The sequence below is a fragment of the Microcaecilia unicolor genome, chromosome 6, assembly GCF_901765095.1.
Source record: "Microcaecilia unicolor chromosome 6, aMicUni1.1, whole genome shotgun sequence".
NCBI classification, from domain to species: domain Eukaryota; kingdom Metazoa; phylum Chordata; class Amphibia; order Gymnophiona; family Siphonopidae; genus Microcaecilia; species Microcaecilia unicolor.
The window spans coordinates 282,883,804-283,027,982 of NC_044036.1; the positions used below are offsets into that span (position 1 = coordinate 282,883,804).

At 44.1% G+C, this 144,179-nt stretch overlaps 2 protein-coding genes, 1 long non-coding RNA gene, 4 other non-coding genes and 1 pseudogene across 10 annotated transcripts; 2 read left to right on the plus strand and 6 right to left on the minus strand.

The window, feature by feature from the left end:
- The first annotated feature begins 14,557 nt into the window (after positions 1-14,557).
- DIPK1B (divergent protein kinase domain 1B) lies at positions 14,558-110,419 on the plus strand. Its single transcript, XM_030207647.1, has 5 exons — positions 14,558-14,914; positions 29,237-29,371; positions 94,555-94,662; positions 96,208-96,384; positions 108,561-110,419. The coding sequence occupies exons 1-5, from the start codon at positions 14,852-14,854 to the stop codon at positions 109,371-109,373; spliced, it is 1,296 nt and encodes a 431-aa protein (XP_030063507.1). The 5' UTR covers positions 14,558-14,851; the 3' UTR covers positions 109,374-110,419.
- Positions 110,420-117,424: 7,005 nt separating this feature from the next.
- LOC115473040 lies at positions 117,425-136,970 on the plus strand. The gene is made up of 3 exons (XR_003942593.1): positions 117,425-117,436; positions 135,515-135,520; positions 136,886-136,970. It is a non-coding gene; the product is annotated as an uncharacterized LOC115473040 (long non-coding RNA).
- Positions 119,615-142,894, minus strand: LOC115473039. Of its 4 annotated transcripts, XR_003942591.1 has the most exons (7): positions 142,854-142,894; positions 139,745-140,636; positions 131,970-132,020; positions 127,820-127,864; positions 125,894-125,938; positions 124,010-124,054; positions 119,615-122,220 (listed from the first exon to the last, which is right to left on the minus strand). XR_003942591.1 is itself a non-coding variant. In XM_030207649.1 (6 exons), the coding sequence occupies exons 1-5, from the start codon at positions 142,857-142,859 to the stop codon at positions 132,006-132,008; spliced, it is 1,095 nt and encodes a 364-aa protein (XP_030063509.1). In that variant the 5' UTR covers positions 142,860-142,894; the 3' UTR covers positions 129,200-129,507; positions 131,969-132,005. The 4 variants fall into 4 exon arrangements, 2 of the variants coding, with proteins under 2 accessions (XP_030063509.1, XP_030063510.1); XR_003942592.1 differs by lacking the exon at positions 127,820-127,864; XM_030207649.1 differs by lacking the exons at positions 119,615-122,220; positions 124,010-124,054; positions 125,894-125,938; positions 127,820-127,864 and adding exons at positions 129,200-129,507; positions 133,204-133,352; positions 135,368-135,400 and having other exon boundaries at positions 131,969-132,020.
- Positions 123,859-123,985, minus strand: LOC115473638 (annotated as a pseudogene).
- Positions 125,736-125,869, minus strand: LOC115473637. The gene has a single exon (XR_003942729.1). It is a non-coding gene; the product is annotated as a small nucleolar RNA SNORA17 (small nucleolar RNA).
- LOC115473635 lies at positions 127,662-127,795 on the minus strand. Its single transcript, XR_003942727.1, has one exon. It is a non-coding gene; the product is annotated as a small nucleolar RNA SNORA17 (small nucleolar RNA).
- Positions 131,799-131,932, minus strand: LOC115473636. Its single transcript, XR_003942728.1, has one exon. It is a non-coding gene; the product is annotated as a small nucleolar RNA SNORA17 (small nucleolar RNA).
- Positions 132,764-132,897, minus strand: LOC115473639. The gene has a single exon (XR_003942730.1). It is a non-coding gene; the product is annotated as a small nucleolar RNA SNORA17 (small nucleolar RNA).
- Positions 142,895-144,179: the final 1,285 nt, after the last annotated feature.

Below are 144,179 nucleotides of genomic sequence, written 5' to 3' on the forward strand. Positions count from 1 at the left end.
TGCCCACCCCTGACCTAGGTCATTACCATTAGTACTTCCATCATTTCATCGTTGTCCAATCGGAGCATTATGTTCACAAACTCAAGGCTTGGTGGTGGTGTTGTCATCACAACTGGCTAATAAAGCACTCCCTGCTGACCCTATTGAATTGCGGGTCCCTGGTTATAGCACCTACTACTGCTCAAAATCAGGCTGGAAAATAACAGCTAAAAATTCCAAAAGCAAACCAAAGCTTTTTAGTTCAGGGAATAGTTTGGGTCATGATCTGTAAACAGATCAAATTATTGAACTGTTAAAATCTACATAAACCTAAACATAACATTGTTCCCTTCCTAACATAGTTAAGATTTGTGTTGTTTGTTGCATAATTGTTCAATGTTTTTATTCTATTCTGCCTAGAATGTTGCAACTAGTGGAACATCAGTTTTTATGAAATTAAGGGGCCCTTTTACTAAGCTGCGTAAGCATCTATGCACTCCCAGTGTGCGCCAAAATGGAGTTACCGCGTGGCTCTTGAGGTAATTTCCTTTTTGCTGTGCATCTGATATGCACGGCCAAAAAATCATTTTTATTTTCAGTCGTGCGTATCGGACGTGCGCCAAGTGGCATTTGGCGTGCATAGGTCATTACCACCCAGTTACTACTACTACTACTACTACTTGACATTTCTAAAGCGCTCCCAGGGTTACGCAGCGCTGTACAATTTAACATAGAAGGACAGTCCCTGCTCTAGGAGCTTACAATCTAAAAGCTGTGTGAGACTTTACCGCTAGGCCAATGGCTGGCAGTAAAATGGAGTGTGGCAATTTTAATTTTGCCACATGTCCATTTTTGGCAAAATTTAAAAAAAGCCTTTTTATAGGTGCGCTGAAAAATGATTCTGTGCGCACCCAAAACCCGTGCCTATACTACCGCAGGCCATTTTTCAGTGCACCTTAGTAAAAGGACCCCTAATAAATTAAATTGCATGAAACAATATTTGAAGTGCTTAAGTAATATGCCTCAGTAGCAAATGTCTTTATAGTATTTGAAATCAAGGCTGTTGCCCAATTGAAGAGTGATACATTGGAGACTGTAAAGAACCTTAAGTGAGGAAAGCAAAGGAGAAAATTTTGGAATTGAATGAAGCACTTTCCTCTCTCTTCTCTTTTTTGATAGCTCAACATTACAAGGTCCTGCCACTTGGTCTTTCTCAGAGGCTCTTTATGTTGACAGTTGATTCATTCCTTCACTTTTTAAATATTTTGTTTGTTCAAACCAGCAATGATTTTTTACAGCATGCCTTGATAATCCTGATTATGCAGTATTTGACATAAATCCAGCCATTTAAAATTAAATTAAAATCTTTAAAAAAAAAATCCAAGGAAATTTAATTTCACACAGAAGCTGACTCTGGTCATATAGGTGAATCTGACAATTCATTCTTAACCATCGCTACTGCAAAAATGGACTGCTGGGATATTTCCTCTCACATTTCAAACACAAGAAAAAGAGGAAAAGGCCCTCTCCTGAGCAATTCATTTCATAAAGAAAAATGGGAGTCTTATAGATGGATGGATAAGGGTGTTATGCTGTGTACTAAGGAAAACCTCTGCTAATGAAGGCAGCCAGAAGCAAACTGACAAGAACTTGAAAAATGCAGAAACCTACACCTGAATCTGAAGTTCATGGTGGGATAGACTAAAGGAACTGGCAGACAAATTATCAATGGACTGTGTCAGGTAAATTATCAATGGACAAGGCACTTACGCTCCACCCACCCAAAGCTTTTCTGGCATGTTTTCTGGCATTAATCCGCAAACAAACCTTTTCTGGAGACGGGAAGGTGGTAGAACTAGGACATGAATTGAGGTTGAAGGGGGCAGACTCAGGAGTAATGTCAGGAAGTATTTGTTCATGGAGAGGGTGGTGGATAAGTGGAATGCCCTCCCGCGGGAGGTGGTGGAGATGAAAACTATAATGGAATTCAAACATTCGTGGGATAAACACAAAGGAATCCTGTTTAGAAGGAATGGATCCACTGAACCTTAGCAGTGATTAGGTGGCGACGCTGGTAATTTGGAAGTGAAACTGGTGCTGGGAAGACTTCTATGGTCTACACCCTGATCATGACTGAATAGATAGGGATGGGCTTGAGTGTAAATTTTAAGGGGCTTCAACGTTAGCTTCAGAACGTTTAGTACAAAAAGAGTGCTGGGCAGACTTATACAGTCTGTGCCCTGAGAATGGCAAGGACAAATCAAACTCGTGTATATATATAAAGTATCACACAGTGGCGTACCAAGGGGGGGCGGTGGGGGCGGTCCACCCCGGGTGCACGCCGCTGGGGGGTGCCACGTGCCTGTCGGCTCCGCTCATTCTCTGCTCCCTCTGCCCCGGAACAGGTTACTTCCTGTTCTGGGGCAGAGGGAGCAGGGAACGAGCGAAGCCGACAGGCGCGCGGCATCCCCCCCCCCCCCCCCCCAGCAGGTAAAAATGCACCCTGGGGTGTCCTTTCACCGGGGGATGTGTCCTTTCGCTGGGGAGGGGTGGTCGCATCGGCGATCCGCCCCGGGTGTCAGCCACCCTAGGAACGCCACTGATATCACATATCAAGTAAAATGAGTTTATCTTGTTGGGCAGACTAGATGGACCATACAGGTCTTTATCTGCTGTCACTTACTATGTTACTATGTTGTTATATTATGGATTGAGAGGTCTTCCCCGCTAGTGGGGAAGAGCTGGTCTCTTCCAGTCACTGCAGATGTCTAAGAAATTATCTCAAGACCTTGACATTCACCCTCTCATTGTGCTTTTGCTTATGGATTAAAACATGAGATCTGATAAGTGAGGGTACAGGAACAATATTTTGATTGTGAATGATGGAAACCAGATGTTTGTGTCCCATTTTTCAGCCCCAGGTGATGAGAGATCTCAGCTAATCTAGTTCAGTTAGTCATATACAGAAGAGAATTCAGGAACAGCAGAGCAGTCTAACTGAGCAATGTTCATTCTGCAGGCACTTAGGCTGGAGCTGTGCTTGTGGCTGATAAGACAGACTATCCATTAGCTCTCTCCAAGGCTACTTTCCTCTGCTACCCACAATCTTCTTGCTTCATCCAAACCAAGAGACACAAAGGAAGGAATTAAGCCAAGTGCAAATAAGGCAGACCTTGTAATCAACTCCAAGCTCCAGGCATTTACTATTGATTAGTGTGGACGCTGTGGGTGCTGTAGCGTCCTGGGCTTCCACTAATGCCAGAATATACAAAGCTATAGTTTAGAGCAGGGTTACCCAAATTTGGTCCTCATAATTACAGTCCTCTTTGTATTTTCATGATTTCCACAATGAATATACAAGAAGTCTGTTTTCATTCATTGAAGGGGTTGCATGCAAATAGATCTCATGTACACTCATCATGGAAATCCTGAAAACCTGATGGAGTCTGGACATCTCTAGTTTAGGGCCTTGTAATCTGAGGAGATCTGAAAAGAGGAAAAATAGATTTCAAAGATAGTCAACAATTAAAGGAGATATAGGGAAAAACAAAGGACTCTCTCGAAATACAGACATCTGTATTCAAATATAATAAAATAGGCACATCTGGCTACACAAGTACCCATATTCCCTCCTTTTCACTTTTCACTAAACTAATGTTTCTCAACTCTCTCCTGGAGGCACACCTAGTCAATTACATTTGTAGGATTACTCCAATAAATATACATGAAATTAGTTTTGCATACAAAGGGTCTCCAATATATGTAAATTTCCCTTTTACATATTCATTGGGGTGATCCTGAAACCTGACTGCATAGGTGTGCCTCCAAGAGAGAGTTGCGAAGCACTGCAAGCACTGCACTGAGGTACCGCTGATCAATTCCCTGGGCCGTTCCAAAACAGCACCCTAAAAATAGCACCAGAACAGCGTAGAGAATTAACGCCCAATGATCAACGCTAATAACATGCAAATTCAAGAGTGTTATTAGCATTGATCATCCTAAGAGAAACTCCCTTATATGGTAAGGAAACCCCACCCAGCACATCCCAGGATGCACTGGGCAGGGTGGAGTGCCGCCATTTTGAAGGCGGTACTGGAAAGAGGAGGGAGTCCAACACTGAGGTACAGGGGGCTAGGCGGGTTTGCCACTAGACCACCAGGGAGGGTGGAGGGTTGCGTTGGCAGCCCACTTGGGCCACCAGGTATATTTTATTGGGTGTGGGGTGGTTAGGGGGGCTGGAGATCCACCCGACCTCTAGCCCCCTGTTCCCTCATGTTGGTGGGAGTCAGGGGCTGGAGGTCTGGCAGACCTCCAGCCCCTCTTGTCACTGTCCCAGGGGGGTGTGGGTGCTTGGGGGGGGCACTAAGCCATCAAGACCTTGCTTTGGGAGGTGGGTCTGGGGGGTCCTATGGACCCCCGGGACACGGTGGCAGCCCAGGTTGCTTGACTCTGATGGGGAGGGGAGCAGGAACAGAGCCTTAACCTAATGCCAGTTCTGAGCTGACCTAGGGTTAAGGTGCTATTACGCCCCTACGATCAGAGCACTATTCTCTATTGCATCACTCGAACGCTGTTTGCCTGATGATCATGAGAGTCTAGATAGATGCAGGCTCTAGACCGGTGCTAGTCGCCTCTAGCACCTGCATTTATCTTTGATCATTGGGCTGTGAATATCCATTACTGACAGGCAGGAGACCAAGGCTAAGGAAGACAAACAATAATTATCCTTGTAAAATGAATATTAGTCTTCTAGTCTTAGTCTTCTAAGGCAGCATGTTTGCCCCCCCCCCCCCCCCCCCCCCAGTTTGAACTGTACTATTGTTCAGCAGGTGAACTCCACTTTGAAAGAGACCCAAGTTTAGGAAGCAATTACACAGAATGAAAAACAAAGATGTCTTCTGTCCAGATGGTCATCACCTTTCATGTTGAAATTCAAGGCGGGAGAGAGAAAACAAGACAGAGAGACATCATGAAAGGCTGAGTGCAGAAAGGAAGAGAGCAAAGGCAGAATGTACAACCCAATAAATCTGATTTTATACAGGGTCTCTCATACTAATAATGCTCTATGTTCACTGTGGGAAATACAATGAAATGTTGCCATAAATTGTGGAAGAGAGGATGAGAAGTGCACGACAGGGCCAGCGAGGTTGATCCAGAGCCTGAATACCAGGGTGGAAGATGATTTTGATCAGGGGTTTGCAGACTGATGAAGAGATGAGAGAATAAGAGAATGGAGGATAGGAAGGGAGAGATGGAGAAAGAGAAGGGAAGACAAATGACCAGAGAAAAGACAGGGGTCAGCAAGAAGGCAAAAGAGAGAACACTTACACATTTGAAACACACATATCATGCACAGTGCATTTCTGTAATGTTTATTATCCAACAAATTAATAATGCATCTCTAAGTGTCCCTCAGACATTTGAGCAATTGAGACTGATCACGTAATTAATTCCTTGGCACAGTGGCACTACAGATGTTTTGTTAAGCCCTAGTTAGACCCTGCTGAGCTCGGTCTGTGTTTCAATATGTAAAGTCTGAGGTGCAGTGCATTAATGGCTTTAGATCCAGCATTCTTTAGAGTTTATCATTTCCGCAAAAAAGGAGACTATTTTATCTCTACTGCGTTGTATTACATATCACTCATACACACCTCATCTCAGAAATACCTTTCATAGAAACATAGAAAAATGTAAGCAGATAAAGATCATATGGCCTATCCAGTCTGCCCATTCATGCCATCCACTCTCCTTATCACTCCTTAGAGATCCTATGTACTTGCCCAAGCTCTCTTGAATTCAGATACTGTTTTCATCTCCACTATTGTCACCGGGAGGCCATTTCACGAGTTCTCCACCCTTTCCATGAAGAAGTATTTACTCAGGTTACTTCTGAGTCTATCCTTTTTCACCTTCACCCTATGCCCCCTTGTTCTAGAGCTTCCTTTCAATTGATAAGAGATTAGACTTCTGTGATTTTTGCCATGTAGGTATTTAAATGTCTGTCATATCTCCCCTCTCCTGCCTTTCTTCCAGACTATACACATTGAGATCTTTACGTCTGTCAAAATGTAACCCTTTCTACAAAACTAATTTTGAATAACTGTGTGGTTGTAAGGGTTTGCTTGGAATCAAACCCTAAGTCTCAGAGGCCAATGACTGAGCATTTATAGCTAAGCCAGAGAAGCCACTTTCAACCCTAGTAGGGTTTCTGGCAAGTAATAGCAACTAGGGGAACAAAAATAATAGAGCAGAACCAGGATAAGCTAGCATGAGAAGATACTGAGGGAAAGGAGAGAAGAGAGAGAGAGAGAGAGAGAGAGAGATTTCCAATAGTTTTCTTTTAAGTCATTCTGTTTTAGGTCTATCTACTCTGTAGAGTCAATGTTTGTGTAGAATTTTTAGCAAAAAAGGTAATCTATCAATAGAAATAAGGCCTCTCCCTCATGTGAACTCAACTGGGAAATAGTGACTGTCACTACAGCAGGTAGGAATATTGTTTTGTCTTCCTAGTCCTAATTAAGGCACAAATGCAATGGGAGAATAAGAACATTTACCCAGCACCAGGCTGCCTCTAGAACTTGGGGAGGTGTAAAAACAATCACTACAACTTTTAAAGCGAATAATGAAGTGCTGCTTAGTAACAGAAACTCCTGCATACAGAACATAAGGTAAACAAAGAACAATAGGAAAAGGGGAGGGACACAGGGGCTGACACAATAAATTGTGGAAGGCTCTGCACACAATCTCTTTCCCATGAGCGTAGGGAACATGCAACTTTTTCTGGCGTTGTTGAAGTGGAGGAGCTGAGGGGGAAGTATGTTGAAACCAAAAAATGTTGGATTTGTCTATCGGCACTTGGAGTGTCATGCACAAATATCCACACACATAACAGAATGCCACTCTGTGCATAAATAATGGCATTGCAAAAATTATTATATGCGAAAATAGCATTCCAGCACACATGCATGCATGCATGCAACTCCAGGCACTATGGGGCCCTTTTAGAAAGCAGCGGTAAGCCCACCATGGTCTTTCCCTGCGGCAATCCGGAACTACTGCTGGCCCAACATGAGCACCAGCAGAAGTTACACCCTCAGTATGCGGCATTTTCAGCGCTAGTGGAAATATTTTAAAAATATTTCCGCAGGGGGTTACCCGGCAGTAATCAGGCAGTGCCTCTTGCTCAATGGGTGGCAGTAAGAGTTCCCCCCCCCCCCCCCCCCCCGCCTGGATTACAGGGCCTGAGGCAACATGGTTTATACTAGAGGCAGGTCTTGTCAGACAAATCTGATTAATTTTTTTGACTGAATGACCAGAAAGTTGGATAGAGGGAGAACGCTACATGTGGTGTATTTAGATTTTAGCAAAGCCTTTGACACGGTTCCACACAGACAACTAATAAATAAACTGTAGGGCCCTCAGTATGGGCCCTAAAGTGACTGACTGGGTTAGGAACTGGTTGAGTGGAAGGTAACAAAGGGTAGTGGTAAATGGAGCTCGTTCTGAGGAAAAGGGATGTTATCAGATGTGTGCCGCAAAGTTTGGGTCTTGGATCAATTGTTTTTAACATTTTTGTAAGCAATATTGTTGAAGGGCTGTCTGGTAAGGTTTGCATTTTTGTGGATGATACCAAAATCTCCAATATTGTAGACACCCTAATAGTGTGGATAACATAAGGAAGGACCTAGCAAAGCTTGAAGAATGGTTTGGAATTTGGCAGCTAAGATTTAATGCTAAAAAATGCAGAGCCATACAGTTGGGCTGCAAAAACCCAAGGGAACGGTACAGTTTAGTAGATGAAGAAATTTTGTACATGAAAGAAGAGCGGGACTTGGGTGTGATCATAGGAGCCAACTTGTCAAAATGATTGGGGGTGCTCAACTCAGCACAAATGACCAAGTCCATATAGAGGAAATTAAAGCATGGTGAGCTATGAACACAACTGGTCAGGCTGTCTTTAAATAAAGAGCACAGCACGTGGTGCACATACAGAGAGGACTTGTGGGTAAAAGACATGCTAGGGGTAGCAGTGCAAGTCCCACTGCAGTCTCTCTTCCTCCCCAACTGCAACTCATCACCACAGTTTACCATCCTACTCCCAGTCCGTCTACACCACACTCACACTATGCCTTCCAGTCCACTCCAGCCTATATACAACCCATATTCTCCCTCTCCTAGCCTGTCCTCAATATTCCTTCTTCCCTACCTATCCTGTGCACACCATATACTTTCTTTTTTTTCTCAGACCATCCCCACTTCTTTCTCAGTCCCTCCCCTCCTTAATATCTACTTCCTTCTGTCATCTTCTTATTCTGTTTTCTCCTCATTTCTTTCTCCCAGTAAAGTTTGACTTGTTTCTGGGTAGGATGCTTAATACCCCTCCCCCCTGTACCTATACCACTTCCCTGTTCTCTACTTCTTCTGACCTGACCTGCCTTCCCCCTATTAATTCCTCCCCCCCATTAGGTTCCCTCTCACTCTACCTTGATCAGTGCCCATCCCCTGCAGGGTAAGCTCACCCATCCCTCATACCTCCTAAGCAGGCTCATTGCACATTTCAAATGTTTTATCCCCATTCTTCCTGGCAAGGAGCATATTCCTACTCCCCCTTCTCAGAGCCCCAGACACCATTCATATCTAGAACTCAGACTGAAATATAATAGTAGTTCCACATCCAAAAAGGCCCTATGAGCTGCTCCACCACCTGCATGCACAAACCTTGCAAGCTCATCAATCAGTTGTTCCACAGCCCCTAGGGCTGCATGTGGTGCTTGCTGCCCTCAGATTGAAAATCCCAATGATCAGGTGCTGAGCAGGAAATCAGTGAATCCAAAGGCATGCATTCATATTAACCCACTGTGTGCCAGCCCACTTGATAAAGCTCTAGTGGTCACAGAGTAAGTGGTTGGCTTGGGGAGCTGAGCTAGGCCTGACTCTAGTGCATTCTTCAAAAATGGAAATTGGCACCTCATTTGGTGGTAACAGCTTTGGCACAATGCCCTCTCCAATATTTAGTCGTGACTTCAGCACATCTCTCTTACTCTCTCCTTTTACCAAACATCCCCTTATTTCTCTTCCTTTCTCTGCCCAGCACCATTATTCCCCCCCCCCCCCCACACTCCCCTATTTCCCTGACCCATATGATATGGAAGGATATGGGGGAGGCATACCACTACAGCAGTACCCCCTCATTTATGGTGCCCTGCACAGCCACATAGGTCACGTCCCTCAAAAGCTAGCCCGTAGAAGAGCTGTGCTGGGAATGAGAATGGAAAGCCAGGCTTAGTTGCTGAGCCGAGAGGAAAACCAGACCAAGAACCCCTTAGCCCTTGCCAAACTCCATCCATCTCTCCTGTAACCTCTTCTTGCTACTGCCATGCTATTTCTTTGGGACGGTACAGCATAATGAGCCCACTTAGTTCAACACCACGGTCTCCCATAAGATGTAACAAAGGAATGACTGTTTTATTTTTGTGAAAAAAGGGAGTACACTCTGGTCCCCTTTCAATCTGAGACTCAATCAGAGGTCTCTGCATTTCAGAGCTGCCAAAGAGAAGCAATTTTTAAGATATTTTTCAGACTATACAATCCTCTCTTGCTCCCCCATGTCCTTCCAGTAAAACAACATATTAATTCTGGTGACTACAGGGTTGGAGGAGAAAGGCAAAATATAGCTATTGCCTACTCTTGATCCAGCCCAGCTGGTATAGAATTTTTTATTAAAAACTTAAACAATTTTCCAACCTTTGTGTCTGTAGTTTAACTTAGTCCTCTGTCTCTTCAGCTTGGAGAAAAGGTGGCTGAGGGGAGATATGATAGAGGTCTATAAAATAATGAATGAAGTTGAACGGGTAGATGTGAAGCATCTGTTCACACTTTCCAAAAAACTAGGTCTTGGGGGCATGCGATGAAACTACAATGTAGTAAATTTAAAATGAATCAGAGAAACTTTTTCTTCACTCAACATGTAATTAAACTCTGGAATTCGTTGCCAGAGAATGTGGTAAAGGCGGTTAGCTTAGCAGAGTTTTAAAAAGGTTTGGACGGCTTCCTAAAGGAAAAGTCCATAGACCTTTATTAAATGGACTTGGGGAAAATCCACTATTTCTGGGATAAGCAGTATAAAATGTTTTGTACATTTTTGGGATCTTGCCAGGTATTTGTGACCTGGATTGGCCACTGTTGGAAACAGGATGCTGGGCTCGATGGACCTTTGGTCTTTCCCAGTATGGCAATACTTATGTACTTATGTACTTGTTCTTGGTTTTCTTTCTGACCTCATGTTCCTTTTTTAAAAAGGATTCTCTTCCATTCTTCCTCCCATGTCATCATCATTTTTCTTTCTTCCATATATATTTGTCTCTCTATGGTTTCTCTGTACAGCTTCTCTCATTTCATTTTTTTCTGGTCTTATTCCCTCCTCTTTTTACCGTTTTCTCACCTTCATGTCTCTTCTCTCCACTATGACCCCCTCCCCTTCTCCTCACTCACTTTTTATCCAGTCCCACACTGCTACTCTCCATCACTTTCAGCTCCTCTTCTGTCTGCAGCTTGCATCCCCTCTGCCTGCTCTGTATCCCCTCTGCCTGCTCTTTTTCTTCTCTCCCAGATCATGTCTCCTCCTGCCAGCAACCTTCCCCTACACAGCTCATGCTCCCTCTAAGTTCCTCTGACCCTAATAGCCTGTGTCTACTCCTGACCCACAGCTCCACTATCAGTCCCTGTCTCCATCACCCAGTTGCTCTTCCCTTTGCAGCTCTTTTCTGCCTCTTCTAGCATTTCAGATCAGCATTGCCTCTCTTAACCAGTAACCTCTTTCCATTCCCTTCACCAGTGGTGTACCAAGGGGTGGGGGGGGGGCGGTCCGCCCCGGGTGCACGCCACTGGGGGTGTGCCATGCGCCACTCAGCTTCGTTCCGGGGGCAGAGGATGCATGGAAACGAACGAAGCTGACCGGCGCGCGGCACCCCCCCCCCCCAGCGGCGTGCAGCTGGGGGGGGGGTTATTTCACCGGGGTGGGGGTGGTCGCGCTGCACCGGGGGGGGGGGGGGGGTGCTGCACCCGGGGGCAGGGCACATCGGCGATCCGCCCTGGGTGTCAGCCCCCCCAGAATTGTACACAGTACTCTAAAGAGGTCTCATCACCTACTTTTTCCTGTTGGCCATGCTTCTCCTCATGTACTCAAGCATCCTTTTGGCTTTTGTTGCCACCTTACATACAATCACCCCCAAGTCTCTCTCCACTTTCATGCATAGCATTACTTTACCTCGATACTGTACCACTCCCTTGTTTTTTTTTTTGTTTTGTTTGTTTTTTTTTTTAGCTCAAATGCATAACCTTGTATTTTTTTTTAGCATTAAATCTTAGTTGCCAAATGCTGGACCATTCTTCAAGCTTTGCTGGGTTACCCTATTGCAGATTTTGGTATCATCCGCAAAGAGGCAAACTTTACCATACAGTCCTTCCACAACGTCAGTTATAAAAATTTTAAAAAGAGCCAGACCAAGAACTGATCCTTGCGGCACACCATGTAGGGTCCCTTTCCTTAGAGTGAGCTCCATATACCACTATCCTAGTCACCTTTCCCTCAACCAGTTCCTAACCCAGCCAGTCACGTTAGAGCCCAAAGCAAGGGTACTCAGTTTATTTATAAGTTGTCTATGCACAACTGTATCAATGACTGAAAAAAATCTAAATACACTACTTCTAGCGCGCTCCCTCAATTCAACTCTTTGGTCTGTCAGTCACAAAAATTAATCAGATTTGTCTGCCAAGACCTGCCTTTAGTAAAACTATGTTGCCTCGGGTGCTGTAATCCATTGGATTCCAGAAATCTCACTATTCTTTGTTGTAAAAGTGTCTACATTAATTTACTTACCACAAAGGTCAGACTAACCAGTCTGTAGTTCCTAACCTTTTCTTTACTTCTGCTTTTATGGAAAGGGACCACATCCACCCTTCTCCAGTCCTCTGGGATCATTCCTGACTAGAGAACCATTGAAAAAGTCAGATGGTGGAGCCATCAGAACCTCCCTGAGTTCCTTCAGTATCCTCAGGTATATGCCATCTGGCCCATGCTTTGTCTACTTTTAGTTTAACTAGCTTCTACATATTCCTCCCCTTCACCCAAGTCTCACAATGCCACTTTTACATTTCCTCCTATCATTAACATATCTAAAAAATGTTTTGTCCCCCCATTTACATTTTTGCTTTCCTGACTACTTTACCAGCTTCTCTTAGCTTTTCCAGATAGTGTTGCGTCTTCCTCTTTCTGTGATCTCCTGTAGTTTATGAAAGCTAACCTCTTTTTCTTAACCTTTTCAGCTACTATTTTTGAGAACCAAAGCAGTCTTCTTTTCTTCTTGTATTTACTCTCCTTACAAAAAGCTTTGTTGCCCTTACTGTAGTTCCTTTCAGTTTTGCCCACTGCTTTTCTGCTTCTCCCAGATGTTCCCATCCAGCTAACAACTCATCAAGGTACTCCCCCATCTCAACAAAGTTAGTTTTTTTTAGTCTAAAACTTTCACTTTTGAATGAACCTTCTCCATGCCTGTCTTAATATTGAACCATTTGGTGATCACTGGATGCCAGATGATCACCCACTATCACATCAGTATGGCCCCATCCCATGTGGGTTCCATTACCAATTGCTGGAACAGTTCTATCTGAAGAGAATCCAAGATCTCCCTACTTCCAGATGACCTAACTACATCTGTCTTATAAATTTCACATATTAATAGTACTTCCCCTTTCATAGCTTTAATTTGAATGTCTTGAATTAAATCTCTGTCCACTTTTTCTGCCTGTGAAAGAGGTCTGTATATCACAATAATGTACACTTTCCATTCCTTCTTTCCGGATTAACCCATGGTGCCTCTGCCTTGCCTCATAAGACCTGCAATTCTGTTGCTTTAATATTATCTTTAACATATAATGTCGCTCCTCCTTCCTTTCTTCCTACCCTGTCCTTCCTGAATAGATTATAGTCCGGTATAACTATATCCCAGTCATGGTTCTCTATGAATCACAACTCTGTAAAGGCTACTAAATCCAAGTCAGCCTGGTTAATAACAGGTTTATATTGCTGCTCCTGCCAGGCTCTGGTTAATCTCCAACTCCAAGGATAGCACTCTCTGCTCCTATATTGTCATTTTACTAAAAGTGACTTCCCCTGGAGTTTGCTGCATGATTTTAAGGACCTACAATCTGAATTTTGCTGGAAGTTCTGGCATTTTGTTTTGTAGAGCGCTGCCATCTAGCTCTAGGTTTTCATGACAAGCTGATTCAGTCCTGGTTTCACCCAAGGTGCATACATGGACAAGTGGTTTTGTCATGGGGAAATCAGAACTACAAGTTCCTGCATACAGTAGGCTTAAACCAGGACCGGATTGACCTGTTCTGAAAATCTAAACCCAACTGGAGACCCAATTGTCAGTCTCTGAATACTGCTATAGTCTCTGGCATGTTGAGTCTTCAACATCTAGGGCACTCGGCTGGAAAAGAGTCTTTGGTATCAACATCCTCAACATCTTGAACAAACAAGTCAGCCTGTGTGTGGAGAGCAGACGGCACAGGAGTGCAGTCTTTGTCCTGGTTAGAAAATTGATAAGAATTTTGCTAACTTTTACATTTTATCCCTTTCTCAAATTTATTAGAAGTGTTATCAAATGCGTAAGGCTGATGTGCAAACATGCTGAACCAACATAGTTTTTCAGTCTACAGCAACAGGGTATGGTGGACAAGACTATGAGAATGCTTCTGACACAGTCCTGAAAACCCCTGGCTGGAAAGTGCAGCATTCTATAATGCCATAATAGACGCAAATAACTATCTTCCGCAAATCTCTGAAAACGTATCTCTTTAACAAGACCTACCACGAGAACCCATAACTAACAATATCACAACACCTTTCCACATTACTCAGTATGTATCTTTCTTTAACTGCTTGACCAAATTCTCTTGCTTTCCTTGACTTCTCTGTAACCCCAATTGTATTCGTACCCTGTTATGGCGTTGCCATAACAGGTCTCTGTAAGCCACATTGAGCCTGCAAATAGGTGGGAAAATGTGGGATACAAGTGCAATAAATAAATAAGGACAATAAAACTCGTTTGGCTCATGGGACAACACCATAACTCCAATCGATCTCTGGCTGTTTTTTTCCCCCACTTCTTTGCAGCTAAGGATCATCTGTGCTTGTGCCAGCCTTAACTGAATTACCTTACTATTTTTGCTTCCACACCATCTTTCCCGGGAGGCGGGGGAGGAGATCAAAACACAAAAAATGCGGATAACCCCATACTCTAACGTCTCTAGAATAATAGCACAGGGAGTCTGGAACTATTTTTGAACCCGGTGTGTATAACAGATGCCAACAACAACTCTGTTGTTCTCTCGCATCTCCAGCTGCAACACTCATGCAAGGGAAGAGAGCTGGAGGAGAGCCGGTTTAGCGTTCAGTGGCACGCAAACAGGCTTGCCCCGCTTTTCAGTCGGCAGTCAGAAAGGCGACCTGCGCGCTGCGTCCTCGCCTTTAATTGCAGGGGCAGGTTTGCTGCTGGTGCGTTGGACTGGGGTCTGAGCACCGGCGGAGACTCGGGGAGCGGCGGCCGGGCAAGGATGCAGGTCAAAGCCTTCAGAGCGCGCCACTAGCGAGCGATCGTCCGATGTGGGCTTCCCCGGAGCAGGGCGAAGCGGGCTGCTCGGGTGCTTCGGTGCAGCTTGGAGCTTTGCAGCAGCCCATCGCCTCTGCAGGAAGCCCAGGGCAGTCTGGACCCTAGATCAGCCCTCTCCATGGACCGCATTTGCAGGTTGCGATTTTGAGACGCTTATTTTTCCCCCCTGTTCCTTTCTCCCTGCATCTGGTTCGAGGATGAGAAGACTCCGGAGATCCGTGCACCTTGTGCTCTTCTGCCCTCTCTCCAAAGGCTTGCAGGTAAGCTGACATGTCTTTCCCAGCCGATCTCTCATTTTCTATCTGAGCAAGTAAAGTTATCAGCCATACTTCCTCCTCCCACCCCCTCACCCCTCCAAAAAAAAAAAAAAGTTTTTGAGGAGAGCAGATCTTTCCCAGCCTGGCATATTCTGGAGAAGGCACTGGGGTTGGGAGTAGTAAAGCCGAGCTCTTAAGAGCAGAGCTTAAGGGAGGTCACAGGACCTTCAGTTTCTGTTTCAGTGTTTGTCTAAAATACCCCAAGGTTTTCTATGGGCTTTGAATCTCTTTCGTCCGCTATGCTGGGATTTCCAGGAGAAACATAACAGAATATGGTCCCTGCTTCTTTTAGGGCGGATAGGGATGCTCCTGTTGGTGCAGGTGACGTGAATGGGGTGTTAGTGTGATCATTTCCTTAAAGCCCCCAAAAGTATCCCCCTTCAGTGTCTCCCCCGCCCCCTTTCTTAAATTTGGCTTTTCAAAGTCAGGCGTTTCATCTTGAATGGTAAGTGAGAAATCGAGTTGTAATTTCTGTGCGATGCTAAGCAAAATCTTGCTGGAATGGGATAGTGGAGAGGGGAAGACAGTGCGAGCTGCATAGTAACCTTGCGAATAATAAAGTTTCGTTATGTATGTCTGGCTTTTCCTGTCAGATGGAACGACATTACTGGCATCGAACTTACTGGTTCAGTTGCCCAGTTTGCCGTTGTTTTCTGGGTTTTTTTTCCCCCCAAACCGTTCAGAAAATAGAAATTGAGTTTAGGAAATTTGGACCAGCGTCTTTGCAAGTTGCATAAACGCAGGGTTGGAAAGTGCTATGGTGCGGATGAAAAACGGGATCTGCTTAGACAGCACGTGAAAAGCGATCAATCAATGCGTGAATACATAAGGGAAGAGCTCAATCCCTCTGAAACGATCGCCTTTCCCTCTCTCTGCTGACAGAATTCATTTTGAAGGGCAGAGCCAAGGTTATGGAGGATGACGGGAATCATGTAGTGTGTGTATCCACCTGGGGGAAGAGAGCAGGAATGAGATGTGGTGGTCCCTTCTTGGAATTTAAGCTGATGGATGCCTGTGTAACCCGCCCTTTTGTTGGTGGATTCTTTGAGCGACGTTTCCTCGGCCTCAGATCCAGCATCTCTGGGCCACTTGGAATAAAAGTCTGGAGTCATTTTTGTCCTAGATGCAAGGAAGCCCAACATCGTGTTCCCACTGAGCAACCTTTAACTTTACACAGGTTCCTAGAAATCTCTTACAGTTGAGCTTTATGGGTCCAGTTGGGTCTTCTGCTGATATGTTGCGCAGGGCTGCTGTTGCCCTCTTTACAATGAAGAATCACTCTTCCCAGAGCTGGGTTCAGTCAGTATACTGAGTCCTTTTCTCTCAGCCTTTGCTGAGGATATGAGTAGTGGCAGGTCATGTGGTTATCTGGGCTCTTGCCCATGTTGAGTGCTAAGCAGATACTTTTTTTTCTTTCTGCTTAGTAAGCTAACCGTCTTCCTTCTGAAGCCAAGCGCAGATGCAGGGAGTGCACCCAGAATGTATTAAGAGATGGAAAGATGACCCTTGCATAATATTGGTACTGGCCTGGCCTGAAGGGGCTGCAGAGGACAGCAGCTGGGGTTAGCTGCAGGCATTCTAGCATTTCATCCGTCCATTGTCAGCCTGGACAGGGAGCAGGGCTCGGATTCCATCAGAAAGTTTTAGTGAGCCTATAAGCTTACTAGAGAGCTACTGGTGTGTGTCAGGACCACCAGAATCTTGCCCTGGGATGAAACAAACTATGTTATTTGCATTAGGTCAGATTCTTTGCTCAGCCATTATACAGCCAGAAATCTAGATTGCACTTTGCGGAAACGGGTGAATTGGTCACTATTTCTGGTGAATACAGCATAATGGAAATTCATTCACTCATTTAAGTATTTATATACCGCTTAGACCTAAGCAGTTTATAGTTTCATTTTTCAGGGACTGGGACTGTCCCTAGAGGGCTTACAGTCTAAGTAGTACATTGTACTACTGTTGTACCTGGATTAGCAGAGGGTTAAGTGACTTGCCCAGAGTCACACAGAGCTGCAGAGGGAATTGAACCTGATTCCCCAGGATCTCAACCCACTGCCATTAGGCCACTCCCCCCTTGTACATAGTCAGCTGGTGTGACCTAGCTTCACTTTACCTCTTACTGCATCTACTGTTAGCCTGTACAAGTAGGTAGGAGACCAACCCTGACTGACTTTACGGGCGAATGGGTGGATTTTGAGTTAGTACAGATATCTACCTCAGATTGCCTGGGTCATCTCAGCTTAAACTTCTCAGCGACTGGCTGATGCTACAGTTTTGACATATACACAGCAATCCCCTGGCACACTAAAGAACTGGGGACCCTCTGGCTAACTTGTTATAAAGCGGGCTTCTAATCTTACCGGGTGGCTGCTTTTATACTGTCCAAGAATTTCTCTGAGCCATAAGGACTTTCATTTGTTACAGGTTTTGCAGCCGAGATGGAGCTCTGAGCTTTTATCACTTCCATTCAGCAGGCTCTGGACCAAACTGGTACAAAATGACACCGAGAAAGATCATTCAATGGGAAAGGGACTTCCCTCTGTCAAGCTGAAGGCTGCAGAATTGAACTGAACTCATGTTCACTTCCAAAGCAAATGACACTAGGACTAATGATAAGAAGTGATACGAGAAGAGAAGTCTAATATTTTTGCCCTTGTCTGTGCCTTTGCCTTCAAGTTTTACTATTCCAGGGAAAACAATATATTGAGAATGGTGAAGCCGGACTGGAACGAGCAGAGCTGTCAGACTGATTGAACTGGAGGAGATAATATAGGACCCTCACGTCTTCCTGTGCCATATGTCACTTTGTCTCCTGACACAGCTCTGCTGAACATTTTGCCTGGAAATGTTCAGAAATGGCTTCCTCTGGGAGCCGAGGTTCAGATTTGCAGATCATTTTCAACTGTTTTTTTTCATGTATGATATCCGTTTGATTTCTGCTGTCTTTGGGGCTTGACAGTTTAAGTTTGAACATTGGTGTCCAGGATTCAGAGAACTGTCACCATCAGCTAGCCATGGACTGCAAAGTATACCAGGGACATAGAGACTCAGATTCCATGTATTGGACCAGCGTAAGAATTTTCTAATGATAACAATATGTATCAGCTTTTTAGTCCCTTCTTTATGGCTAATACGGCTACTAGCACCCTGCACTATTCTACAAGCTCTTTCCATGACTAGTACAGCTACAAACACCCTGTATTATTCTGTAAGCTCCCTCTATGACTAGTGTGGCTACGAGCAACCTGCACTATTATACAAGCTCCCTCCATGACTAGTACAGCTACAAGCACCCTGTACTATTCTGTAAGCTGTCTCCATGACTAGTACAGCTACTAGCACTTTGCACTATTCTACAAGCCCTCTCCATGACCAGTATGGCTACTAGCACCCTAAACTATTCTACTAGCCCTCTCCATGACCAGTATGGCTACTAGCACCCTGCACTATTCTGCAAGCTCTTTCCATGACCAGTATGGCTACAAGCACCCTGCACTATTCTACAAGCTCCCTCCATGACTAGTATGGCTACTAGGACCTTGCTGTGTTGTAGAAGCTCTCCAGTACCAGTATGGCTCCTAGCACCCTGATTTATTCTAGAAGCTCAACTGGATGCATATGAATGACCTGTTTCTGAGGTTTCCAGTGCTGGTGACTGATCCAGGTTTCCCTTCTTCAGCACCTCATGTCTGCTGCAACCCAGTTCTCCACTTCTGGAGAAAGTGAACTATGCATCAGAGGCTGTTTTTTTTTTTTTTTTCATGCATGGCCCTGCTTTTCATCTCCTATCGATTTATGCAAATATTTATGCAAATTAGGTCTCATAATGAGTCTCTATGCATTGTCCATCATCCCCCACAGGCTTCCCCTGTCATTTTTATTACCCATATGACTAAACACAGGCCATGTTTCAGCATCAGGGCCTTTATCAGGAATTTTCACTTTCTTAGATGCTGCAACTTAGGAAAGAGGCATTTCTTTGCTAATGATTGCTCAAGTTGTACCTTTGATCCTTTTATAACCTTGTTCATATATAGGGCAACCTCATTAGGATTCCTGATGAAGGCTTTGATGCCAAAACATGGCCTGTGTTGAGTTCCATTGTCTCTCTACAATATATTATCCTGAACATATGTGAACTGTAGATCATCGTGGAATAAAGGATATCTGTTAATGGATTCCTGGTTCACCCTTCTGGTCATTCCCACTGTGTTCTTTCTGTGTTGGTTTGCGTGGAATTACTTTGGTTTTCTCCTTCCTTTGAACATAGCCAAGGTGCATGGCCACAGTATCGGCTGTCTAGATTGCAAGAGTTGTTTCACACATCCCTTCCCCCCACCGTAGAAATGAACAAACTCAATTCTTGAATGATTTTCTTCTCTGTTTCTAAAAATTGAAGGTGTTTGCTCTAACAACAACATAGGATTGATCGATATGGAGCAAACCAATGATTTGGGACCAGAACAGCTTCTCAGGTGTGAAACATATGCCCAGTGCATTGTTTTATAGGGCGAGAGATTGCACCAAGAGTGTCAACTCACCTTAAGGGAAACATTTTCTCAATAAATTGACAAATAATGTAATTAATCCAAACTGCATTGAAAGCTGTGTTAGGCCAGTGTTGCCTAGTTACAATCTCAAGAGTAGCTGTCTTCTTTCAGAGGAGAGCCTGTGCCTTATGTGCTCTAAATTAAGTAGATGTTTTTAAAATTACAAAGAGCATACGAGGCACAGTACATCTGTTTTATTCACGTGCTTCCTTTTTTGGGCAAGGGGTCACAGGGGATCCAGTGGGTCTCTGAGATCATGTAAATTTCCTCCTACACCCTTGTACTTCCAGCTCAGTTGAATTGGGAGCTGGTATCTGATGCCAACAACCACCATCTATAACTATCTGGGGATTCTTTCTCACTGTTTTATATCTTCTGACTGGGTCCTACTGTTTAACCCTTTAAGAACTTAATATATGACATCCTATTGAGGAGAGCTGGGGGCAGTTTCAGGTTGTCCCATGGCTGCCTTTCAGATTTCTCTTTCCCAGCATGCTATGTGGTCACCATATTGGGCCAGACTGAACCACTTTTGGCCAAGATGGAGTGGGCAGCAATTGTGGAAGAGGGGTTGTGAGAACCACAGGAACACATCAGGTGCAAATAACGCTGATGTATTTATTGTTTAAATAGTTAATCATTTTAAGTTCAGCTGTTAAAACTATTAACTGTATTAACTATAGTTACATCATTACTCTCAACTTACTTTAGTCTAGTTCAGGATGGGCAACCTTGGTCCTTGCGGGTACAACCCAGTCAGGTTTTTATGATTTCCCCAATAAATATGCTTGAGAACAATTTGCATGCACTACCTCCATAATATGCAAATAGATCTCATGCATATTCATTGGGGAAATCTGACTGGGTTGCGGCCCTCGAGGACCAAGGTTGCACACCCCTGCTCTAGCCATTGCAGTGAGAGTCCTCAGCCAGGGACCACATACCAGTTCTCCTTCAGGAACCTTCAATCACTAATTCTATATCTAGCCAGTAGGTGCCACCATTGCGTGATAAACATGACCCCCCCCCCCCCCCCCCCCCCCCCCCAGGGTTATAAACACAATCTCTGCCTCATCCTGTCCTGACAGATCTAGGAAGTGGAGGACTTAAGCTGGGAATTGACCCCAAGTCCCCCCATTTGACAGTGCACTGCCCTGTCACCAAACTAGCCCTCTTCAGGGATTCTAATGGCTTGTGGGAAGGGGGAACAAAGTGATGACATACAAGTAAAATATTCTGAGTTTTTGTCAGTTTGGCTTATTTATGCATTCATATTTTTATATTCCCCAAACAAGTACAAGCCAAGAAAAAAAAGTTTTTCTTCAATTACAATTCAATAAATTGCTGTCTTATTACAATAATTTTAAAAACATAAGCAGCCTTCAGATTACAAAACTAGAGAATACAAGATGGCATCTTGCTAAAACATACCTTCGGCTCCATCATGATCTCCTGTGTGTTGGTTTTGCTGTTTGGTTCACTCTTGCTCATTGGAGGTACAGATAAGAGAAAGGGGGAAATTCATGCTGATCCTCCCCCCCCCCCCCCCCCCCCAGCTGTGTCAACCTCAACCATGAGGCAGACTACTCTGAAAGATTATCGAGACCCAAAAGTTTCCAGCGTTCTTGCTTCCTGTGTGGGTCTGGCGCAGTGGCGTAGCCACAGGTGGGCCTGGGTGGGCTGGGCCCACCCACTTAGGGCTCAGGCCCACCCAACAGTAGCACACATGTAGTAGCTAGTGGGGATCCCAAACTCTGCCAGCTGAAGTCTTCCCCCTGATGGTAACGAAAATGCTACTCTCCACGATACTGGTATCTTCGCATGTTCAGTTTTCAACGCATGCCTGCTGCAGACTGCCGAGGTGGAAAGAAGCGTTTTCCCGCCAGCTGAGATATTTTTTGGTGGTTGGGGGAAGAACACTTGGTGCCCACCAACTTCTTGCCTAGGCCCACCCAAAATCTGTTGTCTGGCTACGCCCTTGGTCTGGCGGAAGTTTTCATCCGCAACAAAGTGGAGGGCGCCTTTCTGAGCGCTGTGGATAGGGTGGCTCCTCAACGACCTAGAACTGCTTTTGTGGCAGGAGAACAGTGCTGGCGGGAAGTACGTCTAGCCCAGCATTGCCAGTGATATCCCCTCTAGCAGTTTCTTCTACACATGAAGAAGAGTGATCTGGAAAGGCTGGAGTTTCCAGTGCATTGATACTGCAGACTGCTGTCATGATGCAGATGGAGAATGTTTTCTGGGATTACTTCTGAGGGAAATTCAGAAGGCAGCCCCCATCAACTTGGAGGTACTTTGGGAAGCTAGACATGAGCTTATTCTGTCTCTCCTAAACATTTCTAATTTGTTTGTGACTGACTCTTAAGTTTGTAGGAGATTCTGTAGTGGCCCTGGGTCAAAGATTGGACCAACAAGTTACAAAAATTGAAAATCTAGAAGCTAAAATGAGTGAGGTCCAAGAGTTGAATTCTGCAGCCATTAAAAATAAAAACTTTATGATGTCCAAGACAAAACACCTGGAAAATCAAACTAGAAAGATATTTTATACAAGTAGTAAATATATTAGAGAATCAGAATCTTACCACTGTTGGAGAAAGTTTATTATCTATCTTTAGGGGGTACCGATGCCTTGGGCAATGAAAGGGTTAATAACACTGTTATGGCCCTCACAGGATTTGGGGACTCTTCTCTTGAAGTAGTCACCCAGCGAGTGACATTGGCAGCCACCTTTGCCCTAGAAAGTGACCGCAACAATATAGTTCATTTATACTTCAGAAATATGGATTAGGTGTTTTTTTGGATCAAAAAACTTGTATTTTTCCTGATTTATCTAGGGTTACACAGACCCAGCATCAGGCATTCCTAGCCCTGCAGTCTGGGGTTTCAGCTCTAGAGGCCAGCTTTGTCTTAACATTTTCCTTGTAATTGTGTTGTTATTTTTAAGGGTAAAAACTATTTGTTTTTTGATCCTAAGCAGCTATTGGAGTTTATTACTGCTAAGGAAGAGGTAAAGATTCAAATTCAGTTATAAGAACATAACATAAGAACATAAGCATTGCCATACTGGGCAGACCGAATGTTCATGAAGCCCAGTATCCTCTTCCCAACAGTGGCCAATCCAGGTCACAAGTACCTGGCAAGATCCCAGAACAGTAAAACAGATTTTATGCTGTTTATCCTAGAATATGCAGTGGATTTTCTCAAGTCCATCTTAATAATGGCTTATGGTTTTTCTTTTAGGAAATTATTCAAACCTTTTTTAAACCCTGCTAAGCTAACTGCTTTTACCAAATTCTCTGGTAATGAATGCCAGAGTTTAATTATTCGTTGAGTGGAGAAATATTTTCTCCGATTCATTTTAAATTTACTGATTAGTATCCTCTTTGCGTGCCCCCTAGTCCTAGTATTTTTGGAAAGAGTAAACAAGTGATTCACGTCTACCTGTTCCACTCCACTCAGTATTTTATAGACCTCTATCATATCTCCCCTCAACCGTCTTGTCTCCAAGCTGAAGAGCCCTAGCCACTTTAGCCTTTCCTCATAAGGAAGTCGTGCCATCCCCTTTATCATTTTCGTCGCCCTTCTCTGAACCTTTTCTAATTCCACTATATCTTTTTTGAGATGCGGTGACCAGAACTGCACACAATATTCAAGGTGCGTTTGCACCATGGAGTGATACAAAGGCATTATAATAGTCTCAAGTTTTGTTTTCCATTCCTTTCCGAATAATTCTGAAACTTCTATTTGCTTTCTTAGCCGCCACTGCACATTGAGCAGAGGGTTTCAGCGTATCATCAACGATGACACCTAGGTCCTTTTCCTGGGCGGTGGCTCCTAATGTGCAACTGAATGTGATGTACACTGTAGTAATATCGCTGGAATTATGTCAGATATATTTCCTTAAGCTTTTTATTATTTCCTTTTGGATCCTCTAATTTTTCCTTTATCTAGTGGACAAAAGATTAATAATCTGTTTCCTTTTATGTATTTTTCCTGGTTATCATAGTTGTTTTCTTTTCAATTGCATTTTGCAATAATTTTAAGCTTGAAATGTTTAATAAAAATAAGATTACAAAAAAAAAAATCAAAAACAAACCCAAACCCCTAAAATGCCCTGCCAGAGAGAAAGCCCTTAACCAACTTTCTAAAAGTAACATAAACAGTTATCTTCCTTGTTGAGCTGCTCAGCTCACTAAAAAAGTTCACAAAGGAAAGAGAACAACAGGAAGTGAAAAAAGGACCTCTGTTATGCACTGGTCCTCTTTCAGAGAGGGAACTGCCAAATAATGTTCATCTGAAGACTGTAAACTTCTCACAGGAGAGTACAGGATCAACCTGTCTCCCAAGGAATCTAGCCCATATGTTATTAACTAACCAAAAGACCATCAAGAGAATCTTAGATTTGTCATGGAAGACTTCAGGTAACTGGTGTAGAGATATTAAAGTGAAAGAGATTGAAGCCCAAGAATGTAAGCCTACACTAACACTGAGCAGCTATAGCCCTGAGTTTTCTGCAATGGAGCAATTGTTTTCTTTGGAAGACCTACTAGGAGGGAATTCAAATAGTCTGTTCTATTAGTTATTAATGTGTGAATCTGGTGCCTTTTAAGTGTCTTCACATGTTTGTACATCTTTCACAAACTGCTGTCTAAAAAGTACAATACGAAATGCATAAAAGTAGGAGCTTGTTTCATTGATCTGCACATTGTCAATGTGAAAGTACAATTATAAAGATATTCTAAAAGTAATTAAGAATAAGAAAAAAAAAGGCTTGATTGTACAAGTCTTCAAATCCTTTGTTACAGCAAACCCAAATTAGCTCTATCTGCACGAATTGCTTTTACAAGACACGTAGGCCCCCATGCTCAAAGCAAACTGGGCTTGCAACTTTTCACTTAGACTGGTTTTAGCCAGCCTAAATTAATCGTTTTTGTGTGGCCAGTGCACAGAGGCTTTCTGCCACTGCTTTACCATGCACAGAAGAGTGACCGAAAGTCCCATACTATTGAGCTTGCTTGTATTAAAACAAGCTCATTAGGAATTCCATACAATGCACAGAAAACTGGCGCATGGAAAACCCCTGCCCTAGCAGCTAAAAACTATCAACAGCTCCGGAGCTGTTGTTCGGGTGCTGTGCTAACTTTTCTGTCAGTGCCTGAGTGCTGATTGGCTCAGGCACTGATAGGAAAGTCACCGCTGCCCCTTACTCCTTTTTTTTTTTTATAAACACAGTACAACAGTGTTCGCACATAAGTATCCAAAACTTCCAGTTGTGTCTGTACATTGAATCAAAGAAACCACAATTTGAGCCTTCATGACTATCTAAACATGAACCACCTATATGGCTCACACTACATACTGCATTTTCCATTTTTATCCCCCTCCCCAACCCACCCCTCGCACCCATACTCCAGTCTCACCACTTTGACCCATACCATAACTCAGCATCCACACCCCATTCACCACCCTCCTACCCTTCCTTACCCCTCCCCCTTACTCCTAAACCCTCCCGAGCTCCCCCACCCGACACCTAGAAACATCCTTGGAGGTCTGATGGACCCCTGACCCCCCCTAAACTTTAAAATAGGTTCGGTGGACCCTCCCAATCTCCTAAACTTTACAGCAGTTCTGGTGGACCCCAACCCCCCCCCCCAAAAAAAAAAACATACCCCGGTGGTCCAGGTGGACCCCCCCCCCCCCCGATCCCCCTAGTCACCACTAAGCCCTGTTGGTCTAGTGGGATTCTCCCCTCCCATCCCCTCCCCATAACATACCTTTAGGTAGTCCTCCCTCCTGCCTCAGGGCTTATCTGCTTCAAAATGGTTGTGTTGCACCCAGCTCCTGCTTGGTGCATCCTTGGATATACTGGGAGGGGCCTAAATACCATATAAGGAAAAAAAACTCTTTATATGGTAATTTGGCTCCTTCCAGTGCATCCCAGGATGAATTGGCCTGAGGCAGGGCACAGCCATTTTTAAGCAGGTGGGCCCTGAGAAAGGAGGGTGGAGGCATGCCTCCTGCCTCCTTCTTAAAAGTATGTGATGGGGAGGGGAGAACCTATTAGACCTCCAGGGCTTAGTGATGACTAGGGGGTTGGGCGGTCCAGCTGGACCACCAGGTATTTTGGGGGGGGGGGAGAGAGTCAGGGGTCCACCGAACCTGCTTCAAAGTTTGGGGGGTCCACCAGACCTGTTTTAAAGTTTAGGGGGGTCGAGGGGTCCACTGGACTACTGGGGCTGCCTTAAAGTTTTAAGGAGTCCATTGGACCTTCAGGGAATTCGGCGGGGGGGGGGGGGGGTCAGGAAAGGTCTGATCATCCCTGGACATACACACAAGAGCTGTGCCTACTACATAGCTCTTGTTGGCATGCACCAGGAATGCTCAAACCCTTTTACCAACCAATGCTCAAAACTAATAGCATTCATATAATTTTCATGCTGTTAGTGTTGAGTACTGGTCAGTAATTCCGATTCACTGTTGAGCAGTTGTTTTGCCAGAGTTTTGTGCATCGGGTTCATAGTAAGTATAGAGCTCACAAGCATCCACTCTTGGTAGCTGAACTGATTTGGATATTTCTGGATGAAGAATTAAGCTACTTCTGTTTTAAAAAGTGAATTTGAAGCAGAATTCAAAACATACCAAATAATGAGCTACAGAAAAAAATTCCAGGATTAAACCATTAAAAGATACAAATTGGGAAAAGGCTACAGAACATTTCAGAATATCTTTTGGAGCACTGTCAGGCCCATCATTGTAAAGCAGAAACAGATTAGCATTGCTAAAACACAACCTCAATCAGACCATCCCTCTAAAGACAGTAGGTGTGGGTTAAGGAAACTGTTTAGGAAGTCACTGTGAGGCCTAAGATTAATTTAAAAGAACTGAACAGGTCTCTGGCTGAAACTGGGAAAAATGTTTCTGTTCAGCAATTTCAAGATTGCTATGCAAACATTGCCTGAATGGGAGCGTGCCAAGAAGAAAAGCCATCTGATGAGTTGCATAGCATTTGCAAGGAAACACTTGCAGGACATTCCACACACATAGGAGAAGGTTTTGTGGTTTTATGAGATTAAAGTGGAATGCTTTGTTCTCAATGCTAAGTAATCAGTTTGGCATAAAACAGACACAGCACATCACCCTGCTAACACCATTGCTCAGTGAGGGGAGATGATGGTAGGGTTAAGTTTATTTATTTATTTGTAGCATTTATACCCTGCTCTTTCCCCGCTAAAATGTTGTGGTTGTAGGAATGCTTTACAGCAGTGGAGGAGGGGACTTGTGAAGATCAAGTGAAAAACAGGTGGTGCAAAATGTAGGTAGGTCCAGGAAAAAGACGCTTCTAATCTGATGTAGACCTGGGAGTAGGGAGAAGATTCATCTTTTAGCAGGATAGAGGTCTTTAAACACAAAGCAGAAATACAATAGAGTGCTCAGCAAGAAGAAAGTAAAGTGATTTAATCAAAGGCCAGACCTGAATTCAGTAGAAACTCTGTGGCAAGACTTGAAGACCAAGGTCCACGGGTGATCTCCAGGCAACCTGAGAGAATTTGAGCTCTCCTGCTAAAAAGAATAAGCAAAATCTGCATCATCCTACTATGCAAAGTTGGTCAAGATTTACTATAAACAACTCATGGCTGTTATTTTAAATGTAAACCGTTCTGTTATGCAGTTGCAATAAGAAATGGTATATAAAATGAATAAATGATGAATGATATTTCTGCAAAAGGGGCTTCCACCAAGTGATGAGTCAGGGGGTGAGACTTATGAATAAAAAAAAAAAAAAAAAATCTTGATTGCTTTTGAATGCATCTATGATTGTTCTTTCATGTTGAAAATGTAGCATATGTTATGTTTCAGTGAAACATCACTTACTTTTAATGCATTTTGAATGATATTTTTAGATAGCAGAAATTGGTTGAAGGGCCATTAGTTGCGTGGCTCTGCCTGGAGTGATAAGGAAGTACTGAGACTCACTCAGGCCCCCCGTGGCTACGCCACTGTTAGAGGGCATCTGACAAACAAATATACTAAAAACTCCTCTTGCAAGCATATTCTAGACAACTCAAACTCGATGACTAGATGGTTTTAGGATCATTAGGAAGATTTTATAAAGTGCTGCCTTTTAAAATATAGGGTTGACATGGAGTAAGACACTCTCTGGTAATTATCTTATTGCAGTGTGTAGCAAAAGCCAAAAAAGCAAACAGGATGCTAGGAATTATTAGAAAAGGAATGCACAATAAGACCTCTGTATCGCTCCATGGTGCGACCTCACCATGAATATTACGTTCAATTCTGGTCGCTGTATCTCAAAAAAAGATACAATGGAATTAGAAAAGGTTCAAAGAAGAGCAACCAAAATGATAAAAGGGATAGAACTCCTCTCATATGAGGAAAGGCTAAAGAGGTTAGGACTCTTCAGCTTGAAAGAGAGAGACGGATGAGGGGAGATATGATTGAGGTCTATAAAATCCTGAGTAGTGTAGAATGAGTAGAAGTGAATCAATTTTTCACTCTTTCATAAAGTACAAAGACCAGGGGACACTCAATGAAATTACATGGAGACACTAAAAAAAAAAATAGGAGGAAATATTTTTTCACTCAAAGAATGGTTAAACTCTGGAACTCACTGCCGGAGGATGTGGTAACAGCGTTAGCGTATCTGGGTTTAAAAAAGGTTTGAACAAGTTCCTAGAGGAAAAGTCCATAGTCTGTTATTGAGATGGACATGGAGGAAGCCACTGCTTGCCCTGAGATTGATAGCATGGAATGTTGCTACTATTGGGGTTTCTGTCAGGTACTTGTGACCTGGATTGGCCACTGTTGGAAGCAGGATACTGGGCTAGATGGACCATTGGTCTGACCCGGTATGGCCATTCTTATATTCTTATGCGAGTGATATCATAGCCACTTTCTAGGAGTACGGCTCTCCCTGCCCCAGAGACATAAATCTTGAACCTCCTCCCCAACCATTCTGAACCCATTCTCATCCTAAACAAACACAGATCATGAACCCCCCTTCACAGTACACATGCACAAACCCTGAATGCCTTCCCTCCTACATACAGACATCCCTGACACCCAACCTAAACAGAGAAATGCTGGCATCCTTTCCCTTCCCAAAATCATGAACCTATACACCCTGCTCTCTTTTTAACAAAATGTTTCCAGACTCACCCTTAGGGCAGTTTGATGAGCTCTGTTCTGCTTCTGACATATAAGTTGGTTTCTTGAAAGCAGACAGTACCACTGTTCCCTCTAAGCTCAGCAGAAGTCCTCCAAATGTAGTCCTTCCAGTGGAGGGTGCTATTTCACTATAGTATTTTCAATAGTGAGGGACAGGCAAGTTGTTCAGGACTCTAGAGAACCTGCTTGTCCCTAGTGATTGAAAACACAATATTGAAGCACCGCCACCTACTGGCAGCAATGCAGTTGGAGGACTCCTGCTCAACTTAGAGGGGACAGTGCATAGCATAGCATAGCATAGCATAGCATAGCACTGCAGACCACTTCCAGATGCAGCATAGTAGACTGAAGTATACATGCTGTAAGAGTCTGGGACATTCTACTGAATGTGCAACTGCACAGTAATCCAGCTACTGTATGTGCAGCCATGTCTGGGGTGCAGTGTGTCAGCAATTACTTGTGTACCAGAATGCTATATTCCAGAAGGAGAGAAGTGCTAATTCATTCAACTTGTTTTCTTTTCCAGAGTCGTCTCCCTGGTATTAAAGTAAAGTATCTCTTTCTTGTCTGGCTTGGCATTTTCGTGGGCAGCTGGGTGGTGTACATGCATTACTCATCCTATTCAGAGCTCTGCAGGGGACACGTCTGCCAGATGTTCATTGTGAGTTCCATTCTTTTTTTTTTTTTTGCATAGTTTTGGCTTTGTGCATGTTTGGTATGGGGAGAGGGTAAAGTTGGAAAGTTTATATATTTTGCTGTTGAAGGGTTGAGAAGAGAGTTTAGAATTGTCTTGCCTCCTCTTGCTAAAAGCATCTTGTGGTTTACACTATCACACAAGTGCTTCCTAGCAAGCTTCCTCTGATACTAGCACCTGCCGGCATGAACTAAGGAACCATACTCAGAGGTTCTCAACCACCTAGCCAGTCAAGGTTTTAAGATATCCACAATGAATGTAAATGAGATAAATGTGCACTCACTACCTCCATTGTATGCAAATCTATCTCATGCATATTCATTGTGGATATTCTGAAAACCTGACTGGCTAGGTGTGTCTCGAGTACTGAGACACACTCAAAGTTATGATTGCCAGATGGTTCCAGGTGACTGGGGTCAGGCTGAGCAAGTCCTGGTTCTGCCCTATTCCATGTATGGATTTCTTTGGAAAATCATTAGGAAAACCAGAATCAGAAGTCAGTGCATGGAGTGGGGCAAGACCAGAACTGATATGGCTATGGTGCCCAGAGCAATCTGTTAAATGAACTCAAAGGGCAGTTTCTGAAAAGGGATCTATTTAATAGATTTTTGAATTTGTTCTATTGTATACTGTTGCCATATTTTTATGTATATGCCATCTTGGTAATGACTACTTTGATTTATGTAATCCTCTTTGAACCTGATGGTAATTGGAGAATATAATTTTATTTATTTAGATTTTGCTCACACCTTTTTCAGTAGTAGCTCAAGGTGAGTTACATTCAGGTACTCTGGATATTTCTTTGTCCTAGGAGGGCTCACAATTTAAGTTTGTACCTGAGGCAATAGAGGGTTAAGTGACTTGCCCAAGATCACAAGGAGCAGCAGTGGGATTTGAACTGGCCACTTCTGGATAGCAAGACTGGTGCTCTAACCACTAGGCCACTCCTCCACTCCTGTAATATAAACCCTGTAATTAGCATTTAGATGAGCATACTAGCACCCATTCTTGCTCTGCTCTGTGTGCTTTCAAACCAGCACAAGTACAGCTGTTGGAATACCAGAGGCAATGTTTGAATTGTGTACCTGCTCTTGCTTTTCTTTTTCAGGCTTTAACTGATCTCTCTATTGTGGCAGTTCCTGTCCTCAGCAACTCCATACCCTGGAAGCGAAGTCATTCAACGTCGCTGTTAGTACCCTGTATTACACATCTTAGCGGCACACGCCATGTAGGCGCGCACCGTGTGTGCATGCTGAAGGAGTGTGCATAAGGAGCAGGACCTGCTCCTTATGCACACTTCTTCAGATGCAGCAAGGACACTAGCAAGTTTTCTCTTTTTTTTCTTTCTGTCATGATGCTTCTTAACCTTTTGAAGGCGCTAGTATTTTTTTGCATTTATGTGCTTCTTCTCTACTCCATTTACGACCCATTGGAGCCACTGTCCTCCGACGATATCATGTCCTCGGATTCCCTACCCCCAGATAAGTCAACTTATTTCTATTCCCAAGGCCGTTTGCCCTGCTCCAAGTAAATGTTCCCCTCCCTTAGCACTGTCTATTGGATTAGTTAATTGTTTTATTCTACACAAACAATTTTTAGTGAAAGACCTTATTCTGGCCCATAATTTGTCCATTCTGTGTCTCACAGAAACCTGGCTCTTAGATACAGATGCCTCTTACTTAAACCCAACCACTCCTCAATGCTATGCCTACCATTTATTCAGCTGCTCTGTGGGGCAGGGTGATGGAGTAGCTGTTTTCTTCTCTCAGATCTTTCGGTTTCACTTTGTGATTCCGACTCACTTCTTCATGCAGACTCTATTCACTTTAGTGTTAATTCTCAGACACCACTAGATTTTTTGCTTATTTACCACCCCCACCCCCCTCTATGATCTCACTATGCTACCTCTGGATGGATCATTGCTTAAACAGTAAATATCCTATTATTCTTGAAGATTTCAATATTCACCTCAGTGTCCCATTTGCCCATCTCGCTCAGGATTGTTCCACCATATTCTTTGACCTGTTGATGTTGACTCTTTTGTTGTCAAATTGCTTGATGAACAGGTAGCATCTTGGAATAGCAGCCTTAAGAATGCCTACAATACTTCTGCCCCACTTACATCTAAGAAAATACTTACATCACATCGCCAGTCCGAACCTTGGTTTTCGACTGCCCTTCGTCAACATAAACGCCAGCTGTGCCAAGCAGAGAGGAGATAGTGCAGATTCCCCCACTGCCCAATCACTTGCTATATATCGGAACATAGCCAACCCCTAATAAGAAAGCACTTCTCACAGCTGAAAAAAACTCATTTTACAACTAAATTTCTCAAAGCACCCAATACAATAATTCTCTATAAAACCCTAAAACACTTACTACATACCACACTCACTCCCACCCTTCCACTTCTCCCCTTCCTACAGCCCAAGCTCTAGCTACACACTTTAACAGTAAAATTCTGATTCTACGTTGTTCCATTCAATCTCAACTCACAAGCCCATTGGCAATTTACCCAAACCCCACTTCTCAACCCCACAACCCTTCCTTGCCACCATTGCCACATTGTAGTACCTTTTCGGGTACCCACTATCTCAGATCTCACATGAATCATTACTAGTATGAGGCTTACCAGAGCTCCATCTGATCCTGTTTCTTCGTTCTGCGTTAAAAACGTTTTTGCCCACTTTCATTCCATTTCTCCATTCCATGATAGCCGTGACCCTTATGCCAGGTTTCATCTGATCTCAAATTAGCCTCCATACGTCCAAAGCTCAAGGACCAAAAATGTTCACCCTCTGATCCTAGCAATTACAGACCAGTTGTCAACTTCCCATTTTTGACCAAAATTATTGAGCATAATCATTTATTTTCATTCACAACTTTCTGATGTTATTTCTCAGATCAATGTTCTTCACTACTACTACTACTACTACTACTACTACTACTACTATTACTACTACTTATTGTTTCTGTAGTGCTACTAGACGTATGCAGCGCTGTACACTTGATCAAGAAGAGACAGTCCCTTCTCAAGAGAGCTTACAATCTAATCAAGACAGACAAGCAGGACAAATAAGGGAAATACTTAAGGTGGAAATGATAAAACAGACATGGTTACTGAACAAGTGAATAGGGGTTAGGAGTTAAAAGCAGCCTCAAATAGGTGGGCTTATAGCCTAAATTTGAAGACGACCAGAGATAGAGCTTGACAACCATACAGGATTTAGGTGTAATCATAGCACAGAAACAGCCCTCTTCAGAATTACCACCTTCATCCATACACACTTAATTAAATAAATCAAAACCTGTTCTATTAATATCCTTAGATTTATCCATAATGTTCAATCTTGTAGACCATCAAATTCTTTTTGACTGAATACATGACTTAGGAGTAACTGGAATAGCTCTTGATTGGTTTATTTCCTATGTAAACAATAGACGCTGTATAGTTCATGCTAATAACATTGCTTCCACTCCATTTACAGTTGTCTCCGGAGTCTCCCAGGGGTCAGTACTATCCCCGATACTTTTAAATATTCTTCTTGCTCCCCATCTCACACTTGCTCAAAATCTTAGCCTCAGTATATATGTACTAGTAAAAAAGCCCCGTTTCTGATGCAAATGAAACGGGGGCTAGCAAAGTTTTCTTCTGTGTGCATGTGGGAGTGTGTGTGTCCCTGCCCTCTGCCCTCTCTCCCCTCCCCCCTCTGAGTCCTTCACTGTTACAGAGAGAGCGATTTGATTTCGTGCTTTGCTGTGTTTTCCTTCACTGTGTTACAGAGAGAGCGAGGGCGGGGCAGACACATGGGGAAACTGGATATCTCTCCCCCTTCACACTTCCGGCTGGAGGCTTCATAGAACATTGGTGGTGCCTTTTATATATAGAAATATGCAGACAACATTCAGATCCTCTGCCCACTTAATTCTCTCCAAAACCACAAAATCTCTAGCATTAATGGAAAACTTCAGGCCATCATAGCATGGTTGCTTACAAACAGGAATGGAGGAGGAGCCCAGTGGCTAGAGTGTCAGTCTTGATTTCCAGAGATGGCTAGTTCAAATCCCACTGCTGCTCCTTGTGATCTTGGGCAAGTTATTTAACCCTCCATTGCCTCAGGTACAAAATTAGATTGTGAGCCCTCCAAGGACAGAGAAATACCCCAGTGCACCTGAATATAACTCATATTGAACTACTACTGAAAAAGGTGTGAGCAAAAATCTAAATAATTAAATGTTCTAAATCCTCAAAAATCTAAGACACTCTTATTTACAAACTCAGGTCCACACCTATTCTACTAGATGACATTCCTGTGCCTCAGGTATAGACCACCCGACTTCTAGGTGTTATTCTTGACCCTGGACTTACGTTCCAGTCACAGATTTCTCAAGTAGTACAATATTCTTTTTCAAACTTCAGTTAATCAGGTCTATTTAATCATTGATATATTCCTCAGCACTAAATATACTTATGCACTCCCTTGTGATGAGGCAACTGGACTTTTGCAATTCACTTTACATGGGTCTCCATGTTAAAGATCGTCAAAGGCTTCAGATTATCCAAAATACAGCCATAAAAATTATGAATGGTCTCAAAAAATTTGATTATCACTCCTGATCTTTAAAATGCACATTGGTTACTTATCACTCACCGTATCTAATATAATAAAACGCACCGTGAACGTTCTGAAGACAACGTTCTGTGAAGCCGGAAGCTTGAAGCCGGAAGCCTAAGTTCTCAGGACAACGTTCTGTGAAGCCGGAAGCTTGAAGCCGGAAGTCTGAAGCCTTGAAGCCTTGAAGCCTGAAGCCTTGAAGCCTTGAAGCCATCTGACGTCACTCCCAGGCTGAGGCTGAAGGGTTCGGGGATTCGTGGTGTGAAGCCTCCCTTCAAGCCAGCCAGCCAGCCGTCTCTGCCCCGCCCTCGCGACAAAACAAACAAATCCGGAAGCGAAACGTCAGGGAAGGAGGCGGCGCTCCCGACGTCTAGCCTTCCCTTCGCTGTGTTCCGCCTTCAAAACAAGGCGGAACACAGCGAAGGGAAAGCTAGACGTCGGGAGCGCCGCCTCCTTCCCTGACGCTTCGCTGCACGAACCGCCACGGAGGTAAAGTTAAAAAGAATTAAAAAAAAAAAAAAGGGAGGCATGGATGCGAGGCATGGATGCGAAGGAGGGGGCATGGATGCGAAGGGGTGGGGGGGCATGGATGCGAGGGGGGGGGCATGGATGCGAGGCATGGATGCGAAGGGGGGGCATGGATGCGAAGGGGTGGGGGGCATGGATGCGAGGGGGGGGCATGGATGCGAGGCATGGATGCGAAGGGGGGGGGGAAAGAAGAGGGCGGGCCAGGCTGGGACATGGGAGAGAGCGTAGCATGGATGCGAGGGGGGGGGGGGTCATGGAAGGGCGAGAGGGGACTTGCTGGAAAAGGATGAATGGAGGCGGCAGGGGACAGAGGAGCATGGATTACAGAGCAGGCCTCAGGCAGAGAGGGGAAATGCTGGATAGGGAAAAATGGAGGGGCCAGGTGACAGATGAGCATGGATGGGCATGGATTGGAAGGGCAGGACTCAGGGAGAGGGGAATTGCTGGATAGGGATGAATGGAGGGGACAGATGGGCATGGATGGATATGGATTACAGAGCAGGCCTCAGGCAGAGAGGGGAAATGCTGGATAGGGAAACATGGAGGGGCCAGGTGACAGAGGAGCATGGATGGGCATGGATTGGAAGGGCAGGACTCAGGGAGAGGGGAATTGCTGGATAGGGATGAATGGAGGGGACAGATGGGCATGGATGGATATGGATTACAGAGCAGGCCTCAGGCAGAGAGGGGAAATGCTGGATAGGGAAAAATGGAGGGGCCAGGTGACAGAGGAGCATGGATGGGCATGGATTGGAAGGGCAGGACTCAGGGAGAGGGGAATTGCTGGATAGGGATGAATGGAGGGGACAGATGGGCATGGATGGATATGGATTGCAGAGCAGGCCTCAGGCAGAGAGGGGAAATGCTGGATAGGGAAAAATGGAGGGGCCAGTTGACAGAGGAGCATGGATGGGCATGGATTGGAAGGGCAGGACTCAGGGAGAGGGGAATTGCTGCATAGGGATGAATGGAGGGGACAGATGGGCATGGATGGATATGGATTACAGAGCAGGCCTCAGGCAGAGAGGGGAAATGCTGGATAGGGAAAAATGGAGGGGCCAGGTGACAGAGGAGCATGGATGGGCATGGATTGGAAGGGCAGGACTCAGGGAGAGGGGAATTGCTGGATAGGGATGAATGGAGGGGACAGATGGGCATGGATGGATATGGATTGCAGAGCAGGCCTCAGGCAGAGAGGGGAAATGCTGGATAGGGAAAAATGGAGGGGCCAGTTGACAGAGGAGCATGGATGGGCATGGATTGGAAGGGCAGGACTCAGGGAGAGGGGAATTGCTGCATAGGGATGAATGGAGGGGACAGATGGGCATGGATGGATATGGATTGCAGGGCAGGCCTCAGGCAGAGAGGGGAAATGCTGGATAGGGAAAAATGGAGGGGCCAGGTGACAGAGGAGCATGGATGGGCATGGATTGGAAGGGCAGGACTCAGGGAGAGGGGAATTGCTGCATAGGGATGAATGGAGGGGACAGATGGGCATGGATGGATATGGATTGCAGGGCAGGCCTCAAGCAGAGAGGGGAAATGCTGGATAGGGATGAATGGAGGGGGCAGGTGACAGACAAACATGGATGGCCATGGATTGGGAGGGCAGGGCTCAGGGACAGAGGGGAATTGCTGGAAAAGGATGAATGGAGGGGGCAGGGGACAGATGGCCATGGATTGGGAGGGCACGGCTCACACTCTCTCTCTCATATACAATGTCTTTCTCACTCTCACACACTCTGTCTCACACTGTATCACATTCACTCTCTATGTGCCACACAGTCACTCACACACTCGCTTGGTCTCATACACTCACTCAAACAGAGAATCTGTGTCTCACACACACTCTCTCTCTCGCCCACACACACACACTCTCACTCACACTGTGTCTCACATACACACTTGCACACACTCTCATTCTCACACACACACTCTCTCACAAACACACTCACACCCAGACTCACGCTCTCTCTCACACAATCACACTTTCACTCCGACTCTCAAACAGTCACTCTCACATACACTCTCCCAAACATACACACTCCGAGGAAAACCTTGCTAGCGCCCGTTTCATTTGTGTCAGAAACGGGCCTTTTTTACTAGTTTCATATAAAGTACTGTTGCTTGCATCTCAAATACATACCTCAGTTGAATCCTCATACCTAGCGCACTATCTAGTACCCTATCTTACCACACGAGCCCTTAGATCTGCACACCGTCAACACCTCAGTGTACCTACTTATAAGGAACTACCATGAACACACAAGGCATGCTTTTTTTTTTCCGGTTCAAGACCCTGAACTTTGGAACGCATTGCCCATTCATTTACAACAATGTACCTCCTTGGATACTTTCAAATCAGATCTTAAAACATTTCTGTTTCAAGATGCCTTTTTCAAGATTCCTAAATATTTCTTTTTGTATTACTTTGAGGAATTGGTTGTGCCCCTGTGAGTCCTGATACAAGAGCAGAGTACCTATTTTTTTTACCTCCCCTTCCTTTCCTATCACACATTGGAGTTCTCTCTTTTTTTCTTTTTTAGTTTTTGTTTCGTTAATCTGTTTACCTAGCCTGCTTTTAGTCTGTATGCCGCCTAGATGGAATATCCCGTTAGGTGGGATAGTAAGTTACTAATAAACTTGAAACTTGAATGTACTTGGGGATGGAGTCGGTCATCTGTAGTAAAGTGGGTGGGAGAGAGTTACAGAGTATGTGGCCTTGCACATTTGTCCATGTTGCTTTACCAGCTGCAGCCTTTAGAAATTTTTGCATTTGGTTGCCTGTCCTTTTCCTCTCTGTCCTCCCCTATTCCCTTAATCCTAATAACGAAGAAGGCAGCATCCAGGCTCCCTTATCATCAGTGTCAGCATTAAAACAAACTTTAGAGAGCTGGAGGTTTGGACAAGGTCCTGGAGAAAAAGTCCATAGTTTGCTATTGAGACAGACATGGGGAAGCCACGTCTTTCCTTGGGATTAATAGCATGAAATGTTGCTACTATTTAGGTTTTTGCCAGGTACTTGTGACCTGGATTGGCCACTGTTGGAAGCAGGATACGGGGCTAGATGGACCCAGTATGGCTATTCTTATGTTCTAAATTTAGGGTAAATATATTGAAGCCTTGATCAGGTTTGTTATTCAAAAATAGGCCTTTGGATAATAAAATTAATCTTAGACACTGCCATGATTGGGGTCTTTTTTTCTTGCAGTTGTCACCTCTGGGAATGAAATGTCTGTTACCCACCTGAGGTGCTCACCTATAGATGTGGAACACTAATGTAGTACAGTGTATATAATGCCAGGCTTCCTAAGCCTTGTTCTGGGTTTTCAGTTTATCCACAAGTAAAGAAAGGGATCTTGATTTAACTCACACCATTGTCAGCAGTAGCTTAAGGTGAGCTAACATTCAGGTACACAAGGTATTTTTCTGTCCCCAGAGGAGTCATATTCTACCAAATCAAAATTCAGTCACCAGAGCTGCAGTGGTCAAAAAATATCTGGATATTCAGCACCATTATATGGATAGTGGCTGGTGTCGAGTGTCTGGATAAGGTGATCAGTACCAGAACTTATCTAGATGGTGTTAATATTCAGTCTGGATAACTTAGCCTTTCTATCTGTCATAAGTTGTCTGCCTTCTATCTGTTATAAGTTGTCTGACTGAGGAGCATAATTATCAACGTGGACTACTATTAAGAAGTATTATTTTACCACTAACTTGTGCTATTTTAGCACAGGTCTCATTTTATGCAATGAAACTTAATTACTAAGAAATGGAGTGAACAGTAAAATGTGGAGGGACACTTTAGAAAGGACGTCCTTCTCAGAACTTCACTAATAGACATCCATCCTACATGTATTTTAGAACAGGATACAGCCTGTTCTTTAATGCATGTGAGATGGGCGTCCATGTATTGGAAACATCCAGCATGAACATCCATTTTACAAACTGAAACATCTAAATTGTGAATGTTGCAAAAGGAGGACATGGACAGCTCTGGAATAGCAGAGGAATGTCCATATCATAAAATGGACAGGCAGGTGTCCATGGGGAGGAATAGCTTAATGGTTAAAGCAGCTAGACACGAGCCAGAGCAAAAATCAGAATTTCCTGGTTCAAGTCCTCCTGCAACATTTTGTAATTTTTGTTTCCTTTTCTTTTTTTTTCTTTTTTTATTGTGAGCACTCCAGGGACAGAAAAATACCTATTGTGCCTTCCTTTATGCCATTCAGTGGAGAATTGCTCAATCAGAGTACCTTTTTCTAACCTGGTCGTGCCAAGTACCAGGTCTAAATACGAACGTCCCTTCTTTTACAATCGGACCTGGACATCCATCTTTTGACCCTTCCCTAGTCCCACCCAAAACCACTCCCACCCAGACCACTCCCTCTTGTCATATGGATGTACTGCAGTGTTAAATATCCATATTCTGGCTTTATAAAATCAGTATTTAGACATCCTTTCAATATGGATGTCAAAATGCCGGTTTTCAGACATCCAAAACATGAATAGAGCTTCTAAAATAAGCACCAGTATGTCTGGGTTAGTAACTGCACCTCTGAATATTGCTACTATCCATATGAATTCCAGGATTCTCCTGGCAATACCCCAGCACTGTCCACATGGTGCAGAGGTGCTCTCTAAGGATGTATCCATGTAGTGCTGAATGTACCAGTCAGCAACATTTATCTGAACAGTGTGTGCTGTTATCTGAATAAGTGCTTTTGACTACTGACACCTAAGTTTCTACTTGAGGCAATGGAGGGTTAAGTGACTTGTCCAAGATCACAAGGAGTGGCAGTGGAATTTGATCTCTGGCTTCCCTTGTTCTCAGCTTGCTGCTCTAACTGGTGGGTGGATAATAAATTTGACGAGTTTAAGCAAAGTTCGTCTTCAGAAAGCTTTAATTGTCAATATAAGGAACACATCAGTCAATTGAGAAATATAAAGGAGAGATTAGACAGCAAAAAATAAAAATCAGTCAATTGAGAAATATAAAGGAGAGATTAGACAGCAAAAAATAAAAAAATATAAACGAGGTGATGCTGATTATACGAAGGGTTATGTGTACCCCTGGATGGATCGCTCTAGAAAATCCCATAGGAAATATAAAAAAGTAACATTCTTAAATTCTTCAAGTGATTCATCTGGGGATGACACTAGTAACCCTGTTCGTAAAGAGGGAGATTGTGGGGGCGATACTACGACTACTAATAAGGCTAGTAATGCAGTACAAGTATCTTCTGAGACCCCTTTGGCGGCTCGAACTCTCAGGGGCAAAAAGATGTAAGTGCAGTCATTAACATATCAGCTAAGGGACTAACACAGGACCATGTCTCCATATTATCCATGGGATTATCCTTTGTCCCTACAGCATTTTATGATGCATTTGAAGTACATTTCCATCTGCAAAAAAATTTTCAGAAAGTAAAATTACGTAGTTATTCTGGGGTACAAGATATTGAATTGTATAATAATCAAGACTCAATTGATCAACATTCGGGGATAGTGGTTCCTTTTTCAACTCGGTATAAAGTACCATCTGTTTGGGTTCCTCCTGGGTTTAATGACCCAGTAGTAGAAACTTTTCAAAAATTAGTATTGAAAGATCTAGAACATCTAGAACAGCAGCGTATATTTACCTGACATAATTTAACAAAGGTTAAAAGACAGGCATTGCATGATTTAAAAAATAATACAATGATTGTAATTTCCTGTGCAGATAAAGGAGGTGCGGTGGTAGTGCAAGAGTATGAACAATATGTAGGGGAAGCGCATCGCCAACTATTCGATACAACGTTTTATAAAGAATTAGCGGCAGACCCGACTGATGAATATCTAAAAGATGTGTCGAACATGTTAAAATCAGCAAGTGAACAGGGTATTATTACAGCTAAAGAATATAGGTACTTAATGCGAAAGAATCTGAGTATTCCATGTATTTACTTTACACTGAAACTACATAAATCGTTAGTTAACTCCCCGGGCCGCCCCATAGAATACAGCATTGGATAATTTGGACGCGTCAAGTGGGTCCGGATCACAAGACAATCATCTATTGTATACGTATGATTTATCATTGCTGCTTGGACATATGATTGGGTAGTATAAGTTGAATACGGTAGTTGCGCCAAGATTACAAGATTATTCTCTAGTGGACATACAGCATTGGATGTATACAACAATTCAACTGGTTTTGGGATTTTGTATATGGAATAGACACACATTGAACTTTATTGATTCGCTATGAAAGAAATGTCTTAATGATAATAATGTTATAGATGTTGTAGGATATATTATTGACTATAAATGTGTGATGTTTATATTAATGTGATGTTTATATTGAACAAATATTAGTCAAATAATATGAAGAGGTGCCTATTTCTTGTGGATATCCTGTAAACCTGACCAGCTGTGGGATCAGCAGGAGATGTTCGGGAAATTCCCAATAGAGTGGTATTATGGGCTGCTTATAAAATGATGGTTCATCAGAAACCTAACTATCCCCTTTGGAGGGACATGTGTCAGGAACATTACTCTCCACTGGTCCCTGTGAAAGCTCAGTTTTGGGTTGATGCACAACTTTCATGTGGTTGTTGGGAAGGAGGAGAAGGCAGAAAATACAATGGAATCTGATTCAGGAGAAACCTTAGGCCAGAGATTCAAGTCTCCTCTTAGCCACTGGCTCTCATTGTGACCTTGGGCAAGCCACTTTTTCTCCCTGTGCCTATAGGACCAGATTGAAAACATGACGTTTGCTTTCATTTTACCTTCCCAGTTGACAAACTGATTATTTAAAGTTGGCCAAATTATCATGGGTGACTAGCTGACTGTTTTGTCAGCATGGGAAGATCAAGTCTTGATTTTTACTTCTTTTGCATGAGTGGACAGGTAGTTTGGATTCCCATAATAAAAACAGGAGTATGAGGTAATTCATGCCATAGAGGTTAAACCATGACTATATTTACCTGCCTATCTGCCACAATGGAGCCTGCTTGTTGCCCACAATACCTGTAAATTACAAGAAAGAAAGAAAGAAAAAAAAAAAAAAGAAAGTATGTGTGTCACTTCTTCCATCTTGGCTGCTCTCTGTGTCTCTTTCTGGGCTGAAAGTGGTGCCAGCTTGGAATAGGAAGGTTCATGGAGCAGCAGGAATAAACCAAGGGAAAAGTCTAGCTATTTTGCACTTTTCTCTTTGGATTTTATATATGAAACTGTGGACAATTTTGCTCAACTGACTGTAGCGCAATTCTCACACCCCCACCCGCTCCATTCTTCAGAACGAAATTGCTGGAGACAGCAGGAAATGAGCTCAGCAAGAAGTTTGTACACAGATGGGAAAGAAAAAAGCTGGGAAACTCTTGACTGGCACTGAATTCATTCACTGTGTGAAAAACTAAAAGTGGAAAGGTTGTTGACAGGACAGACTGTTAGAAGAGCCACTGCCTGGTGTAGGACTAGAACAACACTTTGAAAGTTTGATAAAGTGTTTGTAAAGGGGTTGAAGAAGTGCTATCACCTGGTCACTTGTATTGACTCAGAGTACTGAATGTGCAGGGGTATACTTCTGCTCCAGCTGTTACCAGTGGGCAGATGATCAAAAGCCTCGCACTGTTCCAAACAGCGCTCTAAAAATAGTGCTGGAACAGCGCGGGGCTTTACTGCACCTATGATCAGAAATAATTGCATGCAAATTTAAGCACGCAATTCTCTATGATCATGGGGTAGAAGTGCGGGACGATTGTGCCTCCCGCACTTGACAATCCTCCTGCACTTGTTTGCACAGGTCTGAGCTGACCACCAGACCCCAACTACCCCACCCCGAGCCAAGCGAAATGGGGCTGGAGGTCCAGAGGACCTCCAGTCCCCCTGACCCCCCCCCCCGACACAGGTTCGGGGGGGCTGGAGATCTGGTGGGTTTCCAGCCCCCCATAACCCCCCCCCAGCATCCCTCTAATGTCCCTGGTGGCACAGTGGGCCATGGGCCAACCCCCCCCCCCAACCTAGTGGTCTTGAGGCCCTTCCCCACCCCCTACCTTCAGTTGGAGGAGGGAGATGGGCTCCCTCCTCTTCCATCAGAGCTGCCTGGAAAATGGTGGCGCCCAGCCCTGCCCAGTGCATCCTGGGATGCACTGGGTGGGGCTTCACACATGGCGCTAACAGCCTCTAGTGCCTGCGTTTGCTTCTGATCATCGGTTCACAGGTGTACAGTGGAAGCCAGTAACTACAGATCTGGCATTATCAGAGATGAATCCCTGCGTGGACCTATTGGGCAGGCCCAGGGGCCCGAAGGTCTGGGAGGGGGCCCTTCTCATTATCAAGGTGGGCTTTGCATAGCAGCCTACCTGTACAGTCCGGTGGTTGTGTTTTTCAGGAACGTTATAAATCTATCTCTGCGTTTCGTACTCAATGCAACCTACTTACACTTATGTAATTTATGTCATTTGTCATTAACATTTTATTGGTTGTTGTCGTATTGTTATTGTTAAATGGATCATAAGCCTTTAAGGGGGAGGGGGCCATATGTGCTAGTTGACCCAGGGGCCCTCAAACTTGTGATCTATCCCTGGGCTTTATGTATTTCAGTTATGTCCTACTGAAGTGCTACTCAATGCAGTCCTCAGAGCACACCCAGCCAATCAGGTTTTCAGGATATCCACAATGAATATGCATGAGGTAGATTTGCATGCACTGCCTTCTTGGTATGCATAGTCATTGTGGATATCCTGAGGACTTGACTCTCTGGGTGTGTCCTGAGGACTGGGCTGAGACCAGTGTCCTACTGCATGATAGTTGATATCAAATTCCATTTTATAAGTCACAAGGAATACTTATTTTTGTTCATGAGTGAAGTCACTGGTGTTTTGTTTCTGTACTTTGAAATCTACCTGAACGAGTACAAGAAACACAGAATCTGATGGGTTCCTGATGTGTTGGTGGAATTCTTTGTCAAGTTTGTGTGCCATTTTGAGTTTTGCCATGTCTTTGATGGCATTCTGTTGAGCTTGTACTGAACTAGGCAGGACTGAGATGGAATGAGGCAATGGCTGCCTTTTGTTTTGGGCATGATATGTGGCAGATGTTTTCAGGACACTTAAAAGAGGAAAAAGCATGATGGGAAAAAGAATTTATTCAGTGGCTTATTTACTAAGGGTTTTTTTCCCTATTTTGAGGGTAATTCTATAACCTAAGTACTCATTGATTTGCATATTAGACAATTCTATAAATAGCGTCTAAAAACCAGCGCTGAAAAAAATAGCGCTTAGCTCTATCCTATAAATGGTGCTTAAAGTTAGGTGCCATTTATAGAATAGTGCTTAGTGCTGTGAATCACGACTACATTTAGGCGTGACCATTTACATCAATGAAACCTTGGTGTAAATCCCCATGCCTAAATTTGTTACGGATCCCCTTTATTCTATAACAACGCAAATCAATTAAAGGAAAGCCCCTGATCCGCTTATGACCCTTCCATGGCCCTACACCCTTTTTGGACCCATGCCTAAATTTACGCATCTAAATTTTAATTAAATCCAATTAGCACCAATAATTGCTTGTTAAGATCTCACTTATCACCACTCTTTGGCTCATTATTCAGTTAAAGTGTGCGTGCAAATTGGGCGCATGCCCAAATTTGCGTGCATAATTTTTAGCGACTTTTATAGAATTTGGGTTATGTGCATAAATGGTTAGAATTGTAGTATATATGCGCATATGTGTGCACTTAATGTGTGCATAAGCCAGCATACAGCCTAAGAGCTATTCTGCAAATACCCACTTATATCATTTACATACTGCATATTTGCAAGGGGGTGTACACAGGGGAGGAGCATAGGCAGGACTTAGGTGGGGCTTTCACTTAGTCATATAACTTACAGAATATTGTTAAGGTACATGCATTACTGCCACATGTGGAGGGGCATAATCGAAAGTGACACCCGAGTTTTGTTGAGGATGTCCTCGCAAAATGTCCCAATGGAGGGGCGGGGAAACCCGTATTATCAAAACAAGATGGACGTTCGTTTCGCTAATACGGTCCAAATCTTGAAATTTTGGTCGTCCTTAGAGATGGTCGTCCCTAGACTTGGTCGTTTCTGATTTTCGGCGATAATGGAACCCAAGGACATCCATCTCAGAAACGACCAAATGCAAGCCCTTTGGTCATGGGAGGAGCCAGCATTTGTAGTGCACTGGTCCCCCTCACATGCCAGGACACCAACTGGGCACCCTAGGGGGCACAACAGTGGACTTCATAAAATGTTCCCAGGAACATAGCTCCCTTACCTTGTCTGCTGAGCCCCTCAAACTCCCCCTAAAACCCACTACCCACAACTGTACACCACTACCATAGCCCTTATGGGTGAAGGGGGGGCACCTAGATGTGGGTACAGTGGGTTTCTGGTGGGTTTTAGAGGGCTCGCTGTTTCCTTCACAAACGTAACAGGTAGGGAGGGGGATGGGCCTGGGTCCGCCTGCCTGAAGTGCACTGCACCCACTAAAACTGCTCCAGGTACCTGCATACTGCTGTGATGGATCTGAGTATGACATCTGAGGCTGGCAAAAAAATATTTTGAAAGATGTTTTTTGAGGGTGAGAGGGGGGTTAGTGACCACTGGGGGATTAAAGGGAGGTCATCCCCAATTCCCTCTGGTGGTCATCTGGTCATTTTGGCCACCTTTTTGTGGCTTGGTCGTAAGAAAAACAGGAGCAGGTAAAGTCGTCCAAGTGCTTGTCAGGGACGCCCTTTTTTTCCATTATGGGTTGAGCACGTCCATATGTTAGGCACGCCCAAGTCTCACCTTCGCTACGCCTCCAATACGCCCCCTTAAACTTTGGCCATCCTTGCGACGGAAAGCAGTTGGAGACGTCCAAAATCGGCTTTCCATTATACCGATTTGGACGACCCTGGGAGAAGGACGCCCATCTTCCGATTCGTGTTGAAAGATGGGTGTCCTTCTCTTTCGAAAATGAGCCTGATAGGTGCTTACACTCATGCCAGCCTACAGCTGGTGTAAGTACAAGTGCCTAAATCAGGGTGGGCATCCACGGTCCTTGAAGGCCACAACCCAATCAAGTTTTCAAGATTTCCACAGTGAATATGCATAAGATCTATTTGCATACAACAGAGAGTAGCTGAATATATGGATTAAGTTAAGGGCAGGCGTTTTCTTGTAACATATTAGTGGAAACTATTATAAAGAATAAAATTATGGAACACATAGACAAACATGGTTTAATGGGACAGAATCAGCATGGGTTCAGCCAAGGGAAGTCTTGCCTCACCAATTTGCTTCACTTCTTTGAAGATGTGAATAAACATCTGGATAAAGGTAAGCCGGATAATGTAGTGTATCTAGATTTTCAGAAAGCTTTTGATAAAGTTCCTCATGAGAGACTCTTGAGAAAATTAGAGTCATGGGATAGGTTCTGGTGTGGATTAGGAATTGGTTATTGGACAGAAAACAGAGGGTAGGGTTAAATAGTCGCTTCTTTCAAAGGAGAAGGGTGAACAGTGAAGTGCCGCAGGGATTAGTACTGGGACCGGTGCTATTTAACATATTTATAAATGATATGGAAATTGGAACGACGAGTGAGGTGATTAAATTTGCAGATGACATAAAAGTATTCAATGTTGTTAAAACATGTGCAGACTGTGAAATATTGCAGGAAGACCTTAGGAAATTGGAAGACTGAGCATCCAAATGGTAGATGAAATTTAATGTGGACAAATGCAAGGTAATGCACATTGGAAAGAATAATCTGAATTATAGTTACCTGATGCTAGGGTCCACCTTGGGGGTCAGCACTCAAGAAGAAAATCTAGGTGTTGTTGCAGATAATATTCTGAAATCTTCTGCTCAGTGTGCAGCGGCGGACAAAAAAGCAAACAGGATGCTAGGAATTATTAGGAAAGGGATGGTGAATAAGACCAAAAATACTATAATGCCTCTGTATCGCTCCATGGTATGACCACACCTTGAGTATTGCTTTCAATTCTGGTTGCTATATCTCAAAAAAGATATAGTGGAGTTAGAAAAGGTTCAAAGAAGAGTGACCAAAATGATAAAGGGGATGGAACTTCTCTCGTATGAGGAAAGGCTAAAGAGGTTAAGGCTTTTTAGCTTGGAAAAGAGACGGATGAGGGGAGTAGTAGTAGTAGATATGATTAAGGTCTACAAAATCCTGAGTGGTGTAGAACGAGTAGAATTAAATTGATTTTTTACTCATTCCAAAAGTACAAAAACAAGGGGACACTCAAGGAAGTTACATGGAAATACTTTAAAAACAAATAGGAGGAAATATTTTTTTCACTCAACGAATAGTTAAGCTCTGGAACTCTTTGTTGGAGGATGTGGTAACAGCAGTTAGTGTATCTGGGTTTAAAAAAGGTTTGGACAAGTTCCTGGACGAAAAGTCTATAGTCTGCTATTGAGATAGACATGGGGAAGCTACTGCGTGCCCTGGGGTTGGTAGCATGGAATGTTGTCATGATTTGGGTTTCTGCCAGGTACTTGTGACCTGGCTTGGCCACTGTTGGAAACAGGATACTGGGCTAGATGGACAATTGGTGTGACCCAGTATGGCTATTCTTATGTAACATGGAGATTGTGGCAGTTGAATATCAGTCCTTACATAACTATATAGTAACCCAACAGAAGTCAAGCACAGCATGCTAAGTCATTGATTACTTTTAAGTCCATTTTCTAAACTTGATGATTCTTCTCTATGGAAGCACTAGTTCAAGTACTTTGATGCTAGTGAAGAAATATTAATTGAGGAATTACAAAAGTACTACAGGGTGCATTTCATGGATGTTTTTAATTGTTTTCATTTGAATGCATATAGTCTGTTTAATGCATGTTTTTTTCACTCTTCACAAATCACTTCATGTTGAGGCCAATGTGCTATCCCAAAACAACACACATCACTTTTCTTAGCCAATGGGCATTGTTTAATTTTAACAGCATACTTAACTTTATCGGGACAGGATCCATATGTAACTCTTGGACCAAAATAAGATTTCTTAACAGCAATTCAATGACTGTTAAATCTTTATCTGATTGCTTATATGGCCTGTGAATTGTATTTATAATTCGTTTCTCAGTGTTGGCATAGAACGTATTTTACCAGATATGTCTTTGGAACTATGTTTCTATAGTTTTTATTCTGTTTTAGTTTGTGTTGTGTACTAAGAAGCATTATGGTGTATTTTATTGGATTTGTATTTGGAGCCATGATTCGATGGGTTTATTCTGTTTTAGTTTATGCTGTGTGCTAATAAGGCATTATGAAACTGGCATGCTCACCGATGTTCTACGGAATCTGTGTTTCAATTGTTGTATACACTTTCCTTAAGCTTACTTGAGCCCTGAAAGATGGTCTAGAAAAGCTACAGTTAAATGAAATATTGTTTTCTCTTGCCAGTATCCATTACCAGCTCTGCCACTTTTTGGATTCCCAGTGCTGTGAGTGTCCTTCAGATAGCACAGGCTGACCAGGTAACTGTTCAGGAGAGATTTTGGGCACAGGGTCTCAGAATCAGTGCTAACTGCTGGTGGTGCATGGCTTTGCTATGTGTTATCTGAAGAAAGCTTATAGAGGGTTTCCTGCCTGGGTAAGTGCGGCTCACTTGGGCCAATCACTGACTTTCAGCGTCGTTATCTGGATAATGCCACTGACAATATTTACCGGGGGGGGGGGGGGGGGGGAGAGGACTGGGGGTGGAGCCAGAAGTTATCCAGTAACTGCTGATTTTCAGTGTCCATATACCTGGATAATTATCTGAACAAGTTAAACAACAAAATAGCGGGGCAACTTGGATACCAGTGCTAGATTTTGGCAGTACTAAGATAAATCCTGACAACTGGATATTCAGGCAGGGCTAGCAGCAATGCCCAAGGTAGCCCATCCCAAAGTTGGAGATTTACCACCACTATGCTGGAGATTGAAGGCCAATGAGTGAGGTTTTTATTACAGTCCCCAACCATGCACATTCCAAAAAACTGACGTATTCTAATCAATAAGTAGAATTTAAAATTCTTTTTCTACCTTTGTAGTCTGGTCCAGGAGCGTAGCCACGGGTGGGCCTGGGTGGGCCCAGGCCCACCCAGTTTTGGTTCAGGCCCACCCAGCAGTGGAGGCAGCGGAGCGGAGGGAGCAGGCTGAGCTCCGATCCCGCATCTGCCTCCCCAGCCCACCACTGCCCCGCCCCCCGCCACCCACCGTACCTTTAAATATTACAGTTTTGATGGAGTCACGGGCAGCCGGCATTGAAGACATCGGCAGGCTTACGCCGGTTCTAGCAGCCTTCCCTTCCCTCGTTGCAAGTCAGATGATGGCTCCGCCCTCTTCTGACGTATTTCCTGTTTCTACGAGGGCGGAGCCATCATTCGACTTGCAACGAGGGAAGGGAAGGCTGCTGGAACCGGCGTAAGCCTGCCGATGTCTTCAATGCCGGCTGCCCGCGACTCCAGCAAAACTATAATATTTAAAGGTACGGGGGGGGGGGGCCCGGAAGGCAACAGGGCAGACAGGAGAGGAGGGTTGCTGCACATGGTGGAAGAAGGGGAGAGGAGAGGGCAGGGGAGAAGAGGGTTGCTGGATGGAGGGAAGGGGAGAGGAGGGTTGCTGGATATGGTGGAAGAAGGGGAGAGGAGGGTTGCTGGATGGAGGGAAGGGGAGAGGAGGGCTGCTGGACATGGTGGAAGAAGGGGAGAGGAGAGGGCAGGGGAGAGGAGGGTTGCTGGATGGAGGGAAGGGGAGAGGAGGGTTGCTGGACATGGTGGAAGAAGGGGAGAGGAGAGGGCAGGGGAGAGGAGGGTTGCTGGATGGAGGGAAGGGGAGAGGAGGGTTGCTGGACATGGTGGAAGAAGGGGAGAGGAGGGTTGCTGGATGGAGGGAAGGGGAGAGGAGGGTTGCTGGACATGGTGGAAGAAGGGGAGAGGAGAGGGCAGGGGAGAGGAGGGTTGCTGGATGAAGGGAAGGGGAGAGGAGGGTTGCTGGACATGGTGGAAGAAGGGGAGAGGAGGGTTGCTGGATGGAGGGAAGGGGAGAGGAGGGTTGCTGGACATGGTGGAAGAAGAGGAGAGGGCAGGGGAGAGGAGGGTTGCTGGATGGAGGGAAGGGGAGAGGAGGGTTGCTGGACATGGTGGAAGAAGGGGAGAGGAGGGTTGCTGGATATGGTGGAAAAAGGGGAGAGGAGGGTTGCTGGATGGAGGGAAGGGGAGAGGAGGGTTGCTGGTGGAAGAAGGGGAGAGGAGAGGGCAGGGGAGAGGAGGGTTGCTGGATGAAGGGAAGGGGAGAGGAGGGTTGCTGGACATGGTGGAAGAAGGGGAGAGGAGGGTTGCTGGATGGAGAGAAGGGGAGAGGAGGGTTGCTGGACATGGTGGAAGAAGGGGAGAGGAGAGGGCAGGGGAGAGGAGGGTTGCTGGATGGAGGGAAGTGGAGAGGAGGGTTGCTGGACATGGTGGAAGAAGGGGAGAGGAGGGTTGCTGGATGGAGGGAAGGGGAGAGGAGGGCTGCTGGACATGGTGGAAGAAGGGGAGAGGAGAGGGCAGGGGAGAGGAGGGTTGCTGGATGGAGGGAAGGGGAGAGGAGGGTTGCTGGACATGGTGGAAGAAGGGGAGAGGAGAGGGCAGGGGAGAGGAGGGTTGCTGGACATGGTGGAAGAAAGGGAGAGGAGGGTTGCTGGATGGAGGGAAGGGGAGAGGAGGGTTGCTGGACATGGTGGAAGAAGGGGAGAGAAGAGGGCAGGGGAGAGGAGGGTTGCTGGATGAAGGGAAGGGGAGAGGAGGTTTGCTGGACATGGTGGAAGAAGGGGAGAGGAGGGTTGCTGGATGGAGGGAAGGGGAGAGGAGGGTTGCTGGACATGGTGGAAGAAGAGGAGAGGGCAGGGGAGAGGAGGGTTGCTGGATGGAGGGAAGGGGAGAGGAGGGTTGCTGGACATGGTGGAAGGAGGGGAGAGGAGGGTTGCTGGATATGGTGGAAGAAGGGGAGAGGAGGGTTGCTGGATGGAGGGAAGGGGAGAGGAGGGTTGCTCGACATGGTGGAAGAAGGGGAGAGGAGAGGGCAGGGGAGAGGAGGGTTGCTGGATGAAGGGAAGGGGAGAGGAGGGGTGCTGGACATGGTGGAAGAAGGGGAGAGGAGAGGGCAGGGGAGAGGAGGGTTGCTGGATGGTGGGAAGGGGAGAGGAGGGCTGCTGGACATGGTGGAAGAAGGGGAGAGGAGAGGGCAGGGGAGAGGAGGGTTGCTGGATGGAGGGAAGGGGAGAGGAGGGTTGCTGGACATGGTGGAAGAAGGGGAGCGGAGAGGGCAGGGGAGAGGAGGGTTGCTGGACATGGTGGAAGAAGGGGAGAGGAGGGTTGCTGGATGGAGGGAAGGGGAGAGGAGGGTTGCTGGACATGGTGGAAGAAGGGGAGAGGAGAGGGCAGGGGAGAGGAGGGTTGCTGGATGAAGGGAAGGGGAGAGGAGGGTTGCTGGACATGGTGGAAGAAGGGGAGAGGAGGGTTGCTGGATGGAGGGAAGGGGAGAGGAGGGTTGCTGGACATGGTGGAAGAAGAGGAGAGGGCAGGGGAGAGGAGGGTTGCTGGATGGAGGGAAGGGGAGAGGAGGGTTGCTGGACATGGTGGAAGGAGGGGAGAGGAGGGTTGCTGGATATGGTGGAAGAAGGGGAGAGGAGGGTTGATGGAGGGAAGGGGAGAGGAGGGTTGCTGGACATGGTGGAAGAAGGGGAGAGGAGAGGGCAGGGGAGAGGAGGGTTGCTGGATAAAGGGAAGGGGAGAGGAGGGTTGCTGGACATGGTGGAAGAAGGGGAGAGGGCAGGGGAGAGGAGGGTTGCTGGATGGAGGGAAGGGAGAGGAGGGTTGCTGGACATGGTGGAAGAAGGGGAGAGGAGGGTTGCTGGATGGAGGGAAGGGGAGAGGAGGGTTGCTGGACATGGTGGAAGAAGGGGAGAGGAGGGTTGCTGGATGGAGGGAAGGGGAGAGGAGGGTTGCTGGACATGGTGGAAGAAGGGGAGAGGAGAGGGCAGGGGAGAGGAGGGTTGCTGGATGAAGGGAAGGGGAGAGGAGGGTTGCTGGACATGGTGGAAGAAGGGGAGAGGAGGGTTGCTGGATGGAGGGAAGGGGAGAGGAGGGTTGCTGGACATGGATGGAAGAGAGGGAAGGGAGAGAGAAGAAATGCTGGACATGGATGGAGGGGATGGAAGAATGAGGAAGGAGATGAGATGAGGGAAAAGGAAGAGAGGAGAAAAACTGCACATGGATGAAGAAAATAGGCAGAAGCTGGATCCACTAGACAGTCAAGTCTGCAGAGGACCCAGCTTTTACTTATGGATATAGAGCAAGAAATGAAGAAGAAAGGAGGAAAGTAAAGAAATAAATGGAAAGGAAGCCCTGGAAACGGGGTTAAGAGGACAGATAGCAGCAGAATCGGATACTGGGCCAGCATGATCAGAAAAACAGTCACCAGACAACAAAGGTAGAAAAAAATCATTTTATTTTCATTATAGTGTTTGGAATATGTCCACTTTGAGAATCAGGTGCTCAACATTAAAAGTTTATATTTATTTACTTATTTATGGCATTTTATCCCACATTAAACATGAATTAAATTGGAACCTGGGATCATTTAATTTTTTTTCCTGGAGACAGTAATGCATTGCCCCCCCCCCCCCCCCCAGGCTCTCTCCCCGGCTATAGCCAGCTCTGCAATTTTGAGGGGAGGTGCACAGGTGGATGGGGGGGTGCAGAGGTGGACCGGGGAGAGAGCCTGTTGTTAAACATTTACCAGCACACCACTGTCTAGTGCCCACCCATCCAACCTGTTGGCCCACCCAAAAATTGACTTCTGGCTACGCCACTGGTCTGGTCATTTTATTTTTCTAATGGTATTGGTTCCAGTTTCTGGTTTCTGTTTTTCTCTGTCTTCTCTTAACTATCTTACCAGACTCTCCTTGTCCATTTGGCACTTCGTTTCTCTCCATGTCCACCACCCATCTTCCCTCTTCGTCTGTTATCTGTCCTATCCAGCAACTCTCCTCTATGTCACCTCTCTCTATCCTCCTCTCATGTTCCTCTTCTGCTATTGAGACAGATATAGGGAAGCAACTGCCTGCCATGATTTGGGTTTCTGCCAGGTACTTGTGACCTGGCTTGGTCACTGTTTCGAAAACAGGATACTGGGCTAGATGGACCATTGGTGTGCACAGTATGACTACTCTTATGTTAAGGATTTACAATGTGACAGTGCCTATTCTAAGTTTCTATGCTGTGCCCTGGCATATCTAACACTGGCTCTGAATTCAGGGCTGGTATCTACTAAGTACTTCATCTGTATCTAGTGAGCTCATTAGCTAAGTTTCTTTGTAGCTGGGGCAGTGGAGGGTTAAGTAACTTGGGCAAAATCACAAGGAGCTGCAGTGGGAATTGAACCCAGTTCCCCAGGATCTCAGGCACAGTGGGAATTGAACCCAGTTCCCCAGGATCTCAGGCCAGTGCACTAACCATTAGGCTACTTCTCCACTCTTCTCTAGGTACAGCTTGGTACTGAATATTCAAGTATTTAGTTTAAATACCACAGAAAGTGTTTTAAAGCAACCCCAACCATAAAGTTTAGATATTGGGAGATAGTTTATGTTTTCGTAATCTGTACGCTGAATGCTAATACATATGTTTTGGCTTATGTGTGATTTGTGATGGAATCCTTTGAGAATCAATAGTGATTATTGGAATAAATACATAGAAATAATAAGGCACCCCTTAAAATTAGAATTATATCCCATGGTCATCAACTACTAGCAAAGTCTCATGATACCTAGGCCACAGACCCTAGAGATATTCTGTTCTTACAGTACACCCTAAATCGTCTATGAATGGTGTGAAAAATAAAAGTTTTACTTTGCTTCCTGAATGCTAGCAAGCCATTTATGCCCTGGAACACTGAAGAGAATTGATTCCAAAGTGTAGGAGCCATGCAGGAAAAAGCACGATTAGTGGTAAGAAAGGTGAACCACTTTCAGTGATGGGACTTAGAGCAATGCTTCTTGCGAAGACATCAAATCTCTGATGGGACTGGAAAGACAAAGATAAGCCATGAATTATGTTTCTGTCTTCCCACAGAAGACCTTAAGAACTAAATTCAAAACTCTGCACTGAGCAGAGACCCCAATAGGCAGTCAGTGAAACAACTTGAAAACAGGGAGAATACTCTCCATAACACTATCGCCAAAGACAAACTTAGAACAGAATAATGTTACCTTGATTGGAATTTTGTTATTTAGAAGTACCTTCTTCCAAGTTATGGCAGTTGATGCTGCTTCAGCTGTTGAGTACATATTCCTCCTAATTCTGTAAACTTGCATGCCCAGTTTTGTGTTTACCCCCTAATTCTGTAAAAGTCGCCAAAAATTGTGTGTGCAAATTTGAACGTATGCCCAATTTGTGTGAATAATTTAATTAAATAAACTAATTAGAGCTAATAATTGGCTTTTTAACAAGTAATTATTGGCACTAATTATACTGAATTGAATTTTATGAGTGAGTTGAAAAAGGGGGTGTGGAAATGGGAGGGTCATGTGTGTTCCTAAAATTAATGTGCATTGTTATGGAATAACAGGAATATGTGCCTAAAGTAGGCACATACATTTGCAGCACGTTTCAGTTGGTTCAAATGACCGGGCCTAAAATTAGGTGTGATTCCTGAATTTAAGCGCTATTCTATAAACTATGCCTAACTTTATGCGTGGCTTATAGAATAGCTCTTTTTTTCGAAGAAGATTGTTTTTTGGGTGCCATGTAAAGAATCTATCCCTTAGTGTGCAAAATTGCATTTGTAGATTGTAGAACACTGACAGTTACGTGCATAATTTAATTGTTCAGTTAGGCCCTAATTGGCATTAATCAATAATTGTCTATAATTGGAGTTCATTAGCACTACTTGACATGAATTTGTAGTTGCATGGGTAACTGCAACCTTAGCATATAATTCCTTTCGTACACGACTTCTGGGGGGGGGGGGGGGGGGGGGTTGGATATGGGAGGGGCATGGCTGGGTCAGGGATGTGCCTAACAGTTGCATGCTACAGTTATAGATTGCTGTCAGTTACAGTCCTAACTCAAATTCAATAGTCAAAGTTTAGAACAGTGGGTTCGGTGAATCTTAATACTGATAAAACTCAGCACTGACAACATATGAATATTAAAGTTGTAGAGCTTACTCAGCAGACCCAATGACTCGCTAAATCGTCATCGGTCTTTTCAACTTTAATAACTTTTTATAAACTTTTTATGATTTTCAATTTTCAATAAAATGCTACTTACCTTTGTTTGCAATCTAGTGAAGCATAAGCAGACCCACACCGACATGGTCCATGTTTCAAGAACCTGCCTCAGGGTTTGGTCCTAAAAAAACAATAAGTAGAATCAAGATTTGTATTCATCAGTCTCAAAACTACATTTTAGCTTTACACCTGATAAGCTCTCACCTTAATCACCACAGCACTCATTTAGATTTACAAAATGGCTACTGGGCTAAAGACGGCCACTATTTTGAGAATTTACCCCCAAATGTTCATTATAGAATGTAAAGAGGGGCTGCATTTGTTTCAGGGTAAAGTATAAAAGTTTTAACCAAATGGAATGTAGAAAGGGGTTCATATTCTTTGTTTAAGAAACAGTATACTTCATAGTCTAACCACATCAGAAGAGCAGCTCTTCCATGCCTTAGGATCTGCCGTCAGTTTTTTTAAAACTAGGATATTGTCTTACTTTTTTAAACCGCTGGTTTTGCATTGTTACTGATTTCTGTTGCTGAAGCCATTGCTGCCTATATGTTCTGCATATTGTATGTGTTCAGCTTGATATTTTGTTTTTATAAATGTTTTACATACCCTGCCTTGGGCATTTTTATAAAGGCAGGTATAATATCTAAATAAATGAAATAAAATATGGGACTTATTGACATGTTTTTCTACTTCTTTAATATACCGAATCCATAAAATATCTGTAGTAAATTTGTACAGCTGCAGAGGATCTTCTGGAGCTGTAACACTTCTTTTTCTGAATGATATCTGATTGGTACCACCTTGACCTGCTCAACGAATAAGGCAGTGTAGCAAGTTTACCGTTTTTCGCTTATTAGTTTTACTATACCATCTCTTTTGCAAGGCAAACCAGAATGGTTTACAATGACTAACGTATCATACATAAAACATAATACTTAAAGGAAATCCATAAAATGACAGGAAAGTAAAGACAAGCAGTACATTCAAATTAAAGAGAACATACAATTTTAAAATAAAAATAAAAATTACATCAGTAATGTCTATAAAACATAAATAAACATTCCTACATAAATCAATATTTCTACGTTGCAGGATGTCCGTCAGGTCTCACATTTTGCTGAATGTTGTATGATAGGGAGCCAAACGCTAATTGAAAGAAGTATGTTTTCAACATAGTACGGAATAGTGTATATTATTTTTCCAGTTGTATAGATTGTAGGAGTGAATTCCATAGAGCCAGAGAGAGAGAAAGTAAAAGGCCAAAGTGCACGTAGATTCCCATCTGACCATGGCAGGGGATGTCAAAACCAGTCAGTCCATTGTCAGTGAGCGAGTGAGTGAACAGTTAAACATACTGTTAACTGTAAACCTGCACTATAAAGCTTTTTAACTCAGTTCTCTACTGGAATTTATTCCTTAGCAGGGTGACACAGGCTGGCATAATCCTGAAGCAATTTGTTGTTAAATCATGTTGCTTTCATAATGATAAGAGTAATGATTTGTATCATACCTCACTATATAAAAGAAAGTGGCATTGTTGGATTAGTGTGTCTGTGGAGATGTTCAGCACACAACAAGCAACTGTGATAAACATGGCTGCACAAGAGATGGAGGCAATGTGCATCCAAGAATATTTATTTATCTATTACATTTGTATCCCACATTTTCCCACCTATTTGCAGGCTCAATGTGGCTTACATGGTTCCAGAGAGATGATTACAACTCCGGTGTTAATAAATACAAGGTGATAGTATGGTTAGAATGGGACTAGTGTGGTTCACCCACACTAGGGGATCAAGCAACGGAAGGTTTGTGTTATATCCATGTCGTGTTTTAGTGATGTTGTGTTTCTGTAGTCGACGTTTATGTTGGTTCTGTGGGGGTAAGCCTTTCTAAAAAGGTGAGTTTTTAAATTTTTTCGGAAGTTTAGGTGGTTGCTCGTGGTTTTCAGGTCTTTTGGTAGTGCGTTCCATAGTTTTGTGTCATCTTGAATATGACAGGTCAGTGGTGTGATAGCTTGCTTGTTTGGACTCTGGCAGCATGGTACCGTGGAGAGGTGAGTGAAATGGCCATCACAGACAGGACAACACTGTGGAAGCTGTGCCAACTGATCATTTTGCAATGGACCTATTCTGTTAGTTTGTATAATACTTTAAATCCAAATAGAAATCTGAATGTGCTGTTTCCGTAGGGCTTAATTTCTGGGGGAATGGCCTGGAAACAGGATTCTGCCAATTATTTTCTGACTCCAGAGCAACTGGGATGTAGTTCTCCAGTCTTTCATTTCCAGCCATCCTACAGGGAACAGGGTGAGACTGGAGTAGAACGGAGAACAAATATTGCTCCCTAATCCAGCCCCTTTTCTCCTGTTGCTTCTGTCCTGTTTGTCTACAAATTAAACCCTGTGTTTCCTACATAAAGAGAGCAGTTGCAGTGGACAGAAGTATGGTTCAGGGTCACATATACACCAGTCCATATTCCCAATCAAGGGCAGCAGCACTGGGAAGAGGTATAGGTTAGGATCATATCAGCACCAGTCCATAATCCCAGTTGGAAGCAGAATTCTGTTTCCCAGCACAGCTGGGAATTGAAATATCCTTTTCTTTTTCATAATTTCAAAAATTGTTAGGAGCTAAATGTCTTGCAATAGTCAGCCACTTGTGGTGTCCAGGAATTTTACCTAATGGAGGCCTAATCATCTCCTGTGGCGTATGTTACATGTATCTGTCTAACTAATAACCAGTCACCCAGAGTATATGCAAATGTTGACTGGTTTATCTGAATTTAGATTAATCTTGATAAATGACTTTATCAGCTGGTATTAGATTAACCAGGTCTGACTGTATTGAACTCAGAATAAGAAGTTAAATGAAGCATTTCTTTGTTCTCCTGCTGTGTGGATGATATTGATGGTCTTTAATGGGTTTGCAGAATGGAAATATTAGTCTGGTTTTCCTCACAGCTGTGCTTTGTCTTCATGGTACATTTACCTAACTGAAATGGGTGGGGGTGGGGGTCTGAAGAGATGTATGTGACAGCCATATTAATACCAGAAGGCTGCTATAATGATTCCCATACGTCAAATGTAATAAATGTGTAGTATTGGGACACCAAATAAAATCATATCCAGTACCTTCGACACATTTTGCAAAGTTGTTGCTTGGAATCTTGAAAATTGCAGAGGACAGAGCTTTGTCAGATATTACTTCTCCACCCAGGGGGCTTCTGCTAGTCTTCAGGCAGTTCAGTAGGAGTTCTTTATCTTAAGATGGAGACAGGGTTGGCTTCATTAGTAGGCAAACTAATGATTGCCTAAGGTGGTAGCTTCTGAGGGGTGGCGAAGGGCAGCTGCAGTCAAAAGCAAAACAATAAGTCCTGGGAGCCGCACAAACTCGAAGAAACATGAGCATATATTTCTACTCCCAGGGAGGGTGAGTAATTTTCAAATAGTCCATTTGCCTGGATAAATTTATGTAGTATTTATTTGTTGCATTTGTATCCCCCATTTTCCCACCTATGTGCAGGCTCAATGTAGCTTACATAGTACTGTGATGGCGATCGCCAATTCTGGTATGAGAAATACAGAGTGGTATTGCGTTAAAGTTCATGAGTGACAGAGTAAATTAGGTAGTCATTAGGTAGTCAAGGAGGCAGAGTTAAGTTCTGGCATAGGTTTTGTTGTGTTGCAGGGTTCAGGTGTTTAAGTTGGATCGTTATGGTATGCCTTTTTGAACAAATTGGTTTTTAATGATTTTACCTCAGTAAATGGTTTTTGGAAATTGTCCTTGTTACCTATAAACACTCAAAACAAACATTTAGACATTAACCCCCAAATTCTATAAATGGTACCTTAAGTTGTGTGCACTAATTTGGTCACACAACTTAAGAACATAAGAGTAGCCATACTGGGTCAGACCAATGGTCCATCTAGCCCAGTATCCTGTTTTCCGAACAGTAGCCAAGCCAGGTCACAAGTATCTGGCAGAAACCCAAATTGTGGCAACACTCCATAACTGATTAACAAGCCAATCAGTTCTGATATTGGTACTTAATAACCAATTAGTGGCATTAATCGACTTTAATTAGAATTTACGTGCACAACGTTCTGGGCATATTCTATAAAATGGTGCACGTCAAATCTAACGCGTGCGGCCGAAAAGGGGGCATGGCCATGGGTGGGTCATGTGCATTTCAAAAAACAATACGCACTATTATAGAATACACCCAATCTGCGCCTAAATTAGGTGCAGTTATTTAGGCCTGGTTTTAGGTGGCCTAAATGGGTGCGCCTAAATTTTAGTTGTAAGAACAGCCACTAAGCATATTCTATAAACTACACCTAACTTTAGGCATAGTTTATAGAGCCGCACTAAGCACATGGTTTTGCGGTACTGATTTTTAAGTCGCCATTTATAGAATTTGGCCCAAAACATTAAATACCTTTACAGAAATGGAGAGAAAGGGCAACATCTGGAGAGCAAAAGGTTCTGAATCCAGACACTGTGATGGAAGAGACTGACTTGAACTTAGTGGCAGTCGTGAAGATGTGGTTGACTGAGAATCATGACTGGGATATAGTTATACTGGGCTAAAATTTATTAAGGAAGGACAGGGAAGCAAGAAAGAGAGGAGGAGTGGCATTATCAGAGGTGTAGCTAGGGGGGTCACCAGGGGAGCAACTGTTCCCCCAAATGGACTTCTTACGGCGCCTGCGCCTATTTTTCATGCGATGTGTCATGTTTAAAATATGTACCAGCGCCATCAGCAGTCCGCTCTGCGCTTCCCCCGCACCCTTAAACCTTGCTACATTTCTAGGCATTATATGTTAAAGATAATATTAAATCAACAGAACTGCAGGACGAAGAAGGAGGCACTGTGGGTTAATCTGGAAAGAGGGAATGGAACATTTATTTACATTGGTGTGATATACAGACCTCTTTCACAGGCAGAAGATGTAGCCAAAAATATAATTGAAGACTTTCACAATAGAGCTATGAAAGGGGAAGTGCTACTGATAGGTGATTTCAATATGCCAGATGTCGACTGAGTCACTCCTGCTGCATTGTCATCTAGAAGTAGGAAGATCCTGGATTATGTACAGTGAGAACTGCTCCAGCAACTGGTAATTGAACACACCTGGACCTGATGCTTATGAATGAGGAGAGTATTTCTGATGTTATAGTGGGCAATTGTCTAGTATCCAGTGATCACTGGATGGTCTGGTTCAATATTAGGACAAGTGTGGAGAAGGCTCATTTGAAAGTAAGGCCTTTAGCTTTCGGGAAGACTAATTTTGTCGAGATGGTGGAACACCTCAAGGAGTTGCTAGCCGGATGGGAACATCTGAAGACCTGAATATGTGTACCCCAGAGGAGATGTGATACAGGTGTGATATGATACAGACATTTAGGGGTCTTTTTACTAAGCCACGGTAGGCTCTACATGTGTGCAGCGCATGCCCAAATGAGACTACCACCAGGCCAGCATACCCCCCTGGCGGTAATTTCAGATTTGACACGCGCCTATAACACCTGGATGAATTATTTCTTTATTTCCTCCTACGAACGCCCATTTCCAGCAGTATTCGGCACTTGGCGTGCGCCAACTGGTCATCCACTAGATCAGTGGGTGGTGTTAAGTGCTCAGGCTGGTTCTGGGTGCGCACTGGTTTCATTTTTCCCTCAGGCCCTTTTCCCGTCCCATTAAAAAAAAAAAGCCATTTTTTGTACATGCAGTAAAAACTGGCCCAGCGCGTGCCCAATACACATGCCTACACTACCAAAGGCCACTTTTTACCGCAGCTTAGTAAAAGGGCCCCTGAAGTATTTGAAAGATATTAATGAACAAACAATCTTTTCAAAGACAGGGAAGCTATAGAACAAGAGGGCATAAAGTGAAGCTGCAAGGAGGTAAATTTAAAAGCAACATCAGGAAATACATTTTCACTGAAAGTCTGGTGGATGACTGGAACACCCTCCATGTGGAAGTAATGGGAACAAAAACAGCAATGGAGTCCAGGAAGGTGTGGGATAAACATAGAAGATCCCTATGCATCAAGAGGATTATGGAATAGATGATTCACAGCAAGCACACTGAAAAAAAAACTGGTACAACTGATGTTTGTAGATTCTGTAAGAAAGAGCTGGAAATAGTTATTCATCTTGTAGCTGGCTGATGAAGGAAAGGCACAACAAGATGGCATATCTCAATCATTGAAAGCTCTGTAAACATTACATCATCACTGTACCAGAAAAGCACTGGGATCATAACCCTAAGAGAATTGTGGAAAACAAAGAAGCAGTGATAACCTGGGACATCCCCATCCCACAAGATAAAAAGTTGGATGCACAAAAACTGGACTTAGTGGTAAAAGAGAAAAACCCCAGAATGGCATTAAACATTACTCTGTGAATCACATGGAGAGAGAGAAATGCAGTCCGAGACCAAGAAAGTGTGGCAGAAAGGTACAGAAATATTTCCCATTGTGTCAGGTGTCACCAACTTGATCAAAAAGAATTTCCAAACACACCTGGAGAGGTTGCCTATACATTTTGCATCTTACGAATCCAGAGAGAAGCTCTCTTTGGCACGATGCAAATTCTGCAGTGAGCATTAACAGTATATGTGAGAGACTGAGATTATAGTCCACATAACCTGGTTTAGGAGTGAGGTTCGTTCCTATCATGGTATGTGCAAAACTGAGTCAATACAAAGTAAAGTAGAGGTTGACCCAATGACAAACCAATGTAGGAAGTGTTGCTTAAGAAACTTTATTGAAGGCACCAGACACTTGACCTGAAATGGGTCATTTTCGGCAGACACAAACCACCTACCTCAGGGGTCACCAAAGTTCTATCAAAGAAGAGATATGTATGTTATAGAAATACAAAAAATAAAAACAATCTAAAACCAATAATAATAAAACAAATAGTATAAGAGGCAGTGGACTGCATAAAATGACAACAATCTATATGTTGCTCTTATGGATGATACAAAAAAGATGGGTAAACACAGCAACAGAATCTATAAAAAGGTAAATTAAACATAGTTGCAATGGATGGAATAAAAGCAAAACAAATGAGTTTCACATTTCAAAAAAAGATAGAGGTGGGTAACCTGCACGGAGTGGGAAGTATACTCCTAAACAAAGGCACGGAGGAGGTAATCTGCATGTTCTACATAGAGCAGCAGGTACAACTCTAGCCACCTTGCTGGACAGAATAGATGACCGTCCATGCTGGTCTGTATCTGCCATCTGTTACTATGTTACTCTCTGGGAGAAGTAGAAAAGCAGAAACTGAAAGGAGTTATATGAAGGGCAGCAAATCGTTTTTTGCTAGAAAAGTCAATAAAAGTTAAAAGTAAAAAAAAAAGGAAGTTGCTATGGTTCTCCAACTGAAAAGGCAAGGAAAAAGAGGTTGTTAGCCTTCATAAACTACAAGAGATCGCAGAAAGAGGAAGGCATGCAGCATTATCTGCAGGTATGTGCTGTGTTGTTCAATCTGGTGCAATTTAAGAAATTATTGAAGACCTATCTTTTTTTTTTTTTTTTTTTTTGCAAACCTTTCCCGGTATTTAAATGTATGCATTTCCTGCAGTTTTAAAGGTTATCAATAGAAATCAAACAAAATAAAACATGGAAAAGAAAATAAGATGATACCTTTTTTATTGGACATAACTTAATACATTTCTTGATTAGCTTTCGAAGGTTGCCCTTCTTCGTCAGATCGGAAATAAGCAAATGTGTTAGCAGATAGTATATATAAGAGAAACATCAAAGCATTACTTTGACAGTCTGACAGAGTGGGAGGGTGGGGGTATGCATGGGGACATCAAAGCATTTCATTGATATTCTAACAGAATGGGTGTTGGTAGGTGAGAGGAGGGTAATAAACAGAGAAATAAACAGAGAAATACAGCTTTATGGTTTATAATGGGTTAGAAAACCCAGATCCTTATTAAGTCCTGTTTGTTGGGTGTCAAAATATTCAATCATTCTTATTTCAAAGGTCTTATGTTCCTGTATTGTTTTAAAATTACCTTTCAGTATTCTTACTGTGAAATCACTGGTGCAGTGTTCTGGTCTTGTGAAGTGTTGGCCCACAGGGGTGGGGGCTTGACTGGCACCGGCTATTTTCATGTGATGTCTGTGCAGATTGAATCTTGTCTTAAGCATCTGGCCTGTTTCTCCAATATAGCATCCTTCGTTACATTTTTTACACTGAATGATATCAGGCCCGTCCAGCAACGGTGCACCTCAAAAAAGTCCAAAGTCAAACCGCGACTTTTTCTTTGCTGCTCAGCTGCCGCTCACTTCAGTTTTCCCTCCTCCCAGCCACCCGACCGAACGCCGCAGGATTTGTTCCCTCCCTGCTCCCTCCCCTGTCAGACTGTTATCACCAGCAGGGCCGTCCGCACGCAGCGCTGCTAGGAATGCTTCCTCTGCGTTGGCCCCGCAGCACGCCAGAAAATGTGAAGCCGGCCGAAGAAGGAACGAAGCAGTCACGTAGCGGAGCTGCAGACGTGCAGAGCTAGACTGCAGTGCCGCCCGAAGGAGGTGGAAGGGGATGGAGGGGAAAGAAGGCCTGCAGCACGCTGTTGGGTGACTGGGAGGTGGGAGAGAGCAAACTGCAGCGGGTGGCTGGTGGAGGAGGGGGGAGAGAGCGGGGAAAAATGTGCAGCATGTCAGCGCTCTGCGAGTGGCTGGGGGGGGAGAGGGGAAAAATGTGCAGCATGTCAGCGGGTGGCTAGCAAGGGGGTGGGGAGCAGGGAAAATACAGCATGTCAGCGTGTGGCTGGGGGGAGGGGAAGGGAGAGAAAAAAACCTACAGCATGCTGGCAGGTGGCTTGAGGGGGTCAAGGAGAGAGGGAGAGACAGGAGCACTGTTGGGATGAGGGAGTGAGACAGGGTAGTGCTAGGTGGGGTGGAGGAATAATTGCTTGATGTGGGGGGAGGGATGGAGAGATGCTGCAAGGGGAAAGAGAGGGTGAATTGTTGGATATGGATGGGATGGGATGGGGAGAGGGAGGGAAAGGCTGCATAGGAGTGGTAAAGGACCAGAGAGGAAAAAAAAGTGTTGGACATGGAATTGGAAGAAAAGGAGGGAAAGCTGAAAGGGGAAATGTTGGAACATGGTATTTGGAGAGATACTGTGGGGTGGGGGAGGGGGGGAGAGTGAGATGTTAGACCAGGGGCTCAAGGCAGGGAGAGGGAGAAAAGTTGGACATGAAGGTGGAGGAGAGGAAAGGAAAGGAGAGATGCACAAGCGGGGGAGGGGAGAGAGGTATGATGGTTCCAGGGAGAGAAGATGGACAATGGATGGTAGGGAAGAGAGAGGGGAAAATGCTGAACAATGGGGGAGGAGAGAGATGGGACAGGAAGATGCTGGTGGTGGGAGGTAAAATGGATAGGGAGATATCAGGCTACGAGGGTGAGGATGGGAGAAAGAGGGAACAGATGCTGGGCTGGAAGGGTGGAGGGAGGGAGACTAGGAATGGTGGAAAGTATGGGGGAGAGGCCCAGGGATTGGAGATGGCAAGAAAATAAATGAGAGAACAGTGATTACAGGGGTAGAAATATGGTAATGGTGCATAGATTGAAGATGGAAAGGAATGATAGGTTGAGAAAGAGAGAGATGGGGAATGGGAGAGCTAGTGGGTGAAAGGAAATGGAAATGTGATAGATATCTGAAAAGTAAAAAGAAGGAAAAGATTTAGAAAGAGGATGAAATTTCAGTGTACAGAGGCAGAAAAGAAAAAAAGAAAGAAAGGAAAGAGCTAAAATAGAAAGATCGATATTTCAGAGGCAGGTGTAGTAAGGAAATGAAATGACAGGAGAAAAAAGACAAATGGACAGCCGCTTGAATTAGCAGAAGACAGACAGGAAAGAGAAATTGGAAACGATGGCAAATAAAATGTCCAGACAATAAAGGTAGAAAAATCATTTTATTTTTAATGTTTTAATTGGAATATGTTAGCTTTGGAAATGTGCATAGTGGATGTCTTTTTATCGTGTTAAGTAGAAAAGGAAATGCACTTTTGTTTTTTCTCCAGTGTTGCAGTGCATGCTGAGGTTCCCAGTTCAATTTTGTCTATATATTTTTATTTCTAAGTTGTGATCCCTTGTTCTGTAATTTGTGAGGGTCTGTCAGTGTGACTGTAACAGCAGATGAAGAGATTGGAGAGGAGAGGGAATTGGGGGAGGGGCTTCTTTTCTGCCCTGGTCACCAGCATGGTTAACAGCATCCCTGACCCTTGCTGTAGCTAGTGGGGATCCCCAAGCCCTACCAGCTGGGGATCCCCTCCGAAGCTGGCCAGAGCTGCCCCCCACCAAGCCCGGCAGATGGGGCAGCATCCTGGAGCCACTGACAACTAAGCGTGTATGGGGTGCTGGCATCAGTGGCTCGAGGAGTTGCTGCTGCCTGCCGGTTGCCAACCATCTCTAGTGGAGGTCCCCAGCTGACAGAGATTGGGGATCCCCATCAGCTAAAGTATTTATATTTTGAGTTGGGAAGTGTGGGGGGAGAGAGAGAATTTTGTGCCCACCCACTTTGTGCTCAGGCCCACCCAAAATTGGTTGTCTGGCTACGCCACTGAATGATATATACCACATTGGAAGATGAGCATGTTGAATATTTTTCCTTTGTGAATGACTGTGGGGTCTTGTGAAATGTTTTGGCATAGTTTGCAGCTGGCTGTGTTACATGGAAACGTGCCCTTTTCTTTTTCCATCTGTGTTGGAAGTTTACTTCTGATCAGCTTGTATTTTAAATTTGGTGGCTGTCGGAAGGCCAGCACTTGATTTCTATTGATAACCTTTAAGAGTGAACTAACACGGCTACCACACCTCTCTACTGCACTTTTAAGAAATTCATTGCAGATGTTTCTGTTGGTTTGATATTAAGGGAAAATATTGTTTGTTTAGTTTATGTTGTGGAATTTTATTTATGCTTTTTATTGTGACCCGCTTAGATATAAGCACATTAAAGGGCCCTGTTTACTAAGCTGTGCTAAGGGCATGCTAGTGTTTTTAGCGTGCACTGATTAGCACATGCTAAATGCTAATTCGTCCATAGGATTATATGGGTGATTCTAGCATTTAACACACTGTAAAAACACTAGCACACCTTAGTAAACAGGGCCCTATAAATGTTATTAAACAATAAATAAATATATGGAAAAGCTAAGAGAAGCTGGTAAAGTAGTCAGGAAAGCAAAGATGCAAATGGAAGAAAAAATAGCCAGTATAGTAAAGTGGGATGGATAGGTTCAGAGAAATAATGGCCAGTGGACATGGAAAGAGAGGAAATGTCAAATGGACAGGAGATCCTGCAAAGACAAGAAAAAAAAAAAGAGATAAAAGCAGATAAGAGATACTCAGACCAAAGCCAATAGAAAAATAAAATGTTCAGACAACCAAGGTTTAAAAAAAAAGTATTTTTTTAAACTTCTTAATTGGAATATGTTACCTTTTGGAAATGTGACTATCTGATATTTTGCTTTTAAGTTTCTATTTCTGTGTTAGTGCTATGTGCAGAATCTGACCTTGAGGTTTCTAGTTCATATTTTTGCCTTCATATCTTTATTATTGATTTGTGGTCCCTTGTTTCTTATTTGTTGAGAGTCTGTGTTTTGTGTGTGTGTGACCAAGCTGTGGTATTCTGCTATCGTGTAGGGTCTTTGTACTTGCTACAGTTGTTTTGTTTTGTTTTTTTCACTAGATAGTGCATTAGTGTTTTAGTGCCTGATGTAATATTTACAGTACTTGCCTTTTCTGTGGATGCAAAATATATGTTTAAATTAACAGCTTGATAGTCCAGTGCTTAGTGTTAGGGGTCGATATTTTTTGTATTAGATTTCTTAGGCTACATATTTAGACTGATACTTCAAAAGTATTCACTTGTTTTATTAACACAGCTTCCTAAAGTGTTTATTATAAAGCAAAGTTGAAGATATGTACCATTGTGGTAATTATTTTTCAGGATATTGTGATGTGTGTTTAGATGTTGACCAAAGTCGTTTACTTTATGGGATAATACAAATTTATTTTAAAAATCACTGTTTTTAAAGGACTCCTTTTACAAAGCCATGGTAGTGCGATGAAGCTCATAGGAATTGAGTGGGCTTCTTCGCATTTGCTGCGCTGGGAATCACTACCTCGGCTTTGTAAAAGGAACCCAAAGTTTCTATAAGTATGTATGGGGTTTATGTTTGATGCAGGATAGATGGTTTACTTAGAAATCTGTCATCAATTACACGCTAAGTCACTGTTTTCACGGAGAGAGTGATGGATGCTTGGAATGCCCTCCCGCGGGAGGTGGTGGAGATGAAAATGGTAACGGAATTCAAAAATGCGTGGGATAAACATAAAGGAATCCTGTTCAGAAGGAATGGATCCTCAGAAGCTTAGCGAAGATTGGATGGCAGAGCTGGTGGGGGGAGGTAGGGCTAGTGGTTGGGAGGCGGGGCTAGTGCTGGGCAGACTTCTACGGTCTGTGCCCTGAAAATGGTATACACATAAAGTAGCACATCTGAGTTTTTCTTGTTGGGCAGACTGGATGGACCGTACAGGTCTTTTTCTGCCGTCATCTACTATGTTACTATGTTAAGAGTATTCCAAGCACTACTCACACCTATATGCCTAGTGCCTCCTCATGTTAAGTCTGGCCCCCCCCAAACTGTCAAGTCTGGCTATGGCACTGCCCCCCCCCCCAATGATTCTGACAGTGGTCTGGAACATCCCCAAGGATCCCCCTCATTGCTGTAGCCCTCCCCCCTCCAATCCCTGGTGGTCTAACGGAGAATGGGCAAAGGGGGAGGGGCTAGGGGTATGAAATATCATTGAGGGAGAACACAAAACTCAAAGTTCACCTGGGACATCTTATACCCTTGCAACAGTCCTGGATTTAGATGGGATTGGGAAGAGATGGTTTTCCAGGTTGAATCCTAATTAAGTGGCAGCTGCCATAAAGGTGCTGCTCCTCCACTTAGACTGTAAGTTACCAGTTGGCCAGACTGGTAGTCCAGATGGGAGGTTGTAATGATGGTCTTAACTGGCCTAGTGTAATTCTCTGCTGCAAAAGAAGATGGTCAGACTATTTACCAACCATCTCACCCCAAATGATGCACAATACCACCCAAGTCAGTAAGAGTTGTTGAAATAGTTATTACCCTTGTTTAGGGTTTGATCATGAGTTTTGGTACAGTACAGGGGCTGGATGATCAGGGTTTTGAAAATGCGCTCACCTGCTCACCTGGCACAAGTGCATTTTCTGTGATACTAAAATGACTGCAGAAACATCTTCAGCCTTGATTGGTGCTGGAAGCTGAGGGAGGAGCCATCAAAGCTTGAGAGTGAGATGGCTGAGAGCAAAGAAGAGAGCGTCAGAAGGCTGCAGAGGAGGAGAGTGAATGGGAATAAGAAGAGAGGAGGGCTGTGAATAGAGGAGAGAGAGGCAGGCGGAGAGGAGAAGAGAAAGCAAAAGAGAGAAAGGAAAGATAGAGGGCTGCATAGAGACAGGAAAATAGAGATAAAGAATATGTACACTTTTTAGGGAAGATATGCACTCACCATACACTTCCGTCACCCCATCCCCCTGCACCCCCCCCCCAAAAAAAATTATTGGCTTGTGGGGGTGATGGGGTGTGAAAGGCAGATGGCATGGGGTGTGCATTTCATACATGGTGAGCAAGTTCTGGAGGAATTTTACAAGCCCTGCAGATGATAACATCCTTGGCATGGAGTAAATTTTCTTTTCTTTGCAAATCCAAGAAGATTTTTTTTAATAAAATGATTTCTATCATGCAAAGTCTTAATCTTGTGTGCAGAGTGAGCAGTGCAAGCACTAATTTGCAGATCACTTACTGAATGAGATCCCTGGATGTGTGCACAATTTCAGCCTTCATCTGAAGAAAGCACTGCCATAGCAACATCCGATATAGATCCTGCATCCACGCATTAAATACTAAACAGCAACCCCGCTATCTCCTTCAAAAGAGAGTGCAATTAATTACCTGCTCATTTTGCTTGTAAAGAAAGCCCAGTTTAAATCAAACAAATTTATTAAAAGCATTTTGGGAAGCTTATTTTCACCAGTGGAGGTGAGAGAGATTAAAAATAAGCAGCGGAACCTTTAATGGTAGCAGAATGTTGAAGCCAGATGGTCAGAAATTAATAGCGGAATGAGAGACCGTCTGGGGAGAAGGGGTTTCTTAACTCCCTATGTGCCAGGCTCTGATTTATGGAGCATTATAAACCACCTGCTTTGTATCCTTCTAAAGAAGCAAGCTGCAGAAAAGGCATTGATGGGCTGATAGAAATGTTCCTACCCCTGTAGGTAACCATAAGGACATGCAGAAAATTGTTCAGAGGAGAGTAGGGCATACAAAAAGAAATTATGGTAATAGTTTTAAAAAAACAATTAGTCATTAAAATAGAGAGGAGAGGGGTGGGAAAATGACCCTCTTCCCCCTGTGTGCACCTGTGTAGGCAAACAGGATTAGCTCGCTGAAGTGCTGATGATCAAAAGCCCCGCATTGTTCCAAACAGCACTCTAAAAACAGCCCTGGAACAGCGCGGGGCTTTACCGACCCTATGATTAGAGATAATAGCATGCAAATGTAAACACGCTATTATCTCAGATCATAGGGTAAAAGTGCGGGATCTGTCACTTGTTTGACAGATCCGGCCTGTCAAAAGCCTAGACCTATCAAACACAGGGGCTGAAGGTCCATGGGACCCCCAGACCCCCTTTCAATGCAAGGCCCTGGTGACCTAGTACCCCCCCCGAACCCCCATACCCCCACCCCAAGCCAGCGACATGGGGGCTGGAGGTCCAGTGGACCTCCAGTACCCCTGACCTCCCCAAAATAATTTCACGGGGGACTGGAGTTCCGGTGGATCTCCAGTCCCCTAACCCCCCCTTGCACCCCCCAAAAAGCCCTGGTGGGCTATGAGCACAAGCCCTCCAATGTAGTGGTCTAGCGGCCCCCTTCCCCACCCCCCATACCTGAGTGGCAGAGGAGGGAGTAGTATGCGCCCTCCTCTTCCAGCGCTGCCTTGAAAATGGCAGCCCCCAGCCCTCATGCATCCTGAGATTCGCTGGCCAGGGCTTCACCAGGTTGGGGGGTTCTGTTCTTGGCCCACTGGGCCACCAGGGCTTTTTTTATTGGGCTGTGGAGTTGATTCACCAAACCTTCGAGTCCGACTCCAACGCTTCTGTTTTTCTACTGTCTGACCCTGACTCCGACTCTTACTATGTATAGTAAATCCAAGAGAAATTTGATTAATTACAGAACTAAAATTAGGCCCAAAAGACCACAAAATATATTTATTTGAAGTCTGAACAAAGAACCTAAACAAACAACAATGCTGTCAAATAAAAATATTCAATACACCGGAGCTGGAATTGGAGTCAGTACATTTTTACTGACTCCGACACCGATTCCACCTAAAATTGCTTCCGACTCCGATTCCACAGCCCTGCAAAAAAAAAAAAAAAACAGTCTATCTCTGAGCTCTGTGAGTTGAGGGGAAAAACATGAATGAACCCAGGCCAGCAAAAATGTTTTTGAAAGGGAGACTTTCAGCCAGACTTGGTTCTTTCTGATGCTGTCTTCATCATTTTGGTATTTCATAGTGCTGATTTCCAGTGGAAATACCTGCAACTGCAGGAGTCAGAATGGCATGGAATGCATATTCTAACACCAGGATTGTCTTATCAAGGCATAGGTAGATTTCAGGACAGTATGAAATGTAGACCTTTCCTCATTCTGCAGCATCCCCCCTCCATGGCACTCACAGCCTGTATGACGCACGCTGAATTCACTTCAGTATATTGACAGGCCTGTGATGTGTCTGCTGTGAGCGATTATGAGCAGACTGAGGGCAAATGTTTGTTAGGTTTTCACAGGGCCGCTCAGTGTTACTGTTGAGAAGGAAGAAACAGATTTTTCAGTGTTTCAAGATACAGAAATGAATGTCTTGGTTTCAGAGAAAGATGTCCAGCAATGAGATCCTCGAGGGGGTAGGAACAGGATTTGAGCCGCTGAGTTCATGGTCTGAGAGAGACAGACAGGAAATGAATTGTTTTCAGGACGAGTACTGTGATCCATTGTAGGGCATTGCTGTAAGCAGAATATCAAATTCAGTCAGGAAATAAATGGGGGCACAGCTGTGGTCTCTTAGCTATCTGGATGTCTGTATGTTTCTTACTGTTTTGCATATACTTCATCTACATCTCCACCCTTCTCTATTCATATCTTATCTTTCTCATCCACTAACAGAAGGTGTATGTTTGTTGTTGTGTATATCTAAGATCTCATAGAAAATATCCCAGTATGTGAGATGCATGTGAGCACCAAGGAGGCTGGGGTAAACTCGCTGCCATGGTTACAACCCTCGCAATAATAAGCCCAGCTCCAAAATGCACTTTATATATGTTTGTTATTGGATCTGTCAGGTACGCATGCTTCCATCCATCAGGCTAATTCACTTGAGCCTAGCATAGGAAAGGATGAGCATGTAATCATCATCCATCCATTGTATAGTTTCCATTTCCCATTTTCTTAATTTTTTAACATTTTTAAATAATATATAATGAGTACTTAGCTCAATTTCTTCTTATTCTTCCATCGAAAGATATATGTAAAGTCATAGCAGGAGACATATCATCACTGGCATGAATTCACGTTTCGCAAGTAGCTGTTTCGAGGTAGTCTCCTAGAACGCAAACATCTTATTTTATAACGTAAAATCTTTGAAATTAGCAGCGATTCCAACAGTATAGATACCAACCTATAGGTTCTCATGTATTGCAGCTTCAAACATGGCTGCGGCGTTTCTTTTAAATCTTATATATTCAGCTTAGTATCACCTGAGTCGAAAAGTGCCAATCAGAGACTGGGGGTAAGGTTATTCCATTCAATCAGAAGTCAGACTTAAATCAACGTCATCCATTCAATTTCCCGGTTCAATCCTCAATGCATAACAGTATTGAAAGTAAAGATCCCAAACTGTTCTCTATAATTAAGTACTTTGTCTAGATTACAACCCTGACATCAAGGAGCCTCACTGATGGCTGTTTGGATTATTACAAAATGTGGTGATGAGGCCTGGGAGGGGGTCTGGGGGCTGGCTTATGGATAGGACTTGTGTGAACCAAAGAGGAAGATGGATTGGCTTATCAGCTTGAGGAGGTAGAGAAGGGAAACAATGGAATGAAATTTAAATACAACTGGTGTTGGTTTAAGTATGCAGGGATTTTTTTAAATTTATTTATCTAGATTTTATGTACTTCCATTGGTACAATAATTGCCAGCATACTGGATTACCCAAAAACATCAGAGTAAAAGAAAAAAAAATAAATCTGTGAATGACAAGACCGGAAACAAAAGGAGAGAGGTGAACGAAACAATAATTAATAATCAGGACAATGTACAAATAATGGAAAATGTAGGGAAAATCCAGGAATCTGGGTTCAGCCCACAATTGTAAGAACAAGTTAGTTGGGAAGGTATTGTGCAGCAACCACTCTTGTACCTCTCTTACAAATTTCTTTTTTTTTTTTTTTTTTACTTTATCTTTATTAAGCTTTTTAACAAACATAATTTCACATTTATGAATGATAATACACAATTTGGAAATAAATTATATAGACAAGCAAATATTTTTTTAAGTTTCAAATAGTTATCGACCACAAGAATAAGAAATCAATCCAAGATGTAAGATTAATAATATAATCTAAAGGAAATAAACATACATTGTAAATTATAACTCTTACAAATTTCTTATCAAACTTTCCTGTCATACATCAGTGGGAAGACAGTTCCACAAGCTGGAGGCCAAAAAACTAAAGGTTGTAGCCTAGCAAGCTCATTTTCAAAGCACTTAGCCTCCCAAAGTTCCATAGAAACCTATGGAACTTAGCCTCCCAAAGTGCTTTGAAAATATGCCTCGATCATGGGTCCTCTAATCTAAACTGAGATGGAGGAGGGTTGATTAAGTACTTAAATGTGAAACTCAGTATATGTTGAGGGAGACGTGGAATAACCAATGAAGGTAAGTAATAATGGATGCCTGTGAAACTGCACAATGCTTGAAAATTAGGATCTTATCTGCTCTCCCACCCAAAGTGATAAAACGACAGACAGAAAGACAATGAGGTAAACTGGTAGGCCAACTGGTCTTTATCCGCCTTCATCATACCAACATGTTCTCTAAAAGAGGGGCTGCTATTCTCAATGTACCACATACTACACCTTGGGGCTGAAAGGGTTCAGTTCTTTTCTCGAAGTCCACATTTGAAGTAATAGCAGGAGCTATTTGTCTTGAAGCAATTTATTAAATGTTTTTCTCAGCATGTAATTTGCACTTTAAGTGACTGTCGGTCAAAGTAATTTAGCCAGGATCACACAGAGAAGATATGGTAAAGCCTGGACCAAATCTAAGAGCTTTTTCCTTATCCACATTCTCTAAAAGATAAATGGGTATGTCTTTCTCAGCAGTCAAGAAAAAATAAATTCAGTTTGGAGATGCGGCCTTTGCTCTGTGTCTCCACATACCCAAATGGAAATGGGCTCTGATGATTAAAGCAGTGATAATTACGTTTTCTCCCTTCTCTTCTGTTCACTGATTTAAGAAAAGCATTGCAAGGAAGTCCTGCCATACTCCCTTCACTTCATAAGTTTCTGATGAGTAATGGTTTGAAAGCACAAGACGGTTTTCTTTAACAGGATGTTTAATGCCTTTGCTTTGTCAGTGGCCATAATTTAGTCAGGCTACCAATGGGGCCAAGTTGCAGAACATATCCCCCTCCCCCTCCAATATTGTACAGGTTCTCAATCTCAGCCAAAAGTTAAGAATAGACTCATAGTTAAGAGCTTGCACTTGATTTTAACCAAAAAGAGGCTGAGAAGGAATGTTCTTGGAGATGGCAGACAAGAGATAAATCCTGTTCTTAAGGATAAAGCTCTCTACTTGGTTTGCCTTCTGTGGCGTGATGATTTTACAGAGAGCTTTTCTATTTAGGGCAGTGCTCAGCGTTAAGTAACATCTCCTTCACATGAGCACACAGACAGACAGAAAGACACAGACAGATGCATGTTTCACTCTGCTGTTAGTCTTCCTATCAGTGCAGCTCTAATTCCACAGCCCATGGAGCAGTGTTTTGGGTTGTACATTGAATGTTTCCAGTTAAAAGCTGGTCCCAAGCCACGGAGTATCATCACTGCCTCAAAACCACAAATACAGTCCGAAAATTGGATAACTGAAGCATTACTCGGATACAGCTTCAGCTTTTTGCATCTACGTTTTTTTTAAAATGTATGCGCATTTTCTTAGGAAATGAGTGGTGGATTCATGGAACAGCCTCCCAGCAAAAATGGTGGAGGCAAAGACTGTATCTGAATTTGAGAGAGCATGGGACAAGCACATAGGATCTGTAAGGAAGATGGTAGATGGCATGGATGGGCAGACTGGATAGGCCATATGGTTTTTATCTGCCATCATTTTCTCTTTCTGTGTTCACAACCTACTCCTAGTCCAGCTCTCAATAGAATGAGGAAAGACCCAGTGAGACATGAAATTTGCAATACAAGAAAAGAAAATGGAAACAGTAAATGCACCATATTGTTAAATAAGTGTGTGCTATATCAGCCAACACTACTACCTTAGCCATCACCGACTTTAAAGTGAATAATAGTTATTGTGTCAGTGATACCTGTAAGCCAGTAGTGATAAAAGGCCTTAAAGAGATCATACATAGTTCCAGTGTTTAAAAACATTTATGACAAGTGGAAGGATACCAGATGTCTTTAAGAGGGCAGTGATATGACCATTATTGAAGAATTCTAAAGCTGATTTGAGATGTGTTGAAAGTTACAGACCAATATCTTCATTGCCTTTTGTGGTGAAGGTGATGGAGAGACTGGTCTGTGATCAACTGGTATGTTTCTTAGACCTGAACGAAGTACTTGATCAATTCAGGTTTCATTCTGATCATGATACTGAAACTTTATTACTGTCACTATTTGATATTGTATGCATTGGATTTAACAACGGTCAGTGTTTTTTGTTGGTGATATTAGACGTGTCAGCTGTATTGGATACTATAAGTCATGCTATTCTGTTAAACAGATTACAGTCGATCGGAATTAAGGGTATAGTTGTAAGTTGGTTCAAATCAAAATCTTTTTTGGAGGATAGATGTATCTGATTTTAACCCGTTACTGATTGGTGTTCCGCAGGGTTCCTGCTTATCTGCTGTTCTTTTTATTATCTTTCTGATTCCCCTTTGCCGACTGTTGTGTCGTTTTGGTGTTCACTTCAGATTGTACACGGATGACATACAATTTTTGATACCTCTGGTTGATAGTGAGGGGCATAATCGAACGAAAACATCTATCTCCATGGGCGTTTATCTCCGAGAACGGGTCCGTGAAGGGGCGGACCGAACCGTATTTTCGAAAAAAATAGACGTCCATGTTTTATTCAACAATTTGTGAGCTGGGCGTTTTTGCTTTTCAGCGATAACGGAAAATGAAAGCGCCCGGCTCAAAAATGAATAAATCCAAGGCATTTGTTCGTGGGAGGGGCCAGGATTCGTAGTGCACTGGTCCCCCTCACATGCCAGGACACCAACCGGGCACCCTAGGGGGCACTTTTACAAAAAAAAAAAAAAAAAAAAGGTAAAAGAGCTCCCAGGTGCATAGCACCCTTCCCTTGTGTGTTGAGCCCCCCCAAATCCCCCTCAAAACCCACTGCCCACAAGTCTACACCATTACTATAGCCCTAAGGGGTGAAGGGGGGCACCTATATGTGGGTACAGTGGGTTTGGGGGGGTTGGACGACTAAGCATTAAGCAGCACAATTGTAACAGGTGGGGGGATGGGCCAGGGTCCACCTGCCTGAAGTCCACTGCACCCCCTAACAACTGTTCCAGGGACCTGCATACTGCTGCCAGGGAGGTGGGTATGACATTTGAGGGTGAAAATAAAAAGTTGTGAAACATCATTTTTTGTGGTGGGAGGGGGTTAGTGACCACTGGGGGAGTCAGGGGAGGTCATCCCCGATTCCCTCTGGTGGTAATCTGGTCATTTAGGGCACTTTTTGGGGCCTTATTCATGAAAAAACAGGGTCCAGGACAAGTGCCCTAAATTCTAGCTACAAATGCATACTTTTTTTCCATTATCGGTGAAAGGCACCCATCTCTGTTCGGGTGATAACCATGCCCCAGTCCCGCCTTCACCATGCCTCCAACACGCCCCCGTCAACTTTGTACGCTTCCGCGATGGAGTGCAGTTGAAAACGTCCAAGTTCGGCTTTCGATTATACCATGTTATTCGTTTTTGTGAGATAAACGTCCATCTCCCGATTTAGGTCGGAACTTGGGCGTTTTTCTCGTTCAATTATAAGCAGGAGTATTGAAGAAACATTTACGAAATTGAGCTTGATTTTGCAGTCAATTGATGGTTGTCCACGAATAGTCTGAAATTGAACATCAATAAGACGCAGATTCTGTTGCTGACAATCTACGAATTGGATGACATTCCAACAATATTTCAATTTAACAATGAATCTATCCCTATTGTTCGAAATCTGATAAATTTAGGTGTGATGCTTGATGAAAGTTTGACAATGAAAGCTCATGTGCATATGATTATCAGGGATGTTTATTTTAAGTTACGTATTGTGAGAAAATTAAAGAACTTGCTAAAATTCCATAATTTTAGAACTGTCGTGAAGAGTTTAGTAACCCCCTGCTTTGATTATGCAAATGCTTTGCTGTTAGGATTGCAAAGGACCCAGATAAAAGCATTACAAATAGCTCAAAATTCAGTGGTGAGGGTCTTATCAGGGACCAGTTGTTTTGAACATATCACCCCTGTACTGAAAAACTTCCATTGGTTACCTATAAAGTTTAGAATTCAGTTTAAAATCCTCTGTTTGGTTTTTAAGGTATTGCCACAACAAGTTTCAAAGATTGTGGCATCCCAGTTTCATATATATCAGCCAGGTCGTCAGTTACGATCAGGTACTCAGTGACTTTTTGATATTCTTTCCCATCACATTGTTAGATCTGAGAAATATAGAAATAAGATCTTCTATAATGCAGGACCAGCGGCCTGGAATAAGCTTCCCCTAGATTGATAAATATTAAAGACTTTAAAGAGTTTAAACGAGAGCTTAAATCATTGTTATTTATGCAGGCTTTCAGCTGGGGTAAGGAGTGAAATTGTTAATATTGTGAATTGATTGATTCTGTCTGTATATAATTTTTTCTTGTCAGTTAAATTTGTGACAATATTTTGTATGTATCTATGTAATCTGTTAAGAACCATGAATTGAGCGGAATATAAAATTGTAAAATAAATAAATAAATAAGACTTCAACTACATTGTTGGAAGAAATTGAGAAATAAGAAAACTTACCTTGAAATTTAATTAAACATTTACACGGATGCCTAAGAAAAAATTATCGAGGGTTAAAACCTCCTGGCACATTGCAAGAAATTGGTGTCCCTTATTAACAGTAGCCTTATAAAAATCTGGAAAAACCGATGTCTTGTGTTCCATAAACAGCTTATTATGATGTCTAAAGAATCATCATAAGATTCATTCATGGTCTGGGTCTAGGATAAAGGACACCCGCTTCCAGCTGTCCTGCAGGGATCATTCCAGGCTAACTGTAGACAATTCTCCCTTGTTGACTCCCAGCAATGTACCATCATTCTTCTTTACTGGGAGATACTACTTCTTAGCAATAGGAATGAACACCTTAGCTGGTACCTCAGGACAGTGACAGAAGTTAAAATGAAGGGCACAATATCGAAAAGGGCCTCCAGAGCAATGAGAATCCACCTCAGAAGACACAGGAGCAGCTTTGTGTATTGCATTGTGACATGGAACATACACGTGTAGATTTTTGGCCTGCCCAAACTACATCTCCTTTGAATCTCCATGTCCCAGCTGGTTACAGGTGTAAATGGTGGCTACTTACACATTCAGACAATCTACACATTTAAATGTCACTATTTGCATGTATGCATGCTCTTCTGAAATAATCTCCTTAATGTGTCTACTTCGTTTCAGTGCATGCTGTGTCTTGTGTCCTTTTCCTGTAATCTGTCTTCTGCCTTACCTTACAGAAAAGCAGAATATCAAATGAATATAAATAAAATAAATATAGTGTCTCTTTTTTTGCAGTACAAACAGGATTGTGCAGGATCAAATATGCTCATTCTCGCTTCTCATTTGCCCTCCTGACTGGGCTTAAACATAAATTTCTTTTTTCACCTACCAGGTGGACGTCTTATTCTGAGTCTCCAGTTATGTTCCCTGACCTCTAAACATTTTAACAAAAAGAGCACTGTGGAAGCTGCAGATGTGCCGTAACAGGAGATGCTGTACACCAGCGACGGACAAAAGCTTAACTTTGGAGCTTATGTAAGGGTGCAGAAGTCCTGGAAATCACAGGGGATACATTCCATAATGAGTGGTTTCTCCTTTTCCTGCCAAACCCTTATGGTTTCTTTCTTATTGCTAGGTTGAATGATGTCGTTAAGCTCACATGGAAAAATAGAAAAATGAATGCAGATAAAGACCACATGGCCTATCCAGTCTGCCCATCCATGCCATCTACTATCCCTTCCTCTCATTTAGAGATCCTGTGTTTGTCCCATGCTTTCTTAAATTCAGATACAGCCTTCATCTCCATCATTTCCACCAGGAGGCCATTCCATGAATTCACCACCCTTTCCATATGTTACTCCTGCATCTGTCACCTTTCACCTTCATCCAGTGCTCCCTCATTTCAGAGCTTCCTTTCAGTTGTGAGAGACCTACCTCGTATGCATTTATGCCATGGAGGTATTTGAATGTCTCTATCACATCTCCCCTCTCTTGTCCCCATAAGACCACTGATCATGTTAGTAGCTGCCCTCTGGACCAACTCCATCCTCTGTATATCTTTTTGAAGGTGCAGAATTGCACACAGTACTTTAAATGAGGTCTCACCAGAGACTTATACAGAGGTATTATAACCTCCTATTTTTTTGCTGGCCATTCCTCTCCCTGTGCACCCAAGCATCCTTCTGGCTTTTACCATCACCTTTTCTACCTGCTTGGCCACCTTAAGATCATCACATGCGATCACACCCAAGTCCTGTTCCTCTATTGTGCGTAGACGTACCTCACCTCCTAAACTGTACCGCTCCTCAGGTCTTTGCAGTCCAAATGCATTACCCTGCATTTTTAATCTTAAATCATAACTGCCAAATTCTGGACCATTCTTCAGAAAATATTTCTGCTTGGTTCTTTCTGTTGTATGGGATCTCAGAAGGGTAGAAGGCTGCTGCATGGTCAATCATCAGAAACCTATGTCAGAGACACAGCTGGTAACAGAGTTATAAAGCACAGTGGCATATCTGTTCAAAGCGCATGTGTTGCATACACACCCCCTGTCAGGAAGAGAGGGCTCTTCCTCCGCCGCATCTCTCCCCTTCCTGGCCCTGCAAAGCTCTCGCAATTCCCCTTCTTCCCCTGCTCCGCCACCCCCCCCCCCCCCCGGGCCTTAAAATCACCTCTAGTCGTTCCCGGGCAGTTCCAGCAGCTGCAGCATTCATAGACTGCCTATGGCCTGCATTGGGGCTTTCTCTCTGAACCATCCCACCCCTTCTGATGCAACTTCCTAAGGGAGGGACGGTTCAGAGAGAAAGCCCTGGTGCAGACCCAGGCGAAGATTGGAGGTGATTTTAAGTTACCAGGGGGGGGGTGTGTGGCGGGAGGGAGGTGCAGCATGAGACGCACCCCTTGTTCGAAATTCCTGCCTATTCCACTGACACAGCAGTTGGTTGCCTACACTGGTTCCTGTTGATTTCTCTCTGTTTGCAGTGTTCAGGATGAGCTGGGCCATCTCTCTGGAACGCTGTTGTTCACAGACCCTTGCTTTTGTATTACAGATAGTGCAGAAGGGCCAGTCTTCTCTGGCACTTTTATTGATTAGGGTTTGTAGGATGGCACAGTCAGCATTCCTATTACAAGAGATGGTGATAAGTGAATGTCTAACTGTTACTAAAGATTGTTCCAGAGTATGTAGAGCAGTCCCCGACAGTGTAATTACAGGAGCGAGAAATACCTCCTGGGTGCAGGAATGAGCAGCAGTGCACAACTCTGGCAATTTGAAGTCCTGCTATTCCACTCTGACTGTAGGGGAATCACAAAACAGTTGTAAGCACTGCAAAAGTATATTGTGTTTCTTTTGTGCCTGACAGTTTTAGAAATGTTAGCAAGTGAAATGGGACCTGGAATTTGGAAATTTGGTTCTTTAAACCCTCCTTGCTGTTGTAATAAACTCAGGCGCATCACAAGGGGTAAGAGTGCGTGCCAAATGCTGTGTTTAATGCATTGTTTATCAATCTTTTTGTGGCCGTGACCCCATGATAGCAGTCAAATAAAATTTGTGTAACCCCCCCCCCCCCAAGATGCAGAATAATTATGCACCTATGGAGCCCACCCAGGTCTGACCCACAGTTTTGGAAAGTCTGGTTTAACCCTGGTCTGTTAAAGGGACAGCCCTTCACTGCAATGCAGAGTGCGGGATGACCACTATATAATGAAATTAGGAATGAAGCGGCTCGAGTCTCCTGTTTTCCACACCTATTGTGCAACATATAAAATAGGCCTTTCCAAATTTCTCACTCCCATGGCAATATGATGGCTATAGTTGTCTGAAAACCAGTGGCTTAAGGTCATTATGGTCAGTTATGGAACTAGGTGATAGTGCAGTGGGCTGAGAACCTGGGGAACGGGGTTCGATTCTCTTCCCACTGTGGCACTTTGTGATCCTGGGCAAGTCACTTAACCGTCCATTGCCCCAGGTACATAAACCTAGACTGCAAGCCCACTAGGGAGAGAGAAAGTATCTGCTTATAATAAATGTGAACCGCTTTGGTTGTACCACAGAAAGGCATGATGAAATCCATGATCCCTTTACATCAGAACGCGCAGTCTGACTGTCAGGTGTTATGTTCTCAACTTTTTGGAGGGTGATCCACCTTCTGGCCTGTTTGTGGGTTTCTGTGGGCCATAATAACCAGTGGCAGTATCATGCCATGAGGTCTCTACACTGACTTTTATCATCACTAGAAGGATCCTTCAACAGATTCAGTTAGAATAAATTTTAGCAAGGCATCAAACTATTTTAAAATTCAGATGTAGCAATGATTATATGCCCTACATGAAGACAAAGCTTTTCTAGCAACACTTAGGGGATCTGCCACTGTGAAACACTAATCTACCAGAGAGCTTGTTTTTATGAAACAACTCACCACATTCAGAGAAACCCTATCAACATGTGCAGCAAGGAAGTCATCATTTTTCAGTGGCTTGACTTGTTCCATTCCATTTCCACTGATAGTCAGAATTCAAAGCATCCTTTCTCTCTGCTGGGTTTGATGCATATCAGGTCTTTGGAACTAGTTCCATTACATAGTTCTATGGCTCCCCATTCTGGTGCATAGGTAGCAGGAATTAGAAGTGGAGGAGATTCTGGACTCCAGAGGATTCTGCTGGAAAATGCAATACATAGTGCACTGGAAAGGCTTTGGTCTAGAGGAGAGATTCTGGGTTGATTCAGCCAGCGTCCATGCTCTTACCCTCCTGAAGGAATCTTTGAGTAGATATTCAGTGGGTCATCTAGGAGGGATGTGTTTGTGAGACTATACCACTGGGCTGCAGAGAATTCAGCTCCTGTGAGAGCGTTGCCTAGATGAACCTGTAACCTCCTACTAGCAGGTGTCAGCAGGCTCCACTAGACTGGCAGGCTGCTTTGGTCCACTCTGTATCTGCCACTTCTTCCTGGAGGCCATCATTTTCCTTTGGCATTCATATTTAAACCCAGTGCTGGAGGAGAGGAGGGAGAGAGGGGATGTGGTGGGGGCATTGGTGTACAGGAGGTGGGCCTTTTTCAGGTGAGGGGCTCTGGAGTGGGGTATGCGGTGAAGTTGGGAGGGTAGGCTTGGGAGGAATCTAGGAGAGTATTTGTTCGCAGGGGGAGGGTGGAGGTGTGCAACTCTTTAATTGACCTCCATTAGCTCTGTTCAGTGTTACAACACTGGAGATATCTGAGGCTGCCTCTGTCTAGTTTACCACTTTGTATATACATCTTTTCTTTGGGCAAAACTGTAAAAAGATGAGACTTCTTGAGAGACCTATAACAGACCTGAAGGATCTTTATGCTTTGCAGTTTGTGGGTCCTTCCTTGAGGGGCTTAGCATTCCAGAGCAGTATCTAACAGCTCCTAAGAATGAGGCTGACTTGATAGTCCAGCAGTAGGGTTATGCTCCACCATGAAGGAGATTTGGGATTAATTCCCATCCTCAGCACCTGCTTCTTGGTTAGGCTGTGAATACATGAGTCCATGTAAATAATGAAGATGGAAACGATTGCACTACAGTTCTAAAAAAAAAAGTATAACTACTAACCAATATATGTGGCACAAATAGAGACCTTAGAATATTTATAAAATAGGTGAAAAGGACCTCCTATGGCCAAACACATTGACGTAAACAGCCAAAACAGCTTCATATTATAATCCTATTACATGAACACGCATTAACACATTCACTTAAATCATGTTCTACCTTTGCCCACTTATGTTGTATACAGAAACAATTTCACAACAATCTTCTCAATAATTCCTGTGTCTAATTTGGCATCCCGTCATAACAGCCCAGACAAAATAGCCCTTGACAAAATGACCCCTCCCACAAAATAACTGTTGACAAAATAGCCCCCTAACAAAAATAAAAAGTCTACTAAAAATATATATACTAAATTCTTTATTTATGGTAAAAAGAGAACTATTCTGTCACTGACATGATAGAGGTATATAAAAAAATGAGTGGAGTGGAATAGGTGGATGTGAAACGTCTGTTCACGCTTTCCAAAAATACTAGGACTAGGGGGCATGTGATGAAACTACAGTGTAGTAAATTTAAAACAAATCGGAGAAAATGTTTCTTCACCCAACGCATAATTAAACTCTGGAATTCGTTGCCAGAGAACGTGGTGAAGGCGGTTAGCTTGGCAGAGTTTAAAAAGGGGGTAGACGGTTTCCTAAAGGACAAGTCCATAAACCACTACTAAATGGACTTGGGAAAAATCCACAATTCCAGAAATAACATGTATAGAATGTTTGCACATTTGGGAAGCTTGCCAGGTGCCCTTGGCCTGGATTGGCCGCTGTCGTGGACAGGATGCTGGGCTCGATGGAACCTTGGTCTTTTCCCAGTGTGGCATTACTTATGTACTTACGTACTTAGGGGCAAGTCTAGTAATACAGTATAAACTGATATAAACATTTAGTCTGCAGGAAAACAGGCATTTCACCAAATCCTGGCAGAAATCTAACAAGTAGTTCCTAATCTGGCCATTCTAGCAGTGGTACTGACGCCAGCAGCCAGGCACAAGACTCCTTTCAGAACCCTGCATTAAAGGGCTCTAACCCTGGTCAGTACCAAAGGCTGTGAATAATACCTCTACAACAACCTAAAGCCCAGTCACACCAACTAGAAAGACCTGATTTGAGGACTAAACCCTTCAACATGGTAAAAAGAAGACTAATCTGTCACTTAGGCACTCTAGGAAACTCCTGACAGCATAATAGACTAGGGAAAGTCTTGCTCTTCCACTGAGTTAACCCAAAACAAACAAACAAAAAAAAACCCCAGTTAAGTCAGGAAACAAATGTCTGTCTAGGGAAAACCTCTGTTGGGGCTTCCCCCACCCCTTCCCAAAGTTCCCCCACCCCTTCCCTAACTAAACTTTCTTCCCACCCCCTAACCTAAGGAAAATCTCCTCCTTACTTTTCTAGCTCCTATCACCAAACGGCCGCTTCCCCCTCCTTTGCAAAATCTCCTCCCGACTCTTCTGCCCACAAACTCGTTATTGCTTCTGCCCACTCACAGACTCCCTTCATCGGCAAAGCAAGCACTCACCCACGTCCGAGACAAACACTGTCTGTATAGAGAGAAACCAGCAAAGGCTCATGCAGGAGACGGAAAGCACTGGCAGGAGGCGCTAAGCACAGGTGAAGGAAAGAAGACCCTGATGTGCCAGATCCTTGCGGGGGGGGGGGGGGGGGGGCATCACTTTTCACAAACTACATACAGCTGTCATGGAAGTGCAGCAGAAAGAACAAATTAAAAATAAGTACATAGCCCAATTTGTCAGGGGCTAATATGTCAGGGGCCATTATGTGGGTGGGCCGTTTTGTCAGAGAATATTATGTCAGGAGGGGGGTGGTTAGTTTTTTTTTTTTACATTTGTACCCCGCGCTTTCCCACTCATGGCAGGCTCAATGCGGCTTACATGGGGCAATGGAGGGTTAAGTGACTTTGCCCAGAGTCACAAGGAGCTGCCTTCTTGGGGTTATTTTGTCTAGGGGCTTTTTTGATCCAGTACTGTCTAATTCACATGTATAGTTCAGTGATTGAATTAAAATAATATAGTCCAATCAAAATTCAGTGGTTCATCATTTTAAAAAATCCCAGTACTTATCTTCATTCCCAACAGGGATCTCCGTTTCACTGAAGGCTTCCTCAGGGGACATATAATATTAGGCTGTATTTCACTGAACTCGCTAATAATCTACAAAGCAAACTGTCAGGTGTGTTAAGTCCCATCAATAATCATATTATCCAGTTCCCGGCCTAAAGAACAGTGCATACCTTAAATCTGACTCAATCAGCATGACACAGAATGCATTCACAATAGCATCTAAATACAAGATGCCAACACACCCGGTTTTATTACCCACATTGATGTATCAGCAAGGGAGGAGCTTAAGGGAGAAGCTACCAAACATCAGTCCAAGTTTAAAAATATCAATAAAAAGCCGACCATAGCACATTGGTATTGCTCCCTCTTATCAGTAGTAATTTTACAAAGGAATGCCAAATAACGCTCTGTAACAACTTCAACTCATGATCATCCCCCCCCCCCCCTCCCGTGCTGAACACCGAATCTGTTCAATTACAGAACATCTAAATTGATCAAAAGAATGTTGCAATGTTCTACAACAAGACAGCAAAGGTGCCCCAAATTTTTCAGTGCTCACATTAGATCTCTGTTCGTTAATCTCAACATGCAAACTGCGTGTTGTCTTGCCCACATATAATTTTTGACAAGGGCAGATCAAAATATATATTATAAAATCAGATTTGCTGTTAGTGTTCAACTTAAGAAAATACTTCCTACCATTGAGTGGATTTTTAAACTCAGTCAATTCCAATGTCACAGCACATGTTTTGCAATTACGATACAGGGATCACTGCCCCAGGATGGAGAGTTTCAGCCAGCCCAGAATAGTGATGCTTAATGGCCATGTTCAGGGTACAGTATATCCCGTTCGTAGAGAAACCATCATGTGTAGCCCTTAGTCAGTAGACTGTCACCACAATAGGTTGGCTGTGCAAAGAGGAGGTCTATACATGGGGTTTAAAAAAAAAAACCTGGGGTTAAAAAAAGAAAGCTCTTATTTCCCTTTGAAATTTGCAGGGAATCTGAAAGCTCTTTGGAGGGAAAAAGCACAAAACTGGTAAATGTTTGGCAAAGAGAGGTAGTTCGGATGAGGAATAAACAGAAAGTAATTTGCAGACTGGAATAGATTGATTATGGTCAGCTGAAAGAGTGAAAGTGACCGTTTCTAATATTGCCTGTGAAATCAAGTCGACAATGCTTTAGCCCCAGTAGGTGGGACCCTTAATTGGTAGGGCTGTCTCACTGGTGCTGTAGTGGCAAGGGCATTTGTAGCGAGTCTCTTCCAGTGCAGTTGGTCCTGAGCAGAATAAAATCATATATAGAGAGGTGGAACTGTTTTGCTTCAGCCTCGACTTACCTATGCCAAGTCTGTCTTGGAGTACTTTTTTACAGCCTTCCAGTTAGGTGGTTGACGCCGTTGGAGTAACTGTCTTGGTAGTCATGACACCTCCATTCTGTGGACATGACCAAACCAGCAGCAGCATGATTATCTTATTTTTCTGCCATTCTGGGTTGTTGCATATTTCTCGAATGGTTTCATTGTACTAGTGGTTGAACAGTGAAATGCAAGAATTATGTGCAAGCATTTCATTTGAAACACTTCCAGCTTTTGCAAGTTCTCAGCTAGCAATACTCATGTTTCTGACGTATTAAGAAAAGGACTGGGATGCCTGCAGTATTAAAAACATTCTGCTTCTTCCACAGGCACCATTTTAGACTAGTGAAAGTCGCTTGGGCATTGCCAATTCTAGCTACAGTATCAGCAGTTGCAGCAATTAGATGCCAAGCTCACTGATCCTAGATATTTAAATTCCTTCTCCTAGTTTATCGGCTTGCCACAGGCTAGCAGGCTCACATTTGAATTGTCCGACATCATGTTTTGGGGTTTTTTTTTGCATTGATCTGTAACCCCAGTTTTCCTGCTCTTTCTTTGATTATATCTAGCAGCTCTTTGCTCTTGTAGTCCGATTCTTCCATGAAAACAATATTATCAGCGTATCCTGCATCAGTAAAGGTCAGGCCATGTGCACCACATTCCACACTCACGTGCCCAGTCAAATTTTGCTTCATGACTCAACTGATGACCACATTGAGTAGCAATGGTGACAACACACATCCTTGTCTTACACCTGTTTGGACAATCAAGCTGTTGCATTTTTTGCCATGCACTTTCACACTGCAGGGTATACCATCATGGAAGCCAGATATGATTTGGACTAAATTTTGGCTCCTTGCTGCCATCTCTTTCAAGTTGGTGGAGCTGTCCTGTGAGGACTTGTGTTAACAATTCATATAGTCCATATTCGGTGGTAACTCAGGCCATACCTGGCCTGTAGCCTTTTCCTGGGATGACTTGTGCTTTATAATAATCCACATGGCTCTGGATAAGTATGACAAATCAGGCGGCTGGTTTCTCCTGAGCACACTCATGAGATTTAAATTCTGACACTAATGGACACATTTTCAACTAACATCTTAGGGAAATGGATTACAAAAACAAAACAGCCCCTTGACAGATAAGAGGAATTTTCCCATTCAGATGGAGACAGCTGGTGACCTTAATGTACCTGTAACAATATTGCAATAAATGTCTTGTCGCATAGAAAATAGCCTTTTCCATTTCCTTTTGGCTGAAAACAATCTGACAGAATGCCGCTGCAGGCCTCCGAGGAGGAAAAGACTTGTCACTGGATTTTGCAGCCTGAGATAGACCAGGCCAGGGCGATGACTGAATTAATGGCCGACCTACAGAAAAGTGCACCATTTGCCTTAGACTCCAGCAGCATATTTTGTGCTGAGCTGAGCAGGACACCAATCTGTTTTAATTAAGGTACTGCTCCGTCTGTCAGATGGAAGTTACTGTTACCGAATGAGTGATAACCAAGTATTGATCATTTGCCCACTGGGACTAATTTGTTTATTGAAGCCTGTTAGATCATTACTTCAGTCCTAGAGCTAGATCGTGAATGTGCAGCAAGGGAGGGTGAAGATGAAGAAGAGGGTCCCTGGTTAAAGGGACATTGCTCTCCAAAAAGAAAATGTTGTTTTTTTTTTAGGGGGAGGGGAGGGGGAGACAGTTTTTAAAGGAATCAAAAATTGTCCCTCCTAGAGTGGGCAAATATACTCTCAGGGTAAATATTCAGCTGGTGGTAGTCAGTGTTATGCCTGAATATGTAGCAGTGGGCCAGCATCAAATTCTCGGGTTTGGTCAGCCGCCTATCCATTATCCAATTAAGTGCGACATTCAGCACTTAACCACCTAAGTGAAACCGGATAAAGCTGGACCAAGTTTTATGCGGTCCTATTTGTCCGGTTAACCTTGGCGGTTAAGTGCTGAATATTGACACTTAACTGCATAAGTGCTGACTTTGCCCCAGACAGACCACAAAATAGCCAACTTTCAGTCTAGCAATCTGAGGTGATATTCAGCGATGCTAACTGGTTAAGTGGCGCTAAATATCAGTGGATATTTAGCAGCACTTAACCGTCCTCTCCTGGCCGGTAAAATCGCTTTGAATATCGACCCCCTTGTTTTTCCAGGTCATCCTGAAGTCAGAAAAACAAAAGCATAGTTGCCAGAGCATTCAGAAATTCAAAAAAGTGGAGCAAATGTAATCCATGTGGGGCAGGATAACCCTTCGGTGGCCCTCTGTCATAATATACATACATTTGATAACATCCACAAATGTGGCTTTACATGGTTCCGACTGTAGAGGAAATCCAGTAGAGGAGGAGGCAACAGGCAAAAGGTGCTGCTTGCCAGCTCCTGCTGCTGATTGGAGGACCATATAAAGGGGGTGGGGAGACAGACCTTTGTGGGCAGTGGCAGCTTAAGTCCCTCTGGTCTCCTCCATGTATTCTCTCTGCCATCACCTAATGTGCCAGGGCAAAACTGCCTGGGAAGCCACTGAATTACTACATCTGAGAGGATACAAGAAACTTCCTAATTTGCCTTGATCCTGCTGTGAATATATAGTAATATATAGTAACAAATGATAGCAGATAAAGACCAGCACAGTTCATTCAGTCTGCCCAATGTGGCGTCAAGAGCTGCATTATTATGTCATAGTCACACTCATTATCAGTTGGGATTATTGGTTTAACCAATACATGGTTAAACCAATAATCCCAATAAGTATTTCTAAGTAACAACATTTTACTTGCTGATTTCAACCTTAAGATATCTTCTCTTCCTCCTCTGAGACACAGAGCACCCACACTCTTGGCACAAGAAATGAATTGTTAAGATACCCATATATGATCATATATACCATATATAGCAGCAGCAGCTTCAGAGAGCATTTTCCATCTCACAGATAGGCTGCAGAGAATACCTTCTCCTGCTTTAGACTTAGTCCCGCCCACCCTACCCCTCTACCCGCCCACCCCTAGAGTGACATGTCTTATATAACCTCCCTATCAACCCATTCATTACTTTTACCTCACCCATTTCTATTGTTCTATCACCTTCTCCCACTACTCCAACCAGAGTTACACCTAATCACACTGATCACCCTTCAACATCTTCAGTCCTTCTGTGACTGTTCTCTTGTGCTTGACTGCTTAAATATTAAATGCTTTACTTTTTGTCTATTAGATTGTAAGCTCTTTGAGCAGGGACTGTCTTTCTTCTGTGTTTGTACAGCGCTGCGTACACTTTGTAGTGCTCTAGAAATGTTAAATAGTAGTAGTAGTATATGATCCTGATTTGGCTTTGCTGTTTACAGAACATAGACCATAGATGTCTGCCCTGTGCTGGCCTTACTTCCCAACTTCTGGAGTTGCTGTTTTAAGTACTATCCTCCCATCATAACACATCAACAGGCCTGAGGTCATTTAAGTTTAGTTTTGATTCCGTCCACTTTCTATCCCAGGCATTTTTGAATTCTATCACTGTTTGTATCCTCACCACCTCCACTGTGAGGGTATTCAAGGCATAGAGTGTTGCCATTTTACACACATAAATGAGTTGTCAGAAGTGGGATTGGACTTTTTTTTGTTATGCATTTTTTTGTAACTTGTACACCTCTTTGATTTTAAGCGGTATAGAAATGTGGAAAATAATAAGTAGGAGAAACTATGACCTGAATGCAGCATCTTAAACCATTTGGGACATCCTGACACAAACATTTTTTTTCTCACTTCTCTCCCCATCAAACAAGAGCAACCAAAATGATAAAGAGGATGGAGCGCCTCTCATATGAGGAAAGACTAAAGAGGTTAGGACTCTTCAGCTTAGAAAAGAGACAGATGAGGGCTGATATGATTGAGGTCTACAAAATCCTAAGCTGTGTAGAACGAGTAGAAGTAAATTGATTTTTTACTCATTCCAAAAGTGCAAAGAAGGCCACTCAATGAAATTATATGGAAATATATGTATATGTGTAAATATTTCTATTGAACCTTTTCCAAAATATACAAAATTCCAGTGCAACTGGAAATGCAAAACAATATCACGTCTGTGAATAAAACTCAGAGAACTGTTACCAAGACTGAAATCCCCCCAAAAAGCCGTTATCCCCCTCCCTTTCCCCCCATCCCCTAAGAAGTACAGGACTAATCAAAACTGAGAAAATACATCAATGTTTACGAAAATTAAGCATCCAAAGTGTTCAATATGGTAGAATGCACTCGAGTGGTAAGAGTGTCCATAAAAGCTGCCCAAGTGTTAAGAAAATGGAAATACTTTTAAAACAAATAGGAGAAAATATTTTTTCACTCAACAAACAGTTAAGCTCTGGAACTCATTGCCGGAGGATGTGGTAACAGCAGTTAGCATATCTGGGTTTAAAGAAGGTTTGGACACGTTCCTGGAGGAAATGTCCATAGTCTGTTATTAAGACGGACATAGGGAAAGCCTCTGCTTGCCCTGGGATTGGTAGCATTGAATGTTGCTACTACTTGGGATTGTGCCAGGTACTTGTGACCTGGATTGGCCACTGTTGGAAGCAGGATACTGGGCTAGGTGGACCATTGGTCTGACCCAGAATGGCTATTCCTATCCCAGTTTCTTTTCCCCTGTTTCTCTTGTAGGCATTTGCCCACCCCTACCTGGAATTTTATTTTAATTTTTCCCTTACCAGCTGAGATTTGATCCCATGACCTCTTGGTTCATAACTGAAATAATTGGTACTAACATGTGTATGTGCATTGTTCTATAAGGTAGCATATATGGGGGCAGGGCATAAGCGTGTCTCTTATTTACATACATAACTTATTGAATACTGTAAGTTTCATATAGTACATTTCATATAGTACATAGGCATGCCCAGTTATGCCTGCCATTGACTTGGCATGAGTATGAAATGCAGGTTTAACAGCATCGGGGCCCTGCTGCTGTTGAAGAATTGGCGCGCTCACGCGTATTGGGATGCCTAACACATGACGCCCAACTATACAATTGCCCCCTTAGTTTTTCTATGACAGGAGGCAGACATCTTAGTATTCATGTTCTTTTCTCGCTCTTCCCATTGTGCTTAGTTTGTTGTTCTGGACCATAAAGGAAGTGCTTTATCCTTTGCAATCACAAATGGTGCTCCCACTTTTTAAAGCAGTGTTCTGTCACAGCCATTTATTAATTAATTAAAATGTATTAAACAACTCACAAAATGCTCCAGCCCACTTACAACTTCACGTCCTCGCCCCGCCCCTGACGCATATTCACCTCCCCCGGTCACCCCCTCCTCCCCCCATCACCTTCCCTCCCCCCTGTCATCTCTACTCCCCCCGTCACCTCCCCTCCCTTTACTCTACTATCCCTGGTGGTCTAGAGGTACCTCTTCACGGCAGGAAAGAGCCCCCTCTTTCCTGCCCGGAGCGCTGCTGCCAACTGCCCTGCATCCTGTGAGTCTGGCTCTCGGCATCTCAAAATGGCCACCGAGAGTTGAAGTCTCGCGAGGCTGCTTCAACTCTCGGTGGCCATTTTGAAACGCCGAGAGCCGGACTCACAGTATGCAGGGCAGCAAGCAGCAGCGCTCCGGGCAGGAAAGTAGGGGCTCTTTCCTGCCCCGAAGAGGTACCTCTAGACCACCAGGGATGGTAAAGTAGGGGAGTCCCGCGCCCGCCCCCGCCAGCCAGCCCGTTTGTCCAGAAATCCGGACAAACGGGCAGGCTGGCCAAATCCGTCCGGACGCCCGGCCTTGTCCTCAAAAAGAGGGGACATGTCCAGGTAAATCCAGATGTATGGTAACCCTAGTTAAGAGACTTGCCCAGGGGAGGGTTGCCATATTTGCTGTGATAAAAAAAAAAGAGGGCACCCGTCACACCCCTGCACCACAGTGTCACCTTGACCCTCCTCCAAGAAAGCCAAATTCCCTCCCTCCCCCCCCCCATGTATGTCTCCTATCTAGTCTTTTTTCCAGCTTCCCTCCACTCACCTTTTATTTATAGCTCATTCCACCCACATCCCCTTCCCTCCCTTCCCATACCTTATTATACCTGGTAGTCTAGTGGCCTCTTTGGGGCAGAAAAGAGCCCCCTTTTTCCTGCCTGCTGCTGCCGCAGATCTCTTGCTGCCGACGCCACTTCTAAATAGCTGCCGAGAGTTCATTCGGTGACCTTGCAAGACTGGTGCTGTAACCACTAGGCCACTCCTCCACTCCATTTCCATTCTGATTAGTCATTTACTAGGACAAGCGGCTGGCCTGGTGCTAAGTGAAGGCTACATTTGTGGGTGAGATGCTGCAGCTCTCGCTCTGCTGGCCGGGGTCTCATGAATTTCATTGAAAACTATTTGATAGTCTAAATAATGCACATCTTACTAAACAACATATTTCAGATAAGAGGGACAGAGGTAAGATGCAAATGCTATCATCTGCGTATCGATTCCACTAATAAATATTCTAAGCCTGTGTCTGTAGAGAAAAAAATATGGAATTGCCAGTACACCAAGAGACTGACTGCAGATTTTGGAGCAAACTGACAACTACGAATTCAAAACTAGTTTTGGCCTTTAAATCCTAATTTGTACAAATCATTGCTTTCTTTAGTTGGTGCTCACCCATCAGGGGTTGTGGTGGATTACCCTGCAGTGCCTCCTGACCTGGTAGGTCTGAAATGAGGGAAGTGGAGATGGAGCTCAAGTATGAGCAAGGGTGTGTATGGGAAGTACTTTTTGTTAGTTTATTATTTTTTGTAACTTTTTTTGTTTTATTTTATTTTTGCATTTTAACATGTGCTAGTGCAGATATGAAATTAGACATTTTATAATTTTATGTTGTTTTGGATAGACAGAAAACAAAACAAAGGTCATGGTGATTTCACTGGCATTTAAAAAAGATAGCACAACCCTAGAACGTGATGTCTAGCAGCTGAAAGCCTCATTTTACATAGGTCGTCTAGGTAGGAAAAGGGACGTCTAAATCTTGACCGTTCACAGTCTTCAGAGTGTTTTACAAATAGCTCACATAACATAGAGGCTTTTATTAACTTCGTTAGAAGCCACAGGAAATACATGTGCATTTGGCGGCACATACAATGGCAGCAGCTATTTTACAAAGCAAAAAATAAATAAAAAAAAGAGCCACCTCACTAAAGCGCTCTGTGAGTTTAAGTACCAACCATTACTAAACTGCATGTACAAATGGAGGCAGTGAAAGAGCAGAGCTCCAAAACTCTGATATTTATTAAGGTGCTTTTAAATACCGGGGGGGGGGGGGGGGGGGGTCAATATTCAAAGTGATTTAAATGGCCTGAAACTGCTCCTGGAAATTCAAAGAGGCACCAAGAGCCGTTCAAGTGTGGGATAGTCAAGAGTTCTTTATTAGTAGACTCGGCACTGGTTGTGTTTCAGCGTCAAGCTTGTGTGTCAGGGGTCACTCAAGTGAATTTATACTTATAAAATAAAAAAAATCTTGATGCTCATGTGGTCAACGGAACAAAGCTGAGAAGTGTATCATCAAAGGAGGGAAAAATGCCTCAACTCAACCAGCATCCAGAAAATGGCCCTTGGCACTTCTTTTCATTTCCTTTGTTGTGTGTACTTTGATCCTGTCTTCCATCATTTCAAAAACAGCTCCTAGCCATTTAAATCACTTGTCCAGGGCTAACCGAGCATATTCAGCAGCATTTAACCGGATAGTGCCGCTGAAAATGCCCGGTTAGCACCTAAGCCAAAACTGGCAATTTGTGGGTATCCCAGGAGCAGAGTCGGCACTTCTCCAGTTAAGTGCCAGTATTCTGCACTTAAGGATAAATAGGACAACATAAAACACAGTTCTGTCTTTATAAGAACATAAGCATTGCCATACTGGGATAGATCCGGTTAAGTGTCAAATATCACACTTAACCGGATAAGTATTATCCAGCAATGTATAACCGGATATTCAATGTTATTGCCTAGATATGGCCCGGCACTGAATATCCAGGGATGTTGTCACCAGGGTCCAAAAAACTGCTGACTGTTGCAGGCTGAATATTGACCCCCAGAGAGAGACGCACGCGCCCCTCTACTAATCCTCCAAAGCACAAACCCAAATTACATAAGTACATATAAGTACATAAGTATGCCATACTGGGACAGACCAAAGGTCCATCAAGCCCAGCATCCTGTTTCCAACGGTGGCCAATCTAGGTCACAAATACCTAGCAAGGTCCCCACAAAATATTTTATGCTGCTTATCCCAGAATATTTTCCCCAAGTCCAAGTTAATAATGGTCTATGGACTTTTCCTTTAGGAAGCCGTCCAAACCTTTTTTAAACTCTGCTAAGCTAACTGCCTTTACCATTTTCTGGCAACAAATTTCATGTTTTTTGCAGTAGTTATACAACTGGTGTAAAATAAGAAACGTGCATATACTTCTAAGTTTTGCCCAAGCATGTCCACATCCGCCCCATTCAAATCTGTATGTGGTTTCTAAAATCCCTACTTGCACATTATCTCATTTACCTATGATATAAGCTTTTTACATGTGCAGATGAGTAACTCCTTTAAAATGACCTTCTGCATGTTTGAAAGTGTTGAAGACTCCTACCAAGGGATTCCCATCTGGTTTAGCTGAATAAATGAATCTCTGATGCTGTTTGTCTTAGGGAAGTCCATCTATGCCATGGGATAAAACCAGAACTGTCAGCTTGTCTTAATGAAACAGCCCCAGCGGACAACACCGCTGTCACCAATGTAAGTGTCAAGGGAAAATGTTCAGAAAGGAAATGTGTGACCCGATAGGTCTTTTTTTCTCCTCAGTGTGACCAGTACAAGAAGGGGATTATTTCTGGCTCAGCCTGCAAAGACCTATGTGAGGACCGTGCTCTGCTGTTCCAGCAGTGTTTGTCTTCGTCGCCCACACATCAGGTAAGTCATCTCTCTGCAGCCTCAGACAGTTCCAGCGTGTTGGTAAATGAACAAGACACGGCATCTGGCACGTTTGATCTTTTCTTGTTCTATGCTAATTGCACCAATCAATAAAAATAACAAGAACTAAACTAAAGGAATTGGAGCCATCGGCATTGTTCTGGAAATGATCGCTCTGACATATGAAACACAACAGATTCTGTGCAGCACAGAGGACATCTGCTCCCAGAGACATTTCACTTCTGTGGCTGTGCACTTGAAATCTGTTAATGCCAAGCCTAGAGAATAGCTAGTTGGCGGTTCCTGAGACCCATCTCCAGTCTTGCCCCCTTCTTTACACTCACGAGGAGAAAGGCAGCGGTAATCTTCCCGTATTATTTTTATCTCCATCTCAGCTGGAGAGTCTGCTTCTCAGTATCAACTCATCCCCCACGAGACTCACATAGATAAAATTTGTAAGTTAAAAGGCAAGTAGTCTTATGATTATGTCTAACTTTTTGAGCTACAGATGATATGCAGATGAGATAACATGAGTTTCCCCCTCCCTGTAATGTGTAGTTCCAGCACTCTGAATGCCACATAGGATGATTACCTGGAACAGCGATCCGAATCATTTTAGCAAAGTAGCACATACCTGAACGACCAGTTTGAACCTGGTCCTGGGGAACTGAGGAACTGAGTTTGATTCCCACTTCAGGCACAGGCAGCTCCTTGTGACTCTGAGCAAGTCACTTAACCCTCCATTGCCCCAGGTAAGCCGCATTGAGCCTGCCATGAGTGGGAAAGTGCGGGGTACAAATGTAACAAAAAAATGGCTCCCCAAATTAGGCGCTGCGATTATCCGTGCTAAGATAGTATTCTGCAAAAGGCGCTCTATGGTGCTCTGCATGGAAAGACCTTTACAGAATACTAGCGTAGTGTGAAATTTGCGCCTAACTTTAAGCACGAGCATTTACACCTGCCAACAGCTGATGTAAATGCTGGCACCCAACTAACGACAGGCACACAAATGCAGGTATTCTATAACATTGCGCTTCAGTTCTGGGAATGCCCTGATCCACACATGTCCCTCCCATCACCACGCCCTCTATATGGAGCTGCACAGTATGAAATTTAGGTGCATATGTTATAGAATATAGGGCAGATTCACACCTAATTCCTAATTACTGCCAACAATTGATTCTTAATGCCTGATTAGCTAATTAGTGAACACGCGGATCTGGGATCCAGACCCAACTTTGGCAAACCTGTTTTGTAAAACAGTGGAATATTAAATTTTTTATAAAAGAGAAAAAAAAACCCTCTACATAGTGGGACTACAAATGAAATAAACACCATTAAAGACAGAACAGAATTTTGATTTCCAGTATATTTTTATAAAAACTTTGCAGGGGGCAAATAGAATTATGTATAGAGAAACAAAACAGGAGTGGATATCTTTAATTTTCTTGCCAATGAGCATTCTCTCTATTTAGCTAATTTTTGTCTTAGGAACAAGGGGGAAACCCCTAATTATGTACTGAAATCATTTTCATTTCTGTTCAGGTTTACAGTGGAGTCTGGAGGGACAGAGACGTGATTATAAAGTGTGGAAGAGAAGAAACCTTGAAAATCGAGAACAATCCTGACTCTGTGCCCAGGCGAGAGCTGGTGCTGTTTGATAAACCAGCACGAGGGACATCAATGGATGAGTTCAAGGAGATGCTGCTCAGTTTCCTAAAAGTCAGTGTATCCCGCTAATACTATGGAGAGACTTCTCTGTTCAGCACTGCCTAGCAGAGTCAAGCACGGTGGTGTGAGGCCACGGCTGCTTTGATGACATTTCTTTACAGTACTAATATACTGCCTAGGGCAGAAAATGAGCATTCTTGCCTGCCATGATTCATATGTTTATTGGATTTATTTTTCACCTAATGCCCAGGGCACTTTAAGTGAAATATAACATAATAAAAATACAATACATATATTATTAAACAAAAAAATCAATTCAATGAAAAGGGCAAAACAAAATGCAGTAACCATAAAATATCATAAAGAATGCAGCATCATTCCACCTGATCACAATGGCATTATTTATACAGTATAACTGTTATGAGAACTGACTTCTACTTGACATTAAAGTGTTAATTGTGATAGTACATTGCTATCAGGCTGAGGTCTACTTCATCCTCATGATTCCCACACTGAGTGGCCCAAGTACTACCGTATAGCCTCACAGGATCCATGCTCATGACCCCAAGCTGAATTCTCCTCAGTACTGCAGTCTCATAGGTTCTAGGTCAGTTCCCACCTACCTAATTCCCATCTGGACAATTCCCACCTAGGACAATTCCTACTGAACCAATTCCCACCACACCAGGGAGGACAATTCCCACCCATAACCCAAAAAACACACTAGGACAAATAATCTCCCTTCCTTTTCTTTTCCACATCATTTGAGGGGGGGGGCAGTACACCCTCACACCCTCCCCCCTACAACATTATCTTTTACACATCCCTTTCCTGTTCTAGACATGCATTTTATGTCGTGGGGCAATGCCACCACCCCCCCCCCCCCCCCAAACTAAGTTTGAACCTAATTCATGTTTAATCTGGGATCTAAATGTCATAATATAAATAAATAGATAAATACAAAGTGCAGTTCATGTGGGGGGCCAATGCCCCCTACACCCCCTCAAACTAGGTTTCAATCTAATTCAGCCCCTCAAAATTACACTCTGATTACGATTTATAACAAATTACCACTCTACCTATGAAACGTTACTCCGTTATTTTACGTCCTCTGTATACATCCGTATGCTGCTCTAACCTCGTTTCAGATGCTGTAAAAAAAAAAAAAAAGCAAGGCCAGGCCTTACGGTACCAGATACTAGGAAGAAGCTACAGGCTAGGGAGAGTGGGAATTGTCCCCTTAAGTGGGAATTGTCCTAGGTGGGAATTGTACTGGGGGGGGGGGAGACTTGGTGGGTGGGAACTCGACTGATACCAGCCTCATAGATCTTATACCTACTTTCCCAGAACTGAGAGCACCCCAATACTACAGCCTTGTGGGTTCCACACTTACTACTATCCCTTCTACTACTACTACTTATCATTTCTACAGGGCTATTATACATATACGCATGCACTATCAAACATATAAACGACGAGTGACCGTACTCACTCACAAATGCGCAGTAGAGACTTCCCTCTCTGCCCCGCCCCCGCTTCAATACGTGATGATGGGGGCGGGCAGAGAGGGAAGTCTCTACTGGCATGCTGCAGACGTCGGAACCGCTCCCCCTCTCCCCCGGAGTCACCGCCACCCCTCCATCTGGCCCGAGCACTGTGAACTTACATTAGCAGCACGCAGCAGCAGGCACATCAGCAAAGCTGCCGTCGGGCTTCCTTCTCTGCCTTTGTCCCGCCCTCGCCGACGTTACGTCACACGAGGGTGGGACACAGGCAGAGAAGGAAGCCCGACGGCAGCTTTGCTGATGTGCCTGCTGCTGCGTGCTGCTAATGTAAGTTCACAGTGCTCGGGCCAGATGGAGGGGTGGCGGTGACTCCGGGGGAGAGGGGGAGGGGGACTGCTCGGACTGGGTGGAGGGGCGGCGGCAGCGACTCCAGGGGGGGGGGCTCAGAACCCCCCCATTCCAAAAGTAGCCCATTTTCACAGGCTCAACGGCTAGTATATATATAAGAATGGTCCCTACTTGACAGAGCTTATAGTTTATTCAAGACAGACAAATAAGAGATTACGGTGCTTTCATTTATTATAGGAATGATTAATAAAAGAATATGCGTACTGAACAGGCGAATAAGGGGTTATGAGTTGAAAGTAGTTTCAAAAAGGTGGACTTTCACCCTAGATTTGAATAGTTCCAGAGCCGGAGCACAATGTAACGACTCAGGAAGTCCATTCCAGGTGTACAGTGCAGCAAAATGGAAGGAATGGAGTCTGGAGCTGGCAATAGAGCAGAAGGGTACAATAACAGTGACCTACCTGATAACTGGAGTTCCTAGGGAAGGGGGTAGGGAGAGAGAGATACTGAGGAGCTGCAGAATGAACACAGCGATATAGCCTCAATTATGAGCTATATTTTGTATTGAAAATACTTGAACCTGATGCACATTTCGTTCCCTTTCTCATTCATCCCATCACTTCTCCCTTTCTTGTACTGCAACTGGAGTGCTTTCTGCTGTGGACATGAACACATCTTTAGGAATTCTAATAATGAATAATAGCTGTCACCTTCTAAGTAAGGAAGCCACAGAGGCTAATCCTGGCAGATGGTATTTATTTATTTATTTTTGGATTTTGCTCACACTTTTTCAGTAGTAGCTCAAAATGAGATACATTCATATGCACTAGGTATTTCCCTGCTCCAGAGGGCTCATAATCTTATTTTGTACCTGAGGTAATGGAGGGTTAGGGGGGGTGTTTTACTAAAGGTTAGCTCAAGTTATCTGCAGCAGGCCCCATTTTATTCCTATGGGCCCTGCTACAGATAACTGAAGCTAATTTTTAGTAAAAGACCCCCTAAGTGACTTGCCCAAGGTCACAAGGAGCAGCCAAAATTAAAATTTAAGGGCCCTTTTACTAAAGCATAGTGTGTGCTAATGGAATTAGCGCATATTAAATGCTAAGAAGCCCATTTTATACCTAAAGGGCTTCTTAGCATTTATGGGCAGCTGATAAAAAGCCCCATGTTGTTCCAAACAGCACTCTTAAAATATCAGTGGAACAGCATGGAACTTTACTACCCCTATGATCAGACATAATGGCATGCGCTATTATCTCTGATCATAGGATAAAAGGGCGGGAGCATTGTGCCTGAGCGCATCTTCCCACACTTGTTTGACAGGTCCGGACAGTCAAAAGCCCAGACCTGTCAAACATAGGGGCTGGAGGTCTGTGGGACCCCCAAATGACCCTGCAGTGCAAGGCCCTGGTACCCTTGTGCCCCCTGAACCCCCACACCCCAAGCCAATGGCACGGAGAGTGGAGGTCCAGCGGACCTCCAGCTCCCCCAACCCCTCCCCAACACAAGTTCACAGGGGGCCCCCCAAAACAAAAGCCCTGGTGGCTCAGTGGGCTACAAACACAACCCCCCCCCCAAGTTGGTGGTCTAGCGGCCCCCTTCCCCGCCCCCCCCCCCCCCGTACACACCGTCCTCTTCCAGCGCCGCCCTGAAAATGGCGGTGCCCAGCCCTGCCCAGTTCATCCTGGGATGCACTGGAAGGGGCTTCACCACATCCTAGGATGCACTGGGCAGAGCTGGGCGCCGCCATTTTCAATGCAGCGCTGAAAGAGAAGGGAATGTCCTACTCCCTCCTCCGTCACCAGAGATGGGGGGTGGGGAAGGGGGTGCTGGACCACCAGGTTGGGGGGGGGGGCTTGTGTTTGCGGCCCATTGGGCCACCAGGGCTTTTATTTTGGGGTGCGAGGGGGGGTTAGGGGGCTAGAGATCCACCAGATCTCTAGCCCCCCGTGAACTTTTGTCACTGGCTTGAAGTGGGGGAGTCAGGGTTCCTGTGGGGGGGCAGGGTTTCTATTGGGGGAAATGGGGTGCCTGCTAGCATGCAAATGCATGCTGGATAGGGCTCACCATTCCTACCCAATAGTCTGCAAACCTTAATACCAACTCCGAGCTGGCGTAGGGTTTGCTGCAGACAGCGCACCAATGTTTGACGCACTGCCCACTGGGGAGGAATAATACAATACCTGTTTAGCATGCATTTGCATGCTACTTGGGGCCAGAGCCCGCGAGCACGTTGTTTCATGCGCTTGGGGGCTCTGATCATGGGGCGGTAGCAAATGTAGGCACTAGTATGGCACTAATAACCTCTAGTGCCCATGTTTGCTTCTGACCACCTGTCTATTAGTGCGTATTGATTCCATTAGTGCTTGCTAAGCTTTTGTTAAAGGGCCCCTTATTTATATATTTGGATTTATTTACCATCTTTTTGATGAAATTTACTCAAGGAAGGTTATAAACTCACTTGTTTCAATAAACTGGCTGAAAACTTGCTTATAGAAAACTTCCAAATCTAGTTTAAACAAGTTCTTATCTTTGCTTTATTATTGCTTTACTTTATCTCTTATTTAAAGGAGGAAAAGGCTTGAGATGCTCAGTTATTTTTTTTGCTTTTGCAATTTGTCGGGCAGGCTTCCTCATCAGCCTAAAAACCTCCTAGGTATCCATCTTATTATTTTTATTTACTGTTTTTTTATTACCTTATTGTATTCTTCCATAATCTTCATTTATAACTCATAATTTTTCATTAAAAAATTATTATAAAGACACCACAGTTACTTTATCTTTGTAGGTGTGCCATTGACTTCGGTTTGCTCAACAGAGCACCTCCATTTTGCCGCTTCTTCCGGAGACAAACCATACTGCAGAATTTCCCTATCCCTATACTTGGCGATATTAAATAGGGCCACAGAGGGCTCTGTGCAGTACAGTTTGTCTCCAGAAGAAGCAGTGGAGGCACTCTGTTGGAAATTGTGCAGTTTGGTAATAAAAAAAATCAGTAAATAAAAATACTAAGATGGATACATAGGAGGTTTTTAGGCTGATGAGGAAGCCCAACTGGCAAACTGCAAAAGCAGAAAAACAGCAGAGCATCTGAAGCCTTTTCCTTCTTTAAAGAAGAGATAAAGGGAAAGGGAAATGGCAGTTGATATACTGCCTTTCTGAGATTTTTGCAACTACATTCAAAGCGGTTTACATATATTCAGGTACTTATTTTGTACCAGGGGCAATGGAGGGTTAAGTGACTTGCCCAGAGTCACAAAGATCTGCAGTGGGAATTGAACTCAGTTCCCCAGGATCAAAGTCCACTGCACTAACCACTAGGCTACTCCTAGCAATAAGAAAGCAAAGTTAAGAACTTGTTTAAACTAGATTTTCAAGGTAGGTTATAGCAAGATTGGTTAAAGCGAATGCTACATACCTGTAGAAGGTATTCTCCGAGGACAGCAGGCTGATTGTTCTCACTGATGGGTGACGTCCACGGCAGCCCCTCCAATCGGAATCTTCACTAGCAAAAGCCTTTGCTAGCCCTCGCGCGCCGATGCGTACCGCGCATGCGCGGCCGTCTTCCCGCCCGAAACCGGCTCGTGCCGGCCAGTCTCATATGTAGCAAGACAAAGAGAAGGGAAGACACAACTCCAAAAGGGGAGGCGGGCGGGTTTGTGAGAACAATCAGCCTGCTGTCCTCGGAGGATACCTTCTACAGGTATGTAGCATTCGCTTTCTCCGAGGACAAGCAGGCTGCTTGTTCTCACTGATGGGGTATCCCTAGCCCCCAGGCTCACTCAAAACAACAACCATGGTCAATTGGGCCTCGCAACGGCGAGGACATAACTGAGATTGACCTAACAATTTATCCAACTAACTGAGAGTGCAGCCTGGAACAGAATAAACATGGGCCTAGGGGGGTGGAGTTGGATTCTAAACCCCGAACAGATTCTGAAGCATTGACTGCCCGAACCGACTGTCGCGTCGGGTATCCTGCTGCAGGCAGTAATGAGATGTGAATGTGTGGACAGATGACCACGTTGCAGCTTTGCAAATCTCTTCAATAGTGGCTGACTTCAAGTGGGCTACCGACGCTGCCATGGCTCTAACATTATGAGCCGTGACATGACCCTCAAGAGCCAGCCCAGCCTGGGCGTAAGTGAAGGAAATGCAATCTGCTAGCCAATTGGATATGGTGCGTTTCCCCACAGCCACTCCCCTCCTGTTGGGATCAAAAGAAACAAACAATTGGGCGGACTGTCTGTTGGGCTGTGTCCGCTCCAAATAGAAGGCCAATGCTCTTTTGCAGTCCAATGTGTGCAGCTGACGTTCAGCAGGGCAGGAATGAGGACGGGGAAAGAATGTTGGCAAGACAATTGACTGGTTCAGATGGAACTCTGACACAACCTTTGGCAAGAACTTAGGGTGAGTGCAGAGGACTACTCTGTTGTGATGAAATTTGGTGTAAGGGGCCTGGGCTACCAGGGCCTGAAGCTCACTGACTCTACGAGCTGAAGTAACTGCCACCAAGAAAATGACCTTCCAGATCAAGTACTTCAGATGGCAGAAGTTCAGTGGCTCAAAAGGAGGTTTCATCAGCTGGGTGAGAACGACATTGAGATCCCATGACACTGTAGGAGGCTTGACAGGGGGCTTTGACAAAAGCAAACCTCTCATGAAGCGAACAACTAAAGGCTGTCCTGAGATCGGCTTACCTTCCACACGGTAATGGTATGCACTGATTGCACTAAGGTGAACCCTTACAGAGTTGGTCTTGAGGCCAGACTCGGACAAGTGCAGAAGGTAGTCAAGCAGGGTCTGTGTAGGACAAGAGCGAGGATCTAGGGCCTTGCTGTCACACCAGACGACAAACCTCCTCCATAGAAAGAAGTAACTCCTCTTAGTGGAATCTTTCCTGGAAGCAAGCAAGACACGGGAGACACCCTCCGACAGACCCAAAGAGGCAAAGTCTACGCTCTCAACATCCAGGCCGTGAGAGCTAGAGACTGGAGGCTGGGATGCAGAAGCACCCCTTCGTCCTGTGTGATGAGGGTCGGAAAACACTCCAATCTCCACGGTTCTTCGGAGGACAACTCCAGAAGAAGAGGGAACCAGATCTGACGCGGCCAAAAAGGAGCAATCAGAATCATGGTGCCTCGGACTTGCTTGAGTTTCAACAAAGTCTTCCCCACCAGAGGTATGGGAGGATAAGCATACAGCAGGCCTTCCCCCCAGTCCAGGAGGAAGGCATCCGATGCCAGTCTGCCGTGGGCCTGAAGCCTGGAACAGAACTGAGGGACTTTGTGGTTGGCTCGAGATGCGAAGAGATCTACCAAGGTGGTGCCCCACACCTGGAAGATCTGTCGCACTACACGGGAATTGAGCGACCACTCGTGAGGTTGCATAATCCTGCTCAACCTGTCGGCCAGACTGTTGTTTACGCCTGCCAGATATGTGGCTTGGAGCACCATGCCGTGACGGCGAGCCCAGAGCCACATGCTGACGGCTTCCTGACACAGGGGGCGAGATCCGGTGCCCCCCTGCTTGTTGATGTAATACATGGCAACCTGGTTGTCCGTCTGAATTTGGATAATTTGGTGGGACAGCCGATCTCTGAAAGCCTTCAGAGCGTTCCAGACCGCTCGCAACTCCAGGAGATTGATCTGCAGATCGCGTTCCTGGAGGGACCAGCTTCCTTGGGTGTGAAGCCCATCGACATGAGCTCCCCACCCCAGGAGAGACGTATCCGTAGTCAGCACTTTTTGAGGCTGAGGAATTTGGAAAGGACGTCCCAGAGTCAAATTGGACCAAATCGTCCACCAATACAGGGATTTGAGAAAACTCGTGGACAGGTGGATCACGTCTTCTAGATCCCCAGCAGCCTGAAACCACTGGGAAGCTAGGGTCCATTGAGCAGATCTCATGTGAAGGCGGGCCATGGGAGTCACATGAACTGTGGAGGCCATGTGGCCCAGCAATCTCAACATCTGCCGAGCTGTGATCTGCTGGGACGCTCGCACCCGCGAGACGAGGGACAACAAGTTGTTGGCCCTCGCCTCTGGGAGATAGGCCCGAGCCGTCCGAGAATCCAGCAGAGCTCCTATGAATTCGAGTTTCTGCACTGGGAGAAGATGGGACTTTGGATAATTTATCACAAACCCCAGTAGCTCCAGGAGGCGAATAGTCATCTGCATGGACTGTAGAGCTCCTGCCTCGGATGTGTTCTTCACCAGCCAATCGTCGAGATAAGGGAACACATGCACTCCCAGCCTGCGAAGCGCTGCTGCTACTACAGCCAAGCACTTCATGAACACTCTGGGCGCAGAGGCGAGCCCAAAGGGTAGCACACAGTACTGGAAGTGACGTGTGCCCAGCTGAAATCGCAGATACTGTCTGTGAGCTGGCAGTATCGGGATGTGTGTGTAGGCGTCCTTCAAGTCCAGAGAGCATAGCCAATCGTTTTTCTGAATCATGGGGAGGAGGGTACCCAGGGAAAGCATCCTGAACTTTTCTTTGACCAGATATTTGTTCAGGGCCCTTAGGTCTAGGATGGGACGCATCCCCCCTGTTTTCTTTTCCACAAGGAAGTACCTGGAATAGAATCCCAGCCCTTCCTGCCCGGATGGCACGGGCTCGACTGCATTGGCGCTGAGAAGGGCGGAGAGTTCCTCTGCAAGTACCTGCTTGTGTTGGAAGCTGTAAGACTGAGCTCCCGGTGGACAATTTGGAGGTTTTGAGGCCAAATTGAGGGTGTATCCTTGCCGGACTATTTGAAGAACCCACTGATCGGAGGTGATGAGAGGCCACCTTTGGTGAAAAGCTTTCAACCTCCCTCCGACTGGCAGGTCGCCCGGCACTGACACTTGGATGGCGGCTATGCTCTGCTGGAGCCAGTCAAAAGCTCGTCCCTTGCTTTTGCTGGGGAGCCAAGGGGCCTTGCTGAGGTGCACGCTGCTGACGAGAGCGAGCGCGCTGGGGCTTAGCCTGGGCCGCAGGCTGTCGAGAAGGAGGATTGTACCTACGCTTACCAGAAGAGTAGGGAACAGTCCTCCTTCCCCCAAAAAATCGTCTACCTGTAGAGGTAGAAGCTGAAGGCTGCCGGCGGGAGAACTTGTCGAAAGCGGTATCCCGCTGGTGGAGCTGCTCTACCACCTGCTCGACTTTTTCTCCAAAAATATTATCCGCACGGCAAGGCGAGTCCGCAATCCGCTGCTGGAGTCTATTCTCTAGGTCGGAGGCACGCAGCCATGAGAGTCTGCGCATCACCACACCTTGAGCAGCGGCCCTGGATGCAACATCAAAGGTGTCATACACCCCTCTGGCCAGGAATTTTCTGCACGCCTTCAGCTGCCTGACCACTTCCTGAAATGGCTTGGCTTGCTCAGGGGGGAGCTTGTCCACCAAGCCCGCCAACTGCCGCACATTGTTCCGCATGTGTATGCTCGTGTAGAGCTGGTAAGACTGAATTTTGGCCACGAGCATAGAGGAATGGTAGGCCTTCCTCCCAAAGGAGTCTAAGGTTCTAGAGTCCTTGCCCGGGGGCGCCGAAGCATGCTCCCTAGAACTCTTAGCCTTCTTTAGGGCCAAATCCACAACTCCAGAGTCGTGAGGCAACTGGGTGCGCATCAGCTCTGGGTCCCCATGGATCCGGTACTGGGACTCGATCTTCTTGGGAATGTGGGGATTACTTAGAGGCTTGGTCCAGTTCGCCAGCAATGTCTTTTTGAGGACATGGTGCATGGGCACTGTGGACGCTTCCTTAGGTGGAGAAGGATAGTCCAGGAGCTCAAACATTTCAGCCCTGGGCTCGTCCTCCACAACCACCGGGAAGGGGATGGCCGTAGACATCTCCCGGACAAAGGAAGCGAAAGACAGACTCTCGGGAGGAGAAAGCTGCCTTTCAGGAGAGGGAGTGGGATCAGAAGGAAGGCCATCAGACTCCTCGTCAGAGAAATATCTGATGTCCTCCTCCTCCTCCCACGAGGCCTCACCATCAGTATCAGACACAAGTTCACGAACCTGTGTCTGAAGCCGTGCCCGGCTCGAATCCGTGGAACCACGGCCACGGTGTGAGCGTCGAGAGGTAGACTCCCTCGCCCACACCGGCGAAGCTCCCTCCGCCGACATCGTCGGGGAGCCTTCATGGGAGGCTACCGCAGTCGGCACCGATGTCGGAGACCTCACCCCGGGCAAAGAGCCAGCCGGCGCCTCACTCGATGGTACCGGTGGCGCAAGCACTCCCGGTACCGGAGGGGAAGGGCGCAACAGCTCTCCCAGGATCTCTGGGAGAACGGCCCAGAGACTCTCGTGCAGAGCGGCTGTGGAGAAAGACATGGAAGCCGATGCAGGTGTCGATGTCAGAGTCTGTTCAGGGCGTGGAGGCTGTTCCGGGCTGTCCATAGTGGAGCGCATCGACACCTCTTGAACAGAGGGTGAGCGGTCCTCTCGGTGCCGATGCCTGCTGGGTGCCGACTCCCTCGGCGACCCAGAGCTCTCGGTGCCGACACGGGAAGGGGACCGGTGTCGATGCTTCTTCGACTTCTTGGGACGAAGCATGTCACCGGAGCTTCCCGGCACCGACGAGGAAGACGTAGAATCCAGCCGTCGCTTCCTCGGGGCCGAGGCCGAAGAAGGTCGGTCTCGGGGGGCTGTACCGCAGGAGCCCTCAGGGTAGGGGGAGACCCACCCGAAGGCTCACCGCCACCAGCAGGGGAATGGACAGCCCTCACCTGCACTCCAGACGAAGCACCACCGTTCGACGACATCAGCAGACGAGGAGGTCCCGGTACCACCGACGCCGACGCAGCCTTCCGATGTCTCAGCCCCGATGCAGAGGGTCGATGCCTCGATGCACTTGATGCAATCGCGGCCGAGGTTGAAGGTCTGGACACTGGCGACGTCGATGCACTCGATACTCCCGGTGCCGATGCCGACGAAGAGCCCGAGAACAAAACGTTCCACTGGGCCAATCTCGCTACCTGAGTCCGCTTTTGTAAAAGAGAGCACAGACTACAGGCCTGCGGGCGGTGCCCAGCCCCCAGACACTGAAGACACGACGCGTGTCTATCAGTGAGCGAGATTACCCGGGCGCACTGGGTGCACTTCTTGAAGCCGCTGGGAGACTTCAATGTCATGGGCGGAAAAATCGCGCCGGCGAGATCAAAACTCATAATGGCGAAGATGGCACCACAAAAAAAGGGGAAGAAAAACTTCGAACCGAGGCCTCAAAAGGGCCTACCCCGACGACGAAAGAAAACTTCACGGGGCAAAAACTAGAAATATAGGAAGGGGAACAGACCGAAAAGGTCTTCTTCCGAATGTTTGTTTTTTTTTTTCTCTTAGCGAAGTCCAAAAAAAGACGCGCGAGGTCGACTTTCGGGGCGCAAATGGCGTAAACATGACCGTACCGAGCGCGGACAAAAGAAGACTGGCCGGCACGAGCCGGTTTTGGGCGGGAAGATGGCCACGCATGTGCGGTGCGCATCGGCGCGCGAGGGCTAGCAAAGGCTTTTGCTAGTGAAGATTCTGATTGGAGGGGCTGCCGTGGACGTCACCCATCAGTGAGAACAAGCAGCCTGCTTGTCCTGGGAGAATATTAGTTTTAAACTGATTGTGCGTGTATTGTACAGTTCTTGATAAATTTCTAGCATATATACATATATATATATATATATATATATATATGTGTGTGTGTGTGTTAAGTCATAAGTATATGTGTAGGAGTGATTTGCATGCATTTTAACCCCCAAATTCTATAGATGGTACTCAAAATTGCATGTGCAAATTTGGACACGCACCCAATTTGCACACACAATTTAATTGAATTACGAGCCAATCAGCACCAGTAACTGGGTGGTAAAAATTATTGGTGCTAATTGGCACCGCTTTGAATTTGCTCATGCATCTTTCTAGTCAGTATTCTATAAAGATCTGTGCGTAAATTTTTAAGTGTGGATCCAAAAAGGGGGTATGGACATTGGAGAGCCATGGATGGGTCAAGGGCATTCCTAGAATTTACGCACAGTGTTATAGAATAAGACAGATCCGTGCCAAATTTGGGGCATGAATCCCAGTACTAAGTGCTATTCTATAAACAGTGCCCAACTCAGAGCGCCATTTATGTGCTTAGCCCTTATTTTTTTCAGTGCTCAAATTTGGGCACCACTTACAAATCAAATGTGCTTTCAACAAATGTTCAGCCCTAGCAGATGGTACTGTAGCTCAGAGAAAGAAATATTTTACACAGAAATTCATATACACCTATCCATCCACATCTTTTTGTAAAACATAAGGTTCCTGCTCCATTAGTTTCATTTCAAATGATCTAAGCTGTGATGTGGAGATTGCTATTGGTTTAATTTCTTGTCTGTTATGTTGCTTTGCTTGCAGTCTACTCTTGGAGATCAGACTTCACTCGCTGGCCTGGTCAGTAGAATTATAAACATGGCAGACGTGAATAAGGATGGAAAAGTGTCCCTGGCAGAAGCCAAATCGATTTGGGCTTTGCTTCAGCTCAACGAGTTCTTGCTGATCCTTTCTTTGCATGAGAAGGAACACACATCCAAACTACTTGGTCACTGCGGGGACCTTTATGTCACAGAGAAAATTACCCACAATTCTCTGTATGGTACAGAAGTACCTCGCTTTCTGCAGCCAGTGTTGCCTTCACCAGTGCATAGACTAATTCACCAGTGGTTTGCCCCAGCATGGCCCAGGAGAGCCAAAATTGCCATCGGTCTTTTAGAGTTTGTGGAAGAAATATTCCACGGTACTTATGGAAGCTTCTTCATCTGTGAGACCAGTTTTGAGAACATTGGCTACAATGAAAAATATGACTTCAAAATAGTTGACCTGCGCAACGTTGCCACCGACATGACAATCAAAGCTTTTCTAAAGGGCCGTCACTGTGAGCAGAACATAGACTGCACCTACGCAAAAGACTGTACAGCCACCTGTGACAAACTCCTCAAGCAGTGCAAGGCTGATATGATCCAACCAAACCTGGCTAAAGTCTGTGGACTCCTACAGGACTACTTGTTATACGGAACTCCATCAGACCTAAAGCAGGAGCTTCAGAAACAGTTGCGAACTTGTATGACCCTCAGTGGCCTGGCCAGTCAGATGGAAGTACACCACTCCCTTGTGTTAAACAACCTTAAAACCTTGCTTTGGAAGAAAATTTCAAATACTAAGTATTCCTAGAAGGGTGATTACAATAGAGCCATGAGCTCTAGCTGCCCTTCTTCCCCAGGTTGAAATGCACCTACACCTGTAGGTGATTTTCTCTTTTCTTCAGTGGCTATGGCAGTCAGCCTACAGGGAGCTCAGGTAGTCCCTGCACCCTTCAGTACTCATGAAACTGTGTAACTGGTGCACTGCAAAAATCATCACTGGAAGATTGATGGGTAGGAACAAAGAATCCCATCAAGATATGGAGGCCAAGATCTTCTTAAGAGACAAAACAAGGAGCATCATTCAAGCAGGGCGTCTGTTTCCCCTATTGCGGGAGCCAGCAAGAGGCTAACATTGAATCATTAGGTGGCACTTACTCCTACTTTCCTATTGAAGAAGTGTAAATAAACAGCTTTTCTGTGAAGAGTCATTCGTAGTGATCAGTTACAGCACCACCACTAAAAACTGTGCCCTTTTTTTCACTGCCAGATACAGGCCAAAACAACTGCTCTCTCTTCTTAGTTCAGACACAGTTTCCTTGTTGCAGTCTAACTCAACCCACTTTAAGAGTTTGCAATAAGTAATGTGCTCTACCTGTGAATTAACCCAAACCATCCTGTGTGAGATGGTTTCCCCATGGCTTGGGCCCCATTTCCCATAGCCTTCTGTTTATTTCTCCCATTCTGTGCTTATCTGCAAACCACCATCCATTTATCCATGCATATTCCTTTCCCCTATGACCACTGTGGCTTGCTACACAGACGTGGTAGCCGTGAAGAAACCTGGATTCTTTGTAGGTTTTGAATAATCCAAAAACAGTTCCTGCACTTCAGGTTGAGATGCAGCTGAAGGGGATCGATGTTGAGCTGGTACTATAGCATCTGTGATTTCACAACGGTCCAATAAAATCCATCCCAACCTACACAGAATGTAGTTACCATATTTACCACATAAGAGAGAACCTTGTGTGTTTAATTTAGAAGATCAAAAAGAAAAGTATATTCTACTTATTCTGCACTTTAGCATCTCCCACCTGTGTGTTACTGAGGGGGATGAATAAAAACCTACTTGTTTAATTTTGTATTGCAATGTAAATCTAGTTTGTTAGTTTTGGAGGGACTTTGCACTTGTGCTGTTTTCTCACTTACATTGGTATTTCACAAGCAGGGTTACTACACACTCTCACCATATAGATTGAGCTTACGCTAGTATTAATGCAATGCCACTTGTCCATTCAAAGATAGGTTTCAGTATTTAATAAAAATCTACCTCCAGGTCATTTTCTTTTTATATATACAGGAAGGCAGGATTAACCCTTTGATAGGCTTTTAAGCAAAGAAGCATGCTGGACTCCCCAGTGTAATATACATTTTTAAAACCCTACCCAAAAAGGCGGTATATCAGGAACCTCAGCAACAAATATGTTCACCTCTAGCTGCTCCTCCAAAATAAATCACATTCACTCCCTTCACCCCCCCCCCCCCCCCCATCCCCTCACATAATCATCTTCATCATGCCTCTCCCTTTCTGGTCCCCTCCAACCAGCAGGGGTCAGTCAACAGCACTACTTAACTGTTGCTGCTGCATTTCCCTCTGCAGGCAAGGATAGAGGGTATAGCAAGATCACAGGGCTCTGCATGGTGAGAAAATAGACCTGGGGGGGGGGGGGGGGGGCAGCAGCAGGTTAAGAAGCATTGTTTGTCAGCACGTCTTATCAACCAGAGGATACTGCAGAGCAGGGTGGAAGGACAAACACACTTGTGCAGGCACTGGTGGCTGTGATGAATGGGCACAGCCCCACTCCTCTTTCTGCCAATAATCGATTTACCAAGGTAAAAATCTGCCTGCAGGTCCACTAAACTAGCACACATGACAGGGTCCCCCCCCCCCCCCCCCCATTGTTGGGCTCTATACCTCTGTATATTGTTCTGCATATCACTTTGCTTAATTTCATTATGCTTTACCTAGCTCTTTCTTCTTGCCTGTTTTAGCTGCTGCCTTAACTTGAATTTGTCTCTCTTTGTATATACCACCATGAGCCTTCACAGGCAGCTAGCCAGTGGTTTCTACTAGTTTTAAATCCCCCACCTAGGGCAGCCACATTAGTGATGGTCCTTGGCCAGGAGCCTACTCTATGGCTGGTACATGTGGAACCTAGGGTTGGCCAGTAGATGTCACCACTGAGTGATGTTAGATACTCCTCCCCCCCTTTCCCTCCAAGGGGTATAAGCACTGCTGCAGCCCCATGAAGCCCATGTGCGCCACAGAAGCTGGCCCTAGTACCCTTGTAACATTCAAACATGACAGTGATTGGCCATGTTAAAAACCACAGAAAACCTGGGACAGCCCTGATCCCAACCAAAGACTGGGCCCCCCCCCCCCCCATCCTCCTCCCCCAGAATTCAAGCAGCTCAGTTTTTCAATCAGAAATGAATTTGCATCTAGTAAAGCATCTAGTAAAACTAGAGAACTTAATTAAGAGATTTCAGCTTTGCCCTCATACACTAGATTATTGGAAAGTTAATCAGTGTCACAGTGAGAGCCTGCAGTCATTAACACAAGTTGCTGTATCCCTATGTTGACATGGTAATTTTTCCAGCACAGAATGCAACATACAACACTCTGCCTAACAAACAGGAAAACAAGATTGCAAGGATTGAAGTATTAATATTCAAACATTAATCCAGCCTCTTGGTAATGAGCCAATAACCCCAGCACAGCTCTGGCAAACACATTTTAGGTTCTCTTCAGCACCAGTGCCATTTCAGGTCTGCAGCAGAAACTTCCAAACAGAAGCCTCTAATTCATTTGCTCTGGCAATCTGTCCGAGTCTGATAAGTAAATTGTTTGGTACATCAGAAAAACTGTATTAAATTGATGTAGCAACTGGAGGTGCAGACACACTGTTCCAGCAGGAGGACATGGCCAGTTCAGTCATGTGATTGCCAAGGTTCCTTTAGGAAAATAACTCCATCTGTTATTCTAAATTGTTTTATTTGTATCCCACATTTTACCACCGATTTGCAGGCTCAATGTGGCTTACATAATACCGTAAAGGCATTTCTCTAGTCCGGTAGAAAAACAAATACAAGGTGATAGAGTCGATTATAAATACATGTAGTTAGGTACAATGGGGTAGAGGAGAAGAAGGTTAAATAGTGTCCATTATTATGGGGATCGAGGAGAGGAGTTTATGTAGTATCCAATACGATCTTTGGTTTTGCTGTGTTGCAGTGTGTAAATGGTTATGTTGGGCCAGTGGGGAATGCCTTTTTGAACAGGTTGGTTTTTAATGCTGTCCTGAAGTTTAGGTGGTCATATGTGGTTTTAACAGGTTTTAGTAGTGTGTTCCATAGTTGTGTGCTTAAGTAGAAGAAGCTGGATGCATAGACTGCTTTGTATTTAAGTCCTTTGCACTTTGGGTAGTGAAGGTTTAGGTACGTTACTAAATAAATGCTTGTAATACAGAGGAATTCAACACCTCTGTCCACCTCCCATGTATCAGCCGATGTGAGACATAACAGAAGAGGAAACGATTGCCTGGTTGCAGTGTAAATTTAATTAGAATCAGCCTAGGTAGAATGTTTTTATGTACCAAATCACACAAGTTTTGTGGTCTCACCCAGAACTAGGGAGCCTCTGGCCCTTGAGGGCTATCCATCAAGCTCAGGATATCCCTAATGAATATGGAAGAGAGCACTGCCCACAATTGAGGTGGTCTGTATGCAAATTTAGGCCATGAATCTGCTATTTTTGATGCTCTTGACTTATTGGGATTTATTAACCACCTTTATGAAGAGATTCACCGAAGGCAGAGTACAGCAGGTACAGTTTACCATAAAGTTTACAATTTTGTTAACAGCATAAGAATAGTAACATTAACAAGCTGGTAATCTGCTTTGAATTAATGTGGCTAAGGGCAGAAAATAAATGAATTCAATTAAAATAGGGTGTTAAGGGCTGTACACAGCTTAAGTTAAGGACTGAAAGTTCCCCCCTATCCAGTCTAGAATAGTGGTTTTTAAAGTTGGTCCTAGAATCTCCTCTAGGCAGACTAGTTTTCATGTAATATCCATTATGCTAGGGGATACTCCCACACCAGTTTGAAAAGCACTGTTCTGGAAGATTAAGATGCAGGATAACAGAACTGGGTTCTAAAACAGCAACTTTAATAAGAGAATTCAAAAGGAAAAATGTAGCTTAAGTGACTGGTCTGTGTGTAGATTATAGGTTGATGGAGGTCTGGAGGTTTTGCCTCTCATAGTTCCAGAGCACATTAAGCCATCTGCAAGTTACAAACCAGCACGATTTAGCTCAGAGATATCACTTGAGGCCCAACCAACTAGACTGCGGAGCCAATGCAGAATTAGAGTCTAGAATACAACCCAATAGGGAGTCAAGTGCAAGTAGAAGGTATTCTACAAAAGATAGAGCCACACAAAACTGAGAGCTTGATATTTGAGCTTAAGAGTTGGTTTATAAATCTAGACAAATGAATGGCATAATTTATGAGCCTAGTACTGAAAAATTAGTGCTAACGTTCCCTAACTTTTTTTTCTCCGCTCTAAATCCAGCCCTGTTGCCTCCCACTTTTAGTAGTTTAGTGAAATTTTGTAAAAAAAAAAAAAACACCATATGAACACTGCCCTAGCAAATTTTCAGAGGTCAGTTTACTGAACATAACTCAAGTTCAGAGAATAAATCCTTTGAATCAGGGCCATAGCTAGGTGGGGCCAAGGAGCCTCACAGATGTAGTCCGGGCCCCCTCCACAAGGTACCTTTAGTGGCAGGGGTCCCCAACCCCCCGCTAGCCTTAGTTGTCTCCGGCGCGTTCACTCACTTTGCCGATCTGTGCTGCGAGTCCTGACATGCTGCACATCCCCACTTAAAGGAACGTGCTGGCCGCCAGGACTCACCACAGATCAGCGAAGTGAGCAAACGCACCAGTCGACTAAGGCTGGCGGGGGTTGGGGACCCCCTCCAGCAAAGGTACCTTGTAGCAGGGGGGGGTTTGGCATCTGGGGAGGCAAGCTAAAATGTGCCCCACCACCACCTTGGGCTCTGGACCCCCTTCCTGCTTTGAACATAAGGTCCAAAAGGTGTATTCAACAGAAAACCATATACAAAGTGAGAATATATACTAACTGCACCTTGGATTCATATAAAAGGAAATGAGATAATCAAAGGACTGCAAGTCACAATCAAAATGTAAACCAATCCACATAAAAATAACATTCTGTGAAAGCTGATTTATCTGCATCAAAACGGACAGATTCAGATGTATATGACTTTCACTGCAGACGAAAGGGTCCTTTTAGTAAGCCGCAGTAAAAAGTGGCCTGTCGTAGTGCAAGCGCTTTGCTTGGGTACACGCTGGCCCAGTTTATACCACATGTGGAGGAAAAGGGCCTTTTTTTTTCAATGTGCCGGGAAAAGGGGCTGCTGTAAAACTGAAACCAGTGCATGCCTATTTACAACCTGAGCCCTTAATGCCACCCTTTGATCTAGCGGTAAAGGCTCATGCGCTATACATGTGGTGACCACTCAGCATGCGCCAACTGCCAATTAACACATGGTAAGAAATAAAGAATTTCTCCTGGCGTTATAGGTGCATGCAAAATCTGAACTTACCACCAGGGATGTGTGCTAGCCTGGTTGTACTCTTGTGTTGGCACTTGCTGCATATGCATAGAGCCTACCATGCCTTTGTAAAAGGCCCCCTCAAAAAATAATTCCATAACTCCTCCTCCTCCTCCAGATTTGAGTGCACTTGAAGTCAATAGGAGAAGCTTGAACTGTATACAGTAGCGGATCGGGAGCCAGTGAAGCGACTTGAGGAGAGGGGTGATATGAGAGTATTGATTCACACGGTAGATAAGACGTGCGGCGGAATTTTGGACAGATTGAAGGGGGGATAGATGGCTAAGCGGGAGGCCAGCGAGAAGGTTGCAATAGTCAAGACGAGAGGTAACGAGCGAGTGGACGCGGGTTCGGGTGGTCTGTTCAGAGAGGAATGGGCGAATTTTGCTAATATTAAAGAGGAAGAAGCGACAGGTTTTAGCTGTCTGCTGGATACGGGCAGAGGAGAGGGAGGAGTCGAAGATGACTCCAAGATTGCGGGCTGAAGAGACGGGGAGGATGAGGGCGTTGTCAACAGAGAAGAGGAGAAGAGGGTTTGGGTGGAAAGACAAGGAGCTCGGTCTTTGCCATCAGTTTCAGATGCCGGTTGGACATCCAAGCAGCAATGTCAGACAGGCAGGCCGAAACTTTGGCCTGGGTTTCGACTGTGAAGTCGGGAGTGGAGAGATAAAGCTGGGTGTCATCAGCATAGAGATGGTACTGGAAACCATGTGATGAGATCAGCGAGCCCAGGGAAGAGGTGTAGATCGAGAAAAGAAGCAGTCCAAGGACAGATCCTTGAGGAACCCCAACAGAGAGCGGGATGAGGGTGGAAGAAGAGCCATTAGAAAATACTCTGAAGGTGCGTTGGGAAAGGTACGAAGAGAACCAGGAGAGGACGGAGCCCTGGAACCCGAATGAGAACTCCTCCACTCCACAATTGTCAGTGCACCTTACTACAGATCCACAGTGACAGCCATAGATTGGTATATCTGCAATCAAGTAAATATGGAGGCAACAGAGTATTAGGAGCCCCACCCCGTGGCATTATTACAGAATAGCACTTATATACCATGATGACACTTTCACAGGTACTAATCTACACCAGCAGCTCTGGCCGATTCTGCTGCAGCACTCAAGGGGGGACAGAACAATTCTTTACACATTCTTCTAGCAGCATGTCACACCTACAAAACCAGTTCACAAGAACTGCTGAAAAGCTGACTCAGGGCTAGTGACCCCCCCCCCCCCCCCCCCCCCCCCCCCCCCCATCTACAGGTCTAGAATGACTGCAAAATGCCCCCAAATCCCATCATTTTCAAAAATCTGAAACATTGTGGAAGGTTCATTTTCTAGGGTACCCCCCTAGATGCACCAGTCTAACCGATGTGAGGGGAGGAGTTAGTTGCAGTGCCCTTGTCTCTAATCCTGTCAAGTTCCAACAAAAATTAAATGACTTGCTCAGGGCCAGAAACAGATGTAGTGCTTAGAGTACAGAGTTCCTCCATTATACTGTATCTGGACTGAACTGCATAAGGGGGGGGAGGGGGAACTGCTGCTGCTCACACACTCACTCACACACACACACACACACACTAGGGCGGGGTGTCTAACTTTGCTGCAACCCACTCAGGTTTTCAAATTTCCTCAATGAATATGTGTATGCACTGCCTGCATTATATACAAATAGATTTCATGCATATTCATTTTTGATATCCTGAAAACCTGACAGGGCAAAAGCCAAGGCTGGGCACTCCTGGACTAATCTGCTAATAAACTTGCTCTGATAGGTTAGATCTGGTACACCAGTTCACCAGCTATCAAGTTAGAGACAAAACAAAAAGAACTAGATACACATTTGACACTCTGCCTCTTCTGCAAAACTCATATAGGCAGGATTTGGAATAAAAAAAAACCAAAACCAACTGTCCCCTCCCCCAATTTTCCACAGATGGCTGCAGCCTTTTGCATGTTCCCCTCTCATTGATCATCATCCGCTGTCTGTTTGGATGACAGACTAGCAGGTCTCTTTCTCTGCTTTTCGTGCACCTGTGATACAACAGGGCTGTACACACTAGGGGCATGGTGTACATTATTCAAATGAATGTTTAAAAAAAAAAAAAAAAGTTACAAACAATTCTTTGCCTGTGTGGTGTAGTTAAATGCATAAAGATTTTATTTTAAACCCAGCAATCTGAGCAGATGTTGCCTACATCACAAAAGAATCCACCTGAGAAACAAGATCGGCAGAATCCAGAGATTGCAGAGAGATTTCCTTTAAGCCCAACATGGCCTGCTGTTTATTGCAGCATGGCACCAAGACAGCTTGCAAATCAAAACACAACAGCTCAGCACAGGTGTGGACTTTTTAGGGTGTTCAGAAACCCAGCTACAAATAAAATGCCTTTAATTCAGAGCGCTTCTTTAATTTTATTTTAACACTATTCCAACAAAACCTTCAAACAGAAAATAATGTTAATCCATAAGACAATAACATGGCCAAATAGCAGGGTCTCAGAATGTTTAAAATTATACACACCAAGATTTACATGCAGAGTTGCTCAACACAAGCCCTCTCCCAGTTTGTACTGTTGTAGGAGGTGGAAGGCCTCCAATTATTTAATGTACAGAAATTAATGTCTCATATGTTGGACAGAGAGAAATGAAGGTTTCTTTCCTTCTAATCATGGGAACAGCTTGCTGGCTTGCACTCCTGCTATTGCCCTGTTGCCCACAATCTCTCCCATTGAATATGGTCAGAAGAGACAGAATTCTTTCCCATGCCCTTTGAAGTAAGGCTACTATCCAGGAGAGAGAGAGAATTACCCTTTTTACAACCATGAGAGGAAGACCAGGTAACACCTTATTTCCTTCTCTGCCTAGAACAATTCAAACACTATCTCCCTGATCCCTGGAGTCAATAGCAATAGTTCTATTGACAAGAGAAACCTAACACCTCTATAGCAACTCTATAAGGAAGCAGTAGTTAACTTTTGTCTCCTCTTTTAGACTAGGGGAAATACTAATTAAAGGTTCTGAGAAATGTATTCTTGTGTGAGAAAGGCTGTAAAGATGAATAGAAGAGGTCCAAAACATTTGGACAACAGACCAAATACATCTTCAAAAGGAAATATAAACAGATGCTATATATTTCTTTATTGTCAGGAGATCCTGCCTGACTGTAAGATGCTAATTAAGGGGGTAAGAAGAAACCCTCCCCCCCTTCTGTAGTGAAAGGAAAAAGAAATCCTATATAATATTCCTCTGCCAGATAGGAGGGAGGTCAGTGTGCAGCGCTCCTGGTCTCATGCCAGAGAACTGGGAGACTGCCCTGGCCAACTTTCCATTTCTATACATGTTCTCATTTCTGTCATATTCTAGACTATCTGTATGACTATTTCTTATTATTTATCCTAAATCTCTGGATAAAGAATAAACTTGTGTTTTTCCCCAAAGGAAGCTTCCTTGGTTCTGTTCTTTGGTATTTGTTTTAAAGGCTTTAATCCACCTGTCAGAGTTTCTTAAGGTATAGTTGAGAGGGTTTGTCTGCGTAGTATTGCTGGCCTGATTGGACTCCGCCGGCCGCAAGAACAGACGCAAACAGTACTCAGCTGATGTACACTGGCATGCTTAAACATGTCAAGCAATGCATGCAACCAGTATTCTATAAGTTGTGCATGGCTATGGTAATGCCCCCTTGCTGTTGCATTTATAGAATGACATATTATGGCACCCAGCACTAGGCGTGTAACTGCCATTTACAGGCACCAATGATGCACATAACTGCTAGTATTCTCTAAATTTTGATGCACTATTGGTTCTTCTATTTAGGCACAAGTTTACACAATGAGGGGGTGGGGGTATATGTTTCAGACACTTAAGCATTTTCTGATCCCCTGCACCTCAAAGAGCAATACATCTTTTTCTGTGTTGCCCCATTCGTGAACTCCTTCATGCAGCTCTTCTTGACCATGATGTTCTACTTTTCATTCCGTATTCTTAACCTTCACACCTATGCAGATACCAGTTCATTTGGGACACAGGCCTCCACCTTCTCCACCCTATCGCCCGCAGGTAAGACCAACTCCCAATCACTTCCACCTTTAGGAAGTCAACCCCCTCAACAACCATCTAATTACTCTTCACTTTACTTAAGTCCTTAACGAGATGGTTTTTAGATCTACCAACCTAGACCTGTTTTGTCTGGTGGAAACCAAGCATAGTGACTCAGATACTGCCTATCTTCTTAACTCCTGCAGTCCTGGGTAGAGCTTTCTTTTCTTTATTAGGCCAATTAAAAAGGGAGGGGGATTGGCTATCTGTACTTCACTTGCTATTTCTACTTTCCCTTCAACATGCAAATCTTGAACTACCATCCTTCAGGACCCTGGGCTCCCCTTTTATATGTCCTTTCCCAACCCCCCCCCCCCCCCATTTCTCTGTCTTCAGTAATCAAACTACACTTCCCCCCCCCCCCCCCTTTCCTTCTATGTGACCTTAATATTTACTTTGATGATCCAACTGATGCAGTTAGGCAAGGTTGTATCACATTCCTTGGTGATCTTGGTCTTGTTCAATCTGTTTTCTTCCCTACCCACCGAACAGGTCACATCCTTGATGCTCTCATCCTTCCAGTAATTCACGCACCTGCCATTAGTAATATGTCTGCTCTTCCTGGCCCTTGGTCAGATCATATCATTACCTTCTATTGATCATTTATATTTAATTATCTCCAACCCCCCTCTCACCAGTTAACACATTATAGGGACCTCAGCTTACTCATGATGATTTTGTGGAATATAGCAAAACCTTTCCTGCTGACTTTCCCACCCTACCTTTGACTGAGTAAGTCTCTTGCTAGGATGCAACTCTCCACCCAACTCTGGACAAGGCGGCTTCTGTAAAACAGCTCCCATACAGCAATCCTAGAAAAGGCAAACCCTGATATTGCCAGGGAATGCAATTCTCAAAAAAAAACATGTAAGGCTGAATGAGACTGGTGCTCTAAACACACAGGTGCTGCTCATCCCTCAAAGAAGTTTTGCTTTTACAGATGCAAAATTAATTTCACTAAGAAAAAAAGTACTTTTCTGCCCTTCTCACCCATGCTACAAACCTTTCTCATCTCCCCCTTAACTCGATGGTTTCTCCCCCTTCGCCCAATACTCTTGCAGGCTACTTTACAAAAAAATGATTTGCTGCCAGATTCCTTTCCCCCACAGTTGGTACTTCTATTGTCCCCCTGCTGCCCAGGGATCTCCACCAAACCTTTCACCGAATACTTCCCTATGCCACTACCATCTGTGCATTAAAATCTTCCTGACCCCATACTGATCCTATTGAAGCACTTTAACACACTTCTACCGTTCTTTTCTATGGTCACTGCAAACCTATCCTCTGGCATCTTTTTGGGGTCTGGAAAACAGCTATTATCCAACCCTGATGCAAGGATCTCAAAGGTGACATTCCTCCCCCTCTAATTTTGCCCAATATCTAATCTTCCTTTTCTTTCCAAGGTGACCAAGAAATTCATAGCTGAACAACTCACTCTCCATTACCATAAAACTGGTTTTCTTTATCATGCCACCGTGTCCTCTTAAGTCTTAAGACTCTTAACACCAAGCTCATTTTAAATAGTGGCAGACATTCCCTCTGAATTACATTTAACTATCAGCCACCTTCAATCTTTTAAACCATTTCCTTCTTTGGCATTTAGCTGATCTTCATATGTGTGGGACGGTCCTTTGGGAAAACAGATCCTTCAAAGTTTACCATGCACCTCTCCTCTCAGAATTGAAACTTAAGAGCTGGGGTAGCCCAGTGCTCGATCCTTGGAAGTCTCTTTTTTTTTCTTTTTTTTTTTTAATGTTTTTCTATCTCCCTCTTGCCTTACTGATCCATTCCCTAGACTTCTACTTCAATGAAAACAGATTGTTGTGCTCCCCCAACCAAAAAAAAAAAGTCTACTCTCAATCCATGTCCTTGATCTCCTTTAAGTTGGATACTATAGCTGACTGCCTGTGTGACAATTTGAAACGCTAACAAATCCGAAGCCGATCATTTTTCTGGCCCACCTATCACACCCTATTCGCCATCCTCTATCCACAGTTGAGATGTTCTCCCTCTAAGATTCTGTTAAAGTCCTTGAGGTCCATTTGGACAATTCTCTCTCTTTTCAAAAACATTTCAACTGCTGTCCAACAGTTTCTTCACCTCGAGGCAAGACGATCCTAGCCATCTGTTCATTCAATATTGGATTTTTCCTCCCTTAGAATCCCTCTCTTGGAACTTGTCATCACAAAATTATATTATAATTCATTGTATCATGGTTTACTGCCGCCTCAAATCTGCTATTAAACTGTTATTTGGTAAAGATGGCAATCTTGTGATACCTGTTTATCTTGGAACACTGGCTCCCAGCCTCCTCTCAAATCCCCTTTAAATACTTGACAATTTTTTAGATCTTGCACACTGGTCTTCCATAAAACCTTCTTGTCCTTTATTTGGAGGACATGAACAACGTCTCTATAGCATCTCCAATCCTAGGCCCCCGGGGAGCAGAAGCCTAGCCCAGGACTCAAACCCAGAGCCCCCATATGGTGCTGCGTGCTACCTCTGTTGAGCCAGCCCATAGCAACCTGATCAGCATTCTTTCAGAATTACTTCCTTCTTGCTGTGCCTCTAACCAATTAACTGGCTTCGCTTCCAGTCATACTAGTTAACAGCACCTTTGACTCTAGTAATGCCCATGGAATGAGCACATTTTCCAGCATAACACTGTCAGGTTATTATTCATGGTGAGAAACCAGGATAACACTTTCTCAGCTGAAATGACACAGACCATGTGTACATCACAAACCACATAAAACTCTTCCTCATCTGTGAAATAGTTTTTGATAAACTGTCTCATTTCAAGGGCAAAAAGTAGTAATACTAAAATGTAAACCACTTTGTCAGGGCCCAATGTATTCAGATTCCTAGTAAAGTGTGACAGATTTCTGATGACAGCTTTAGAAACATGGTTTCAATTCCTAGTATTTAATGACCATGATAACCAGTTCATCTGCCCAACTCCCCCCCCCCCCCCCCCCCCCAAGTTTTAAGCACCCAGTCCATAGCCACCCCTGCTGAACAGCAGATCAGCATTTCCAGTCAGATGCAGGGAACCAGCCACCATGTATTTCACTTGGAGTGGCATGAAAGATGCAGAGCTGCTGATGGATCGCTCATGCATATACAGGCGGATCTGCCAAGAATCCTATCAGACGTAAAGAAAAAAAAAATTAGAATGTATCCACAATCCTACAGGCTTGCAAAAGCTACATGACAGAGGGATTAACTACACACATCAGGATAACACTATATTGGAATTTATCAAATGAACCAGCTAAAAGGGAGAAGAAACACGAAACTCCAATATATTAGAAAGATGTGCTACCACACAGCAAGTCAAAAAACAGATGACATTCATGGTGTTTCAATTGCCCTCTGCAGAGGAAACCAAATTAATTTTCTATTAATAAGCAGAGACGGACAGGATTTGAGGTGTGGAAATTTTGTGCAGCAGACTTTGGCAACTGTTATCATCCTATGCTACTGTCAAAACCAGAAATACACTTGAGAAAAAGCCCCAGGGATGTATTAAGAACGTCCAGGACTGGGAGCACAGCTATGTATCAATCACAGCGGCAAACAGCGGTTCAAGGACAGTGATGGAAGCAGCTTACAGGAAACAACCAGCTGTGGCTTGAAGGAACAATGCGGGAAAAGCTGAACCCACTGACGCAGATTCTAAATTGCTGACAGCTAAATGATGAAGAAATTATAACAGCCAAGCTGAACTGAGAGGCTCCACCACTTCCTGGTTCTTTACAATTTAGCCATCCCCACTGCTACCCTAGCCCTTGATTTCTGTGTATGTCTGAATGGATGGGCGAAGAGCAAGCAGGCTTTCCGAGACAAGTGCTTCACAAACAGGGATCACCTCTACAGAAGCAAAAATCTTTGCTGGGTAAAATTTAGATCAGCTGCTAGGATGATGGCCTCTAAGAAGCAGATCAGCATACCCTTCAAAAGGTAGACTTTGCAACTTAGTGATGCAAGTATGAAACAGGAAGACATACTTCAAATATCATAGTAGAGGTGGGATTTGACCACCCCTATGTCCAAATTTAGACTAAATACTAGAACAGAAGGTTCTTATTTATCCCATACAGCTTTTATAATATTAACTGTTACAAGAAACCAGGCATGTCAATAACTAGACCCCTGACAGACTTTGAGGAGGTCATGCATACCCATGCTAACAGATATGGCAGCTTTCAGTTTCTCTGTGCCATGTATACTGCCGCAGAAGTGCAACTTTATGATGCACTCCAAATGTCCTAGGTACAGTCAAGGGGTTTTCAAATCTCAGAGCTTGCAAGCATACAAGATGGCCAATGCAAAAACATGGCACATGTCAGATGTATAAGAGAATCACCTCCCAAGAAAGTACAAGGTGAAAACACTTTGTATGAGCTGAAATGGGGTGACAAAATCCATAGGGTTATGATCATGGCAGGATGGGGAGGGGGGGGGGGGCAGGGACCCTCACATCATAGTCCTGCAATTAACTAGATTTGTGTAATCTCATCAGGAGGAAAAGGATTACAGCATTGTTGCCCGATACATGAGGGCAAGGGCAGTAGTACAAGCAGCAAAGTGGGGTGGGGTGATTGTTTGCTCCACCAAGATGAGGGTGCAGCCAGTTTGGGGAAGTACTAAAGCTTAAAGCTTCACTTATAAATGTTGCTCAGACTTCTATAGATTAGACTTAACATTATTTCCCCTCTTCTAACAAAGTGTCTAAATCCCCTCTGGGGAAAAAAAAAACACATCCACACACAGTAGTGTCATTGTCAGGCTATTAATCATTCTGAGTGCTCATAGAGTTCAGAGCGTAGACATAGCCTATTTCTCTCTGCCACCTAATGACACAAGCACGGCACTGCAGCCGAGTCTGTAACGCCTCTAGGGGCAGAGACTGTTCTCTCACATGTACTCACCTCAGTTTTGTGACTGCACTGGCTCACTGTCCCATTGACAGTTTTCTAACAAAACAAAACAAAAAAAAACAGCATATGAATATGTCAAAGTACAATAGAAGAAGACCAATGTAATTCCAAACAGGGGAAACAATTTTTATTGATAATACTAAAAATATGCAAGATACAAAGGCTGATAAGACGACTGAATGGACTTGATGCAGTCCTGCGTTTCGGCATGGAAAGCGCCTGCCTCAGGCATCAGATATTCCTACAATACAAACAAGAACAAAACTAAATTTTTAAAAACATACCAGTATATTGAAAATTGTTAACCAGTGAATGACAGTACAGGGTTATCGGCCAGTAAGTCACACTATAACAAAGCTGTAATTCTGTCTGTAAATACACAAAGAGGAGAAAAAGTATTGTACCTATGTAAAGACTGCCCAAAGATATGTCCCTATATGTGAGTAATAATGACAAAGGACTACATACCAAAAATGATGAAACCAATGTCAAAAATAAAAGCATGAAAGTGGAAATAGTCAATACCAAAAGACAAAGGAAAACAATACCAAAAGACAAAGGAAAACAATACCTTAAAAAAAAGAAAAAAACGAAACATTTTTTATTTCCCTTTTTGTCATTTGATATTGACTATTTCCACTTTCATGCTTTTATTTTTGACAGTGGTTTCATCATTTTGGTTATGTAACACATATATACTCTATTTACAGTGTTATAGTTTTATGTTAAAGTGTGACTTACTGGCCAATATCTCTGTACTGCCAATTCACTGCCTAAATTTTCCATTGCCAACTAGACTGGTATGTTTTTAATTTTGGTTTTTATCTTCTTTTGTATTTAGATGCATTTGTATTGTAGGAGTATCCAGCTCCTGAGGCAGGAACTTGCTGCGCAGGAATGCAGGACTGCATCGAGTCCATTCAGTCTTGATACTTTGGACTAATCAGAATCTTACATAATTTTAGTATTAGCAATAAATTGTTTCTCCTGGTTGGAATTACATTGGTTTCCCCTGTTCTTGTGCTTTGGGGACATCTTCTTTCGTCACTGAAAGTGCAATAACCTGAAGAGACTCATGCAACCCTATCTCTATACATAGTTACACAGATCCGGGGGGGGGGGGGGGGGGGGGGAGGGAGATAGCAAATTGCACTGCCCCATTTACAAGTATCATTATATAGACCAAGGAACTCAGAATGCCCCATTTACAAACATCATATGCTGACCCGGAGAGTCTCATGCTTCCTCTTTACAAATGTTACAAATGTTACACTGACCCAGAGGACTCATGCTTCTCCATTAACATAGATCGTTACTCATTTGAAGGGACTCATGTGACACCATTTACATCAGAGACAGCAGAACACTTTAGTTTGCGAGTGCCCAAGTTCTGGCCCCAACTGTAGCCCTGCTCCAACACCGCCCCCTAGCACCGGTCTTGCAATCCAGAGGTGGCCGGTTCAAATCCCACTGCTGCTCCTTGTGATCTTGGGCAAGTCACTTAACGCTCCATTGCCTCAGGTAAAACCTTAATTGTGAGCCCTCCTGGGACAGAAATGAGGGTGCAGCCAGTTTGGGGAAGTACTAAAGCTTAAAGCTTCACTTCTAATGTTGCTCAGACTTCTATAGATTAGACAACATTATTTCCCCTCCTCTATCAAAGTGTCTAAATCCCCTCTGGAAAACAAAAAAAACCACATCTACCCACAGTAGTGTCACTGTCAGGCTATTAATCATTCTGAGTGCTCATAGAGTTCAGAGCACAGAGCGTAGACATAGCCTGTTTCTCTCTGCCACCTAATGACACAAGCATGGCACTACAGCCGAGTCTGTAACGCCTCTAGGGGCAGAGACTGTTCTCTCACATGTACTCACCTCAGTTTCATGACCGCATTGGCTCACTGTCCCATTGACAGTTTTCTAACAAAAAAAAAAAAACAGCAAATGAATATATCTGAAAGTACAACAGGGGAAGACCGATGTAATTCCAAACAGGGGAAACAATTTATTGATAATACTAAAAATATGTAAGATACAAAAGGCTGACAAATCCTAAATATCAAGACGACTGAATGGACTTGATGCAGTCCTGCGTTTCGGCATGGCAAGCGCCTGCCCCAGGCATCAGATATTTCTACATTACAAACGAGAACAAAATTAAAAAAAAAAAATATATATATATATATACAGTCTATGGAAAATTGTTTACCAGTGAATGACAGTACAGGGATATCAGTAAGTCACACTATAATAGTCTGTAAATACACAAAAAGGGGAAAAAATTATTGTATCTATGTAAAGACTGCCCAAAGAAATGTCCCTATGTGTGAGTAATAATGACAAAGTACTGCATACCAAAAATGATGAAACCAATGTCAAAAATAAAAGCATAAAAGTGGAAATAGTCAATACCAAAAGACAAAACGGAAAACAAAAACAAAAAAAAAAAAACTAAACATTTTATATTGACTATTTCCACTTTTATGCTTTTATTTTTGACAGTGGTTTCATCATTTTGGTTATGTAACACATATATACTCTATTTACAGTGTTATAGTTTTATGTTAAAGTGTGACTTACTGGCCAATATCTCTGTACTGCCAATTCACTGCCTAAATTTTCCATTGCCAACTAGACTGGTATGTTTTTAATTTTGGTTTTTATCTTCTTTTGTATTTAGATGCATTTGTATTGTAGGAGTATCCAGCTCCTGAGGCAGGAACTTGCTGCGCAGGAATGCAGGACTGCATCGAGTCCATTCAGTCTTGATACTTTGGACTAATCAGAATCTTACGTAGTTTTAGCATTAGCAATAAATTGTTTCTCCTGGTTGGAATTACATTGGTCTCCCCCAATTATTTTTCTTTGTTCTTGTGCTTTGGAGACAGTCATTACTGAAAGTGCAATAACCTGAAAAGACTCATGCGACCCTATCTCCATACATAATTACACAGACTTGTGGGAGGGGGGGTGGGGGCGTGCAGTGCCCCATTTATGTACATCATTACACAGATCTGGAGGGAAGGGTGATAGCAATTTGCACTGCCCCATTTACAAATATTATATAGACCAAGGAACTCAGAATGCCCCATTTACAAACATCATAAGCTGACCTGGAGAGTCTCATGCTTCCTCTTTACAAATGTTACACTGACCAAGAGGACTCATGCTTCTCCATTAACATAGATAGTTACTCATTTGAAGGGACTCATGTGACACCATTTACATCAGAGACAGCGGAACACTTTAGTTTGCGAGTGCCCAAGTTCTGGCCCCAACTGTAGCCCTGCTCCAACACCGCCCCCTTGCACTTCACGCCACCCTCCCCATGATGTCCGGAGTGGAGGAGTGGCCTAGTGGTTAGAGCACCGGTCTTGCAATCCAGAGGTGGCCGGTTCAAATCCCACTGCTGCTCCTTGTGATCTTGGCAAGTCACTTAAGCCTCCATTGCCTCAGGTAAAACCTAATTGTGAGCCCTCCTGGGACAGATATGAGGGTTCAGCCAGTTTAGGGAAGTACTAAAGCTTAAAGCTACACTTCTAATGTTGCTCAGACAACATTATTTCCCCCTCCTCTATCAAAGTGTCTAAATCCCCTCTGGAAAAAACAAAACAAAAAAACCACATCTACCCACAGTAGTGTCACTGTCAGGCTATTAATCATTCTGAGTGCTCATAGAGTTCAGAGCACAGAGCGTAGACATAGCCTATTTCTCTCTGCCACCTAATGACACAAGCACGGCACTGCAGCCGAGTCTGTAACGCCTCTAGGGGCAGAGACTGTTCTCTCACATGTACTCACCTCAGTTTCGTGACCGCATTGGCTCACTTTCCCCTTGACAGTTTTCTACAAAACAAAAAACAGCATATGAATATGTCTGAAAGTACAATAGGGGAAGACCGATGTAATTCCAAACAGGGGAAACAATTTATTGATAATACTAAAAGATACAAAAGGCTGATAAATCCAAAATATCAAGACGACTGAATGGACTTGATGCAGTCCTGCGTTTCGGCATGGCAAGCGCCTGCCCCAGGCATCAGATATTTCTACAATACAAACGAGAACAAAAAATAAAAAAAAAACAAAACAAAAAAAAAAACATACCAATCTATGGAAAATTGTTAACCAGTGAATGACAGTACAGGGATATCGGCCAGTATGTCACACTATAACAAAACTGTAACACCGTCTGTAAATACACAAAGAAGGGAAAAAATTATTGTATCTATGTAAAGACTGCCCAAAGAAATGTCCATGTGTGAGTAATAATGACAAAGTACTACATACCAAAAATGATGAAACCAATATCAAAAATAAAAGCATAAAAGTGGAAATAGTCAATACCAAAAGACAAAAAGGAAAACAAAAAAAACGAAACATTTTTTATTTCCCCTTTTGTCATTTGGTATTGACTATTTCCACTTTTATGCTTTTATTTTTGACAGTGGTTTCATCATTTTGGTTATGTAACACATATATACTCTGTATTTACAGTGTTATAGCTCTATTTTATAGTGCAGTGATGGCGAACCTATGGCACGCGTGCCAGAGAGGGCACGCAGAGCCCTCTCTGTTGGCACATGCGCCATCGCCATGGGCAGGCCTGGACGGGCCCAGGCCCAGCCACATTCCCTCCAGGCCCGCCCACCCAACATCCCCTCGCATGTCCTCCCCGCAGTCACTGATTGCTTCCGTTGAAGTGGCCGCGTATTTGAAAGCCCTGTCCATCTCTAGCCTTCCCTTCGTGAGTTCATGCCATTCACTCAGAGTCAGTCCCACCTTCTGACATTTCCACGAGGGCGGGACTGACTGAGGGAACAAACTCAGGAAGGGAAGGCTAGAGACGGGCAGGGCTTTCAAAGACCAGCCGCTTCAACGGAGGTAATAAAAAATTTATATGCAGGGCATGGATGGGAGCAGGAGAGAGGAGGGTTGCTGGACATGGATGGATGGAGGGGAGGGCAACTGTTGGATGGATGGAGGGGAGGGAAGGGAAGACAGGAAGGAGATGCACATGGATGGAGGGGAAGGGAGTTATCAGCATGCATACAACAGCAAAAATCACAATTATTCAAAAGCATGCCAAATGCTTTTAAAGTTCTGTTATTCAGGTTAAATTGCCCTGTTGGCACTTTGCAATAAATAATTAGATTTTGGGTTGCTGTTTGGGCACTCGGTCTCTGAAAGGTTCGCCATCACTGTTATAGTGTGACTTACTGGCCAATATCTCTGTACTGCCAATTCACTGGCTAAATTTTCCATTGTCAACTAGACTGGTATGTTTTTAATTTTGGTTTTTATCTTCTTTTGTATTTAGATGCATTTGTATTGTAGGAGTATCCAAGTCCTGAGGCAGGAACTTGCTGCGCAGAAATGCAGGACTGCATCGAGTACATTCAGTCTTGATACTTTGGACTAATCAGAATCTTACGTAGTTTTATAGTATTAGCAATAAATTGTTTCTCCTGGTTGGAATTACATTGGTCTCCCCCAATTATTTTTCTTTGTTCTTGTGCTTTAGGGACAGTCTTCTTTCTTCACTGAAAGTGCAATAACCTGAAGAGACTCATGTGACCCTATCTCCATACATAATTACACAGACTTGTGGGAGGGGGGGGGGGCGTGCAGTGCCCCATTTATGTACATCATTACACAGATCTGGAGGGAAGGGTGATAGCAATTTGCACTGCCCCATTTACAAATATTATATAGACCAAGGAACTCAGAATGCCCCATTTACAAACATCATAAGCTGACCTGGAGAGTCTCATGCTTCCTCTTTACAAATGTTACACTGACCAAGAGGACTCATGCTTCTCCATTAACATAGATCGTTACTCATTTGAAGGGACTCATGTGACACCATTTACATCAGAAACAGCGGAACACTTTAGTTTGCAAGTGCCCAAGTTCTGGCCCCAACTGTTGCCCTGCTCCAACACTGCCCCCTAGCACTTCTCTAGTATTCCATAGTCCCCTCAATGCATTCAGCATCTCTTCTTCCCTTCCTCTCACGCCACCCTCCCCATGATCTCAAGCATTTCTTCTTTCTACCCCAACCCCCTTCAATATCTCTCCTCCCCTCCCTCCTTACCATAGTCTCCTGCATCTCTCCTTCCCTTCCCCCACCACTCTCTCTTCAGCATCTCTCTCCTTCCCCTACCACCAGGTGTTTTATTTGCTTACCTCACTCCCGGGGCTGGTGACTCTACAATCTGCATAAGACGAGGAATCACGTGACCAACCAGTATGGGGGCCTTGAGCATTTGTGCCCATTCAAGCCTGCCGGCTCGAGCCCCCTCCAAATTTCCTGTTTCATAGGGGACAGAAGCTGGCAGGCCTTGAACATGCGCAGATAAGGCCCCTATCAGCCAAAGGGCGGGAGGCAGGTAAGGAAATTGGGGGGGGGGGGGGGGGGGGGGGAGGGTGTCATGGCACCTATGACTCCTGTTTTGACACCTATGGTTTAAATACTGGTTTACACTGACTCCAGGGCACTTGTACTGCTCTGTTTAGATACATATTTACACTGACCTAGAGGGACACAGGCTGCCCTGTTTACATACATCATTACATTGACCTGGCGGGGGGGGGGGGGGAGAAGAGGAAGAGACACTCATGCTGTCCCTGTTTACATACATTACAATGACTTGGACAGTTGCAGTGCCCTGTTTACATACACTGTTACACTAATCCCAACGTTAAGTGTACATATGTAAACAGGAGAAAATTTATTGCTGCTTCATTTACATATATTGTAACAGTGACTTCAACAGATATTGATCAGATTGCAAAATAATTTGCAGATCAATGGACCCTTTTGTTGCAGTCAAAGGGTTAATGCTGCGGTATTCATATCAGATGGTGCCATACGCGTTACTCGAGAGATTAATCTATAAAGTACGCTGGGAGCTTGGATCAAATGGGCAATAACAACTAGCTTCTGATTTTAGGTTTTAACTGATGATAAACTTCCTCCATATATGAAAAAAAAACAAAAACCTAAAAAGTATGTACTGGATAAAGATCACGTTCCCTAGTGCTCTCTCATTACTCCCTGGGTTATCTTGCATCTTTCAGTGGTTACAGCAGCATGCTGAAAAGCAGGGAAGCCCGGTTCAAATAACACTGACCATCTTGTAATCTCAGGTAGGTCACTTATCTTTCATTGCCTCAAGTAAAAACGTAGGGGCCCCCTTTTACTAAGCAGATCATTTTATACCAATGGGCTTCTTAACCTATGTGTGCTAGTTCCATTGGTGTGTGGTAACTTTAGTAAAAGGGCTCCTTACACTGTCAGCCCTCTAGGGCCAGGGAAATACTAATGAAAAGGTGTGAGCAAAATCCAGATTCCATTTTTGTGCTAACAAATAAGTGACAAACACTTGATGCCACTAGGTACCCAGCAATAGTACATTTAGTGTAACAACAATTTTCAGTACCCTCAAAATAACGCGTTAGCTTAAAAAACAAAAAAACACCTACATTTACAATTTACAAGAATAGAAGATCTACATATAAACCTTTCTTGCTTTTTTCAGTGGAAATTTTCAGTAAATCAGTTAAGAAAGGTTTAGTGATGAAAATTAGATAATTAATGTTCATCAACATTTGCAAGCCCCTCTAAGTATCAGATACAGCCATTCACTAGAACTATTCCCAGTTATTTGTTATATTGCTTAAAACAGCCTTTCCAGAACACACAGCTTTGATTCATTCTTTCACTACCCCACCCCCACCCCCACACTAAAGCGATATATTCAGACACAGCAGTGTCATTGTCAGGCTATTAATCATTCTAAGTGCTCATAGAGTTCAGAGCACAGAGCGTAGACATAGCCTATTTCTCTCTGCCACCTAATGACACAAGCACGGCACTGCAGCCGAGTCTGTAACGCCTCTAGGGGCAGAGACTAAACCATACCCTGACTCTCTGAAAGGTGCTCACCTGAGGTCCATGACCACATTGATTCAATTTACTCCATCATCTAGTCTTTTCCTGCCAAAAAAGGTGAATATCATTAAGTACAAACAAAAGGAAAAGGGGAATGCATAAACACAAAAAGAATGAACTAAAAAGACCCTAGAAACCCAAAACATGCCCCACTAAGCTTTCAATGTGCTACATAATTTTATTCAAAAACAGTTTAACCATGAACTCTAGTTAGGTGCCAAATTTCATATTAGAAATAATTTGGCACCTAAATAACTTTCCTCCACTGCTAACTCCAGGCTTCGTTCCTTTTCTCTCGCGGTACCTTATGCCTGGAATAAGCTTCCTGAGCCTGTACGTCTAGCTCCATCTCTACCTGTTTTCTGAAAACCCACCTTTCCACTACTGCTTTTGGCTCCTAGCCACTACTCATTTGCCTCCCCCCCCCCCCCCCCCCCCGTTCCTTCTCACCCAGTACTTCCCTTGCCCTTAATTGTCTTGTCTGTGTTAGTTTAGATTGTAAGCTCTATTGAGCAGGGACTGTCTTCTCTGTGTCAGGTGTTCAGCGCTGCGTGCATCTGGTAGCGCTATACAAATGCTAATAAAAATGAAAACAACTCTATACCAATTGAGAAACTTTACTGCAGGTAGAAACAGGAGACTAAAGATGTAATATCCCCACAGAACTTTTATTGTATGTTTAAAAAGCAGAAGAAGTTCTTTTGATCATGGAAAACTCAGTTTCCAATAGAGTTGAAAATGTTATGGTTCCAATTTAGTGCAAGCTGTATTTAACAAGGCTATTCTTAACTGTCAGGCAATTACTCACTCCAGGTGAACATGAGTTAGAAAACATGGAATGCAAATACAGCCTTTCTCCTCTCTGCCACCAATTTCTCAAATACACTACTGCAAGCACACTTGCAACACCTCTAGAGGCAGGCAAAAGCTAACATTGAAATCCTCAGCTGTATGCAGCAGCAACTGTTAGGAATTATTAGGAAAGGAATGGAAAACAAATGAGAATGTTATAATACCTTTATCATCGCTTCGACCACACCTCAAATAACGTGTGCAATTCTGGTCACCAAATCTCAAAAAATATATACCATAATTAGAAACCTGTTCTGAAAGGATGGACTCCACCTTAACTGGGATGGAACCAGGTTGTTGGCGCTAACATTTAAAAAGAGAGCAGCTATTAAATTTAAATGGGGGGGGGGGGGTAGAGAAGGAGGAGCCAAGTCACCCAGGACTGCATGGTTCGGTATGGAGTATCCTTGAAGGATATTATTGAAACAGGCTCTTTGAATCCCAGTAGAGAGGTTTCAATAATGGTGAAAGCAAGCCAAGAATGTTTAATGGAATGCAAATTATCTCCGTCAACTTGAAAGCAGCCTGTAGATGCAAGGACAGAATATATAGCACTAAATGAAGAGGTAAGATAATAGGCATCACAGAGACCTGGTGGAAGGACAATCAATGGGACACATCAGGGTACAAATTATATTGCAATGACAGTGTATAAAATTAGAGGGAGGGGGGAAATTGTGCTATATGTAAAGAGGGAATTGAGAAACAAAATAAACAAACATTCTAATGCAAAGCACTGATAAAGAAGGCTAAAAGAGTATTTATTTTATTTATGCATTCTTGTATCCCACTATTATCCAAAAATAGGTTTCGGTTCAAAGTGGCTTACAATTTACATTTGGTGAGCTACAATGTATTTATTTATTTACAGTTGGGACATGGGAAGACAACTGTAGTTTTATCAGTTAACTGTAGGTTTTCAGTTCTTTCCTGAATTGAAGATAGAGATGTTTCCTGTAGTTTTTGGTACTGAGTTCCACCATTTGGAAGCCACATAGCTGAATCCTGTTGTGAAGATGGTTTTGTAGGTTGTTTATGCAGTTGGGTACATGGAGTAGATATTCCCTGGTTTCTTGGGGACAGTTATCAGATCTAGCCAAATAGTATCTTGTAGATGAGTGTGCATGCTTTGAAAAGTAAACATGCATTGGTTAGCAGCCTGTGTAGTGTTTTGAGCAGTGGTGTCGCTTTTTTTGTATTTCGATTTGAGTAAAAGTCTTGCTGCTTTTATGAAGAAAAACTTATGCAAAGGAAAAAAACCCCCCCACTCATAGTACCGCCTTTTTCAGGTAAATCAGAAGCAGATAGCCTGTGAGGAAATCCATGGGACCGTTAGATCATGAAGGAGCAAAAGGGGTACTCAGGGAGAACAAGGCCATAGCGGAGAGATTGAATTAATTCTTTGCTTCGGTCTTGATGTAAGATCTACCTGTACCAGAAATTGTTTTCAAGGGTGAAGATGGGGAAGAACTGAAAAATCTTGGCGAACCTGAAGACTTACTGAGCCAAATTGACAAGTTAAAGAGTGATAAATTACCTGGACTAGATGGTGTAACACCAGGGATCTGAAAGAACTGACCTGCTGTCATTAAAATTATCCGTAGTACCTGAAGACTGGAGGGTGGCCAATGTAATGCTGATTTTTAAAAAGGGTTCCAGGGGTGATCAGGGAAATTACAGACCAGTAAGCCTGACAGTGCTGGGCAAAACAGTGGAAACTACTATAAAGAATAAAGTTATGAAACACAGACAAACATGATTCAATGGGATAGTCAGCATGAGTTCAGCCAAGGGAAATCTCGACTCAATTTGCTTCATTTCTTTGAAGGCATAAACAAACATGTGGATAAAGGTGAGCCAGTTAATGTAGTATCTAGATTTTTCAGAAAGCTTTTGACAAAGTTCCTCATGAAAGACTCCTGAGAAAATTAAAAAGTTATTCGACAGCAAACAGAGGGTAGGGTTAAATGGCTATTTTTCCTTAATGGAGGGTGAATAGTGGAGAGCCGCAGGGATCTGTACTTGTCCGGTGCTATTTAACATTTATTAATGATCTGGAAATCAAAAAGGAGTGAAGTGTTTAATTTGCAGATAACGCAAAACTATTCAAAATTGTCAAAACACATCAGGATTGTGAAAAATTGCAGGAAACTGGAAGACCGGGCATCCATATGGCAGATAAGACAATGTGGACAAATGTGAAGTGATGCACATTGAAAAAAAGTAATCCAAATTTACCTGATGCTAGGGTCCACCTTAGGAGTCAGCATTCAAAAAAGATCTAGGTGGTGTTGTAGACAATTATGCTTAAATCTGAGTTGTCCAACCTTGGTCCTCGAAGGCTGCAATCCAATCAGGTTTTCAAGATTTCCCCAATGAATATGCATGAGACCTATTTGCATGCGAGGGCCGAGGTTGGACACCCCTGGTTTAAATCTGTCCAGTGTACAGCGGCAGCCAAAAAAAGCAATTATTAGGAAGGGAATGCAAAATAAGACCAAGAATATTATTCCGCAGTATTGCTCTATATCTGACCTCACCTTGAGTATTGTGTTCAGTTATGGTCACTGTATCTAAAAAAAAATAAAAAAATAGTGAAATTAGAAAAGGCTCAAAAAAGTGTGACTAAAAGAGACAGCTGAAGGGGAAATATGACAGAGGTCTACAAAATCATGAGTGATGAACAGGTAGAAGTGAAACTTTTTCATTCTTTCAAAAAAAGTACAAAGACTAAGGGGACACTCAATGAAGTTGCATGGGAATATTTTTAAAACAAATAGGTGGAAATCTTTTATCACTCAAAGAATAGTTAAGCTCTGGAACTTGTTGCTGGAGGATGTATTAACAGCTGTTAGCATATCGGGATTTAAAAAAAAAAAAAAAAAAAAGGTTTGGACACATTCCTGGAGGAAAAGTCCATAGTCTGCTATTGAGATGGACTGCTTGCCCTGGGACTAGTAGCATGGAATATTGCTGCTAATTGGTGTCTGCCAGGTACTTGTGACCTGGATTGGCCACTGTTGAAAGCAGGATAACGGGCTAGATGGACCATTGGTCTGACCCAGTATGGCTATTCTTATGTTCTTATAGAAAAGGTACAGGAGGGCAATGAAAATGAAAGCGGATGGGACGACTTCCCAATGAACAAAGGCTAAAGCAGCTAGGGCTCTTCAGCTTGAAGAACAGAAGGCTGAGGGCAGATATGAGAGAGGTCTATAAAAGATAAATACCGAGTGGAGTGTAATGGGTAGATGTGACTCTCTTGTTTACTCTTCCCAAAAATACTAGGATTAGGGGGCACGCAATGAAGCTACTAAGTAGTAAATTTAAAACAAACTTGAGAAAACATTTCACTCAACATGTAATTAAACTTTGAAATTCGCTGCCAGAGAATGTGGTAAAAGCAATTAGCTTAGTTGCAAGCCCACTGTGCTCATTGGATATGTGTAATACATTTAAGATACTCTGAGGTTATTTACACACTTTATAAAACTACCCCAATATGGGGTTTTACGCAGACTGTTGTGTTAAGTTTGCTGAGGAAAGGTGAATCTAATGTATGAAATAATGGGTATAGAACATGTGAGGAATACGTGTATATGTGCATTTGGAAGTGTAGGAGTAGTGTTTTCGAAAGCACCTTTTGGTGCTCATCCCTCACCACTTGCTCCCCCCCCCCCCCCCAGTCTTCCTGTGGTTCTCTGGGCTGAAGTGCTGAAAGCATAGGAAGCTTCGGGAATAAAGCGCTTGATTCTGCAACGTGTGTTTATTTCCCATATATTTCAGGGGGGTCCATGAAACTGGATAGGAAAAAAAGTGACACCTTTATTTTCACTAGTCTAATTGAAATTTAGCTTTTATTAAGTAGGCTAAGTAATTTATGGCCTCCAAAAATATTTTAACTTCAATACACTGCACTGTCTAAAATTATTATAGCCTCAAAAAGAAAAAACAGAATATATTTGGTTGTGTGTGGTACAGTCTTGATTATTCGACGTAAATGGGACTGACCAGTTGTCGGATAAGTGAGAAATCAGATAATACGGAAGACACAGCAGACAAAGGCATAGAGTTCACGATTTTCAAAAATGGTTCTAAAAAAGATTTTTTAATAGAAATAAACGTGATGACGTCACCGGGGGGAGGGGGTGTCGTCTGTCAAATGGTCAGATTACCAAAAGGCAGGATAATCAAGACTGTACCTTTTTGTCCAAAAGCATGTTCATTGATAAGATGAACATTTTTTATTGATACCTGCATTTGAGCACTGTCTTTCTTTACAATATAATCTATACCTTATGTACAGAGATACTAAGTCACGTGCATTCAGCTGCCCTCACATGCCAAGCACCCCTCTTCACAGGCATTCAAGGACTGTCTCCCCTCCACGTGGTCAGCCATCACTCTTTCACCCTCCCCGGTCACGATCCACCACCTCTTCCTCAAACCTACCCTGCCTCCAATCCTACTGTTAAACTCATACTATCCATCTCAGGTGCCCTGTCCCCTCTGACATAACTTCTCTCCCCCCTCAGATGCATCCTGCCTTGTCAGCTGCATCAGGAGGGCGGAAAGCTGGAAAATTGAACATAGGCAGCCAAGACCCCTCGTGCCTGCCGAGTAATTGTGACGATGCAATAAATTCAGGAGACAATGCATTTATCATTGCACAACTCGGCCACAACTTTATTTTCATACCATCAAAATTTGCACTAGGTATACCCAAGCCAACCAAAACCTTCCAGCTTAACAGCCCACACAGTCCGCCAACAGTGACCAACCAACACAGAGCTCCCCGCCGCACAGCAAGGGAGCTCAACCGTTTAAGCACAGCTGGCCAGCTTACTCCATCAGGCTTGGGTACCCTACAAAACTGCGACAAATACATGTGTTTTCTTGTCTATCATTAGGGAGGGTGGGTGGGTGCAAGCCGATGCCCGGATGCCGAGAAACTATGAGGTCCGGGTTCGGCACGGGGGTTATAAACCCCCTCGTTCTTCCCCTCCCAGTCCAGCGGGGTACTAGGGGCCGGTGCAAAACCTTCCCCCCCTTGCTTGCCCCTCCCCCGTTGGGCCCGTTCGCGCAGGCCTGTCGGGGCATGTTGCCATGTTATGGTTGGCTCCGTGCACCCGAGACCCTTCATGCCTGCCGAGTAATTGTGACGATGCAATAAATTCTCCGCTAAAGCTTTGAAGTGGTGGAGTAGGGACTGGCAAGTCTCGCTGTTCGCGGGAACCACAAATAGAAAGTCATCCAAGTAGTGAATGATGTTCTTACTCCCCGAGGCCTGTACTAAAAAGCCCAGAGTAGAAAAGTGCTGAAGCATTCAAAGAGCGAGCAGGACACCGAGCAGCCCATCGGCATGCACTTATCGTAGTAAAATTGTCCCCCAAACTTAAAGTCCAGTATGGGGAAATTGTCTGGGTGCACAGGCAATAGCCGGAATACAGACTCCATGTCTGCCTTGGCCATAAGCGCTCCCTGTCATGCTCGCCTCAGCAACTGTACCGCCATATCGAAAGAAGCGTATTGCACGGATGCTGCTTCGGGGGGGAAGAAAATCATTCACCGATCCTCCCGCTGGGTAGGAGAGGTTGTGGATGAGTCTATATTTGCTAGGGTCCTTCTTGGGAATAATTGCTAAAGGGGACACTATGAATCTATCAAAAGGCTTAGTTTAGAAGGGGCCTGTATCCTCCCTAACTTAACCTCTTTGTTGATTTGCTCCTGTGTGACTAGGTATAGTCTCTTCAATGAAAGCGAGTTAACATCACTTATGTGCTCCGTCCCGTAGTAAGGTATTCGGAAACAGTGACTAAAACCTTCATCTAATAGTTGGGCGTCCGTTTTACGAGGGTATCGTGCCAACCAAGGTTGCATCATATCCAAATTCAGAGACGGGGCCTTCTGACTCTGCGCTAAAGCGGTTGGGTGGGTTGCTTGTCTGCGGCTTTCTTACTGCACTTACTGGCGGGATGGGGGGCTCCACACCATGCACAGATGTGTTTGAATTTGCAGTTTGGTATATTGCAGGATGCTTTGTTGAAGTGCCAGCAGATCCCTTTCTGCGCACCCGTTGCCCTCCCTTGCCCCCCAAAACCTGCTTGCCGAAAGGGCCGAGCTTGCGTGCTATTGGATGCCTCTCTGCTGGTCATAGTGCACATCCAAAGGTCAACATCTTTTGAACCCCAGCCGAGCGAGGCATCCTCCTCCATCCTGTCCCTGTACTCTTCATCGTATCTTAGCCATCTGTAACCCCCGTAATCTCTATAAGCCTGCATTATACTGTGCGCATAAGCTAGCATGGGACTATACTGGGTTGTGTCGGTTTGCCCTGTTACGTCGATCACCCTCAGGAAGGCTGAGAGCCAATTAAACAGGGATCTAGGTGTCCCTTTCGCTCGCCCTACTGTGTCCTCCTTTCTATCCCTGTTCCTTCCTTCTAGTATTTGAAACATATCAATAAATTTTCTTCTCTATCTTTTTTCTGGTGGCTTTGGGGACCATCTTCCATAGTCGAGGCAGGGCAACTAGTGGCGGGGTACCATTGCCCTTTGCGACTCCTGCTGCCCCTCCCTCGTCATCCGAAGAGGAAGAGGACGATGAGGGTGACGGATCGGAGCTGCTATCACTACTCGAGCCGCTCCGATGGCTCTTCCTCCTCTTTCCTTTACCCTTCCTTTTCTTTTTCCCTGTCCTGCCTCCATTATGATTCGTATTACCTGTTGTGCGCATCATTTGACTCCCTCTTTCGTCTAACTTCCCTGTGTGTGAGCCCTGTCCCCCCATGATTGATGTAGCAGATAACAGGTGCTCGTGTGACCCCATGCCAGCGGTAACGCACCCTGCTACCCACCCAGCCTCATCACCCCTATTTACATTAGCATTGCACACGATTTCAAACCTGCTGGACGTACCTGGGGCAGTTGTTGATGGGGCATATCTCCACTCTAGGCTGCCCGTCATGTCTCTCGTTTCGCCCGCGCCTACTTGCATTGCGGTTGGCGCAGGGACGCCACTGTGTACGTGTTCTCTTCCCATTACAGCCAATTTCGGGAAGGTGTAGCCGGGTTCCGGAATGCCCGGGGACAATGCATGCGCTGGGAATGGTGGAACGCCCGTCAGGTGTCCGACTGCCCCCGCTGCTGCTGATGGCTGCGGTTGGTATTGCGCAACACCATATCCCGGCCATGCTCCATAAGGTGCCTGCGGGGGGTAAACCCAGCTCTGGCCGTACGGTGGCATTGGGGCGTAGTTAGGAGGTTGGTATTGCACCATCATTGGCCCCGGGATATTCGTGGCCCGTGCTACTGTGCCCCGAGTCATTGGTTGAGGCATTGTCCATCCAGGAAAGGACGGGGGGTTCGGCCAGGGGCTATTCGTGTCCACTCGCTGCGCCGGTGGGAGACTCCACACAGTTGTCCCTGGGTTACTCAGGGAATCTGCTGAACCCTCATCCGTCGCTGGTTTCTGTGGTGCTGTCTCCACATCCTTGGGGTTCTTTCCGTGCCCTCTCTTCTCCGTTGTTGCCTCCGCAAATGGTGAGAAAGGTTGACTTGCTATCGCTTTGGTTTTCTTTTTGGGGTCTTTTCTTTTGTTTGCCACGTAAACTGGTCCCGCCGGCCCATGAGCACTGCACATTGAGCTCTCTGCGTTGTCAGCTATGACTGCCTTCTGTTTTGAAATTACAGGCTGTGCATCCTCTGCGCCGCTCCCTCGTGCGCGGTCTTCGCTCTCAGGATCTGCGGTCTTTGTTTCCATTCTGCTCGGGGGTGGGGTTAGTAGAAACTGGAGATGGACAGGTGGTATCTGGATAAATTAAAACAAGATAATCATTTAGTGGCATATCCTGCATTGGCTGGTTACCATCATTTATTACTTTATATACAGTATTTTTTTTTTAAATCATAACCGCCACCCTGCAGGTGCACAAAAGCGCAGCTGGCCCCGCAGCCACATGGCCGCAGCCCTCAACTGTCCTCCCCGTATGGGTGGCGGGGGGGGGGGGGCGCACACCTGAGCCTTACCCATGCTGCCGATATGGTGGCTCACCCCATTTCTTCTATTTTTTTTTTTTTTTTTTTTTTTTGAAAGCCAGCATTGGTTCACGTGGGTGTATATGAGCCTCAGTGACCACCTGCCTACCCAGGGCACTCCAAACCTCCTTCAATTATTCAGTACAGCCACATTTGCTCTCTTCCCAGGCTGATGCAGCAAGGTGGTTTAAAAGGCCAGGATACAAGTGTGTGCTTGGCCCATTTTGTGGCCTGAAGCCAGCAGGTAGAACTTGCTGCCATATTGTCCCACCCAAAACTGCAAATGCTTTAGAAACAACGAAACAACGGACTGCCTATGTGTGGACCATCAGTAAAAAGTTTAAAGCTGTTCCAGTTGGGTATGGTAAGAAGTAAATCCCAGCTGTTTCTACAGAGCTTTCTTGGATAAAACCTACTTCTACTTTAAAACAATTATACTCATAATTGATTCTGCATATTATATTTGTCAAAATATAGTGTAACCACTTAGTAGTAATTTTAAGCTTCTAGACAGAAAACGTCTTACTGAAAGATGGAAAATTTTTTATGTCTTGGTGTAGATTTTCTCCAGGGATTACAGTAGTACTGTATCATAGACTGTCTGATTTCTATTTCAGTAAGCCACTCAGTCCAGCAAGCATTCTGAGTAGCAGGCAGTGGCAACTTGGTGCAGTGGCCAATACTATTTTATTTTATGCATTTAAAAATGTTGTTCTGAGAAGGTGTCCACAGGTTTCACCAGACCCAAAGGGGTCCATGGCACAAAAAGTTTAAGAAACCTTGTCAAACTTTTGGATGGGATTGGTTTGGAATAATAGATCCAAAAATACCAAATACAAATCCAGTCTTTACTGTTCCTCTTGCCCTAATTATTGTTGTACCTAAACCAGGAAGAGACCCCACTTCTGTTACAAACTACAGGCCAATTTCTTTGATAAACCTAGAAAGCAAAATATATGCTAAAATTTTGGCTTCCAGACTTGTTAAAGTACTTCACAATATAATACACCCAGACCAAAACAGTTTTATGCCAAAACAGGCCACCACTGATAATGCTAGACTATTCTGTAATGTTTTATCAACTCATGAAAAATACCTAATCATTTAATAGCTTTGGCTTTAGATGCAGATAAAGCCCTTGATAGAGTAGAATGGTTATATTTACTTGAACCCTTCAATGGCTCAGGTTTTAGCCCTTTATTCATTAACATGATCAGAGTCCTATACTTAAATCCTTCTGCTATGATTTATTTTAACGACCAACTTTGACTCTCTGTATCTAGGGGAACAAGACAGGACTGACCACTTCCCCTCTCCTTTTCAATATTGCAATTGAACCGTTAGGTATAGCCCTCAAATTTAATGCTAATATAAAGGTTTCAATTGGAAAGACATTGAAATCAAACTATCCTTCTATGCTGACGACCTCATGCTTTATACTACCTACCACCCATCTATAGTTCATGTGCTTTCACCAATCATTTTCTCAAATTTCAGGATACAAAATTAATCGGGAAAAAGATTCTACTTTCCCATTCATGATGGATTATCAATATCCAAGATTTAGCTAATTTCCCTTTTAAAATCCAACACTCCCTCGTTAAATATTTAGGCTTATTATTCTGCCATACAATTTGTGAAACTATTGATAAAAATATCAACATTTTACTTCAATCCATAAATTCTGTATTTCACACTGGCCTCTCTCTCAGTTGATGGGGCAGATTCAAAACAATTATGACGACCCTGGCTCCTACAGTTATCTATTAAGCATACTACCACCCTCACTACCACCCTATTTCTTCAAACAGACAAAATTCTATCAGACTTTCTCTGGAAACAAAAACCTCCCCACATATCTCCAAAAATAATGAAACCCCCCCAAAATCATTAGGAGGTGTTAACTTCCCAGATTTTATTCAGTATCACTCAGCCTTCAATATAAATCAAGGCAGTCAATGGCTTGACACAATTATCTCCTTTTCTTCACCTGCATGGGTGGAGTGGCCTAGTGGTTAGGGTGGTGGACTCTGGTCCTGGGGAACTGAGTTCAATTCCCACTTCAGGCACGGGCAGCTCCTTGTGACTCTGGGCAAGTCACATAACACTCCATTGTCCCAGGTATAAATAAGTACCTGTTTATGTAAGCCACATTGAGCCTGCAAAGAATGGGAAAGCACGGTGTACAAATGTAACAAAAAAAATTTAGAAAACTCATCTAACATTCCACTAAATGTTTTAGCACATATTCAGGGACATAATCAAATGGGGAAGACCATCTCTAAGGGCGCCCATCTCTAGGAACGTCCCGGCAAAGGGGCGGGGAAACCGCTATTATCGAAACAAGATGGGCGTCCATCTTTCGTTTCGATAATACGTCGGGGATGCCCAAATCTCAACATTTAGGTCAACCTGGTTGTCCCCGGTTTTCAGCGATAATGGAAACCGAGGACGCCCATCTCAAAAACGACCAAATCCAGGAGCAGCCAGCATTTGTAGTACACTGATCCCCCTCACATGCCAGAATACCAACCTGGCACCCTAGAGGGCACTGCAGTGCACTTCAGAAAAAGCTCCCAGGTGCATAGCTCCCTTACCTTGTGTGCTGAGCCCCCCAAAACCAACTCCCTACAACTTTACACCACCACCATAGCCCTAAGGGGTGAAGGGGGGCACCTACATGTGGGTACAGTGGGTTTCGGAGGGCTCAAATTTACCAGCACAAGTGTAACAGGTGGGGGGGGATGGGCCTGGGTCTACCTGCCTGAAGTGCACTGCAGTACCCACTAAAACTGCTCCAGGGACCTGCATACTGCTGTCATGGAGCTGGGTATGACATTTGAGGCTGGCAAAAAATGTTTTTAAATTTTTTTTTTAGGGTGGGAGGGGGTGCGTGACCACTGGGGGAGTAAGGGGAGGTCATCTGGTCAGTTTGGGCACCTTTCTGAGGCTTGGTTGTGAGAAAAAAAATGGACCAAGTAAAGTCGACCAAATGCTCGTCAGGGACACCCTTTTTTCCCCCCATTATCGGCCGAGGACGCCCATCTCTTCAGCACACCCCAGTCCCGCCTTCGCTACTCTTCCAACACGCCCCCACGAACTTTGGTCGTCGCCACAACGGACTGCAGTTGAGAACGCCCAAAATCAGCTTTCGATTATGCCGATTTGGGCAACCCTGAGAGAAGGACGCCCATCTCCCAATTTATATCGGAGGATGGGCACCCTTCTCTTTCGAAAATGCCCCTGCTAAGTCTCTTATTTTCTTGAAAGTCCTCCGGTTCTAAGGGCTACTCTCACATCAGTTCAGTCTTTAAAT

What these genes read in the sequence shown, in the direction of transcription:
- LOC115473039 (XM_030207649.1), bottom strand. An exon ending in CCCATCAACAACTGCCCCAG is followed by an intron (nt 135,401 to 139,744) that starts GTACGTCCAGCA and finishes ATTTTTTTTTAG; the next exon opens with ATACAGTGACCATAACTGAA. An exon ending in AACTGAACACAATACTCAAG is followed by an intron (nt 133,353 to 135,367) that starts GTGAGGTCAGAT and finishes TTGCATCTACAG; the next exon opens with GCTGCTTTCAAGTTGACGGA.
- DIPK1B (XM_030207647.1), top strand. Translation starts at nt 14,852, where the DNA reads ATGAGAAGACTCCGGAGATCCGTGCACCTTGTGCTCTTCTGCCCTCTC. An exon ending in CTCTCTCCAAAGGCTTGCAG is followed by an intron (nt 14,915 to 29,236) that starts GTAAGCTGACAT and finishes TTTCTTTTCCAG; the next exon opens with AGTCGTCTCCCTGGTATTAA. An exon ending in ACGTCTGCCAGATGTTCATT is followed by an intron (nt 29,372 to 94,554) that starts GTGAGTTCCATT and finishes TTTTCTCCTCAG; the next exon opens with TGTGACCAGTACAAGAAGGG.